Consider the following 133,675-nt stretch of genomic DNA (forward strand, 5'->3'; position numbering starts at 1 on the left):
TAAAGCCCCTAGCAAAAAAAAAAAAAAGTACTCTTTACATTATCCACAGTTGTTACTGTTCAGTACCATATCACTGGCAAACCTGAGTTGACATACGATTTTGTACCTCACAATAAATGCTCAAAATGATAGCACCAAGCATGACAATGGCGTACGAGCTTCTGCCGCCTTTCAAATATCCTTGGCTTGTAAATAAAAGAAGTGCAGTATAAAAATGAAACGAAAATAAATATAGGCATGTGTAAAATAAACTGTAAAGAATGTTTAGCGCATCTCTCCTTAAGCCGGCTTCTCAGACGGTAGGTTCCCTACCTCAAAATGTTCATTAGAGCATCCCATATCTCTTGTTGCATGCTTTTTTACTGATGCGCCGTCTATAGGAGCAGTATTTGTAATTATAGCTGGATTCATTCAATGATATCCATTATTTACAGGCTATGTTCAATCATCGCATACTTAAACCTGTTATTTTGAGGATATCCATTGTTTTGCGAAAGTTATTTTACCGTGGATATGTTTTTGTGCTGGGGTTCTATCTGGAATTAGCGTAAGCAATTTTGCGTGGACGTATTTCAGACCTATATAGACAGGTTATAAACAAAGCCCCCCTCCCATGGCACTACAGCCCTTGAAGGGCCTTGGCCTACCAAAGGACCGCTGCTCAGCCCGAAGGCCTGCAGATTACGAGGTGTTGTGTGGTCAGCACAACGAATCCTCTCGGCCGTTATTCTTGGCTTTCTAGTCCGGGGCCGCTATCTCACCGTCAGATAGCTCCTCAATTACAATCACGTAGGCTGAGTGGACCTCGAACTAGCCCTCAAGTCCAGGTAAAAATCCCTGACCTGGCCGGGAATCGAACCTGGTGCCTCCGGGTAAGAGGCAGGCACGCTACCCCTACACCCCGGGGCCGGCCTATAAACAAAGCAATGGCGAATAATTTAACGAGAACACATTTAATTAAAATTCTGAACACTGCAGAAGGAAGAAAAACATTTATTTCGAAAAATGCGTCTGATAGAGATAATGAATGCATCCTTTCACTCCACAGGGGAGATAAGAGTTCCAATAAATCGAAATGCAGCAAGACGTATTTGCACGATGCATCACAAAAATGACTGATTCATGGCTCTAATTTTATCGCGAATTATCGCGAAATTGTTCATTGTTACGATAAAAACGAAAAATGGCATGCTTGTTAAAATTCATTTTCAAGAAGTATATTCATTTTGAAGATGTTGGCTGCAAAGGAATTAGAAATCATCAGATATGAGAAGTATGAAGGAGCAAAATGTTGTCTCTTGTTGTATGCTGATGTTAAGTTATATGAATGAACATTAACGAGAGAGAGATAGCAAGTTTACAAGTTGTTTTCCGTCGCGCCGACACAGATAGTTCTTATGGCGCCGATGGGATAGGAAAGGGTTAGGAGTGCGAAGGAAGCGTCCGTGGTGTTAATTGAGGTACAGCCCCAGCATTTGCCTGGTGCGAGAATGGGAAGCACGGAAAACCATCTTCAGGGCTGCCGACAGTGGGGTTCGAACCCACTATCTCCCAGATACAAACTCACAGCTGCGCAGCCCTAACCGCACGGCCAACTCGCCCGGTGGGGATATGACTTGTCTGGTTTAAACTCCGTTACAATATTCCTTAAATGAATATGCATTGCTTACAAGGATAAATCACGACTTCTCTGCTTCACTAACGCGCACTGCTGGCCTTGTGAGTAAAGATGGTGTAGCACTATTGTTATGAGCTTCCCTCTTGAGTGTGTGTATTTTATTCTGAAGCTCCTCGGCGTAGCGATGAAATATGCAATATAACCGCCGACTTGAAGTAAAATGTCTTTTGCTTTCCTTTTCTTGTGTCTCAATAGCTTGTGGTGCGGTGGTTGGCCGGGGGCTCAGCTCCGTTCTCAGATCGATGAAGGAGAAATCTTCACATCTGTTAAGCAGCGGTATATTCTATAGAAACTTCATGAAATCCATTGCATGGAATAGAAACAGAAATCTGTAAAGATGATGGAACCTTCAGTAACTTACAAAGCGTTGCGTCGTCTTGAAATCTGCATCAAAAATGTGTTTCGTGAGATTCTGTGACAAAAGGGACCAACTATACATATAAAACCTAGACGTGAAATCATTTTGTCGCGTTTGGGGTTATTTCACGATAGTTGGGAGCAAATGATGAATGTTATATTAAAGGGCGAAAACAACGTGACACCACCTACAAGAATTATGTCTGATAATTTGTTTGTTAGGTCGCCTCTATGGTATAGTGGTTAGTGTGATTAACTGCCACCCCCGGAGGCCCGGGTTCGATTCCCGGTTCTGGTACGAGGGCTGGAACGGGGTCCACTCGGCCTCGGGAGGTCAACTGAGTAGAGGTGGATTCGATTCCCACCTCGGCCATCCTCGAAGTGGTGTTCCGTGGTTTTCCACTTCTCCTCCAGGCAAATGCCGATATGGTACCTAACTTACGGCCACGGCCGCTTTCTTCCCTCTTCCTTGTCTGTCCCTTCCAATCTTCCCTTGGGCCGATGACCTTCGATGTTAGGCCCCTTAAAACAACAAGCAAGTACCAATCTTCCCTTCTCCCCAACAAGGGCCCTGTTCAGCATAGCAGGTGAGGCCGCCTGGGTGAGGTATTGCTTCTCCGCTCCAGTTTTATGTCCCCGACGCCAAGTCTAACGCTCCACGATACTGCCCTTGAGGCGGTAGAGGTGGGATCCATCGCTGCGTCCGAGGGAAAAACCAACCCTGGAGGGTAAACTGATTAAGAAATAAATAAAATGAAATTTGTTGGTTGATTTGTTGCACTTTTACGTCATCATGGGGAAACTTGCTATTATATGTCTTTTCTCGAGAGTTTAATCCTGATGTAAACATGTCCACGCCTCCGCCAAAGAAAGAGTTGTGATTCGCTGAGCGTGTAGTACCGACCTCCACCCCGACAACGTCTCGTGTTCGGACGTACAGGGCTGCGCAACGTATACAACAGTGCGAAGATTTGAACTTCTGAATAAACGACTAAACCTGGATTCTGTTCACTTAGTTTATTGAACACATTCACAATGCACTGCCTATGGTCAATTCTGAGCGGTTTTCCTCTTTTGTGCTTCACTACACGCGATGGTCCTACCTCTTGCTCCATTTCTCTCACTATGAATACTGATTACTGACACTGACTGCTGCTGCAAGATGATGTGCAGCTTGGGAATTTTCCTCACTGCTTTTTTTTTTTTTTCGGGGGGGCCCCCGAAGCCCGCTCCCCCCGCGTGACCAACGACTCAATCTACATGGCCTCCGACATGCTATTATTTCTAAGAAGAAGAAAGAGATAGCAGGGAGGAGTGGGAAGTGATACAAGGAGTATCTGCCGGTTTCCGAGTCAGACTCGCTACCACGGCAAAGTTTGTATTGGTTGGATAGTGTTAAGGTATGGTATTGAAGGGTCAGGGAAAAACCACATAGGCAAAAAGAAGAAAGAGCCTACATGTAAAACCTGACATCTTTTGATAGCACATGCAAGGATGTGGGCTGGAAAAAGAGCAGAGGTTGTGTTAGTTAGGAACAGGTAACATGCACAAAACATAAACCTATTCCTCGCCATTCCATCGCCTGGGGATCAGTCCGTCTGGGCACTGCTGGGACTAGCGCGGTCCTTGCCGGCTGCGGAGCCATGCGTCAAGTACCACTAGGGCCTGTCGCACGGCTCCACCTCCTTGGAGTACCTCGTACCCAGTCTCCGATCCCGGAGAATGAGGCCAAGCCCGCCGAGGCGGGGGCCTCCTGGAATGGGGTGGGTCATGGCGCCGGGCCTCCCTCCTCTCTGCCCGCGCCATGGCCCTGTAGACTGGGCAACTGCGGTGGGAGGCCGGGTGGCCCCCCGCGCAGTTGGCGCACACCGACGCCTCCTTAAGTGTTGCGCAGGCCGTGTAGTGGTGATCACCACCACAGCGGTTGCACTTCACTTGGAGTCCACAGCTAACTTGACGGTGGCCCCACCTCAGACAGCGGAAACACTGCAAGAGCTGCTGAGGGGGACGTTTTACTCTTACCTGACTGCCGCTACCCGCTGAGGTCCTCTCCTGATTGGCTCCTCGGTTGACTGCTGTCCTGGGAGCAGTCTTGGGTTGCGGCTGGGCGGCCTTCTCCTGGTGGGCCGGCGTCGCCTTCTGCTTCGTGGTCCGGCGTCGTCTTCTTCTTCCCGGGCGTGTCTTCTCGGCAGGGGAAGAGGCCTCGTCCTCGTGACGCTCCTCCCGGCCTGGTGACCCCAGGGTAGCTGATGGTTCCGCTGCGTCGCCGTCTTCTTCCTTCTCCTGGCTGGCGGCGGCGGCGTCGGTCGGTGCTAACGCTTGACTGCGTTCCCTGTCCTGTGGGGCGCACATCGAGGTCTGCAGCTCGACAGACGTGCTGTCAGGCTGGGCCTGGACAGCAACCTCAGAACGCCAGGGGGCGTCCTCCTCCACAGAAGTCACACAGTCGCGACGCCAGGGGGCGTCATGCCCCACCTCCGTGGTGGCGTCGCTGGTCGCCGGCTGTGTGGCCAGGACTAGGTCGGTGTTAACCGCCCTATTCCTTAGCCTCCTCGGCGTCTCCCTGGTCTCCGTCGCGGTCCTGACTGCGCCGGTGTTCATCCCTGGCACTCCGTCCCTCCCTGGTAGACGGATGACCTGGAACAGAGAAGAAAGCTCCCTCTCTGCGTCGCGCATCCGCTCCTGGTCGTGATGCCTGATGATGAGGCCTCCTGGTAGGAAGCTCTCGACGGCCATGGTTGTCGAGATGATCCTGCCTCCTCGGCGAGGGCGCCGCATTCTGTCCAGGACGAGGCCCCGTTCAGAAGTTACAGGGCGCCCCGGCCTGTAGTACACGAGCAGCGCTTCGTGCGCCGTGTCGGTGTAGCCTTCGGAGAAGAAGAAGCCGTTAGGGGGGTCACACCGTCCCTGTAAGGCTCCGTCTCCACCTCGATCTCCGGGTCCTCCTGTGGCAGCTCCGGCTCGGGTGCCGGGATCTCCGGCACAGGTTCCAGCGTCTGCGGCTCCGTGTTGCTCTCCGGTGTCGGTGTCATGCCGGTGAAGAGATCTCGGAGCAAGTGCCCGATCGCCACCGCCCGTTCCTGGGTCGTCATCGTATCCGCCTGGTTGTCCATCTTGGTCCTCCTGTAACAAACTCTGAAAGAGAAAGAGCGAGCACTGAGTTTCCTCACTGCGAGAAGACTTCCTGTATTAAACCACGCCTTGTGGCTTCACATTTCTCGTTATTTAATCACAATTTTATTAAAACAAAACCATATATATACCGGTATAAATGAAAACCATATTTTATTTTGATTAGGTACTCTTCCAAACCCTCTAAATGCAATAAACTTAAATTAAATTAATGCGACGTACTACTTTTCTTCGAGCTCGCATACAGTCGAGTGAGTGCGACGGTTGCTTCTCCAACTACGTCGATGTCCACGTGACAGGATTAAACTCTAGTGAAAAGCGGTATATATGCCAACCGTTGTCATTATTGTTCATTCAAGGAGTGATTATCGGACTCATGTACTGATTTACATTAATGACGTGTGTTTCTTAACATTTAGACTATATGTTGATTCCTTAAGAAAAGCGTTTTGGTGGGACATGGAGTATAACATCGTTTATACATTTTCAGTCGACATATCCCCCCCCCCCCCCCCGCCACCTTTCCTACGAAAGGGGTCCACGAAAGCGCCTACTCATATATCGCATCATTTAAGCTTGACTTCCAGATGGTAATTCGCTACTTAGTTGTCCGCTCCATACCACAGCACAGTGTATCACTATGAATACTCAGACTGTGAAGAAAAGGTGATGATGATTATGGTTTTTAGAGGAAGTACATCTAGACAACCATCATTTAACACTTATCAGAGGTAGACGTGGATAAGTTCGACCAGTCGAAGAATGAAGATGTTGACAGAAGAAAGGGAAGGACGACGATGGGCGTGAAAAAGATTCACTACGCCTCTCGCACCTAATAATAATAATAATAATAATAATAATAATAATAATAATAATAAGAAGAAGAAGAAGAAGAAGAAGAAGAAGGTGTGCTTTACGTCGCACTAACCACTTAAACGGTTTTCGGAGACGCCGAGGTGCCGGAATTTATCGTCCCGCAGGAGTTCTTTTACGTGCCGGTAAATCTACCGACACGAGGCTAACGTATTTGAGCACCTTCAAATACCACCGGACTGCGCCAGGATCTAATCTGCCAAGTTGGGGTCAGAAGGCCAGCGCGTCAACCGTCTGAGCCACTCAGCCCGTCCACACCTAATGCCGCCGGGGTCGGTATAAAGCGAAAGTTGACAGAGGTCGGAAGATAAGCTAGGGGCCCTTGGTTGCCTGTCCTCGCTCCCAAGTTGAAAGCTCCTGGAGGTCCTCTTCGTCGCCTCTTAAAACAGGCAAGATATATTCTGGTTATATTACACAGCCCCCACCCACAGTGGGTATGTGAATAAATCATTTCTCACGAATCACTAGTCCATTCCAGTTTAGGATTGTCTACCTTCACATCCAAATCATCATTATCTTATTTTCTGATTCACTTTCTATTTCTTGTTTCTGTGGAGGTTGGTACAGAGAGAGAGATAATTTGTTTTATTGCGACACTACCCAATCCCCGCATCAAAGGAATTCGCGATAGGCGACTTTAATTCCGAACCCGAGACCTTCTGTACCAAAGCCCTCGACGCTGACCATTTAGTCAAGGAGCCGGACATCTTCACATACAGCTGGTTATCTAAATTATTTGGTTCACCGTCGCTCTCTTAAAGTGTCTTCCGAATGGTCACACAATTCCTCAACTGCTTTTGTTGTCTGAACAGAAACAACATCCCTTGTCGTAGCAGGGTTAATTTTCAATTTGCTTTCACGCAGTGGTCGAAACTCAAGTTCGGTGGGTAGCGTTTCCTTATTGATAATATGATCACCCTAGGGCCGCGCCATAGTCCATGGTGCGTGATGGTTATCGTGCTGATCTGTGGTCCAGAGGGTCCTGGGTTCGATTCCATTGGTTAATTCCGATGGCTCAGGGGCTGGGTGTATGTGCCGTCTGCTTCATTAGAAATCACCGTGGATATTTTTTCCAGAAAACCCTTTAACCTCTGCCATGCTAAGGGCCGAAGACGGTAGAACGCTGGCTTTGTGAGGCCAAGATGGCGAGCTCGATCCTGGCCCAGTCCATACATGTCGGTAATTTACCAGCATGTAAAAAACTCCTGCAGGACCAAATTCCGGCACCTTAGTGTCACAGAAACCCGTGAAAGTAGTTAGTGGGACGTAAAACATTACTATTATTATTATTATTATTATTATTATTATTATTATTATTATTATTATTATTATTATTATTATTATTATTATTATTATTTTCTTTTTCTTTGTTCGTATCTGCCTACTAAGGACCACGTTATTTCAGCTGTCTTTGCCCAGTGCTCCCTCATTCGTGGCCGGTGTTGCTCTTTTCTTTCCTCCGTCCACGTCTTTCCCGTCTTCAACTTTCGCCTTTCTTTAACCCGCGAGGACTGGCGCGTGGGTGTTTTTGACCCGAGGCTTAAATATTAGCCTATAATTCTGATTTGGTCATCCCTCGTTTCCTGTCGCCTTCAGTACCTTCCTTCCTGACCTTGAAGTAAATCCTGAGAGAAAGTTGACATGTAATAGCTTTGTCATCACCCGAGTTATTAGTGTGTTACTCTCCGGCGGGTCAGACTTACCCAAGGCGCCAGTCCTCACGTGACTGTTCTTTGTTGAGCAAGCATTCCTCGTTCCCGCCGCCTCCTGCTCGGTCAAGTCAGTGCTTATCTTGATAGCTGTGGCGATGGATTGGAATAAGGAACAAGAACGTTTAAAACTGCTAATTGATGAAGTATTTCAAGAAGATGAAGAGGAGGAAGGAATCGGAGGACAGGCAAGTGAAAGTGAAGAAGACTGTGTGTCAGAAAGTGAGCATAACACTGATAGTGAGGCAAGTGCTGAGTCGTGTGATAGTGAGAGTGAAATTACTGATGAATTCAGTGGTAACTTAATTTTAGGCAAGGATAAAACTACTAAATGGAAAGATACACCATGTCAACCACCAAATGTACGTACAAGGGCGGTGAATATTGTGACCCACTTGCCTGGAGTGAAAGGTAAGGCAAAACATGTGAATTCTCCATCTGATATATTTTACTGCTTCTTCACTGAGGACATGATTAGATCTATAACGAAATATACAAATTTATATATAACTAAAATACAGCCTAACTTTGAAAGACAAAGGAATGCCTCCCTCACAAACCCTATCGAAATAAAAGCTTTGCTCGGATTGTTGTTTCTTGCCGGAGTACTGCGATCGTCCCACTTGAACTGCAGGGATCTGTGGAATACTGACGGTACAGGAGTGGATAGATTCCCCGCAACAATGTCCATGTACAGATTCCAGTTCCTCTTGAGATGTCTCCGGTTTGATGACACTGAAACTAGGAGCGAAAGGAAACGTATTGATAACCTTGCACCAATTCGAGTATTTGAAGAATTTGTTGTGAACTGTAAGACGAATTATTGTGTTGGTGAATATGTAACGATAGATGAGAAACTTGAACCTTTCCGTGGAAAGTGCAAATTTAAGCAATTCTTACCATCAAAACCTGCAAAATACGGAATCAAGATTTTCGCACTTGTTGATGCAAAAACTTTTTACACGTCAAATCTTGAAATTTATGCCGGAAAGCAACCAGAAGGCCCTTATCAAGTCGATAACTCCGCCATGGCTGTAGTGAAAAGGTTAATTGTTCTAATTAGTGGCACCGGTCGCAATATAACGTGCGACAATTGGTTCACGAGCGTGCCTTTAGCAAAAGACCTGCTGAACAATCATCGGCTTACTTTAGTCGGAACGATACGTAAGAATAAAAAAGAAATTCCTCCTAGTTTTGTACAACACAAAAACAGACCACAGTATTCAAGTAAATTTGCATTTGATAATCAAGTGACTCTGGTATCACACGTTCCGAGGAAAGGAAAGACCGTGCTGCTCCTATCAACAATGCACCATGACGCAGCCATTGATGGAGAAACCGGTGATAAACAAAAGCCGGAGATGAACACATTTTACAACTGCACAAAGTCTGGCGTTGATGTTGTTGACGAGCTTTGTGCAACATACAACGTTGGACGTGTGAGTAACCGCTGGCCACTAACTGTATTTTATGCCATGCTGAATGTAGCTGGCATAAATAGTCTCATTATCTATCAATCAAAGAGACCTGATAAGGTAGTTAGACGAGCTTTCCTCAAGCAACTGTCTCAGGAAATGGTCCACGAACACATGAAAAGCCGAGCCGTAATGGAGAACCTTCCTCGTTCGCTGAGGTCGAAGATAGCTGGATATGTAAGCATTGAAACTCCGATGACAGGACCTCCAGCTAAAAAAGGCCGAACAAGATGTGGGTATTGCCTTTCCAGTGCTGACAGGAAGACGAAAACGGAGTGCAGCAATTGTGAAATAACGATCTGTGGTCAACACACCGCTCCCATGTGTCTCCAGTGTGCGAGTATCGCTACCAGCCAGCGTGAATAAAAGGACACATTTTGGACAGCCATGAATTCTTGAGAAATTCTGGTAACGATTTGTGAGTGACTGAAAACACTTACTGAGACTTGTGCTATATATTAATGTGAATATTTCTTTAAATTGTTCATCCTAAGTGACTGAAATTTAAGATAAATACTTTCCTGTCGTTATTAAGGTCTATTTTACTCTTCATGCAATAATTGTATTTATTTTCCATATTATATTGAATAAAATTTTTAAAAATCACATTAAACGATTTAGAATAGTTTATTAGAACAGTCTAGGCACAATTCATTTTATACGTAGTGAACAATGGCTAAAAATAAAATTTAAAATTCCGGGTCAAATACACCCATACGCCAGTCTTCGCGTTACATTTTTTCGCGCCAGTCCTCAAGGGTTAAAAACCCTGGTGGTCTCTTAGTTTCCTCCTGAGTGAGTTGCGTTCGTGTATATCTTCGTAAGTGATCCCCATCTCCTGCAGGTCCCTTTCTACCTCCCTGAACCAAGTTGGCTGGGTCTTCTTATCTTTAAAATAGGTAAAGATCTGGTTCGATAATCGTGTCGGTTTCATTCTTAACAAGTGGCCATAAAATGCAATTCTCCTTCTCCGTATGACATCAGAAATCTTCTGGACATGAGTATACAGCTCATGGTTATGCCGACGTCTATATTCATCTTTGTCTTCAATTGGGCCAAGAATTTTCCTTAAGATCTTTCTTTCTTTCTTTCTTTCTTTCTTTCTTTCTTTAATTTCCAATTTTTTTATCAGGCCTTTCTTGTTCATAGCAAGGCGTTCCACTGCACACAAAGCCTCTGGTCTTATGACAGTGCAATAATGTCTGAGTTTTGCGTTCAAGGATATGGACTTTGTTGTAAACGTCTTTGGTCAGTTGATAAGCCATTTCCATTTTATTCATGCGCGACGCGACAATTTTTCATGGGTCTACATGTTTTCCATTTTAGAGGCAAGTGCTCCAGTATGACTATTGGTGGTAAATAATTTCGTGTGGCTATTTCTAGCCGAGTGCAGCCCTTGTAAGGCAGACTCTCCGACGAGGGTGGGCGGCATCTGCCATGTGTAGGTAACTGAGTGTTATTGTTGTGGAGGATAGTGTTATGTGTGGTGTGTGGGTTGCAGGGATGTTGGGGAAAACACAAATACCCAGCCCCCGAGCCATTGGAATTAACCAATGAAGGTTAATATCCCCGACCCGGCCGGGAATCGAACCCGGGACCCTCTGAACCGAAGGCCAGTACGCTGACCATTCAGCCAATGAGTCACTATTGGTGGTTCTTGAATTATTCTTCTTGTTGTTGCCACAGAAGGTTGGTGACTAGCATGATGTAATTTTTCCTATCTTTGTTTACAGCAAGGCCTCTCAGGGTGCATGCACCAATGGATTGCGCTGTGCACGGTGCAAAAGACGACTTCGCTTGGTTGACCAGAGTGCAGACCCCCACTCCTCGATTTGGAGCAATAGCGCTGTCTCTCTCTTTCCCCATGCCTGTCCCGCTCGCTCCGCCTATCTCCCTCTTCCTCACTTGCTCCGTAGCGCTCCAGATCCGAGCCTAGTTGAGCCGAGCTTACGCGAATAGCCCAGAAACGAAACGTTGGCCCGAGCGGAGCAGAGTGGGACCGATGCACTGTGCACAGGAATTCTGCGCCTCGGTTTGCACGCGTGAGACTTTTGGGCGTTTGAGAAGCCCTGGTTTACTGTCTTGTTGCCGTATCGTGGATGTGAAACACTGTCCGAGAGACCGCGTCCAGGATAATCTTGTCCACCCACGTTCATGTTCCCCGTCTATCTTGCCTTCTATGATTCCCTGTACGACCTGTGCCAGCCTCGTGGTGTAGGGGTAGCAATGCCTGCCTCTTACCCGGAGGCCACTTCTTCGATTCCCTTCCAGGTCAGGGATTCTCACCTGGATCTGAGAGCTGGTTGAGGTCTACTCTGCTTATATGATTACAGTTCTATTTATTTATCGTATGGCTTTTAGTACCAAGGAGTGTCCGAGGACATGTTCGGCTCGCCTGATGCAGATCTTTCTATTTGACGCTGATGGGTGACCTGCGCGCCGGGATGCGGGATGATGATGATGATGATGAGGTAGGGAGAGGGTGAAACCCGGTGTGGGAACGTAGCCTACTCCTGTCGAATAACACCAAGCGATCTGCACAAAGCTTTACGTCCCCATCCGATGGACGAATCACTATCAACAACGTCATATTCTCTCACTCCATATGAGCACTGCGGAGAAGTTTGGAAATGAATATAGGTTTTTGGCACGCAATCTAGTGATTAGAAATTGTATACCACCACCTCTCCTACCCTGCCGGCCAACATTCTGATGGTGACATTTTTCGACCAACGGAACTCGAACCGGCTAACCACGCCTAAACGATCATGATCACCTGACGGGCATTATTACAGTTAAGGAGCTATCTGACTATGAGATAGCGGTCCGGTCTAAATAGCCGAGAATAACGGCCCAGAGGATTCGTCGTGCCGATAACAAGGCCTTCGGACTGAGCAGCGGTCGGTTGGCAACCCAAGTCCCTGCGGAGTTGTCGCGCTATGGGGTTTGGTTTGGAAGATATGAGCGAAATAGCCTGCTTTCCTGCGTTTTGCGAAGGTTAAGACGTTACATGATTTCCCGGCATATCCGATGGTTCTTGAATAATCTGTGATACACCCACGTTTAAAACGCCTAATCAGTTCACTGACGAAGCCTTTAGGCTGCGGTTAGACGCTTTCACACTTGTTCCCCATAGCTGACTGGATGCCACTCTGAGCGAGTTCTTTACAAGCGATATAGTTCTCTGTAGGTGAAGAGTTATATGAAAATAGTTTGCTGAAATCTAGACATTCACATAGACGAAGGTATTCAGTGAACTCAATTTATGAAAATTGACGTGAACTTGGTGAAGTCCATCATTTACATAGGATGTTTAAAGACGACAAACAAAGTTTCTCGAATATTATCGAATGAGGCCCGTTACATTTTACTATGAAGTGCCTTACTACAAGCCTAGAAAAACATTACATTTCAGCAGAAGAGAAACTTGCAATAACGCTGAGATAAAGGTACTGATGAAATAAAAATATTTTGTAATACAATATTATTTTCTTTCTTTTTTTTTTCTGTCATATTATACATAAATCTTTTAAAATGTTAACTTCTGAGTGGAATGGAATGAAATAAAATTGTCTTTGTTTCTTAATTTTTCATAATCCATGAATACCTCTCTGCTGACAAGCTTCACCTGGCGCGAGGAAACGAACAGCAGACCGCTGCACTCGCTTTCCAGCTCGCGCGTGATAAAGTGATAATTTCAAACACTTCAGCACTGAGCAATGTTTATAAAATGTAGCGCTAGCTCGCACGGGTAGCCGCTAGTAGTTCCGTAACCGCAGCTTTAATCTCTAATCTTCGACATGGTGTCCGGCTAAATGGTTAGCGTGCTGGCCTTTGGTCACAGGGGTCCCGGGTTCGATTCCCGGCAGGGTCGAATTTTAACCATCATTGGTTGATTTCTCTGGCACGGGGATGGGTGTACGTGTTGTCTTCATCATCATTTCATCTTCATCCCGGCGCGCAGGACTCGTACGGGCGTCAAATCAAAAGACCTGCGCCTGGCGAGCCGAACATGTCCTCGGACAATCCCGGCACTAAAAGCCATACGCCATTTCATTTTGACATGGTAAAGGTGCACCTGTTTAACACACGCCAAAGAGTTGCGAATCTGAGCTCCCGGCTGTATGTTAGATGTTTTAATTTCAGAAACACATTTCTTGCAATGCTGATTTTGGTTCTGGTTTCTAGATCCCGATCTCATTTTCGTGCTTAGCATCTTTCATGATACTTGAAGACGTACAGATGACGTACCTAACATCTTCCCGGTTGAGTGAAGAAGTTATGTACTGGGCAGTGGCCCGTTTGGTGAACGACGATAGCCTTAGGGAGGACCTGTCATAGGATGCTGTTAAAAGTCTTGCTTAACATCGACTGAATAATATAGTATTATTTTCTGGTAAGTGGATAAGAAGGTGGGGTTCAATATATTTACGGACACGCCTTCGAAATGCCTGCCTTCGGGTGAAAAACATTTATAATAATTTCCGCATGAAACGAAACTGTATTAATTCAGACCGGTGTCCATTGCCGAAAAGTACTCATTGTATTTCAAGGCACTTGCATTTAAAAAAAGACATGAACAGCTGACCTTGATATGTCAGCGTAACAGAGTAGGATGTATAACAAGGAGCGGCTATATTAATTCTGTGTTCTTTATGTCAGCAGCAAGGGCATATGATTTCTCATCCTTCATGGATAGATTAAATATGTAGATGGTAGTTGCGAGTTGAATATGCTATTTCTCAGAAGCTAATACAGTACAATTGAATTGCTCTTCATGTAGGAATACACCGGTACTACTTCCTCAATTTATATACCAGAATCCATAAGCAAGAATTTTCTGACAGGATTGCGTGGAAACCTACGATTCTACGGGAGGTACCAGTATAAGTTCTATGAACATATTTGATCTTTAGTGTCTGATCAACGCAGTCAGTAAAGTCTTACCACTTTATGTCAAGGTTGGGAAACGAATGCTGGAGCAACTGGTTGGGTTTTAAAATACTAGAATAACTTCCTTTTCAGCGCAATATTCTGACTCTGTAGGGATTCTTAAGATCGAATGGACGATAACCATGTGGCAATTATGATTATTATTATTATTATTATTATTATTATTATTATTATTATTGTTGTTGTTGAAAAAGGAAAATGATACACAATTACAGTTACAGTGGAAAAGGAAAATTTCCAAGGTGTTGGCGTTTCGAAGAAAGAAAGGTTCCTGTTAAGTCAAGAACTGCTTCCATTTACTAGTGGCATTATCCTATCCTGTCTTTCATCTGTCCTATCCGAGCTTTTCCCCTGTGGGCGGGGGCGGTACATTAACACCCTTGGTATCCCCTGTGCCTGTCGTAAAAGGCAACTAAAAGGGGCCCCGGGGCTCTTAACTTGGAAGTGAGGGTTGGCGACCACAGGGCCCTCAGCTGAGTCCTGGTATTGCTTCCACTTGTGCCGGGCTCCTCGCTTCCATTTATCCTATTCGACCTCCCTTGATCAACTATTGTTCTTTTCCGCTCCCAACGGTATTAGGTTTGCGAATCCTAGGGAGTCTTTCATTTTCATGCCTTTCGTGGCCCTTGTCTTTCTTTGGCCTATACCTTCATTTTTCGAAGTGTCGGATCCCTCCATTTTTCTCCCTGATTAGTGTTGTATAGAGGTTGTTTGCCTATATAGTTGTACTTCCTCTTAAAACAATCACCACCACCACTATCCGAGCTTTCTTAGTACTACGTTATTCTCTTCCGACCCGGGGTATGCGAAACCTAGTGAGTCTCTCACCCTGCCTTTCGTGACTGTTTCCTTTCTTTAGTCAGTACTCTCAGCAGCCTACGATTAACCTGGGGAAGGGCTGATATACTTTCCGCCGTAACTCAGCAAGTTCGAGATTTGGTGTGTTGACCACGTGGCCTCCTCTTTGTCTGTTATTATTATAATAATAATAATAATAATAATAATAATAATAATAATAATAATAATAATGTTTTTGGCTTTACGTCCCACTAACTACTTCTACAGTTTTCGGAGCATTTGACAAGTACTGACACCTGTCCGACTTCCCTTGGTCGGCTCTTCATTCTTTTCAAAATCCCGGCGGTATTTGGTTTGCAGGGACTTGAGAGTCTCTTCCTTCTTATTTCCTTTTATGGTTCTTTGTTACGTCATGTTAAACTAGAATTCCACCATCATCTTACTTGCCTGGCGTCCATTTTGCCCAGCTGATATTTCACTTAGGCCTAGATTCTCTAGGATTTTAACCTATAGTCCAATACTGAAAGTCCTCGGGCTGAGTGGCACAGACAGTGGAAGCGCTGGCCCTCTGAGCCCGAGTTGGCAATCCCGACTCAGTCTGGTGGAATGTAATGGTGCTCAAATACGTCAGCTTCGTGTCGCTAGATTTACTGGCACGTAAAATAACTCATGTGAGGGGCAAAATTACGGCATCTCGGCATCTCCGAAAACCATAAAAGTAATTAGTGGTACGTAAGACCAATAATATTATTAATATGGGAAGTCCAGCATCTAGCACCTGAGCCAGAGAGGTTTATACTAATTTAAGAAAAGGCACTCGCTGATAATGACGAATTCACCGAGTTTCAAATAAATTAATAACACGACTAACTCTTCCTGGCGGAAGCAAATGTTTCTCTCTGCTGTCTTGTTTTACTCGAACTCTGAGGCGTGAGAACTAGTGATTGCTATGTTGAATGAGTCCAGAACCTGTTGTCCCTGCTGAGTAGTCACATCCCAGGCGCCAGTGCTCCGCGCCGGAAGTGCTGACTTTACAATCAGCACGGTACGTCACTGTGCACTGCACTTAATAGCGTTCTTCACCTACTGTCTTCAGTTAAATTCCAGATTTAAAAAATCCTGGGCAGTAATTACATAATTTGGCACCACAGTCGTGATTTGCTATATGATGGAATCTTTAATTCTATTCTACACTTGTACAGTAGGTGCGGTATCCGTCGTTTACATAGGAACTCTGTAGAGCTTAAAGTGACTAGAAATTATCCGGTGTTATGGCTCCACCTGCATTGAAATCAGAATGGAAGTCGGATTTCAACGTTGTTGGCAACAATAGTGTACGATGTAATAATAATTTACCTCTGATCAACCTCTCTATTACGTTCTTTCTTTCTTTCTTTCTTTCTTTCTTTCTTTCTTTCTTTCTTTCTTTCTCTCTCAGCTTCTACATCAATTAGTGGCAGTTACCGCAGCCAGGGAACAGTACTTGTACTTCTAACAGGGTATTTTCCCAGACGTACATTTTTTTGGCTTGCTACATGTTTTCTTTCGTTGCTCCCCCATGACTTGACCTTAACAAAGTGTTTCTCGCAAGGAGTGAAAAAAGTATAACAATTACTGAACTTGTAGTACCACTAATGGTCTCCAATAACAAATGTCACCCTAATCCTTCCTGCTCTACCGCTAGCCCTTCGGGCCATATACTCAAATTGTTCCTTTAACGAGTAAAATCAATTTATCTGGTAAACAGTTCGAGTTACGTAAAAATGTATTGGGACATGTTTGTAGGAAATTTACTTAGAAATCCTTCATCCTTGTTTATTTTTACACATGACTAACAGTTTACTCATTATTTTTACGGGATGAAGCATGTGTCAGAACACATAATGGTATTTTTTTTTTTTTTTGGAAACTACTAGAGGTGTGAAGAAAATGCACATAAACTTTTTAGTGGGCTTGATGGGCTCTCTTTTATTTTTTTATTTTCAATTTGCTTTACGTCGCACCGACACAGATAGTTCTTATGGCGACGATGGGTTAGGAAAGGCCTAGGAGTTGGAAGGAAACGGCCGTGGCCTTAATTATGGTACAGCCCCAGCATTTGCCTATCTTTTTTAAACAGTTCATATAGCGTATTCACTCAAATTTGAAAGAAATCAACTTTCTACTGGCGAAAGAATTGCTCAAATCGGCTTGAGTGTTTTCCCGAGAACAGCCTCCACGAATAAACCAACTCACAAACTTCTCTTTTTGTAATAGTAGTATACTACGGAATCAACGTGAGAATACTGCACTAGCGTATGCTAGATATTTCCAAGCAGGAGACTCCCAAGCGTATGCCCTTTCCAGCAAAGCTCAAGAGATACACATGACTTAAATACCTTAGTTCTTGAAGAATTCTGCGTCATCTGCGGAGTTCGGAAAAGAATTTGGACAGAATGTCGCTACATCGAGATACTTTCAAATTATACATTTTGTTTAAACATATTTACGATGATTTGGTCATAGAGCGAGGGATTCAATGCGTTATCCTACAGTGATATGTTCAACTTATCTCTGTTTTTTCGGTTTAAAAGAACTGATTACCGGGCGAGTTGGCCGTGCGATTAGGGGCGCGCAGCTGTGAGCTCGCATCCGGGAGATAGTGAATTCGAACACCACTGTCGGCAGCCCTGAAGATGGTTTTCCGTAGTTTCCCATTTTCACACCAGGAAAATGCTGGGGCTGTACCTTAATTAAGGCCACAGACGCTTCCTTCCCATTCCTAGGCCTTTCTTGTCCCATCGTTGCCATAAGACCTATCTGTGTGGGTGCGGCGTAAAGCTACTAGCAAAAAACGTTTCAATATCTGGGGTGTAATATACTGTAGTTAAATATTTGCAATATCCGCGGATAACCGTTTTGCGGATGCGGGTGCGGATGATGAGCGGATGCGGATATTATTTTGTATATCTACGCAGGGCTCTAAGCCACGTGCAAATTTAGCTACACCGCGTCACAAAGCCCGTCTGAAGTCGCCCGCGAAGTGTGATAGGCTAACTTCGGCAGCTGATAAAATGACAACGGAGCGATATATCGACGTATTTTTTATCAAATTACTCTACACGTCTACAGTATGACCAACGCTCTAACGATCATATACCCGGTTCAAGTTGCCTTGAGGACAGTGAGACACGCTGTGATTTCAGCATTCCGGTTGATAAGTGATGAACAGTTGCACGGTCAGGTCCAGGCGACCTGGGTGGTTCATAAAAAGGAGTTCCTCTTCTTATCTGAACCACATGCGGGCTCTGACCTTGTGTGTGGAGCCGACTGAGATGCGAGATAGGAACGTTCAACTTGACCTTGCCAATTCCTGCAGGGGAGCGGCTTCTTTGCTGATGGAATGGAGAGTCCAGGATTCACGTGTCCTCTGAGATGAACCAAATTAGTCTAAATGTAGCCTGACCATGGCACAAAGAGGTCCACTCACTTTCAGCAGACTTCACGAGTCTTCTGACCGCCGTTGACCAGTGATTTTTGAGGTAATTTAAAACTTGATGCGCTGATAAATACAGAAGGTGTCGGGTGTATGGCCTTACAGTCGGGACTTGCAGAACATGCATTTGTACTTTGGATTTCAGTGGAAAAGTTAGGTTCTAAAGGATCCTTTTCAATGCAATTTGCAGCCATCATTCAGATAAAACTCACTAAATTTATTTTTACTCAGGAAATGCTACTTTTCTGGTGGTAATTCGATTCTCACCATAAACTTGATAATCTTCTGCAAATTTTGTAAAGAGAAGCCAGCTTGTAGGGCTCGGACGGTAGAACACTAGCGTTTCGAGCTCAGGATGGCGAGTTCGATCCCAGCTCAGTCCGAAAAACACTCCAGGCGGGGCAAAATTCTGGCAGCTCCATGTCCCCCAAAACGGTAAAAGTAGTTGATTTTTCTGCACAAAACAATTCCGAAAGACTTCGGCCAAACATCAGCTTTTCTTTCTACATGCCAAGTTCATCGAGTCATGAAACAAGGTGGTATATTTTCCTCCCAAATGTTTTAAAATTCATAACACTCGTTTATCGGCAGGTTTCTTCTCCGTTTTCATTCATATCTGCTAAATCTCAGTGGAGTTCATTTATAACAGTGTTTTTTTTTTCCTGTTAATTACATTTACAAGTTTTAGGATAAGTCGTATAATTAGGTAGACTCATTAATTTGTTATGTTGTTACAAACAGACCACAGTTTGTTCTTAAATTTGCTGTACATACTATAAAAAGGGCAAACAATAAACTCGTAGTTACTCGGGTTAAGGAAGAGAAAACTTCCACGAAGTATCGAAAACCACGGATAATCCAGTTCATTGAAAAATTTATTGTCAATATGGAAAGCAATAGTGGGTATAAAAAAATTGCTGTGTAGAAGGTCCCCGCTACTATCTCTGTTTCACACAAAAACCCATAGTTTTTATTTTCTTAAAATCGCAGTCATTCTGTTCTCCGATTTCCATAATCCACCCCAGCTTAGCAGTCGACTCCCCTTCCGTTTTTATTTTATTTTTAACGGTTTCCTTACTTTTTCTGCCATGACTATGCATACTGATTAACGATGGTAAACTAAGCTGGAATTCAGGTTTTACACAGCCCACCGTTGTCGAAAACGGCCACTCGTGGCTTTCGCTCTCGGTTTGCCATGAGCCTGTGCCCTTAGCTCTCCGTGCCCCGAGCCCAAAGGTCAGTCCTCTCCCCAAGGCAGTTGTAAGACTGCAGTGAGTGGAGATTGACACTGTATGAATAATGGGCACCTGGTTCGGTTTCATGCACTAAAGAGAACGTGATTTGCTTTCTATTACTGCTGTAAGAGTAATGTTGAATATTCAGCCTAAAGGCTGGTTTGATCTTCAACAGCTCCGCCATCAGCTGTCATAGACGGGATAGGCGTCACTGAAGATACCTCTTCAGTATAATAATAATAATAATAATAATAATAATAATAATAATAATAATAATAATAATATATTATTTATAATAATATTATTATATAATATATTATTATTATTATTATTATTATTATTATTATTATTATTATTATTATTATTATTATTATTATTATTATAGCAGCATGTAATAATGCCGGCCCCGCAGTCTAGAAGTAGCGAGTCTGCTACTTATCCGGAGGCCCCGGGTTCGATTCCCGGAGAGGTCGGAGATTTTTCCGTAAACGCTTGATTTCTTGTCGTCTCAACTTACAGAAAGCGTAGTTCAAAAGCACTAAAATACATTTTTATTTTTAAGGTTGCTTGAATTAGCCGCAAACCGAATAACCCACACATGAATAATCAGAATTTGACTGCATTAGAGTTAAGTGCCTTATACATGGACTTGAAGTCGATTTTCTCCCTTGTATTGGCCAACACTGAACGTTTTACTTTCTTCTGTTGAAAGTAAATGGATTACTGATCATTTCATGAACTGTCCTTTAATACTGTTCATACCGAAAGTCTTCATTTTACTGCATTGGAGAAGAATGCGGTGTGACTTGAGATGGTTTACTTACCCCATTGTGATCCATTACAGTTCCTGTTGTAGGCGAGAGATGAGGTTGCTCAAGGTCAATAGACCATGTGACACTGAAGGGTGAAACCTCGAGGATCTCCCCTGCCTTGTTTAGTCTGGCTGCACAATGACTGTCCTCATCCAGTCGTAAGGCAGTCGGGGTTGGGAAGGTCATCTGTAAGAGTTGCTGGACGAAGTAGATTTTAAAAATCATAGAATTTCAAAGCTGCTTTTGGTGTCATGTACTTCGTACGGTACGGGTTTATCTTGTTCATAAAACCCCTATGAAACACTTGTCAAAGAGAGACAAATTCAGTGGCGGCTTGTGTAATAAATCAGCTGTGAGCTGCGCTATTTGTAAATAACAAACCTCAAGGGTAAAAAGAAAGTAAATATACAAAAGTTGATAGAAATAATATAAATCTAACAAATAATAAACCCGTGTCGTCATCCTAATGTGGTGAAGCTCTTTTCAGGGACACCCACAATAGAGCTGCACGTGCCGTTTTAAGAACATTCCAGCTCTCCTGCCATTCTTAAATCTCTTGGCAGTACCGGGGATCGAACCCAGGCCTGCGAGGATGGCAGCTATTAGTGCTCACCGTTACGCTGCGGAGGCAACCATCTAATAAATGATAATAATATTACTATAATACTCACTCTGGATAGGCCTACGCTACTGTTTTATTTCCACTTTTTCGTCCGGTGTTCCTGCAGAAAAAGGCCTCTTCAACAGGATTTCACTGCACTGCTCATGTTCTAACATGAAAACGATAGAAAAGTTCAAACACGCTCATAAATTTCACACCTGTTATCACACAACTGTATATCCTACTATAGAGCAACAAACATATCATCTCAGCTCATACAGTGGCAAATTGCAGCAGTGGCGACATTGAGTCTTCGCGCATCTTGCCGCTTCAGTCAAATTCTAGAAGGCGTAATAAATAACACCCACCCATGGACTCGGGTTCAAGACTCGACGGATGTCCATAGAAGTAGATGAGGTGCTGACACGACAGGAATGAGAGGAATGCACAGTGAAGCGTGGGAGAGCGGCCTTTGCTCCGAGTTGTCAGGAATCTGCTGAATGGTGCAGAGTCTGTCTGCGTTGCGCTCTTGGCTGCTTGTCGCCGAACAGTATAGCGATGGTGTGGCTAAGAAAACTTTGCAGTGGATATTTAACGTAGGATCTTTTTTTCATTGCTTTACGCTTTGCAAGGAGAGACTAATCAGTAATCTGTTAAATCGGAACTGGGAACGAAGAAACTCCATAGGACTGTGGTCAAAATGTGCATATTAGATACTAATCCAAGCTTTCCATCTGTGAGATTAATTTTGAAAATTAATCCTGTTTGGTTCAAAATGAAACAAAAATAGTTTAACAATAAAGTCAACAATTTGGGAACTGTAGCTTGCTTCAATATACTCTCTCTCTCTCTCTGTGTGCGTGTGTGTGTGTTTTTTTTTTTTTGCCGGGCTGAGAGGCTCAGACGGTTGAGACGCTGGCCTTCTGATTTAGATTTGGCAGGTTCGATCCTGGCTCAGTCCGGTGATATTTGAAAGTGCTCAAATACGTTGGCACTTAAAAGAACCTATCCTCGTATGATGGGGCTTCATTCATTCATTCATTCATTCATTCCATTCCTGACCCGGTCACTGGCTGGTTATAATTTAAAATTCTCTTCTAATGGAACATTTTCAAGAAAATGTCTGAAAATAGTTTTTTTCACGTGGGGTCTCTGAGGCTCATAAGCAATAAATGAATATAAATGGTTTAGTAGAGCAAATAATAATAATAATAATAATAATAATAATAATAATAAAAATAATAATAATAACATTCATATGGTTATTGCTAGCCTGGTGCAGCCCTTCTGAGACACCCTCCCACGATGGTGGGCGGCATCTGCCATGTTTGGGAAATTGTGTATTATTGTGGTGGAGGATAGTGTTGTGTATGATAAATGCGTTGCAGAGATGTTGTGACAACACAAACATCCAGCCCCCGAGCGAAGGGTATTAACCATTTAAGATTAAAATCCTAGACCCGGTCAGGAATCGAACCCGGAGCCCTCTGGACAGAAAGAGACTACGTTGAACATTAAGCCTAATTGAAGCAACAAAATGTTTGCCATTGGACGTTCCACAATATAGCAATAACGCTCATTCTGGGAAGTAAATATTTTCATCCATTAGAGAGCGTTTATATTATTCCTGTAGCATTTTCATTCTCTCCAGTGTAATGTTATAGTCTTGGAAGAACGATAGAATTTAATATGCTCGTTTTCATGGTGGAGAAGGTGCAAAAATTATTTTTAGAAATTGATTTTGAAATATTAAAAGAGCTAAGAAATATGGATCAGTATCTCTAGTCATCTCTTTCACCAGGGAGGCCAATATGTAACTAGCCAAGTCATCATATTGCTACGTTATTAGTTTTTAAAAGCTGTTTGCTGAAAAGATCGCCCTCTCAGGTATTCACGTACACTGCATTTACGAACCCAATTATTTTGTCGCTTGAGAGAGAGGGTTTAGGGATGGGAGAGAGTGGACAGATTGTGTTGCAGTGCTGACGTACAAAGCGGCCAGATGGAGCGGAAAATGTCGCGTTTTTTTTTTTTTTTTTTTATGCAGACGAAACCTCTCTCATTAAACTATCTCGATCCTGAATTAATTTTCGACTGCCTGGCTTTCTCCATGCAAATTGCTTTGTTCGCCTTTTCTTTTTCCTCGTTTTTTCTCCTAGCGTTACAAACAGAATCGTTTAGATTGGAAGAGAAAAGAATAACAACAGTTACGCAGCTTGTAATGGCGGACACAGTTCTTTTGGAAGGTGAAATAATTGAAATAATGGACCAGTTTAATGGTATTTAGTGGGAACTCTTTGAAGTGCCCTGGGGCTACTACTCCAGTATGGTTGTATTAAATGGGCGCTTGTAGTAATACTTAATTTCATTTTAAAAATAGTTTATATTCCCTTACGATAATTGTAATCATATTGTTCAAAACAATAAAATGTATTCTCAAATATGTATTTACAGTGTGTTCAAATATTCACACAGCGTAGGCCTACCATTTGATACACGCATGCACGAAAAATTGAGATGGAAATCCTGGTATCAGAACTCCGTCCAGCGACATTTTATTAGCTCTGTTTAACAACATTGAAGAGTTACGACTTCTTTAAACATGAGGACATTGGGTACAGAAAATAGACTCATTAAATACTAGAATTGAAAGACTTCGTAGATCTCGCAAATTTAACACCGTCGGGTTCTGAAAGAAACAAATGTCAACCGAAGGAGAACAGATAGGAAAGATGAGAGAACGCGTTTGGCATAAACAAGAGAAAGAAATGTCAGACTCAGCTCCATCCCCGTGATCGTCCCTCTTGTCGTAGCCTTTTGAACCTTTGGGTGGAAGATGAAAGTTACTGGTGTACTAAACTACCTGTGAATCGAACTTGACTGCGTTGTACTTGAGCAGTGAGTCAAGAGTCAAGATTTGGACAGTGGTGGGGGTGGTGATGGTTATTGTTTTAAGGGGAAGTACAACTGGCCAACCATCGTCTATTAACACTTATCAAAGAAAAAAGGAAGAGATCCGACACTTCTAAAAATGAAGATATCGGCCGAAGAAAGACAAAGGCCACGAAGCGTGTGAAAATGAAAGACGCCCTAGGCCTCGACATCTAATACCGTCGGAGTCGGAAAAGAACAAGAGTTGACCAAAGGAGATCGAATAGGATAGACGAAAGTGAGTAGCCCGGCACAAGTAAGTGGAAGCAATGCCAGGACTCAGGTAATGGTCCCGTGGTTGCCAACCCACACTCCGAAGTTAAGAGCCCTTCGGACCCTTTTAGTCGCGTTTTACGACGGGCAGAGGATACCGTGGGTGTTTTTCTACCGCCCGGACCAACACCAACACCAACCCACTCACCTGTTCCGGCCGAGACTTCTGTACGAAATTCTTTTCTTACCAAAAGTGACTTACATTTGGCCGTACAGTTCGAGAATAATAATAATAATAATAATAATAATAATAATAATAATAATAATAATAATAATAATAATAATCTTGTGCTGTCTATTGTAAGCTGTACGTATATATATAATTTCATTGTGAAAAATGCTAAATGAAGATATCTGTTTGTCATGTGAAATAATAAAGCACAGTCAGAAAAAAGTTCTACTCCACAAAAGAGTCGGTTCATTTTCGGATCAGGTGGCTCTTCAGTTTTCTTTACAAGGCTATGTGAAACATATTTCATATGCATAGATCTGTCTTGAGTTCGGCTTTGAACGCATGGCCTTCCAGGTTGCAGCTTGCTAATCCAACTACTCGATGAGTACTTCAAGAATTGTGCTACCTTGGACAGTGATGGTTTAAACAACGGATGTTCCAAAGTTGGATTTATACGGGAACTCAGTACAGTACTATAAATTTAAAGTTGACGACGAAAGAAACTGTTATGTTGGTGCAAAGTAAGTTGGCTAAGCAGTTTCGATTTCGTGGTTGTGAGCGTGCATTCAGGAGATGGTGGAGATGTTGACAGCCCTGAGGATGGTTTTCCGTGGGTTCCTATTCGCACACCAGACAAATGTTTCCCAGTCCTAGCCCTGTTGTATCTGATTGTCGCCGTAAGACGTTTCCAAGTTGGTGCGACGTAAAACAAATAGAACGGTCTAATCTTGGTTATTATGGCACACTTCTAGTGGTGGTGATTACTGTTATAAGAGGAAGTACAACTGGGCAACCCTCCTAGTACTAATTCTTCTTTTTGGCCTTTTCCCCAATTTATTGGGATCGGCACTTCGCGTGGATTTGGCTCAGTTTTACAGCTGTATGCCCTTCCAGACGCCAAATCCGTGTGGAGAGATGTACTCTCTATTGATTGGTGGTCATATATACTATTGCGTGTTTCTGCGGTGGTTGATAGTGTGGTGGTCATATATAGTATGTATATGTGCATTAATAGAACACAGCAATCCGCCCCTCAAGCCAGAGGAAATGACCATGGACAGTTAAAATCCCCAACCCGGCGAGGAATCGAACCCGGGGCCCTCTGAACCGAAAGCCACTACGCTGACCATTCAGCCAAGGAGCCGAGCCATCGTTTCTTAACAATAATCTGAGGAAAAATAGATGTTTGCTTGTTGTTTAAAGAGTCCTAACATGTAGGTCATCGGCCCTGGAAAAGTAGAAGAGGTTCGACCCTTCAAAAACTGAGGGTATCGGTAAAAGAAAGAGAAGTGCCTCGAAGGGCGTGAAAATGCGATGCCTTAGACCTCGCAAACCTTATACCGTCGGGGTCGGAAAGATCAAGGGTTCGCCTATGGAGTTCAGTTAGGAACATTGAAAATGAGGAGCCGTGCGCAGTTAAGTGGGAGCAATGCCAGGCTCAGCTGGGTGCCTCGTGATTGCCATCTCTCGTTAACCAAATTGAGTCGCCTTTTACGACAGGCAGAGGATACCGTCGATGTAGGCTATTCTAGCACTCCTACCAAACACTTCTATTGCTTCGTACCTATACACATCTTACAAAAACATTCTACCTTTTGAGGAGGGCGATTAAGTAGTTTAGAAAACACAAACCGCTTATATTCACCAAAGGTTACGAATAATGTCCAGGCCAGGGGCTCTTTTCTGCTTAAAGCTACCAAATATACCGAAAGTTTATTTCGAGTAAAACTACAGTGTTTTAATTTAACTCTTGACTAGTCTTGTTCCTTACATAAAATAAACTTCATTATAAAGCCCGTATTGTCGTGAGTATACGTTGAAGGTTAGGTCAAATGTTCCACCTTTACAATACTAAGATTCTTTATTAACTAAATATTTACATGATTTTTAATTATCACGTCATCACGTTCAAATTTTCCACCTAACTTCTCAACAGGAAATGCCAATACTACACCAATAAGACGGCTTTAACATATGCTCGCTGTATTTCTTATACATCGTTATTATCCTATTGGAATGAACATTGTGCAATTCATTATCAAGCCTTCACGACATAACAGAATATTATATATTAACACATCACACAAAAAGGAAGAATTTTAACGCAAGTTTTTACTGTATCATCCCATGTGGACAATTTTAATTTTAATGTCAACGATATTCTTAAGTGCTGTGCTCAAAACAGTTCTGAATTCTTCACCATTTTAAATGACATATTCGGTTATCCGAATTATTTTAATGTGTTACTTTGTCCTTGTCCTTGTAGCTTTTTCTCAAAAGTTTTTATGGCTGATGATGTCTACAAGGTAGACGAAACTTGACCTAACCTTCAACGTAGTCTTGTTCCTGCACAGCCACTCCGCTGAGAACGTAATTAAAGGTTAGTAAGTTAAAATTGCCGTGTTTAGGAATGTCTACTGTCCTGCTGTTTGTTGCGTTATTGACTTAGCACTGCTTTTAGCATCTTTCGAACAGTCACCGTAGTAAAGAAGTAATTTAAGCCAATAGCTTGAATTAATCTTTTATCGCGATCGTGGTGACTTTGAAACCCTTTAATTACAAAATCTTCACGAGAAATGCTGGTATATTAGAACGACCAAACGCAGGTTACAGTATCATTATCGTTTCCATAATTTCCGTTTTCGTGGTGATCCCTTTTATGCATAGAACGATGTGAGCTCCAATTATAGCTCTCACTTTCCGGTTTAAATTACAATGTGCCAAACTTGCAGTTAGCTCTTTCTTATTTCCACACATCAACAGAACAAGGATAAAAAATGCTGACTGTAAGATAGTTTATTATTAGAGGAAAAGAATGGCGCCAGAACCCGTTACTGCTGTGGCGCCAACGTTCTTTCGCACGATCTCACCTCGGGCCTCTTAAATCGCTACACCTGCCACCTTAGAATGATTTGTTAGCGGCCAGTGACCTCACTTACTGTACATGCCTACTGCTCGCACTACACCCACGTAGTTTCGGTTGTTGTGTCACAAGTAAGTTGTGTGCAGCTTGACTTATGTCAGTCGGTTGTATTTTCACTTGGAAAATTGACCAGTATGTTAGGCTACTGACTCTGCGCGGATCTTCCACCAGTACGAGCCGTGTATAAAGGAACTTCGGTTATTCTCGTCCGCCTCTGTGTGTAGTAATGAGCTGCCACCCCCGGAGGCCCGGGTTCGATTCCCGGTTCTGTCACAAACAAAAGTGGTACGAGGGCTGGAACGGGATCCATTCAGCCTCGGGAGGTCAACTGAGTAGATGGGTTCGATTCCCACCTCATGGTTTCCCACTTCTCCTCCAGGCAAATGCCGGGATGATACCTGACTTAAGGCTACGGCCACTTCCTTCCCTCTTCCTTGTCTATCCCTTCTGATCCTTTTCAGCATAGTAGGTGAGGCCGCTTGGGCGAAATACTGGTCCTCTTCCCCAGCTGTATCTCCCGACCCAGTGTCTCACGCTCCAGGACACTGCCCTTGAGGCGGTAGAGGGGGGATCCTTTCCGAGGGGAAAACGAACCCTGGAGAGTAAACGGATTAAGAAAGAAAGAAAGAAAGAAAGAAAGAAAGAAAGAAAAGGTTATTTTCGAAATACGTCTAATAATAATAACAACAATAATAATAATAATAATAATAATAATAATAATAATAATAATAATAATAATAATCGCCAGTTGTACTCCCGCGCGTTTGTAGAAAATTTTACATCTGCTGGTTTTATCGTCATGGTACCTAATTGGGAAGAGAAGGGGATTAAATTGCCATCCTATACAGATACACTTGATTATCCATGGTTTCTCACTTCAACTCCAGGCGAATTACGTATTAGTGCTTTTCGTAACATGTTGGCCACGGAAGATCCTTTCGAATTTTAGCCCGAGGTACAGTAATTACATATACACACGTTAGTCCAGACTTTGTACATTCGTGCAGGACTGTTGACATGAAGCCGTTAAATTGTGCCCTGCCTTGACGTGAAACAAACTGACGTAAGGTACGGCTTCTGTTTGAGGAAGACGAGAATGTCCACAAGTTAATAAAATTTATGTAGGCTTCTCCACAGCGCTGCACGTGTCCGCCATCTAGTGGCTATTGTAGTAACTTCATGATATAAACGATCCTCGTGAACCGTTCGGAAAATGCATACAACGCGCTATGGCGGCTATTGTGTAACATTGTACAGTAAGTTTAATCTTCCAGATATTATTATTTAATAATATTTTTAAAATGATTCGTTGCAGTATGGTTCTCACTAATAACATGTGTACATTTCTCAATAAGACATGTCGCCCAACTAGCTCAGTCGGTAGAGCATGAGACTCTTTGTCTCAGGGTGGTGGGTTCGAGCCGCACGATGAGCAGGAGAATTTAAACCTTTTCTCCTTTCTCTAAGGGCTTAAATCATTGCGTTGTGATTATTAAAGAATGATCTCTTTATCATTCGTTTATAGACTTCATGAACTGTGAAACTAGAAATGGTCTCTTATTATTTTTGTCCTTCACCACAACATAGAAGTTAGTCGAAAAATATTCTCTGCCATGAAAATTATGGGAAGTGGGTGTAGAAGGCAGGACTGTGTAGTTTGCAGTCAGATGAATGCAGTATTTTGTAAGCGGGTTTTGTAGAGCTTATGATATTACAGTGAACATGTTGAATTATAAACTCTAAATATGCAACCAACATGCTTGTTTAAGGAGTAAAACAACGTGATTATCAGCCTACATATGCTTTGAGACGGAATATTAATCTAGTTGTACTTCGCCTTGAAACCACCGCTACAATTACTTCAAGGGGACCACATACATGAAATGGAAACTCGGTATGTCAATGTTAAATTTGCTTGAAAGTAGCCATTACTTCTCCCGGGAATTGGTTGCATATGGCAGCTGTATTCAACGTAGAAAGAGCTTCAGTAACATAATTTGCCAATATAAATATAGTGACGTCAGGGTTAATTATTATAATTACTGATTATAATAGACATCAAAACTCACATTTAAAAGTAGACTTACTTAACGACATTGCTCTGTTACACTACACCCTTTACAGCCCTTTCCGTTTGTCTGCCTCTGCCTCCCTGGAAAATGACTGATATTGTATGCGACAGTGATTTTTGCTGTAGCGTGAATTTTGCTCAAATCTGCCGTTTCGGTCTGCTTTCGATTTTGTACAGTTTCCTTATAGTATTTGAAACATAAATTTGTCTTAAAAAATATTGCTGATCGTGGGTTGATTCAGTCATTGTATAGGTGTAAACATTTTCAGAATACGGGTTCTATATGATCTCATAATACTGTAGTGTTATGGCGTATAAGTTACTTTATAATTTGCATAGTCTGAAGATGGTTTTCCGTGGTTTCCCAGGCAAATGCTGGGGCTGTACCTTAATTAAGGCCACGGCCGCTTCCTTCCAACTCCTAGGCCTTTCCTATCCCATCGTCGCCATAAGACCTATCTGTGTTGGTGCGACGTAAAGCCCCTAGCAAAAAAAAAAAAAATTCATTGTTGGCTAATTGTACTAAACTTTAATGAATTAACATTGTTTTTCTTTTCTCCAATTACAGATGCTGGTCTGAATTGTACTATGGGTGCTTGTGACGATTTGGATGAAGATGAACCCCCGTGTCCTCCAGACTCTACCCCTGACCTCGCGACTCCTGGAAGTCCGTGCATATGCAAACTTTCGCGCTGTGTGCAGCCCATATGTCGACATGGAACTCATCGTGTTCTCAAACAGAAAGGAAGCAACAAACCTGGAGATTGTTGTGATATTTACGAGTGTGTATCGCCCAAAGGTGAGTACTGTACTGTCAAGGAAGATTCGAAAATCTCTGTTAAAATGCATTTTATAAGAACAGGGAACTCGGGAGGAAATGCAACCCGCAGCGCACAACAGTAGAAGAGAATTACTCGCGGCTTGAACGAAACCAGAACTGATTCCCACATTGTCTGGCCAGAATTCGTGGCAATTTTTAGGAATAACTTCAGTTCGTTATCATACATTATGAACGGTAACTGTAAATAAAACAACGAAAAATGAACTGCGGTACCGTACATATTAAGAAAGGAAGGAAGGTTTTAGTTTTGAGTGATTATCGATCACCGTTCTGGATCTTATTTGACGAGGATTTCGAACTACGGAAACGTGTCACTTAATTTCATAAATTTCATGTGCACTGGCTGGAATTCGAATCACAATCACATTTTTCTGCTTCACGTAAGCTTTTATGAGGAAAGGAGCGTTAATTCGACTTCGAAAGAATGTACACACATTCTGTGTAGGTTAAGCAACAGTTATTTTGCACTGTTCTTTCGATATTAGTTGTCTCCTTTAATGGCGTATATTGCTAGGACGTTTTATGTCCGGGTCATTGGCTGAATGGACACCGTAGTGGCCCTGAGTTCCATTCCCGGTTGGACCGGGGATTTTAACTGCGAATAGTTAATTCCTCTGGGTGTTTGAGTTCTTCTTAATACACATCTCTTAATCTAGATACAAATGGCTGTGTGGTTTGAGTCACGTAACCGTCAGCTTGCATTGGGTTCGAATCCCAGTGTTGCCAGTCCTGAAGATGGTTTTCGATGGTTTCCCATTTTCACACCAGCCACATGCTGGGGCTGTACCTTAATTAAGGCCATGGTCGCTTCCTTCCCAGCCCTAGCCCTTTCCTATCCCATCGTCTTCTCAAGACCTATTTGTGTCGGTGCAATGTAACGAAAAGAAAAGGTTACAACGCATCACTCTACCAACCATCCGCTAAACACAAATAGGTAGTAAAATCAACCCTCCACATAGGGTTGGAGTCAGAGAGGACATTCGGTCATAAAACTGGGCTTAATTTGCTTCATGTGTCGACCCCAAGATATAAATTTTTAATGTTTCTTTTCTTGCCAGCCATTCATGTTTTTGTCTGGCAGGAGCTGCCGTATGCCGTAGAGATATTCTGGTAGTGGTGCTGATTATTGTTTTAAGAGGAAGTACATCTAGGCAACCATCCTCTATATAATCAGAGAGGAAAAATGGAAGGGATCCGACACTTCGAAAAATGAAGGTGTCGGCCAGAGAAAGACAAGGGCCACCAAGGGCGTGAAAATGAACGACTCCCTAGGCCTCGAATGCTCTAATACCGTCGGGCTCGGAAAAGAACAAGAGTTGACCAAGGGAGGTTGGATTGATGAAATTGAGGAGCCTGGCACAAGTAAGTGGAAGCAATGCCAGGACTCAACTAAGGGCTCTGTGGTCGCCAACCCACGTTCCAAAGTACAGAGCCCTTGCGGCCCCTTTTAGTCACCTCTTACGACAGGCAGGAGATACCGTGTGTGTTATTCTACAGCACCCATCCACAGGGGGATAGAGATATTCTCTCCTAATGAAAAGAATTCAATAAATGTGTTCAAATAGTTTCAAAATTCAGGGAAAAGTCATTGATAATTACCAGGAAAAACGGTGAAATAGAGCTAATACATCACAAGATAACTTTACTTACGGGGGGTGCCTAGCCGAGGTAAAGAGGTGCATTTTCTACTCTGAGGGACATGGGTTTGATTCCTTGTCAGGAAATTAAAGTTTAGAATCAAGACTTCTGCTTGTAGGGAGGTGCGTGACCCTGGAGTTTTATTCGCTTTACAGCAGAAATGAGTTATTTCCTGGTTGCAAAGTAGCCAGGCACAGAGATAACCGCTCTTTCTCACCTAGTGCCAAGGTTATAAAGAGGGAAACCTTTATTAATTTCTCTAGAGGCCTCCCTGGCTGGTATAGAGATAACTGTCCACCTTTTTTATTACGTTTTATTCTAGCCCAGAAACATTTCTGGTGAGACATAGTGTTTAGAGTGCACTATGACATCTGATATGGGCTAGGGCAAATTATTCATTAATCTGCCTGTCTCATTCTTGGCTTTGACAGTATGAAAGTGACAGCTATGAGCAGTGCTAGTAATAATTATTTATGCAGCCAGTTCTTCTTATGAATGGTGTGGAAATGTCGTTCATAGTGTCAATTGGTGTGAGCATTTTAGTGAGCTTGGCTGATTGAAATATAATAGCACTTTCTGGCTCGGTGGGGAGAGTAACGGGAACCTACCATATTCCCTGTTTCCCTAATAGGCTGTCCGGCTCCAGGCTAAATGGTTAGCGTGCTGGCCTTTGGTCAGAGGGGTCCCGGGTTCTATTCCCGGCAGGGTCGGGAATTTTAACCACCATTGGTTAATTTCGTCGGCACGGGGGCTGGGTGTATGTGTCGTCTTCATCCTAATTTCATCCTCATCACGACACGCAGGTCGCCTACGGGTGTCAAATAAAAAGACCTGCAACTAGCGAGCCGAACATGTCCACGGACACTCCCGACACTAAAAGCACAATTCTGAGAAACAAGAAGAGATTGCAGTCGTGAACATACTATTTTCACTCAGCAGTGATGAAAGAAGATCCGCTTGAAGCGACAATTTAAGATCATTAAATTGTCCATGGGTTCTAAGTACTCTGAAACTGAGCAGACAGGTTTAAACCAACCGAGCCATATAGTGGGGAAAAGGGGTAGATGAGATATTTGAGTATTTCTCAGTCTTTCTTGCCTGGTTCGTCCTTTTTTTTTTTTTCATTTAAGTGCTGAATTTATGAAACAACTACTTAAATACGTAATTCATCAGTGAGCACATGTAGGAGTTTCAACGTAGTTTTTCATTATGTAGGACGGCCTGTACACCTTTAAGTAATATTACTGCGTCTTTCAGAGTATCAAATATTGTTTGACTTACTACAGCGCATATTTCAAAGAGACTATAGGAGGACGTAGTGGTAGTGGTGATTATTGTTTTAAGAGAATGTACAAGTGGGCAACCATCCTCTATTTAAACTAATAAGAGGGGGTGGGGGGGAAGGGGTCCGACCGTTCAGAAAACGAGGCATCGGTCAAAGAAAGACAAGGGACTGCAAGACCCCAAATAAACATTTAGTTTCACTTCTCTATTATATAACCCTCAAAAAGCAGTAACCGGGCGAGTTGGCCGTGCGGTTAGGAACGCGCAGTTGTGAGCTTGCATCCGGGAGATAGTGGGTTCGAGTCCCACTGTCGGCAACCCTGAAGATGGATTTCCGAGGTTTCCCATTTTCACACCAGACAAATGCTGGGACTGTACCTGTATTAAGGCCACGGCCTCTTCCTTCCCACTCCTAGGCCTTTCCCATCCCATTGTCGCCATAAGACCTATCTGTGTCGGTGCGATGTAAAAAAAAAAGGCAGTAAAAGCACAATTGTCATTCCTATCAACTAGTTCATCATAATAAATTGCTTCTGGTGTTTGTTTGAAGGGCATGGTTAAACGAAATGGCGTATGGCTTTTAGTGCCGGGAGTGTCCGAGGACATGTTCGGCTCGCCAGGTGCAGGTCTTTCGATTTGACTCTCGTAGGCGACCTGCGCGTCGTGATGAGGGTGAAATGATGATGAAGACGACACATACACCCAGCCCCCGTGCCAGAGAAAGTAACCAATGATGGTTAAAATACCGGACCCTGCCGGGAATCGAACCCGGGACCCCTGTGACCAAAGGCCAGCACGCTGACCATTTAGCCATGGAGCCGGACAATGACATGATAGTCGAGTAGCATTGTCTCTGGCTTCTCACCAAGGTGGCCGCAGTTCGAATCCAGATCAATCAATATATGTGGGATTTTAAAAATGGAAAGTCACGTCGCTATGGTTCGGATTCCATATAAAATTGGAAGTTCCAAGTTTATGATCACAATAACAGCAGTCACAAAACTACAAGTTTGTTATTTTTTTAATATTCTGATATGAACAGCATTTTAACCTGATAACATTTTCCCCTTCAATCCATAGCGAAATATCATCCCTTCTCAAGTTATTCGTAATCGGTAAAAACTCGGATTCCTTCATGGCACTTACAGTACATGCAAAACAATCTGGCCCATATAAGATCGGTGATCTAGGTTGGTAATAAAATGTGTTAACAGTCTTTCTCCAGTATCATTCTTACTTTTTTCTTGCATGGTTCTGGCAACATGAATGACAAGTTTCTTTCCTTCCCCCCCAAAAAAACTGAGTGGAGGTTAACGCTCACATCTTCTACAACGTCGAGTCTCTAATTTCTACATTTGGCTAGCCCATTTCTCCTTATGTATTCTCGCGAAACTTTTAGTGATACTTGGTTGTACGGGATGAGGAGGAAGCTACCCTGGTTCCGGTAATACTGCCAACTGAATGAAAATGAAATCTGAATTGAATCGATAGTATGATCGATCGATAGAATTTTTCTAAACCTTTATTATCTTCAGCCAACAACTGTGTCACACACACATTATATAACATTATATAACATGTGTCGATGCGAATCGTGTACCTAGCATGAATAATTCTGCATTGTGGCTTTGTTGTAAACAACAGTACTAGTAAGTAAAGTGTACGCCAGATGTCTCATGGCGATTCATAATTTGTGTGTCAAAGGTTGCCAATACGAATCTCGAAGATAAGCGAGGTCTACCGATTCACCTCTAGAGAGCCAAAGTATCACCAAATACAGTATTATACGCGAACTTTTTCTTGAGCCCGATTTTTGCGGGGTGAGGAGTAAGGAGGGAGCGCTGCCGGTTCCGGTTATGCTGCCAACTGGGTGGAAATGAAATCTGAATTGAATCGATAATATGATCGATCGATATGAATTTTCTAAACATTTATTATATTACGCCAACAACTGTGTCACACATACATTATTTAACATTATATAACATTTCTCGATGCGAATCTTATTCCTAACAAGAATGATATATACACCGAGCTCGATAGCTGCAGTCGCTTAAGTGCGGCAAGTATCCAGTATTCGGGAGATAGTAGGTTCGAATCCCACTGTCGGCAGCCCTGAAAATGGTTTTCCGTGGTTTCCCATTTTCACACCAGGCAAATGCTGGGGCTGTACCTTAATTAAGGCCACGGCCGCTTCCTTCCCACTCCTAGTCCTTTCCTGTCCAACGTCGCCATAAGACCTATCTGTGTCGGTGCGACGTAAAGCAACTAGCAAAAAAAAAAGAATGATATAGTTTGGCTTTGCTGTGTAAACAACAACAGTACTAGTTCGTAAAGTGTACGCCAGATGTCGCACAGCGATGCATAAACGATTCATAGTTTGTGTTTCAAAGGTTGCCAATATGGATGTCGAAGATAACCGAGGTCTACCGAGCTCAGGGCTCAAGAAAAGGTTCGCGTATAGTAGAGACAATACGCGACACTCGGCGAGATATCGAGGGACAGCTATTAGAGCTCTCTAGCGGATTGACCTGAGAACTACTGATTCTGTCATAAGAGCACGTGTATTTGTGTGTGAAGTTTTTGGTGTTATTTATGCGTTTTCAGTGAGTTGACATAATTAAATAGTAGCGTGTGTCATTCCTTGATATCTCGTCTCAGTATGAGTGGAAAGGTATGTGCTGTGTTTGGCTGCAGTAACTATGAAGCAGAGAAGAATACGCGGTCTTTCTTCAGTTTCCCTCGTGACAAGAAAATGTAAGTAATATTGTGTTTGCATATATATTCTTCCAGTGACAAAGAGATTGTTATAGTACTTCATAATCTTCTGACCTGCTCGACCCATATTTTAATTGGTTTAAAATATAATCTTATTTTATTGTATAGTGCAGCAGTTAACCTTCAATACCGATGTGTTGTTGTATGTGTGATCTGTAGGTTTTGATTTAAACCAGGAAAATGCATATGCATATGTGTGTGGCTGGTTGTGTTCCAAGTTACCCCATTTGGAATGCCGTAATGCGTTGTCAAGCACTGAAGAAAATATGGGTGATTTACGAAATGTACATATTTTGTAGAAACAATATGATAATGCAAATTTGGTTTATTCTAATGTGATGGCAAGTATTGCTTATAGGGAAATTTTGAATGTTCTTGGGGCTAAATTTATAGATTTTCTTTCTGTTAGTAGGCTTCAAGTTAAAAGGAAACATGAATTCATTGAATCATGTGTGTAAGGAATGTGCCGATATTTTTATTGACAAGTGCCTTAATGTGATGATACAATGCTTTTAGATGAGAAAAAAAAAAAAAAAAAAAAGACAAATCTGGCCGTGAAAGTTCAGGCAAGAATAGTAAAGCAAAAAAAGTAATGCATAAATGAAAGATCAAGCCCTTTCACAGCAGTCCATTTCACATCTTGATTATATGTCTAATTTCAGTCTGTAAAATAATTCTTCATTCATTTATCCAGAATTGCTTTAGCAACTTCGAAGTTAATATCTTAATAACACTTTCTTTCTAGACGTAATTTATTTATCCATTTCCGTATATAGGCTACATTTCCACTGATGTTTGAATTTAGCGCGAATGTTCAGGTCAAGCCACTAGGAGCGCCACTTGAGACTTGTTTCGCGAGTAATACTTTAATCATAGCAAATTTCATTAAGGAAGGCTATTTCTGACCCACTCTTCATTTTGCACAGAATGTAACATCGTTCATTGGTTCATATTTTATCTCTCCAGGTCTACTTTAAGCCAGTCATAGAGGGAAGCAGTAAGGGCTGGGTGGAGTCTTGGAAACCTTACGAGAAAAAGAAAAGCACTATTGTCAAATCAATCGCCACTGATCTGTCACCCAAGAGACATATTCCCTACCAATTGCTTACCTAGTCTTTTCCTAAATTATTTCAAAGTTGGAAATTTATCGGAATTATTCCAATCGCTAATCCTGCTGAGGGTAGGGATGTTGCCATATTATCGATATGAGCAAATATCGATATTACAGTTATTTCAATGTCCATATTTTGATTCGATTGTTTGTGTTTATCGATATAATTTAACTATATTACTGAAATCCAAAAAGATCGTTAGGAAAAATTAAGGAATTAAGGAACAGTGACTGGAAAAGTATAATTATTAAGAGTAAACTTGTCCACCTCTGTGGTGTAGTGTTTAGCGTGATTAGCTGCCACCTCCGGAGGTCCGGGTTCGATGCCCGGCTCTGCCACGAAATTTGAAAAGTGGTACGAGTGCTGGAACGGGGTCCACTCAGCCTCGGGAGGTCAACTGAGTAGAGGTGGGTTCGAATCCCACCTCAGCCATCCTCGAAGTGGTTTCCCAGGCAAATGCCGGGATGGTACCTAACTTAAGGCCACGGCTACTTCCTTGCCCGTCCCATCCAATCTTCCCATCCCTCCATAGGCCCCTGTTCAGCATAGCAGGTGAGGCCGCCTGGGCGAGGTACTGGTCATTCTCCCCAGTTGTATCCCCCGACCCAAAGTCTGAAGCTCCAGGACACTGCCCTTGATGCGGTAGAGGTGGGATCCCTCGCTGAGTCCGAGGAAAAAACCGACCCTGGAGGGTAAACAGATTAAGAATAAGAAGAATTGTACTGGTAACCTAAAAGACAGACATAAATTATTTTAATACCGGTGTAGGAGAAGGTAATATGGACATTTGTCATTGTTGGTCATTCAGTTATCTAGGTTCTGTGTGTGTGTCTAGCGTAGCAGCTGTGGGCCTGTTGTGTGTTGTAGACATTTTTTACTTTGTGAGTAAATCTGAATTATTCATCGCATATAGTTTCTACGTTGGTGGTTCCTCGTGAAAGTTACTTTCAATTATGGAAATGGACCCACTGCTTGGTACAGTGTGGATGTGGATGTACTTGACAAAAATAGACAGTTAAATGCCACAGTGTAATAAACAATGCTCTCAACATTTCACATTCATTCGAATTAGGCTACAACAAATTTTTGATCAAGATTTTACACACAATATTTTGATCGTTATATTTGATTCTCTTTTCTTGGAACTGCCGTGGTCCCATATTTAAAAGAAAAACTTCAATATAATGTCAAATCCTCGTATTTTGAAACCAGAAATATATCGAGATATAGCAATATTTTGTTTTGATAGTATTGGCATATAAAAACTTAGAGTATCGCTATCGAATGAAATATCGATATTTTAGTACCATCGGAAGGTCCCTAACTTAGAGTACCAAACGTGGAAACCATACTCTTAATCGGGGTTTTACCTGTGATTTATACGTCCTCTTCTGTACATCTGTATTAAACTCCTAAATACCCTCATAACCATATGGAGAGATCTGTAACTTTTATTTACAACCTCATTAATATGATTACCTAGGTACCTTAACAGTGATCCTCATGATGTTGAGTTACTTTTACTCTATCAACACTGCAATTAAAACTGAGAGGACTTTGTTAACCTTACAACCTGACCGGTCACTCCGTTTACCATCATATCATAGTAAGAGTGCTGTCCATCTCACAACATTGCAGAGGTCTTTTTTGCAGTCGCTCACAATCCTGTAACTTACTTATTACTCTATACAGTATAACATCATCTGCAAAAGGCCTTATCTGTGATTTCAATCAATCAATCAATCAATCAATCAATCAATCAATCAATCAATCAATCAATCAATACTGATCTGCATTTAGGGCAGTCACCCAGGTGGCAGATTACCTATCTGTTGTTTTCCTAGCCTTTTCTTAAATGATTGCAAAGAAATTGGAAATTTATTTATCATCTCCCTTGGTAAGTTACTCCAATCCCTTACTCCCCTTCGTATAAACAAATATTTGCCCCAATTTGTCCTCTTGAATTCCAACTTTATCTTCATATTGTGCTCTTCCCTACCTTTAAAGACACCACTCAAACTTATTCGTCTACTGATGTCATTCCACGCCATCTCTCCACTGACACCTCATTTGCAAATAAAGAGATTTTGATTTGATTTGAACATACCACTTAGTCGAGCAGCTCGTCTTCTTTCTCCCAAGCCTTCCCAGCCCAAAATTTGCAACATTTTTGTAACACTACTCTTTTGTCTGAAGTCACCCAGAACAAATCGAGCTGCTTTTCTTTGGATTTTTTCCAGTTCTTGAATGAAGTAATCCTGGCGAGTGTCCCATACACTGGAACCATTCTTTAGTTGGGGTCTTACCAGAGAGTTATATGCCCTCTCCTTTATATCCTTACTATAACTCCTAAATACCCTCATAACCATGTGCAGGGATCTGTTTATTTACAATCATATTTATGTGATTACCACAATGAAGATCTTTCCTGATATTGAGACCTACGTACTTACAATGACCCCCAAAGGGGACTTTTCCTATTTGTGAAATTCACAACCTGACTTTTAACCCTGTTTATCAACATACCATTGCCTACTGTCCATCTCACATCATTATCGAGGTCACGTTGCAATTGCTCACAATCTTGTAACTTATTTTTTACTCTATACAGAATAACATCATCCGCAAAAAGCCGTACCTCTGATTCCACTTCTTTACTCATATCATTTATATATATAAGAAAACATAAAGGTCCAATAATACTGCCTTGAGGAATTCCCCTCTCAATTGATACAGGATCAGATAAAGCTTCGCCTACTTTAATTATCTGAGATTTATTTTCTAGAAATATGGCACCCCATTTAGTCACGCTTTTGTCTAGTCCAATTGGACTCATCTTTGCCAGTAGCCTCCCATGATCCACCCTATCAAATGCTTTAGACAGATCAATCACGATACAGTCCATTTGACCTTCTGAATCCAAGATATCTGCTATATTTTGCTGGAATCCTACAAGTTGAGCTTCAGTGGAATAACCTTTCCTAAGACCGAACTGCCATCTATTGAACCAGTTATTAATTTTGCAAACCTATCTAATATAATCAGAAAGAATGCCTTCCCAAAGCTTACATGCAAGGCATGTCTAACTTACTGGCCTGTAATTTTCAGTTTTATGTCTATCATCCTTTCCTTTATACACAAGGGCTACTATAGCAACTCTCCATTCATTTGGTATAGGTCCTTCAACCAAACAATAATCAAATAAGTACTTCAGATATGGTGCTATATCCCAACTCATTGTCTTTAGTATATTCCCCGAAACCTTATCAATTCCAGCTGCTTTTCTAGTTTTCAACTTTTGTATCTTACTGTAAATGTCATTGTTATCATAGGCAAATTTTAATACTTCTTTAGTACTAGTCACCTCCTCTATCCAGTTCTCATATGATTTATATACATGGTTATTCAGCTAGGACGTCTACCTCGAATACCTTGTGAACCGTTAAAGATATCGATATTATGTTTTCACGTTCATTACTGGTAGTAAGAGGCTCATAATGGAACATGCAGTACTTTTTCCACTGTGTCCCCATCTGCTGAGATAGCTGTACTAACATTGTTTTTATTATGGAACTACCCTATTTTCTAAAACTAGTCTTAACCTTAGAGTCATGACAAATTCAGCACAGTGATTATTTTGAAAATCAAACAAGTACTTTTCAAGAAAGTGGAATATATTCAACTGTGCTTCATTTGCCAGCTATAGGCTGCCCTGTTTGATTGGAATGTAGTAGCCAGCTAAAAGATGCGCTACGTATAACACATGCGCTTTTGAGGTAGTGTTCCTTCAGCTTCTTCTGACAGCTAGGCATTCGCTCGACTATGCCCATACACTCAATGATAAATTGTATTATTTAACAACTTACATATTGTCGTAGGTAACAAGTAAAGGAAAAATAAATATGCGACGGCTGGACAACATTATTATCCAGAAGTGATATTAAACCACACATGGGCTATACCTTATTTAAGACCATGCTGCTTATAGCCCTTTCCTATCCTATCGTCGCCATAAGACATGTGTGTTGGTGCGACGTAAAGCAAATTGTAAAAAACAAAACAAAAAACCACACAGGACTGAGTGAGATGGCTACGCAATGCGGGGCGCCTAGCTGCTAGCTGGTATTCGAGAGATGGCAGGTTCAAACCTCACCATCGACAACCATGAAGACGGTTTTCAGTGGTTTCCCATTTTCAAACTCGGAAAATGTACCTTAATTAAGGCCACGTTCGCTTCCTTCTCAGTCCTAACCCTTTGCTATCCCACGCTAGTTTGTGTGAAGTTAGAACACTGGCAATAAAAAGGAAAACCTACACAATCAATCATTGTCATTCCTTGGGATTGAATACATTAAACTGTGTGATACTACACATATAAGTGACGTGAATGTACATTTTTCTCGATTTCTCTCTCGGTTAAATATCGGATATAAACAAGCGTCGCAAAGTTTAAGCTCATCTTACGAAAACTCCAGTTCTTGTTATTTATTAGGCAGGAGATTGGTGACATTTCAAATTTTTATATATTTTAAATCAGAATACAAACATAGGCATCCATTATACACAAACTGGCATACTATAAACTAATCTGTGCTTCAAATAATGGAAAGCAATAATTATATTTTAGAGTAACACTGTTCAAACTCTGTGTTTGATGTGTCCCTCTTTTGCTCTAATTACTGCTCAGTAAATATGTGGCTTTCTTCTGGTTAGTTTTTCCAACATCTCTGTGGTTATAGTTCCTCATGCCTGCAAAAGGTATTGGCAGAGATCTTTGTAACTGTTGACAGAATATTGTTTTGTCTTACGGCCAAGTTCAATGTAATCAGCCAGGTCATTACTTGTAGAGCTCCTGATGATTCTTTGTTTCTTACACATCTTTGATGTGTGTTTTGGGTTGTTCAGCTGCAGAACAAATACTTTTTCAGTAAGTGGAGTTCCAGATATTACTGCATTCCTAGATAGAATGTCATGGTACTGCTCTTTCCTCAAGATGCCTTCCACTCTTGCCAAGTCTCCCACCTCACTGTTATCAAAATAACCCCAAACCATATTGCTACCACCCTCATGCTTCAGACTTGATGATAGGCACCTTTCTAGCATTCTTTCTCCTGGACAACGGTGCACATTCTGGTGACGATTTGACCCAAACTTCTCAAATTTTGACTCATCAGTCCATAGCACATGTCTCCACTGGTCAGTGCCCAGTCCTTGTGTGGTCTGGTCCACTGGGTGTTAAGAGGCTTTTTGGCAGATATACGTCCACACAACCTAACATCATGTGGACGATATTTCACAGCCGACACTGACAGATAATTTAAAAAGATAATTTGAAGGAAATGTCTTAATCTATCCATAAAAAATAGAATGTGTACTCCTTTCTTATACTCGTAGATAAGTTATTGTGAAGAAAGAAAAATGTTTATCTCTATAAAGCATGAAATATTGATTCTCCCGTAGGAAACACAAAGACAGTTTTAGATGATCTGGCTTGTAAGTTAGTAAAGGAATTGCTTACCGTACATATTGTGTTGGGATTTGCATTTTAACAGAATCATAAAAAGTGTATTTGCTAAGAGCAATGTAGCGTTGTCTTGAAATAAAATGACTAATTCATTGCATTATTATTATTATTATTATTATTATTATTATTATTATTATTATTATTATTGTTGTTAAATTTATCACTATATAATGTAGAGCCTCTGTGGCTCAGGCGGCAGCACGCCGGTCTCTCACTGCAGGATACTGTGGTTCAAATCCTGGTCACTCCATGTGAGATTTGTGCTGGACAAAGCAGAGGCGGAACAGGTTTTTCTCCGGGTACTCCGGTTTTCCCTGTCATCTTACATTCCAGCAGCATTCTCCACTATCATTTCATTTCATCTGTCAGTCATTAATCATTGCCCCAGAGGAGTGGGACAAGCCTCTGCAGCCAGCACAATTCCTATCTTCGCCGCAAGTTGAGGACTTCATTCATCCCATCCCTGACCCGGTCATTGACTGGAAAACAGGTTGTAGGTTTTCATTTTCAATCACTACATAATGTGTGTCTAGAGATTCATATTCATAATATTTGTTGTTGGTGGTGGTAAACAAATCTTGTTAACCAGAATATGCAGCTGTTTACTTTGCATAAATCTTAGTTCTGTTCCTTTATGTTCAACCTAACATTTACAAAGTGTTAATACATTATTTTGAAATAGTATTTTATTTTTTTTTTAGAAAGGAGAAGAGCTGAGCTCATGATTGTTATTTGTGATTGCAGAACAGAATTGTAGTCAAGTGGTGTGTACAGCAGAACCGCCAGTGTGTCCTCCGGATAGTTATAGTCTGCCAAGTGTAAGAGGACCACATGATTGTTGTTCTGTTTACCAAGGCTGCAAATGCTTACCTCGAGAATGTGAACCTCCAAACTGCAATCAAGGGCAGATTGTAAAGAAAATTCAGGAAGGGAATGACAAACCTGGAACCTGTTGTTCTGTCTACGAGTGCCTGGATCCATCTGGTGAGTTTTCAGAAGAATTAATGTTTGAATGTAAATATTAATACTGTAGTAGGAATGTGTTAGCAGAGGAACCAGGTAGAAATATTGGTTCCTCTAACTTGAGAACCAATACTCCCAGTTCCGTTTGCGTGTGTGTCTGTCCATGAGAGCAATGGAGAACAACGTGTAGCTGAACGACTGGGACCGCTCAGTGGTAGCCATCAATACCAATATTGTCGAAAGACTAAAAAGGAAATTGTGTGAATCACTAATGAAAGGAAACAATTACTTAGTGTAACTTTTGAAGTAGGTACTGAAGAGAAGAATATTGCCTTGTAATATGCTATCAGCACAATGATCCTAGTTGAAAATGAGGAATTGATTGATTAGTTATTAATTGATTTGGTATTTGATTTTTAAAATCTACCAGTAGCAAGTTTTCTGTTTAATGAACTATTATGTTATCCAGATTAAGTAAACAAGTAATGGATCAGTCCCTAGCCAGTAATACACAAATCAACAAAAACTTCTACATTCTGAAGGATATAATTTTGTCACTGTTTCTTTCTTTTTTTTTTTTTTTTTACTCTTTAGAAATAGTGTAAATAGACATGATTATTATTAAAGACCAAACAGTTAGAAAATTATTCTAATACCTGTTGGATATAGTAAAAACTATAATGAAGAGATCAAAGATGCACAGTTTTGCCTCTCCTCTTTTATTTTTTCGTCTCTTCTCCAGCTTCATTACCTACTTTGGAATGATCGTGAACTAGTATAGGTGTTGCAAGTAATAATAATAATAATAATAACTTAAATGTTTCCACCTTTTCAATACAATATATTCACAAAATTACAAAATTATACGGTACTAGTTTCGACCCATCTAGGGGTACCGTATAATTTTGTAATTTTGTGAATATATTGTATTGAAAAGGTGGAAACATTTAAGTTATTATTATTATTATTACTTATATATTGTTCAATACGGACCAAAAACATGAAATTCATAACCATCAATAGGTGTTGCATGTAACAAGCTTTAACAGCTTCATTTCTAATATAGTATAGGTGCCTAAGTTAATGAAAATTCAGTAGATATACTTGTTAAGTCAAATACAGAAGTCAATAAAATAAAGATATTATCTTTATTTTTCCTTTCCTACTTTTCTCCTTGTTTTACTTTCCTTTTCATGCAGCTTGAGGGAACCTTTGAATGAAGAGCCAGTCCCAACTTTGAGATGCATCACCAGATAAAACCAATCCTGGTATCATTTTTGCTTTACATTGCCCGGTTCTCACAGTGTATTTATCAAGTGTTCGTAGAACCGGTCCCTGCCATGTCAGTCAGTCAGTCAGTCAGTCAGTCAGTCCTGATCTGCATTTAGGGCTGTCGACCAGGTGGCAGATTCTGTATCTGTGGTTTTCCTAGCCTTTTCCTAAATGATTTCAAAGAAATTGGATATTTATTTAACATTTCCCTTGGTAAGTTATTCCAATCCCTAACTCCCCTTCCTATAAACAAATATTTGCCCCAATTTGTCCTCTTGAATTCCAACTTTATCTTCATATTGTGATCTTTCCTACTTCTAAAGACACCACTCTAATTTATTCATCTACTAATGTCATTCCACGCCATCTCTCCACTGACAGCTTGGAACATTCCACTTAAATTAAGTAGTGTTATGTTTAATGGTCCACCCATTCAATACATTTCGCTTTACAAGTGAAAACTATTTAATATTAAATGTTTAATATATTTTAATATTAAATATTAATTTAATATATGTTTAATATATTTTAATATTAAATATTATTTTAATATTAAATAGTTTTCACTTGTAAAGTGAAGTGTATTGATTGGGTGGACCATTAAACCTAACACTAGTTCTTAATTTCAACTGTATCAATACGGATCTATATGATGAAGTTTATAAATTGTAACATTCCACTTAGTCAAGCAGCTCATCTCCTTTCTCCCAAGTCTTCCCAGCCCAAAGTTCGTAACATTTTTGTAATGCTACTCTTTTGTCGAAAATCACCCAGAACAAATTGAGCTCCTTTTTGGATTTTTTCCAGTTCTTGAACCAAGTAATCCTGGTGAGGGTCCCACACACTGGAACCATACTCTATTTTGGGTCTCACCAGAGACTTGTATGCCCTCTCCTTGACGTCCTTACTACAGCCCTTAAACACCCTCATAACTATTACTACAGGGTCAAATAAAGCTTCGCCTACTCTAATTCTCCAAGATCTGTTTTCTAGAAATATAGCAACCCATTCAGTCACTCTTTTGTCTGGTCCAATTGCACTCATTTTTGCCAGTAGTCTCCCATGATCCACCCTATCAAATGCCTTAGACAGGTCAATCGCGATACAGTCCATTTGACCTCCTGAATCCCAAGATATCTGCTATATCTTGCTGGAATCCTACAAGTTGAGCTTCAACACTAGGTTCTGATAGTACCAATCCTCCTCGTTCCAGACAACATTTGCGCACACTGCTAATTAGTAATGTAGGACATTTTGCTTTGTGCGAAATAGGATAACTGCTGGAAAAACTTCTCCCTCGCCAGAAAACTATGGCTTTTCTACAGAAAGAATTTTCAATTGGACTACTCTGTGCTCCATATATAGCTATATCCATGATGCGAGCCAATATTGTGAGCATGAATTTTAAATTTCTGTGAAGCAGGGTGCGGCAAGTCCTAGCTGCCTGGGCCATGGTTCAGAATACGTCTAAGATGCGGTTTTCAGTTCTATACCAACTGGCATCTCAACTCTCAGGACCACTTACTAAGGCCACTCGGTCGTTGCTCATAATTCACAAACTCGGACATAACTACAGGAACCTCAATCCACTTTTATCTCATCCTACCTAAAACTTCAGTGTTGAAAGTACGGTATGTGGCAAAACAAACAACACTGAAATTATTGCTTATCTACTGTCCACGTTTCCATAGCAATGATGTATTTATTGTATATAATAGTTTGACATATTGTGAATTCAGTGTTGTGTTTATTTCTACAATTATGGCTCTCACAACAGAAGAGAAGGTGTCTATCGAGGACTAATATTTTCAGTTATATGGACTGGGAAATCAGAATGGGCTGAGTTTGCTTCACGTTAAAGAACAGTACGAGTGACTGAATAAGGAAGCATCAGATAGCAGAGCATTGTTAGCTGTCGTTGACAAGTTCCGTCAAACAGGATCAGCCTTCTATTAACGAAAGGACACAACAGGGCTCCCAAGAATCGTCACCACAAAAGAGAATCATGGACGACTTCTCCAACTGGTGTCACAGTCTATAATGAACATCACCGAAACACATCTGTTCGACGGATGTTTAAAGGTTGTGTACAGAGACCTCATTATTACCCCGTTCTTGTGGGATTGAATCATCTTTGTCACGGCAGAAGTCCTCCTCCAGCGACAATGGATGCAGCAAGAGCTACACCTCACACCATTGGGGAGTCTGTTACCCTTTTGGAACGACACATTGGAGATCACTTAATTTCTTGTGGAACTTCATTCCGGTCCACTTCCTGCTCCCCAGATCTCATGACCCCAGATGCCTTCATATGGGGCATAAAGGAATCCGTTTTCAAGGCAGATGGTCCAAAAACAAATATTGCTGAATTATGTGAGAAAATAACTTCATATTTTGTGTCCTTTGTTCAATAATGTGTTCAATAATCTTCAGAAACTTTATGAACAATGGGTGGCACATGTTGGTACACATTTTAAACACATTCTGTACCAGGAAAAAGAATGTCTGTCCTTGGGGCCGCTAACACTAGCTTGAAGAACATGGAATATTTCTAAGGGGGTGGTACATAAGCATTGGAGTTTGTACAGAGAGGGGTACTTGTTCATTGTATTTATATTCCTTTGAAAGTTTGGTTTTATTGTTCATTGGAAACAAATTCATATCACCTTTAATGCAAGTTGATTTGAAGCGTTCTAACAGGCTGGAATCTCTAGACTCTGGGATGGTTACTGGACATGGTCTGGACAGAAACCATGCCCATCCGCAATGTAAAGTTCTCGACATTCTAGAATTTCTCAAATTTCTGGAGGATCTGGAAATTCTCAAATTTCTAGGTCCACACATTGCGGGGTTCGATCTCACACTATAATACTGAGAGGTGAGGCGTGACGTGCACACAAGTCCCCCATACGGTATTCAACTCACTTGTAGCACTGTTAAATAAATTAACATTGACCTTTAAATACTACATTCATTCACTGCAAGAGGGATATGTCAAATGTTAATGAAAGTGACACTCGAATCTTGACTCAAACACCTCGTTAAATCACAAAAGTTCATAAATTATTACTTGAAAATAAATTAATCAAACTGAAACATGTTGTATGTCAGCCGAATTGAAACTTAAGAAAATTGTGTACAATTTAAAATGTCTAGTTCACAACGTAAGTCCGCTAATATTGGCATGACAGACTGGAATGTTCTATTAGATCACTAACCTTTATCATCACAGTTTCTAACCTACTGACCTTGTCAGTTTTATAATCAGAGCACAATGTTGAGCGCAATATTCACAGTTCATGTTTGTTCAGGACATATTAGCATGTTTGTGATAAATTAAGCAAATTTAATGGTACTCGGAAATGTCCTATTCCGTCTTATTCCATCTGTAAATGATTATTAAAATTATGTGCACTTCAAGACTGTTCAGTACTGCCTTTAATAATTATTAACTTTAAACTGCACTTGGAAAGAGTCTGTCACTGTCCATGAATAATTATTATGAAATAGAAATTATAAGTTAAATATGGCACCGAAAAAATTCTATGTTCCCTCGGAACTTCACAAGAGGAAAACACAAATTCAGATATGGCATCAATATTCTAAGTTCCCACAGTTGTTACGAAACACAAGTTCAAATGTAGTGCTTGGAAAAGTTACAACACTCACAAGAAAAAATTCTATGTTCCTTCAGTTTGTTACTGAAACTCAAGTCCTAATATGGCACTTGAAAAAAAAAATAAGTTCCTCTTCCACTGGAATCAAGCACTAGAGATGTAAAGTATCATCCGGATATAGGTTTGGTCTGTCGCACATGCAGTGCTCCACCCGTCATCCGTATCGTAGAGACGGTGGAGTATGACTGACTCTGTAGCCTGAATCGCCTTACTTTTATACCTGGAGCCAGTGAAGCATCTCGAAACGTGGATATTATCCACCTCTATAACTCCTAAAGTACATGGTGGGTTTGCTCGAAAATTTGGTAATTTGCATCTGTTATGATGGTCTCCATGTTTAGGTAAAGGTAAGGGTTATTCTGCCCGAAGGCAGGTCCGAACCTCCGCAGAGGTGTTCCTGAGCCAGAGTTTACGTGCGGTAGGGTGGCCAGTTCCTTTCCGCTCCTCCATTCCCTTACACCCCACCAACAGTGCGTGGCAACCCATCCAACTCCTGACCACGCCCAATGTTGCTTAACTTTGGAGATCTCACGGGATCTGGTGTTTCAACACGGCTACGGCCGTTGGCGTCTCCAGGTTGGCAGTGCAAAAATAACAATATCTTAACTCCAAATAGACATTACACATGGGTCGGAACATTACCATATATGGTCAAGCCTTGGTGTGTGAAACCAGCTCGAGGTGGCTACGTCACGGCTGTGCACGTCAGCGAGTTCGGCGGGCTTGCCTATCTATCACTTCGTGCGAAGTTTAACATTCATGCTTCAAACTTGCTTTCACATAGCAGTGTTTCCGGTACAATACATACGTTTGTTTTTCCACATATGGCATTATCAAGTTTAATGACAACAGTCTTTCCTGACACATATTAAGCGAATAATGTTTACGACGCATGATGATGATCATAATGATGCAACAAGTACAGTCTTTGCTGATGAATGCAGTTCTATTGTACCTTCCCTTGTCCTTGCTTGCAGTAAACTTCCCAAAATAAATGAACATAATTACATTATAAATTGCCGTTACTGGTTCAAATATTTACATGAGTCTCGAACCCAATTACAAAGTTATTGTGTGGAATACGGTGGGGTTATTGAGTTTTGACGGAGGTTCAAATAAGTTAAACTGCACACGACACGTAGCCTCGAACTGAATTGTCTCTTAACATGAAATTACAATTATAGATCCGCACATCTTGGCCTGATTAAACAAATCTGAACTAGTCGGTAAACAAATACAATAAGCACTTGCTTGGGAAAAAATATGCACAAGCTAAAATAAACACAGCCTGAAAGAGAAAACAAATATGAACACTTGATGTCATCGTCTGGGTCTGGTCTCGACCCTATGACCTCTAAGGCTCTGGTCGTCAATTGCCGTGTACACACGCAGCAGAGTGTTGCACGTTAAAATTAGCAGCTCCTGGTCATTTGTAGAGAGAAAGTCAATAACATAATATTTTATACGCGATCAGACCAACATTCCATAGAGCCGGGCTAACGGTTCTTGTGTGTACAATCCAAAGGTATAAATTTCATGATGACTGATCCGTATTGAACTGTGATCACAATAATAGTAAAATATATTTTATATTTTTGTATTTTGTAATGAAAAGGTGGACATTAAAAAAAGTATTTAACTATTCTTGTGTGTACAGCAACTTCATTCATTTGACACTCTGCCACTCCTCGCAAAGAGTCTTTACCTGCATAAATACACCACTGGGTCAACAGCCTCTTCCTCTTCGGGGCATGCAGAAACAAGTCTCGCCTTTCAAACACATGGTCAGGCAGGAAGCTCACTGACACAACTTCTCTCATGAGTCTTGTCACAGTACACCGAATTGTGCCCCACATTATTTCGAATCTAGGCTACTCATCGGCCTGTTCTCAAATATTTATCTCATGAGGATAGCATACCATACCCTCTTTATGGCTCTTCACGGCCTTGCATCTAAAATATCCAGATTTGCATCCAGGCTGTTACTCGGCCTATTCTCACATCTAAGCCTCCTTGGCCGATTTTCACAAATATTTCACAGCAATAATACACACTAATTACGGCGCTTCACAGCCCTGTATCTAACCTATCCAGGTTCGCATCCCACATACAGCTATGGCTTAGTCTGTTGTGATCTTATATAAAAGACCCTCTCTGAGTTACAATGGTGTAAACGTCCCTTTGGTCTCGCTGCAATCTGCAGTACATTCCCCATGCATAATCATGCACACCCTACCATTTTATCTAAGTTGTCTTTGATACCGGGTTCCCTGTTCGAACCTCTAGAGGTAAGTTGACCTCCAACTTATTTTGAAGACTTCGACATCAACCTAAAACTCGCATCTCTACATGGCGCAGAAGAATTCTACATTCATAAAACACAAAATAACCACTAAACTATTACATTAACCTCATTTCACCTAAAGCAAAGCTTATATAAACACATGGCTGGTGCAGGCAATCAGCCCCAAGCTAAATTACCTACCTATAACTTATTATACATGCCTATGGCATTGAAAGTTACATATTTAACATTTACTTTACCGAAAAGGCCCTGAGTTGAATCTATAGCTACAAATCATGCTTATATGCAGTTCAACTTATCTGAAACATTCCATCTTTGCCTCAGCGTGCCCCTCTAGGGTGGCGTGTAGTGGAATCAGCCCATATTAGCACTGTGTACTCTGGATCCTGAAGTCTGGTACTCTACTCCTGGGAACGCCATTACAGATGCCGTGTTCTTCCTTGGTTCTCAGCAACTCCTGAAAACTGGATGATGAAGTATGACACTCCTCTTCACTGCCTAGTTTGTATTCGTATACAATGCCACAACCTAGGCAAGATACAATTTGCTATATTTGCTACTTATGGTATCAGTCCGACCATGAGTAGCGCCTATTATGGGTATGATATCTCGTCACAAGAAGTCCTTCTGGCAGTTAACCGACACGTACCGCACTAAATTTTAGTTACATTATTATTCACTCAATATAAATGCTCAGGCAAGCTGGTCTAAGCCCTAAATAAGACTTTCTAATTACTTTGTTAAATTCACTTTCTCTAGAGTCTAGAGTGACATGCACTTTGCACTGGTCTGTCAGCAATAGCTCCTGGCTGCTTGGGAGACATTTCCTGTATATCACTGGTAGATTCTGTTGGGCTCCGGTACATCCCCGCGGTCACAATAGATGGCCTTTGTGGGCGGATTGCGTCTTTCCAATGGCTATTTGAATTTAACTTTCCTACTTGTCACCGCTATGGTGTGAATAGTGCAAAATAATTATAATCAGCTTTATTCAGTGTTTAATTTTGCTGAAACGTGCACTCGTATGGAAATAATGTCTCAAATTTGCATGCTACCAGACCTGGATTGCTCAGATTTGGCTACGTGCTGTTGGCACTACTGGCTTGATGTGACAGATTCAAACATCTTTGTCTCATTCATTCTCCTTTCTCTTTCTCTGTCTCGCTTGGGAAAACGATATCCAGGGTCTCCATGAGTAGGTTCAAAATAAAGCTTCCTTCTTATCGGGGCTTACATGAGTATCCACAAGGACTACAGCTTGTGCTCCAGTGTTCACCTCCCCCTAAAACACGGAATTCGGGCTCTGCATGGGGCTATATTCAAATATTCCTGTAACATAGAATGATGATATTTGGACTGTAACACAGTGATACAGTTCACTATATAGAATTCCTTTTTAATGGTTCTAAGTCTTTAAGACTATATTTAGTTATTCAGTTACTTAAATTGATTATATTATTAAAGAGTATATCAAGTTTCCTAACTGGAACATTTACTGCCATTTAAATAGTCACCTTCATCAAGACAGTTCCTATTCTTCTTCTTATAATCTACATGCATGTCTGCACATGGATTATGCGGCCAAATTTTAGGATTTATATCAATTTCAGGTGTTACAATGTCCATATACCGTGTCTTTTTAGGATTCTTTTAACAGAAAATGTTTTTTGTTAATTTTGACCTAACTTCATACTTAGTATTTACCAATACGGTACAGGAATGGGTTTTAGGGCACTCATCTTTAAAACTTACATACTGAACCAGGGGGCTTATCGATGGTTCCAGTTTATAGGACCATCACCAAGATTATATGATTCGAGAACTGGAAATATTTCAAAGGAAAGCAGCACGATTTTTTCTGGGTGGTTTCCGACAAAAGGATAGAGTAATAACAATGCTGGGCTGGGAAGACTTGGGAGTAAGGAGGCGAGTTGCTCGACTAAGATACATGTTCTGAGCTGTCAGTGGAGAGATGGTGTGGAATGGCATCGATACATGAATCAGCTTGAATGGAGGTTTTAAAAGAAGGAAAGTCAAAATACTGTAATGGTCGCCACCATTTTATTGTAAGACCTTGCAGTGTGCAAGTGAGCCTGCACTCGGCCGCGAGTGATGTCACCGAGTTAGGGCCGCACCCGCTTGCCGCGCAGCAACCAGTCAGGAACGAGCCAGGCATACAAGGCCAATCTTCTCTGCTATTACTAGGTAATCTCAATGGAGACTTCCTGATTGTGGGAGAAAGAACTAGAAGATGAACCCAGTTCATTCCGAATCAAGAGTGGGGCTTCTCCTCTTGCAAAGTATCTGGAGGGGCCGGCCTCCCTATTTAAGGCAGGCTGAATGAGCTCAAGTGGTTCAGTTTGAGTTGAGAAGTCAGTCTATGCGAGGTTCAAGAGTGTACTGCTGTGAGTTCACAGTTTTACTCGTTCAGTGGAGCTGAGCAATGCAGTAAGTGTTCTGTCCGTGGAACTGAGGCTATCGTTCTATTGTCTGTCGTTGAGGAGTTGAGTCTCTCGTGTCCAGCTGTTGTAGCGTGAATGTTTGTGCCTCTGGCACAGCATGAGAGATGTCTGTTGTGAATACAGGGACAGTGTACAACGTACAGAATTATGAGCTGTGAACTAAGCGGCTGTGATAGTGTACAGCAAGTATAATGGTGGAACTGACTTATAAGTCACAGTAGTGAGAGTGCACAAACTGGTGTAATTGTGTGTACCGTGTGGTGTAAGTTGCGGTCCTCATGTGTCTGGGTACTGTGTAAGAATTAGCAGTAAATCAATCCTACTCCGGCCCCACAGTGTAGGGGGCAACACGTCTGCCTGTTACCCGGGTTCGATTCCCGGTTGGGTCAGGAGTTTTTAATTGTAAATGGATTAATATCCTTGGCCTGGGGACTGTTGTAACTTATTGAAATGTGCAGTACCATGGATGTTATTCTACCACCCCCACCCACAGGGGAAAGTGGATGGATGGATTTTAATTAAACTTGGTATTTCAGTTTAGAATAAGGTCGAGTAGGTCGAGTAGTTGTTAAAAAAAATTTGGCAAGAGAGGGTACTCCAAAAGGGGCCTAAAGAATGGAACTCGATGTAGGCCTGTCTCTCTCAAGGTTGATTTTACACTAGAATAGCTCATGACAACATTTATTTGGAATTGTTGTTCTATATATTTTTCTGATACAGTGAAAAGTAAGAGAACTATCAGTAGCAGTCATGTGGAAGTCCAAGAAAATTGCTATGGAGATTGTTCTGGCAACATTTCAAAGGATTTGTGCATCTGTCAGTATTTAAAAAAAATATTAACACGATACTAGACTTTTTGTAACAAAAGGAAGAGATCAAATAAAGATCAACAATAATGCAAAAATGTGAAGCTGCGAAGGGCCACACACAGCAAGGAAGCGAGTACGTCACGACAAGCCGGTGACAGGGAGGAGCATGCCTGCTTATTTTTCTCAGAATCGGGAGGTATAGTATGGGAGGAGGACAAAAATATAATGATGAACTTGCTAAGTGATTGTCCCATTGGTGACAGGTACTACAGCTTGTGTTAAATAGTTTGATAGATAAATTCAAGTATTGAAATTAGAGATTTTTTTAATCCACCAGTTATACACTTCCCTCTCATGCTACTTGCAAAGGAAACTAAAGAACAAGTTGCACACATACTAATAGAGAGAAGGGATTCTTTCTAATGATGATTTGATCAGTGCTGAAGCTAATAAGCTAGTGGAGAATACTTGTTTGTGTTTCAGATATGAACTGCACTGGAGACTCTTGTTATGAGATGCAATGTCCTGCAGACTCATTTCCTGACCCTACAGTGACTGGCAGTCCTTGTACCTGTAGAATAGACAGTTGTGAGCCAATAATCTGCAGCGAAGGAACTCGTCGAGCTTTGAAATATAAAGCACGAGGTGTTCCTGGAGACTGTTGTGATACCTACAGCTGCATCTTGCCTACAGGTACCTACAAGTCCTAATCAAACCTTAGATTTTCATGTACTTAAATATTTGTATTTATTGAACAAGAGTAGATCAACATTTTTTTAGATATTGCTACAGTAATTACAACTCTGTAAATAAATTCATTAATTGTTGTTATGAATAATTAATTTTGGAGACTGGCATATTAACCTACTTTAGTAAAATTCATATTTTCTACATACTGTACTGTCCCAAACATCATAAGAAGTCTAATTATAATTATATCCCCAGTTACTATATGCATGCATTTTAATTTGATGTAATTTCGGCTGCCTGTGTATCAGTTTTGATGTTCCGTTCTACTCTGCCAGATAGCTGAAAAAAGCAACTTCGTTGGGTAATAGGTGGGTAAGTTTTAACTAATGTTGTTGGGTAAACACCAAACGTGTCACCAGAGATTATTTTTTACATGCTAATACCGTATGACATGGAACGGGCATTTTCCTACGCTTATAAATTACATATGAACATTCTAAACCAGAGGTAGTTAACGTACTACCCGCAAAGTTATTTTATGTGGGCCCTCTGGTTGAGTTTTTATAATGTGCTTAAGTTTTAGTTAATAAGAACTTTGTTGTAATTTATGGAGACAGGAGATAACACTGTAAGAAAAATATCTGAACTATTTGTAGTTTTTTCTTGACGTGATGTAACTTTTAATGAACTGTTGGAAAAGTTCTAAGATACATCTAATTATTCCCACCTGAAAGGCAACTAAGGATTAGACTTTCTCCATTCGTTTCTTGGAATTACAGCTGCGGACTTTCCAGGAGAGTGAAAGACTGGGTCCAGCTTTCTTAAAATTTGTGAGAAAATACTCGTGCACATTTGCGAGTAAGTTATCTTTTTGAATAAACATTTTCGAAAATGAAGTTTAAAAAATCGAAATTACCTTCCTGGGTCAGTGATGAACACTTATATTCCATTCTGAGGGTGGCTGTGTAAAATATATCTCCAGGCATTTCAACACTTCAAGCTAAGGCCCAGACCTCTCATTAATTGGTGAGTTTAACCAAAGTTACCAAGTATCGTTTACTTTTCTCAGTTTGTTTTGTATTGTCAGGTTATTGTTCGTATTGTTGAATAGCCATGTGAGAAGTTAGTTGGTTAATTGGTTGGTGATTGAAGAAGGGGGCACCTGGGTGTGTGGATGTATTTGTGTGTTAGGGAAGGACGGATGGAGGAGGGGATAATGTGACCCGCGGTTCATTTAGTAACCGGCCATTCGGCCCGCCTGCAAATTATTTGAGCACCCCTGTTCTAAACAATATTTAATTTCAAATAATGCTGCAGAGTAGTAGTGAGGCCAACAATTCCAATCTTGTATATAAAACACGTACACCCACACCCCACTGGTAGTCCTGTTTCTCGAGGATGAGTGGGATGAATTTATATGGCATATTTTAATGGCCGGATACTCTTCCTGATGCTAACTTCAGGTGAATGAAATTGGGTAAGGAGATGGAAAGAATTGGCTGTGGCCTATGAACTGGAACTGTCCCGATATTTGTCTGGACGTGAAAATGGGAAACCACAGAAAACATTTCTTGGGGCAGCCATGGTGGGGTTCAAACTCTCTCATCTCCTGAATGAAGAGCCAGGTTCCATAGCCGTAGCGTGTTAACACGCACATTGTCGAAGATGTTCACGTTTATTACAATCCGTTCAATGGCAGTACTAGCCGGTTTGTGCCAGGCATTTTTTCTTCCGTCTTCCGTCTCAATGACATGTTTAACACACATTTCTTAGCACTGAGGGGTAGCTAATTCTATCTCTTCCGGCACCGAGCGAGTTGGCCATGCGGCGTGAAGACATAGAACACTACTCCCACACATGGTTTGGATGTTAGCGAAATGAGCAGCGACTATGACTGTTGACACTTCGCAAATTTCAAAAGTACTTTAATGCATGAGTATCTATTATGAATTGAAACTCAACAGCTTTTTGAAGTGAAAAGATTTTATTTACTTTACATCTCACGACCCAGATAGGTCTTATGGCGATGATGGGATAGGAAAGGGCTAGGAGTGGGAAGGAAGTGACCGTGGCCTTAATTATGGTACAGCCCCAGTATTTGCCTGGTGTGAAAATGGGGAACTACGGAAAACCATCTTCAGGGCTGCCGACAGTGGGGTTCGAACCCACTGTCTCCCGAATGCAAGCTCACACGTGCGTGACCCTAACCGCATGGCCACTTGCTCAGTCAAACTGAAAAGTGGAGCTAAACGGATTTAGATGACGAACATATAACATCAACGTGAAAATAACATTACTTAACACATATGAAGTATTCGTGATGCTTTACCAAACGGTAGGCTGTACCAACTCACTTCCCGTGCTTGCTTTTTTTACTTTATTTCCCAAGTCATTTAAAGTAGTTTTAGGAGTAAGTGTCGAAACAAATGCTTATTTGTCTTTTATCTTGATGCATTTATTGGTAAAAAATTGAAACATTATGACTTGAATGGTGGCAAAGAACATGTAGCAACACAGCTACGATGAAGCAAACTGAACACGAGATCAGCAGCTTCGTTGGGAGAGGAGGAACGACTTGTGACACAATGTTTACAACCCTGTGTGTTGCAAGTGAACACATGCCGCTTAGCCATGGCATGATTCACATCAACGGAATACTTCAGCATGATTTTAATTTATGGCAAAATAGGACAGAATACTCATGCTGCTGTGGAGATGAACGCTAAAAGATTTCCACGAAGAAGAATTCCATATTAGCGTACAATCAATTGGTCACCTTGATCTGCATTTAGTGCTGTTGCCCAGGTGGCAGATAGCCTATCAGTTATTTACCTGCTCTTTTCTTATGATTTCAAACAAGTTGGACATTTATCAAATATCTGTCCTCTTGAATTCCAAATTTGTCTTCATATTACAAATTTTCTGACTTCAGACACCTCCATTCATGTATGTTCATTTACTAAAGTCATTCCACGCCATCTCTCTACTAACTGCTCAGAACATACCGGTTAGTCGAGCAGCTTGTCTTCTCACTCCCAAGTCTTCCAAACATTTATAACATTTTCTTAAAAGTGAATTCTTATCCTCGTCCTGAGATGGTGGAGCCCTTTATAGGCAATTCCCCATTGAAGGTGAGCTTCACGTACATACTAACCCTCCTGCCAATCTTATAACCTTTCCAGAAGGATATATGAAGTACACATAGGGCAGAAAGGACAGACAACTGCTGTGAATGACGTCTATGTACCCGATGAATGCTCAGGCTGAATGTTCTCTCCTCTAGTTTAGTTCTAAGGAATACAAAAATAGGAAATAAACTGGTGTTGTGGAGAACCATGTCTGCCCATGTTTTATCAGCACTTCATTTCATCCCTTCCAGTGAGAGCTCATCTATCTTAGTCCACTGTCTGACCTTTCTAGGTCAATAGCTTCATTTCTTTCTTGTCCCTTCCTATGAGAGGTTGTCTAGCTTTGCCCACAGTCTGACCTCTCTAAGTAAATAGCTACCGAGCAAGTGGCCGTGTGTTTTGGGGCATGTGTCAGCTTGCATTTGGGAGATAGTGGGTTCAAATCCCACTGTCGGTAGCCCTGAAGATGGTTTTATGTGGATTCGTATTTTCACCTTCAGGGTACAAATAAGGGGCAGGAATCGTTGTCATTGAAATAGGCTAAGTTACACTTAGTGTCTTAGTGTTGAATAGTTGTAGAACGTTCATTACGTTTGTTAAGTTTAAAGCATGAAGTTATGCTCTGTACTATTGTCACAAAAATTAAATGCCCTAGTGCTAATTGTTCCTCTGGAATGAGGATATGAGTGTTATTGTCAAAAGCGGGAGATACAACAGCAGACTGCAACCAGTTTAAACACTTGCCCACATACCCCGGCAACCTCATCAGTAGCCACCGCCAGCCATTGCCTTGTAATTCTTCAAAAATCACAAAACAGGACTTTCCTCGAAAATGTTGCAAGCTATGGACCCAAAATTTGCGACATCGTGATCCTCTCACCTAAGATCTATTACTTAATTTAGAGCAATCCAATGTACTTTAAAGATAGGATAATTCAAGTAATTCAGTCATGTTGTCTACAGAAAAGTTGAAGTTTAGAACAGTCTCAATAATTATGTGCAACTAAAAGATGGAATCAATTTTAAAACATTATTACTGATGGCTGAACAGTTAATGAGAAATAAATTTGGAGAGCACCATGGATATGTGTTTCAGAAGCTGACAGACCTTGTGATTGGAAAGGAAAGCGCATTCAGAATGGTATCTCTTTCTTAAAGAATCCTTGTGAGCAGTGTAACTGCAGCTCTGGGATTATCTTCTGTAAGAGTCTGTGCCCAGATCTACCACCTAATTGCCAGAGAACAGAGATCCCAGAGGGAGGCTGCTGCCCTGTCTGTGTTTGTAAGTCCACTGTTTTTCTTATGTACTACTTACTTCAAACTTTATCTTTTTTAACTTATACCAATCATCATCATTGTCATTATCATCGTTATCACCATCATGTTATATTTCCCATAAATGTTCACCCACCCTTCATTCCTTCCTGTATCTTTATGTTTCTGAGCAACACATTTGGGTGATATGCATAAAATGTAGCAAGAAGATTTCAGAGTCTGTCACCAACTTCACACCCCCCCAACAGTCGAATCTCGATCCTTTCTTTTTGAAGCACAAATAAACTCTACATCATGGTGAACGTCCATGCACCAATTAATCAAGGTAACAGGACAGACCCATGAGGAACAGAAATCTTCTGGGAAGAGCTTGTAGATATTCTGTCCAAGATTCCCAAAGAACACACCATTATCCTTCTCAGAGACTTCAATCCTCAGCTTGGAAAAGAAAAGTAGTTCAATAATATTGTTGGAGACTACCTGGCTCACAGGAGGACAAACCACAATGGAGAAAGAGCTGTGCAAGGTGTTCAACCTTATTACGAAGTCAATTGCTCTCAAACACCTTCCTAAGAAACAGAAAACATGGATATCCCCAAATCCCCCTCTCAGTGAATTCCAAATTGACCACTTGCTATTTCTCATAATTCTCGGAGAGAAATCCAGAATTTAAAAGTCTTAAGAAGCGCAAATCTTGACTCTGATCAATATCTCTCAAAGATAAAAATGAAGCTTATTCCAAGATCCACCAAGAGATTTCAGGAAAGAAAGATCAACAGGTTTGATGTGGAAAAATTAAGGACTCAAAGAGAATTCACTCAGAAACTTGAATCACTCACTTGAGCCACAGAATTGGGAACAACTCAAAGAAGCCATAGTTAAAATGGAAAAAGAAACCATCCCACTGACAGAATTGAAGAAGCATCCTTGGTAGACCAATGAATGCGACGATGCCATAAACAAAAGGCTGTGATGGAACAAGTGGAAGAATGGAGTAAACAGAGAGAGGTTCCAGATCGCAAGAGAGCAGGCTGATAAAACCATATGCAGGGTAAAACGAGCATTCCACAAAAATCATTTGGCACAGATAGATCAAAATTTAAAAAATGAAAAACATCTGCGACTTCTACAAAACCTTCAAGCAAAATCTCAGTAAATACACACCACCCAGTCTTCACTAAAGAATTCCAATGGGAAAGCTGCTTACAGAGACAAAAACAACTGTAAGATCCTGGCAAAATACTTTGAGTCCCTCCTCAACTGTAAGGCTCCTATATTAAAATTTTCCTTTCAAGAAAATGTGCCCATTAATCCAGACTCAAGTCCACCAACCAGAGAAGAAATCAGGCAGATCGTTCAATAACTTAAGAACAATAAAGCACCAGGTGAGGACTCAGTAGTTGCCAAGCTTTGGAAGTATGCAGGTGACAAAACAGTTGACAAGGTTATGGATATTGTCCTGGAGATTTGGGAAACAGAGAAACTGCCAAGTGACTGGACATCGGCCCTGATTCACCCCCTGCACAAGAAAGGTGACAAAGTGGACATAAACAACTATCGTGGCATATCACTCCTCTCGATAACATACAAGATTCTTGTGCAAGCACTTCAAACGAGAGCCGAAGCACAGCTAGATCAGCAACTGGGAGAACACCAAGATGGGTTTAGGAAAGGGCGATCATGTTGAGCAAATCATAAATCTAAAATTAATTCTATCGTACATGAAAGTGAGAAGTAAGAAATTTGTAGTGACCTTCATTGACTTCAAGAAGGCTGGATCGAAGTATCCTGATCATGTCCTAAAAGAATTAAGTTTAGATAATAAGACAAGAACAATCATTCAAAAAACCCTGTTGGATACGACCTCCAAAGTGAAATTCAGGGGAGAGATATGGACAGGGATAAGGCAGGGAAATAGGCCACACAACAAATCACTCAACTACAGATGCAAGCAGCAAAAGGCAGGGCTTCAGATTTCATTTGAGAAAACACAGTTCATAACGAACATTTAGTCAGCACCCAGAGAACTGAAGGTGAACAAAGGAAACATAAAAAAGGCAGAGAAATTCAAATACCTGGGTGAGTGGATAGCACCCAATATTCACAAAAAGGAAGCTTTCGTGTCAAGGATCAACAAGATGGGAATGGCTTACCATCAAACCAAAGACACCTACTATAAACGGTCAGTGTCCTTCAAGGCCAAACTCAGGCATTACTGTACCGTTATTCGACTGGAGGTGCTATATGTATCAGAATGCCTTGTGATGAATTAGAAAGGCCTGGTAGAACAACTGGAGGCCAAAGAGAGGAAGATTTTAAGAAAGATCTTGGGCCCGGTCAGAGAACAAGGAGAGTACAGAAGATGAAACAATGATGAACTGTACCTACACGTGGAAAAGATAACGGACAGCATACGCACAAGGAGAATCTCTTTCTATAGCCACTTGACATGAATGAGCTCTGGAAGATTGTCCAATCAAATCTGTGCCTACTTTGTGGGAAGAGGAAGTAAGAGGTGGAAAAAGGCCTACAAGAACTGGGGATCTCACATGAGGACATCTTGGAATGTGACTCTTCGAATAAGAAACTTGGGGAAGTACAGAGTTTTCTGCCAAAACCAAAAATGAAAACCGGCAAGAAGTGAACTGAAGAACGGAGGGATGCTCACCGAAGAAGAATGCAGGAACACTGGGCAAATGTGGTAACTCTTTGTAGGAATCCATCATCGCTGACAAATGACGCACGCATCCCAATCAAAATTTAGGGAATGCAACATTATGCTGAAGACGAGTTGGAGCGTCTTAGAAATCCCAAACAGTCATGAAAACTGAAACCCAAATCTAAGACCAGTTGAGGACTCAATAGTTGCCAAGCTTCGGAAGTATACAGGTGATAAAGCAGATGACAAGCTTCTGGATATCATCTGGGAAATTTGGGCAACAGAGAAACTGCCAAGTGGCTGGACATCGGCCCTGTTTCACCCCCTGCACAACTAGGACAGGAACAGATATGCAGACATGTCATTGACTGATACTCGGCTCACAAGAGAACCAACAAGAATGGTCAACGTATGAGGACCAATATGGCAAATTAAAACTCATCCAAACATCTCTAAAAGTAGATATAAATATGCATATGTATGTAATATAAATCTGTTACCATGAATATTGGATGTACTCTTTCACAGAGGTGCGTAAGAAATTATCAAAACATTTTATGGTAGCATATTAGTGCATAAACAGCACAAGTCATTTAGCAAAATATAAGCCCTCATTTCAGAAAGCATTGGAGGCAAACAATCTGCTAAGCTCCTTAGACTTTTCTAAGAGCAAAAGCATTTCCAGTTTTATGGATATAAATCATATTACCTGTTTACTTAGAATTCTCAATAAAAGCAATTACATTAGAACTTCTCATAAAAGACACCTCTGACTAGCAGACATCTCTAAACAGACAATTTTTAATTCTCTTCCAGCTGGGCTGAGTGGCTCAGATTGTTGAGGTGCTGTCCTTCTGACCCCAACTTGGCAGGTTCAATCCTGGCTCAGCCCGGTGGTATTTGAAGGTGCTCAAATACGTCAGCCTTGTGTCTGTAGATTTACTGGTATGTAAAATAACTCCTGTGGGACTAAATTCCGGCACCTCAATGTCTCCGAAAACCATAAAAGTAGTTACTGGGACGTAAAGCAAACAACAATTTTTATTATTATTAATTCTCCTCCAGTAGTTTTACTGCTTTATTGACTGAATCAACTACTTCCCACACTAGTTGGTAGCTGTTAAGACAAAGTAGAACAATATATATATCGAGCTCGATAGCTGCAGTCGCTTAAATGCGGCCAGTATCCAGTAATCGGGAGATAGTGGGTTCGAACCCCATTGTCGGCAGTCCTGAAGATGGTTTTCCGTGGTTTTCCATTTTCCCACCAGGAAAATGCTGGGGCTGTACCTTATTTAAGGCCACGGCCATTTCCTTCCCATTTCTAGACCTTTCCTATCTAATCGTCGCCATAAGACCTATCTATGTTGGTGCGACGTAAAGCAAATAGCAAAAAAAAAAAAAAAAAAAAAAAAAGGTAGAACAATATTGGAATAAGATATGATTAAAATTATGTTGGTACAGGTAGGTGAGATATTATTACGGTTACAGATTCTTGAATGGCAATGATTAGCATTTTCTCAGTGCTCTTCATAAATAGAATTTACCGGGCGAGTTGGCCGTGCACGTAGAGGCGCGCGGCTGTGAGCTTGCATCCGGGAGATAGTAGGTTCGAATCCCACTGTCAGCAGCCCTGAAAATGGTTTTCCGTGGTTTCCCATTTTCACACCAGGCAAATGCTGGGGCTGTACCTTAATTAAGGCCACGGCCGCTTCCTTCCAACTCCTAGGCCTTTCCTATCCCATCGTCGCCATAAGACCTATCTGTGTCGGTGCGACGTAAAGCCCCTAGCAAAAAAAAAAAAAAAAAATAGAAGTTATTTATTTGTTTGTGTATTTTATTTATTTATTTATTTATTTATTTATTTATTTATTTATTTATTTATTTATTTATAACGTCAGAAAGGAGGCTGGTATCATCTCTCAAGCTCCAATCATTAGACGTATAACTTTGATGTCATCATGTTTTATTTATTCTTTTAGAATGGTTTATTTGGCTTGTAGATATTTATTTTTTTTCTAAGTAGACTTATTAGGGTTGGCCTAAGTGATGTTCAATTTTTATGGTCAAGTCGATAATAAAGCCTTTCGTTCTGTCTGTATATGCTATCATGTTGATTACTGTGCGCATGGTTGCCACATAAGCAAGAAATCTATAAGGGACATTTCTAACCTTATAGATATACCCACATCGACTGTCCATTATGTAATTGTAAAGTAAAAATGTGAAGACACAACCACAACACACCAAAGAATTTCAAAGTGCTACTCAAAGTACAGCCAGTCCCATGAATGTCCATCGGGATTTAAAAAGAATATGGTGTCATGGTCCAGCAGAAGCTAAATATTTCCCTTCTTAATAAAAAGCGCTGCCTGGCATGGTATAAATAGCAACACCACTGGACACTGGGACAGTGGAAACAGGTAATTTAGAGTGATGAATCACTTTATAAATTGTAGGAGGATTTGCGCATAGAGAATGCTCGTGGAACGCTATCCACTTGAATGTTCAGTGTTAACAGTGAAGTTTGGATTAGGTGGCATTCTGGTGCAGGAATGTTGCTCATGGCATGGGCTTGACCCTTTTGTAGGACTGCATGGCACTGTAAACGCAGAACGATATCAATACATTTTGAATACTTTCATATATATTGCCAACAAAATAAAGGCATTAACACAATATATGCAATATACGCAATTTGCAACAAAATGAAGGCGTTAACACAATATTATGCAATATACACAATATACGTAATCTCACATAAGGTGAAACCACAAACAATTTTAGTTGAACCATTTTAATTAGAACTATGTAATTTTATTGGAGGAAGTTTTAGTCTAGGACAAGAAATGTTTTAGTATGATCACTGACAGTGCTCCATTAATATGTTTTATTAATGTATCAATGTATTTTTCACATATGTACCAAGTTTTAATAATTATGCTACAAGGCTAATCTTCTAGCTTCTCTTTTAATATTATTTGTACTTTTGAAGATTATATTTTAGGCTGAAGATGCCCTAAATTAGGGGTGAAACATGTCCTGAATAAGTGTTATTATGTTTATGTAACCACTTATAAGTGGATGTAAAGTATTGAACAGGTGGTTTAATAAATACCTTCATTGTTTTTGAATTATAATTGGCTTTATGTCGCACAAACAAATAGGTCTTATGGTGATGGAAAGGGCTAGGAGTGGGAAGGAAGCAGATGTGGTCTTCATTAAGGTACAGCCCCAGCATATGCCTGGTGTGAAAATGGGAAACCATGGAAAGTCATATTCAGGGCTGCTGACAGTGGGGTTTGAACCCACTATCTCCCAAATGCAAGCTCACAGCTGCGTGCTCCTAACCATATAGCCAACTCGCTTGGTAAAAAGCAAAATGCTTAGCCTTATGTTTTGTAAGTATTTTACTGTACAGTGCAAAGATGTCATTATTATTGTAAAACATCGTGTAATAACATTCTGTTATGCAAAATTAGTTTTTACAGTATTCTAAGCCTTTTCCGTGTAATGGATACTTCTTAATAACTGACATTTTTACGTTCAATGCTGGTGTCCATTATAAGGAAGTTCCACTGTACTACATTTTTATCCATACCACCCAATGTGCTGTTTCACTGAACTCCCTGTAATATAAGTAGGCTTTCTTTCTTTCTTTCTTTCTTTCTTTCTTTCTTTCTTTCTTTCTTTCTTTCTTTGCAACACTGGTAGTTTAAAGTACAGGAACTATTTAGAGCCCAAAAGAATCACCCATGAACAGTTATTTAAAGTAACAAAACAACTTGATTATCAACCCCAGATGATCTTGATATTGTCCAGTGCAGACATCACAGTCACACATTACCAGACAGGCATTATATGCGTCCTTAGGACTCATAGCTTGTGAAACATGAGGTAATAATTGGGTCCCAGAAAAGCTTGATACTGGTATCTTTCCTGTTTAATATGTTGTTCTTCTTTTTTGTGACCTCTCCTCACATCGCTCCATGCTCAGGATATCATTTCCACACTGGGAACATATACCACTTTACGATATACCAATGAGTTTTGAATCGGAGATCACGGTTGTACACAAGATGTTTTAATTTCAAAAAGACACTTCCTGCAGTGCTGATTTGGCTTTTGATTTCTATATCCAGTTCCCATTCTTATGTTAGTCAGCATCCAAGGTACTTGGAAATGTGACATCATGTCAATGGCAATCTCTTGTGGTCAGTTATTCTAATTTTCCAATCCAGACAGTATTAGGTACAGGTGTACAAAGTCTAAGGAGTCTTGGTGGCAGTAGTTGTGGTGATGATTGTTTTAAAGGGAAGTACAACTAGACAACCATCTTCTCGTAACTTTAATCAGAAGATGAATGAAGGTATCAGCAAATTAAAGAAAAGGGCCATGAAGTGCCTGACAATGAAACCCTACTTCGGCCTCAGAATCCTAATATCTTTACGGTTGGACGAGGACAAGAGTTGACCCAGGAAGGTTGAAAACAAAAGATGAAAATGAAGAGGCTGGCATAAGTAAATGGAAGAAATGCCAGACCCAGAGGCCCCATATTATTGAGTCCTCAGTTTCCCTACTACTCATTGTGTTCTGTTTTAAGAAGTGTCAGTACTGTCCCTCAACATCCTTCAATAGATGATAAGAGTACAAGGTGTTGATAATCTTGTTGTTTAGATCCTTAATGGAACACCACCATCACCACCACCATTAATGTTGAACACTAAGAACACACTGGGGCAAAAATGATGCAGTAGGTTGGTAGGTTTAGTCATACACTTCATGTAATGGTTGAAATTTTAATGGTCTTCTAACAAGAACATTTTTCTGGCAGAAAATAATCATTATAATTTTTTCAAAGAAGACATTGAATTTATTGCATACTACTTTATTCTTCTTCTTCTTCTTCTTCTTCTTGCGTTCCGGCCTTCTAAGGACCACGTTACAATTTCAATTGTTCCTCCTTAGTTCTTTCCTTTTCTTCCAGTATTCTTTCATTGTTTCACTGTGTTTCTTTTTCCTGTCTTCAGTCCACTTTGTGCCTGTTTTCTTTTCCTTCCTCCCTTGGAATCCTTCCATTTGTAAGACTTTCTTCCTAAAAATCTTTCTTTCCAATAATTCTTCTTCTCGTATGTTGTTCCTTTCCAGGTCTTTCTTGACTTCTTGAATCCAGGTGGTAGTTGATTTCTTTTCCCAACTACTTTATTATTATTATTATTATTATTATTATTATTATTATTATTATTATTATTATTATTATTATTATTATTATTTCAGTGAAATCACTAAATTATGTTTTAACTATCCATAATGTTGCTTAAGCACTTGTACAGTCTTCATGAGACTTATATATTTTATTTCCAGCGGAACCTCCTAATGGCTGTATAACAATGGCTGGTACGATCATACAAAATGGACAACAATGGGAAGATGATTCTTGTACACACTGTACCTGTGTAAAGGGCAAACGGAGGTGCACAGCTTACATGTGTGAAGTGACATGTCTGAAACCTCGCAAGGAACCTGGACAGTGCTGCCCTATTTGTGATGGTATGATATTCTTTCCAATGTCTAATCAATTTAGGGATGAAATTCAGGGCATAAACCAAGTTATCTCAGAGTACTTGAGTACTACTGTGAACAGTAATAATATTTCTAAGTTCAGAAATATGTTTGAATCTGCAAACCCCTTTGCCATGTACAAATAACTAAAGTACTTTTAAGTGTTGGCCAGGAACAAAAAAGTACCCAATCAAGTCATGTAAATTAACAATGCAATAATATACCTCTACATATTCATAAAACATACACCACTGCAAATCATGAGTGTACATGAATAATTTTTTCCAGCAGTACATGCTTTTCCACATTGCCATTATTCTAACAAAGTGAATGAAATTCATTAATGAATTATTTAAGTATGGTACCATAATCATTCTTATCTTCTGTCATCTTCATAACTAAAATTGTGATGACCATATGTCTGTACATTGATTATTTTGGCAAAGTTTTCTTGTAGTTATCTGTTTCAGGTGTAATAACTTGGTAGGTTAGGTGTCTGTTTCATTTCTTATGACTGAAAACTATTGGACATATGTCAACCAAACATATTTAGAATCCACCTAGTCAGAGGTAGGTTTTAGGGTTCATACCATTTCAAAATCCCTGAATAGACCGGGGTTTTACAGGAAGACCAAAACAGTGATTTTACTCTTCTTCAAAATATTTGTTATCATCCCTAATGAGAATCCATTTCTAAAACATTTTTCTCATGTACACTTTTTCAATATGAGGAATAATAAGGGAGATATTATTAATGGAATGTTTTACAGTCTGAGTCCTAGCAAATTTTGTAGTGCTGCTGTAAATAAGGATGACAGAGTGACTATTTGAACATAGTTACATCGTCTGCATGTTTCCACTCGTTTACACTGAATCCAGGATCTGTCAGCCACTGCATCACTTGGAAGTTAAGCACTACTGTGCGAGAGCTTGAAGGCTACTATTTGTTCTTGTGGTGCTCAAAGACTGATGTTATTATAGTACTGTGTTTTAAGCATTTTTCCTTACTTCTTTGGTTAAGGCTTTTATTCACTGTACCATTTGGTGGCTTGGGGCTCGAATCTTGATGGCTGTTTGGCTGTTTTCAGTGCAGTAATTTCACATGGTTCCCCATAATCCAGAAAGATACTTGGGTAGTACCTTGTTTCGAGTACCAAATTACCTGACCTAGCCCTACACCCAAGGAATAACAGCACATACTTCCACACATACGAAAATAACATAGGTTGCCAACCAGTTTCAACACTCGTAACTTGCTGGAAAAGAGCAAATCTCAGTCAGTACTCTTCAAGTGTCAAGAGAACAAGACTTGCTCGAAGGTCTGAGAGCCATTTAGATAGAGTGGCATGACTCTGTGAGCAAAGTCAGCACAAGTCAGTTGCTGAGCTGCAGAGAGCGAATACCAGAGGAATACCAGACTGAAAATCAAAGCCAGGAGCATACTGGGCCTTTCCAGGGGTGACTAATTTTTTTGTCCGGTGAACTTATAACTTCTTATATTTTGTAAAATCTCTTCTAGCATATCAATTAAGTGTTTTATAATATGATAATATCCATACTTTTATTTTAATCATTATAACACAGTTACAAATTTATTATAAAAATACAAGTGTTTTAAAAATTCACTATATTTTATTGGAAATTGAAACAGCACAAAAATATTACACTGGGTTGTTTTCTAGGATAATGTAGACTATACTTAAGTTCATTTTCAAATGGACATCATTCTAAAATTTTCAATGTTCTTCACATGTGAACTTATGCTATACAGGAAATCTGAGAAAATTAACAAACTTCAAAATCAAGAGGTGTTTTAACAAAAATGGGGATGGCAGATAAGTTTACACTAATCTGGCTTTTTATTCCATTAAAATGCTATTTTAGTCACTTTCCAGGTAGTCTAGGCAGGTCAGTTTCCTATGGTTTCCACACGTACTTCTTGTAGATCACATAGGTTTGGTAGCATTTGTTCCCAGTTCTGGGGCATAGTGCACATCTCTTTAGATTCTTTGCACCTTCATCTGTTTGAAATTCTTCAGGGATTTGATTCACTTCTGTCAGGATATGCATTATTTCTGATCTTGGCTTATGGCTAAAATTTCGAGGCTGCAAATGAGACGTCGTGTAAGGAAGGGCCAGTTTCTTGGCAAGTTGTTGCAGGAACTGCCACCTTTCAAGATGCTTGTCTTTGTTGTTCCAAGCATAGACAACTAATGAATTTATAGTTATGACATCCATAAGATGGAAGAATGCTGTTAGGGGGACATCTGTTGGATTTTCTTCCCACAGAATGTGTTTCTTCAGATACAAAGTGAGAAAAATTTACTCATACGTAAACGGTCACGGTGTGTCGTGATAACCCACAAACAACTTTCCTTGATAACTTGTAAGTTCAAACTGACTGGTGACTACTGTATTGTGTAGAGGGATGAGAGTTAGAAAGGTAATGAGGGAGGGGGCTGCAGAGTCACCATTGGTGGTGATGGTTGGGCTAACTGAAATACAAACATGTGGATCATAGTGACCCACCGTGACCATTCTCAGGTGAACAAAGAATATTAAACATTAAAATACAATGTTTATTTCAAACACTTCTGAAAAAAAACCCATGAACCAACAGTTTTACAAAGGTAATGAATTCCATCCATAACAGTACATGTTTATTTTAATTACAAATCCTTCACAAAGGGGTAGGGGGAAAGGGGAGACTTTTAAACCAGTTAATATAACTTAATTTAAAATTAAATTTTGTTTGTAGAATGGCCACCTCACTGCCCTCCCATGAACTGCACAGATGAGTGTCCTTCAGGCTTTGTTCCTGATGAGAATGGGTGCAACACCTGCCGCTGTAAGCCTGCTGTTGCTACTGGTGAGTGATACTGAATATTATATTACTGAGATAATTGAACAGAGCATTATTTAAAAGGTTTAATGTGTCCTACTAAAGTCCTTTATTAGGAGACTGGAATACAGCTGTTTATATTTTCAAAAATGTTAAGTCAGATACATAAGTATCTTTTCATACAGTATAATAAAAATATAGGCCTGCATCAGTATGACACATGCAAAAAGAAACAGTAATTTTTGGAACAAAGAGCCTGAAGAATTGTCAAAAATATATAACAAACTACCTCATGGAATAAAGTTTCGTTCAGCTATTGATAAATTTAAACTTAAATTAAATTCTTGTCAGTCCTGCCTGATTTAAAACATTTTTCTGTAAATGACTAAATAAAAGCGTGTAACTAGTTTTGTCATTAGTTAAACTATAATTTAGAACCTTCCTATTTTGCCGAAGTTTTTGTGTAAATTATTATTGTTATTATTATTATTATTATTAGTTAGTAGTAGTAGTAGTAGTAGTAGTAGTAGTAGTAGTAGTAGTAGTTTTTATTTTAAATTGCATTGTTTCTTATTAATTGAGTTCTGAGTGAGTGAGTGAGTGAAGTTTGACTTTGTGAAGTAGCCAGGAGTGGGTAATTATTCCTTGTGTATAACTGTGTATTGAATGTTGTTTGTATACGGATCTCACAAACATATTTTCGCTGCCGAAAGAAACTACAACAATAACAACAGAAATTTAACAATGGTAGTGACCGGATTCTTCTAGAATAGTGGACAAGTGGATTCAGAGTGATAGAAAGAAGCAATAAAGCTTTGTGTTCCCTCTATTCGAAAATAGTTGTATCCCGCACATTTAATGTAAAGCACCATTTTGAGACGAATCATTCAAATGTTCGTTACATGCCAAATTAAGAATGAAGAGAGCTCGTTTCACAAAAAAATCGAACAATACACAAAACAAACTAGTTGTTTTGTATCATCTTTCAGGCCAAGGAATAATATCAGTGCGACTGTTTCCATCTGTCTCACTGCTCAGTACAGCATAGGAAACCGCTTTCTGATGGTGAGTTCTTGGAAGAGACTTTTTTATTGATATCCAACACATTATTTTAAGACTTTCCTAACAAACAACAAATAATTAACAGAGTTAAAAAAATGCCAGGAGCAATTGAAAGCAAAGATAGCTGTTTTTGTCCAATTTCCTTGTTGAAATGTGGTGAGGGAGGAATTACTTACGGGGAAAGATATGATGAACGAAGTGAAGCAAGAACTTGTATTAAAAATGGGGTTTTACATACATAATATTGTGTCTGGGGAAACTGATATTGCCCCAAGTATGGTGGGTATTCATAATGGGTTTGTGAGATTTCTTAAAGAAAAATTAAAAAACCCTATTTTACAGTTTCATGGTATGTTACACCAGGAAGCCCTATGTGCGAAAGAGGTAGGCAGTCATGTGAAAGAGTAGGTACTCTCAGGGTAGCCAAAATTGTGAACTTCATACGTGCACGTGCTCTAAATAATCGCCAGTTCTCCAAAATTTACACGAAATGGAATCTCACTATGGTGCACTTGTAATGTACAATAATATTTGCTTGCTGAGTCATGGGCAAGTACTCCAGAGGCTTGTCGAGCTCTTGGATGAAATTCACTTCATGGTAGAAAAGCAGGAAGAATTCCCAGAACATACGGACCATATTTGGCTGTGTGTTTGAATGTTCCTCCATGATTTTACAGCAGTACAAAATTATATAAATAAGGAACTGCAAGGAAAGGGGCATACTACAGATAGATTGTTTGAGATCATAAAATCATTCCGGAGAAAATTTGAAGTATTCTTCAGGGATTTTGAAACAGACATTTAAGTAATTTCCTTCACTTAAAGTACAAATTAAATTTATGTTAAATTTTTCAGATCAGTTAACTTTTGAAGAAACAAAAAGTATTTGTAAGAAGTATTTGGACATCTCACAAAAGTCAAAACGAATAGTTTCCTAGAGATTTTCCCAATTTTGAAAAAATTGGAGAAAACATTTCGTACTTTGGTTTCTCCTCCGATATCCTGATGTTAATTCGGCTTCTGAACTGCTTTCTATTGTTGATCACATCTATCGTAAGTCTCATTTCGTCTGCATCTCTCTTGACCTGTTCATGAGTGACATTAAGGTGACATTTTTATTGACCATTTAGAAATAGAGTTGATTGAATTTCAAGAAAGCAGTACATGGGTGAACAAATTCATACAACTTGGTGAAGCATTGGTGAAAATTGAGTGTGCTGTTAATGGTGAATACTCTCTTCAGAAGCCAGAGAACTTAATACTTGAACAGTGGAACAGCCTTCCACAAAAGTTTTTGGCTTGCTACCGTGCTACTTACTTTGTTTGGGTCATCGTACACCTGCGAGCAGCTATTTTCTACAATGAACTTTGTGAAGTCAACAGTTATAAACAGTTTTGTTTCAGACCTAAGTGCTTCTTGTGTGTTGCTGAAGACAACACATTATGAACCTAACATAAATGACATGGCTACTAAGATTCAGCAACAAGTTTCACGCTAAATTTGAGAACGATATTTCACTTAAAGTCCATTGGCAATATTAGTATTTTTATTGTTATATCTAATAATATTCTCACATCCTGTTTCTGATTTCTAGAAACTTCAATTTTTTCGTCCAGGAAACACCCAATGATTACTGTTTGCCTGTTCAAGACGAGCTTTATTTTTCCTCCAATCATGTATGCAACTCTTGTCCACATTGTACTTTTTTCCTACAGCATGTTTACCAGTTGGCTCTGTCTCTTCAAAAATGTGTAGCTTTTCTTTAGCTGTGAATGACCTGTAACAAAAACTCACACCAGCCATCCTAATCATATTCTACTACTTAAAGTAATGCCATGCAAATAATGCATTATGTACGCACTATGCTTGTGGCAGGAATGGAGGTACTAAGAGATTGGGTGGAAAAATATTAATTTCCAGTTTTCTGTATGTCAGGAGCACTATATCAACCCTGATGCAAATAATACCTGTACCCTAATTTTTTCCCTCAAAATTTTGAAAAAATATGTGGGGATTATTCACATGAATGTGGTATGTATTCAGTCGTATTAATATCCATGCTTTTACTTAACAATTTGAGAACACAAAATATTGATTATGAATCTGTTCTGAGAAATTAAAACCTGTTTCTTTAACTTTAGTAATGTAATTATATACAGGGTCTCTCTTATAAACACAGGGTGTTTGTACTCTGCGCTACAGCAGCTGCCTCAGCCCAACTTACGTTACGTGCGGCCGCCCTGCTTTAGGCGTGTATACAATCTTATATGAAATCTTACCTTATAAAAGATGCTGAAGTGTCATACTTAATAATGAGGGATTTCATAAACACCATTAGGATTTTCTGCACGCCAGTAGTGAGAGTTATAACTATTCATACGACCATTACAATGAAACCAAGCCTCGCCCGAAAAGAACACAAACTGTGAGTCGAATAACCGATCATTCAATGATGCAAGGTTTTAAACAGTGGGCCCGTGTAAATCTGAACGGTTTGACGTGTAACAGCTTTGTAGCTCTGTGTGCAGAAGAAATGGAAACCCCTACTTGTTGTGCTAATTTTGTGAGTGATTAATTCAGTGACTGTTCAAGATTCGTACCAATGTCATCTAGCTTTTCCTCTGTTAAAACTGTTTGTGTGCGGGCATGTTTTTTTATTGAGCACTGATCCACTGGTTTCAAATTTATTTACAATTTCATGAATCTGTGCTCATGAAGTTGGCACTTCACCAGGAAATTGCTGAACAAATGCATCACGTACCCGTCGAGCCGACTCGTACTTAAAATAACTTTTACATATGAAAATACAATATGGCAGTGGGAACTGTCTCACCATGTTAACAGCTGAGGTTCAGACTGGCTATTGATGCACACTCCTTGCAAGGTCAAGAACTATGCACGCGCCTCCCTACAGCTGCTTGTGTCTCGGAGAGTAGAAACGCCGCTGGATGGTCTGTGTTTATAAGAGAGACCCTGTACGTGTAACTTAAGGCCGCTCTTTAATTTAATTTTTAATATTTATTCTAGGAAAATGTTCTCTGGACTGCCCTGGTGGGTTTTTACTTGACCGTCATGGAAACAAGCTCTGTAAATGTGCAACTTTAGAAGATTGTCCACCACTTATAAACTGTAAGAAGAATTGTTCGCATGGCTATCGTTTAAATAAGGCAGGATGTCCAACATGTCGCTGCAATCAGTGTCGACCACTGCTACCACAGGAATGTAGCAAAAGTTGCCTATTTGGATACCATACCAATGATAAAGGATGTCAAATCTGTAAATGTAAAGGTGAGACTCACTCATTATTTTGTGTATTAATGGAATTAAATCTCCTACTATTGGTCCGTTGAACTGTGATAAAATTGTTTATATTTCAATTGCAGCTTCACCTGACCAGACTGTTCCATCTACTACACCATTATTGTCAACAGACTGCAGAACATCAGGTATTAAGTTCTTATATCCTATCATATAACATGAGGTAAGAGAAGCTGTTTGCTATCATACTGTGGTGAGATTGCTCTGTTATCTTACTGTTCTGAGGGGCCCGATTATCAATATAGTGGTAGTGAGGGTGTTCAAGAATAATTCAGAAACCCTCAGCTATCGTCGTAGGTACATACGAAGCAGAGATAAAATAGTATACAATATTAGTTGATAGCTCAAACATATACGTGGTAGAAGAAGCAGCACGATATAATAATGATAATAATAAGAATAATAATTTACAGCAGAATTTGCGCAGTGAGAAGGAATAGGACCAAAAGAAGGTGACAGGAACAAGAAAATCTCGAATTTAACAAAGCAAACAGGATATGTATTTAACAGATAATAAAAATAGTAAACATTTTTCAACAAGTTTAGTAAATCGCAGACAAGAGTTTGCTAGACTGAAATATATAGAGGAAACCTTGAAAGACAAGGAAAATGTGCCACATTTACAATATAAAAGATCAAAACCGTATGAATAAGTATAAAGGGTACAATGAAGAATAATATAAGTCGATATAGAGGAAGCAACCTGAAAGAAAAAGTGAAAAGAAGGAAAAAGGATAAAAATGAAGTAGGGATTGAACGGGGAAAGGGATTCTCTTCGCCGGGTGAAGTTACGCTGCCGAATGTGTTAAATAAACATTATACCAAAAGGTAACGATGGTCCAAGGAAATAGATATTGTGATTTCAAAATTCCATTGTCCGTAGTACAGTTCGTGTTTGAAAGGTTTTAGTCGAAATAATGTCTTGCATATATATTTGATGCCGTAATAAGCTGGCCAAAGTAATGTCCAAATAACATTATGATAAAACTTGCTCACCGGATAAACTGAAGAAAATAACAGTCCAGATGGTAAATGACAATATCGAACGTAGCAGTAGTATGGCTGCTTCCACCACTCCGTAACGAAGCCAGACTCAATATTTTGAACGGTGGAGCGAGATTATATAATCGTACAGAAACATCGAGAAGAATAGAGAAGTTGAAAACCAGCATATTCCAGAAACGTCATAATCACGTGTCCAATAGAGGTTAGCGCAAGCACACTCACAGGTAGAGGAGGCGGTGCGTGGAGAAGAAGATGACGTCAGGATCACGTGATGAACAGAGTAGGCAGGCGACAGGTGAGCATAGAAGAAGAGTGAATGAAGCAGTGGCGGCGTGATCGGCGAAAACCAGCATGCGAAGGTAGGATGTATACGTAGCGGTAGCGGAGATCGTAACATATTCCCCAGGGGCCGGCGAAAGCGGAGCGTCGACGCTGATGCATAGACGATAGCGTAGCGGTCTTCACAAGGGGCGCCAACTTGGAAGAGCGAAGATCGTGCACTAGAAGGAGAAAGCAGACTGGCGAGAAATGGTGTACCCAAACGAAGAAAAAGGGGAGAGGGGAAAAGGGTGGGGGAAGAAAGAAGGGTGAGGAAGGTGAAGAGATGGACCGGTCCAAAGAGAGAGAGGGAGAGAAGAAGAAAGCAAAAGGAAAGGAAGGAGATGAATAAAGCAATGATAGAAACGTTACATAAGTAGTACAATATAAGGTATACAATATAAATATATATATATATATGTGGCACAAAATACAAAATATAAATATATATATTTATATATAATTAAGAATTCGTAGGTTTCCATAAAAAAGAAAAGTAAATGTTTTAGGCTCTCATGGGGAGGAGTCATTATGGAGTGGTGGAGACCAGAATCTGATGAGCAAGAGATATAGAAGAAAAAGGTCCGAAACCCTAGGACCCAAAAAAAAAAAAAAAAAAAAAAAAAGGGAAAATATTAAATAACCAAACAGTACTAGGACCAAACAAAAAATGAGCCCCAGAAAAAAGGGGTGAGAAACAAAACACACCGGGAAGGAAATCTTTCCCCAAAAAAGGAAGGGAAGGGGAAAAGGAGGGCGAGTAAGAAAAGAAAAAAATATATTAATTACCAGAAGTGGGAGGATAGAAATATTTTAACTGAGAAATGTGAACACGTTTGACATCAACAGGATCAGAAGTAGACTGTAAGAGGGCATTAGCAGGGGTAGGCAAGGAAATAATGCGAAATGGGCCTGTCCACCGGGAAGCTAATTTAGCAGAAAACTGATCACTAGCAGAACTTTGGGGGTGATTACGTAAGAGAACCAAGTCACCAAGTTTAAAGGTGGAGGGTCGATGACGGGAATCATGAGTTTTCTTGGAGAGGAGTTGAGCAACTCGAAGATGAGAAAGAGCTTCGGTCCAAAGAGACTCAAGAGATTTAGAATCATCAGAATCTAAAAGGGGGTGAAGATCCCAAGTAAGTGACAAGGGGGTGCGAAGATCGCAACCCAAAAACAATTTAGCAGGAGTGAATCGGGTAGAAGAATTTATACTAGAATTGAAAGCAAGAACTAAAGCAGAAAGATTGCGATCCCAGTCCTTATGATAGGAGTTATGGAAAATAGAAAGAGCAATTTTAAGGTTACGGTGATAGCGTTTGACGTTGTTAGCCTGGGGATAATATGGAGAGGTATTTATCTTCTTAATTCCCAATTGGAAACACATTTGAAAGAAAGCTTTGGAAGTAAAAATAGAGGCATTGTCGGAAACTAAATTTGAAGGCAAACCAATAAGAGGAAATATGACATTGGAGAGAAGATTGATAATAATGGAAGAAGAAATATTGCGTAAAGGGTGAAGTACCAAGTACTTAGAAAACCCGTCCAGTAAGGTAAAAATATAGGTGTTACCACGTGATGAATGAACAAGAGGTCCAACCAGGTCAATAAAAAAGGTTTGAGCTGGAGAGGTGGGGGGAGGAGCGGAATGTAGGCCAGCAGATCGAGAATTAAGAGGTTTAGCTAACTGACAAGGTTGGCAAGTGGAAACATATTGACGGACACTTTTAAGCATGTTAGGCCAGAAATAAAGAGAAGCAATGCGAGAGTACGTTTTGGCAAATCCAAAATGCCCGCCCATGGGAGAAGAATGATAATAAGAAAGTATCATGGGTTGTAGGATAGAAGGGACAACAAGTCTGGCAGAAGATTTAGGAGTAGGTGAAAAGAAGTAGACCTTTGGAAAAAACAAAGGGACCACGATAGGAAGGGTCAGAAAGCAAAGCCTTCGTCTGAATGCAAAATTCATCCTGAAGTTGATGAGATTGGCATGAGGGAAAAGATAATGGGAAATCAATAAATGAACAAATTAAATTATCCAAAGGCAGTGAATCAGAGGTGGGGAGCGACTGAAAAGTGGTAGTAGAAGGAGAAGCGTCAGAGGGTGAAGGATCAAAGAGACGAGATAGAGCATCTGCAACACAATTCTGGGTACCGGAGATGAATTTAATGGAAAATTTAAAGCGAGAAAGACGGAGCAACCAGCGGCCAGTTTTGCCAATTTTAGGAGCATTAGAGAGAAGCCATGAAAGGGCTTGATTATCGGTTTTGACAAGAAATTCTTTATGATCGAGATACTCAGAAAAATGTTCAAGGGTGGTGACTAAAGCCAATGCTTCTCGCTCATGGATGGAATAGTTACGTTCAGTGGGGGAGAGTAGTTTACTAAAATAAGCAATAGGCAGAGGGGTACCCTCAACAACTTGATTAAGAACACCAGAAAGAGCATGATCAGAGGCGTCAGTATGAACTTCGAAGGGTAAGGAAAAGTCAAGAAACTGCAAAATGGGAGCTTTGATAAGAAGAGATTTAAGTGTAGAAAAAGCATGTTGTTGAGTAGGAGTCCAAATAAAGTTAACAGCCTTACGTTTGAGGTAGTGCAATGGTTCAGCAATATGAGAGAAATTAGGAATAAAACGGTTATAAAAGGACACCATGCCAAGAAAGGTACGTAGTTGTTTGATGTTTTTAGGGGGAGAGGGTTGAGTAATAGCCGCAATACGATCAGGATCAACGGAAACACCTTGCGAGGAAATGATGTGACCTAAAAATTTAACAGATGTTTGTGCAAGAGAAAGCTTGGAAGGGTTAATAGTGAGACCTGCCGTACGCAGACGAGAAAGTACTTCAGTAAGATGAATGATATGGGAGTCAAAATCAGGAGAAAAGATCAACAAATCGTCGACATATGGATAAAGATATTTGTATTTAATGTCTGAAAAAAGAGAGTCAACAAGGCGTTGCATAACCTGGGAGCCAACATTGAGACCGAAAGGAAGTTTAGTAAATTGATAGAGACCATTAGGTATAATAAAAGCAGCGAGTTTAGAACTAGCCGCATCTAAGGGAATTTGGTGAAAGCAGAGTTACAGTCAAATATAGAAAAATATTTAGCATTAGCAAAAAACTGAAAAGCGTTTTGCAGCTTAGGAAGGGGATAAGCATCATATTTAATCTTACTATTGAGATGACGGTAATCAATTACAAAACGCGTAGAATTATCAGGCTTATTGACCAGAAAAGCAGGTGAAGCATAATTTGAAGTAGAAGGGATAATGGTGCCATCAGCAAGCATTTGAGATATGTGCTGCTCCAAAAGTTGCATACGAGGTGGACTGAGATGATAAGGGGGAGATCTGACAGGAGAGTGGTCCAAGAGATCGATGTGAGCCTCATAATTGCGGACAGTACCAAGCTGTTCCGTAACCACGTCAGAAAATCTGTCAAGAAGCGAGGTTAAAACTTCCTGTTGAGACTCGGTAACATAAACATGAGAGTTAGATAAATGTAATGAAGTAGGGTAATCAGAAGGAGTGATCAAAGGAATGCTAGTCACAGAATCAAAATGAAAAGAAATGGAAGAAGTGTGAGGTGGAGAATTAAACCAGTATGTGAAAAAAAATCATATCCGAGTATAAGAGGAATAGGAAGATCCTGAGCGACATAAAAGGGAAAGGACCATGAAAATTTAGAAATCTTTACTGTAAGAATAAGTTGACCAAGAATGTGTAAGGGATGACGTGAGACAGAAGTACATAATAAATCCAAAAAACGTAAGTGAAGATGTGGATGTAATTGAAGTAACTGCTGGAAAAAAGATGAACTGAGAAGGGAAATGGAAGCCCCTGAGTCTAATAATGCAAGAGAGGGAATATTCTGAAGGACGGCAAGAGTATAAGCAGATGGAGCCAGGCACGGAGCGGCAGGTGGCAGATTTTGCCCTATAGACCGAATGCTGCCTACATATGGCGGGAGGGAGTGTTTCCCGATCGTGAAGTCGGACAATTGCGAGCGATGTGACCTCGGCCTTGACAGCGAAAACAAGAGAGAGTGGAAGTGGATGGAGGAGTAGAAGAAGGATAGCGAGAAGAAGAGGGAGGTGGGGTGGGGAAGGTATGAGGAGGAGGGGGAACAGAAGCATAATATGAAGCATTACTATAGGAATTAAAGGTGTCCATTTGAGCGATATGGTAAAGATGAGAAATAGATGTGGGAGGAGAAAAAGGGTTAATTAATTGCCGAAACGGAGGGGCAGCATAAAAACGAATGAGAGAGATGATTTCCTGAGGATGTTCGGAGATGGCAAGAACGCCAGCAAAATTAATGAGAGAATCCAAAAAGTCATAGGTTGTTTCATCAGGACGTTGATGACGATGTAAGAAAACAGAGCTTAACTGTTGGCGAATTTCATAGGGAAGAAAATAATTGTGTACAATAGAACGAAATTGAATCCAATCATGGCAATCGACATTTGTTGTAACAGAAAATTACTAAAATGACCTGTAGTTTTAGCATACAAAAGTGAAAGTAATTGAGAAAATGGGGCCAAGTTTAGCTTCAAAAATTTACGAGCGGCAAACAACCAGAGTGTAAGAACTTGTGGATGCGTCGAAGTGAGTTGGGGGACTAAGTCTAAAGATTTCTTAATAAGATGAAAGTTAATAGCGTCTGAATGAGAAGAGGGGAAAAAAAAGGATTAGGAGATTCGTACAAAAATTGGGGAGACGGAGTAGGCGGTGGTGTAGGTGGGGGTGGGGAAACGGTTGAGAAAGGTTTGGGAGGAGGAGGGGGCGATTGGCATAAAAGGGATTGTGGAGCGGTACAATCAAGAGAGAGTGTCTTTGGCGGTAAAGAAATGTCAGAAGAAGAGAGGTACGAAGACAGGGTAAAATCCATAGTGGAAGAAGAATGCCGGGAAAGTAAATCATACGTAACGAAAGGGTTTGGAGCCGAGAAATTAAAAGGATTGGAAGAAGAAGTAGAAGTGTCAGAGTGATAAGGAGAAAAATTGTCAGAAAAGTAAGCTATAGTGAGAAGACAAAGAAAAAAAAGAAAGCCACAGACGATACCAAAAAGTAAAAAATAAAAGAAGAGACTGGAATCGAACCAGAGTTACTCTGCTACCATACTGAGATAAGAGATTGGTTAGCTATCATACTGAGGTGAGATTGCTCTGTTATCTTACTGTTCTGAGGGGCCTGATTATCAATATAGTGGTAGTGAAGGTGTTCAGGAATAATTCAGATACCCTCAGCTATCGTCGTAGGTACATACGAAGCAGAGATAAAATAGTATACAATATTAGTTGATAGCTCAAACATATACGTGGTAGAAGAAGCAGCACGATATAATAATGATAATAATAAGAATAATAATTTACAGCAGAATTTGCGCAGTGAGAAGGAATAGGACCAAAAGAAGGTGACAGGAACAAGAAAATCTCGAATTTAACAAAGCAAACAGGATATGTATTTAACAGATAATAAAAATAGTAAACATTTTTCAACAAGTTTAGTAAATCGCAGACAAGAGTTTGCTAGACTGAAATATATAGAGGAAACCTTGAAAGACAAGGAAAATGTGCCACATTTACAATATAAAAGATCAAAACCGTATGAATAAGTATAAAGGGTACAATGAATAATATAAGTCGATATAGAGGAAGCAACCTGAAAGAAAAAGTGAAAAGAAGGAAAAAGGATAAAAATGAAGTAGGGATTGAACGGGGAAAGGGATTCTCTTCGCCGGGTGAAGTTACGCTGCAGAATGTGTTAAATAAACATTATACCAAAAGGTAACGATGGTCCAAGGAAATAGATATTGTGATTTCAAAATTCCATTGTCCGTAGTACAGTTCGTGTTTGAAAGGTTTTAGTCGAAATAATGTCTTGCATATATATTTGATGCCGTAATAAGCTGGCCAAAGTAATGTCCAAATAACATTATGATAAAACTTGCTCACCGGATAACCTGAAGAAAATAACAGTCCAGATGGTAAATGACAATATCGAACGTAGCAGTAGTATGGCTGCTTCCACCACTCCGTAACGAAGCCAGACTCAATATTTTGAGCGGTGGAGCGAGATTATATAATCGTACAGAAACATCGAGAAGAATAGAGAAGTTGAAAACCAGCATATTCCAGAAACGTCATAATCACGTGTCCAATAGAGGTTAGCGCAAGCACACACACAGGTAGAGGAGGCGGTGCGTGGAGAAGAAGATGACATCAGGATCACGTGATGAACAGAGTAGGCAGGCGACAGGTGAGCATAGCAGAAGAGTGAATGAAGCAGTGGTGGCGTGATCGGCGAAAACCAGCATGCGAAGGTAGGATGTATACGTAGCGGTAGCGGAGATCGTAACAAACAGTATTTAGAGATTTAGATAAGGAGTAAAACTTATACTGAACTTAACTGTCAGAATTCAACTTCGTTTTTACTTAGACTTCAGAAATCAAGAAAGTACACATTATAGAATGGTGTTAATGAAAACTTGGAAATTGTTCATTAAATGCAGGAAAACATATAACTGGGGACCCGCTAACTGAAGTTTACAGAGTATTTGATTTATTTTATTTTCAGATTGTTCATTTACATCGTTAAACATTGTTTTACAGACCGTAGAGCTAATGGTAGTGTGGACAATTCTGCTTGATCCACAGCTGACCTACAATTTCAAATAATCTTCATCTTATAATCCTCAAAAGTTGGCAGTATTCAGAAATGTATAGGCCTACCAGGTATGCTGGAAGAGAATCTATCATCATCATTTCTTAAATGCATAATGACTATGCATCTAATTTTTAAGGGTGGTTAAAAGTTAGTATTGGTACATAGGTATGGTGTTAATTACCTCCAAAAATTGTATCAGTCTATGAAAGTAGTATTACTATACCATTTTTGTGGTGTAATCATTCTCAAACATGAGATTGTCCCATTATTTTATGTGTTCATGTATCATTCGATAAGTTCTGTTATACAAAGATATGAGTATCATTCTTGTTTTCATATTGAACAGAGATCACAGAGATGAGTTATTTATAAGGTTCAACCTATTCAATACCAATTACGTGTTGTATAGATGTTATTCACAACATTTATTCAACATGGGACCGGTTTTGACATTTAAATGTCATCACTGCCATAAAACAAATCACAAACAAATGAGCAAGGACACATTAATTAAAACTGGTGTACTGACACATTGAAATATCATTATTATTTGAAATATCATAATTATTATAATTATTATTTGAAATATCAAATATCAGTTTTAACACCAAACAGGGAGGAACTTCAAAATTAGATACATGGAGCATGTAAATGCCACAAAATACAATAGATACTCGGCAGTTGGCCAGCACGTTCAAGATTCAAAGCATAGCTTCAGTAACATACAACGAGATATAGAGGTGCTCACCAGTTTTAATTAATGTGTCCTTGCTCCATGTACATTAAAAGTTTTTACACGTCCATTCACACCATGTGTCAAACAGTCAAAACAAAAGAGCAACGGCATAATAAAACTGGCGCAGTGACACACTGAAGTATGTACATAGCCTCTCACTATTCAAAAGATTAAAATAAGGTTCCTTGATATGTTGTCATAGCACAAAAGTCTCTGTACGCCCATTCACATCCCGTGTTAATTAAACAACAATAGTCAGATCTGGCTTAGTGACACACTAAGATATTTACATGGTCCTCTCACCAATCTAAGTCAATAGAAGGCTCCGACACACTTCCAGAGTTAAAAGTCATTAAAACGTCCATATACGCTGTGTCAAACAAAACGTCAAGAACTTATTGGAATCACTTGGTATACAATTTTTACCTGTTAAAATTTACACTGATGTATATGAAATTAAAAGAAATAGTCAGTGGCAATAGGTTGTCCTTCAGTATTTTTCTTACAGTATAGATGATTTAAAAAAAAAAAAAATTCTCAGTTCTATTTGGAAGAATTCTATCAGCTTTGGAACAGCATGTTGAGACGTTAACCTTGTGAGCGGTAGGTGAGGACGGGAGAAGGCAGAGGTGTGGTGGGGGGTGGGGGGGGGGGAGAGGAAGGGGAAGGATCGTGTTGGGGGAGTAGTGGGTTTAAGGTGGGTCTTGTGAACAGTGTGGTGGGGGTCTGTAACATGATAGGGTATTGTGTATCGCGCTAAATATTGACTGCCTACTCGGAAGATCACCACACCTAAAGACTTTAATTAAAAAATCAAAAAGAATGTTGGTTTTTTTTTAGATTTCGTTCATGTTCGAATTGGAGTTAAAGAACTGGTCTAAGTGAATGAAGCAATTTTCTGCGACGTCAAGAATAGGGCCTTTGTCCATATTCATGAGCACCTCTATATCTTGTATGTTACTGAAGCTATGCTTTGAATCTTGAACGTGCTGGCCAACTGCCAAGTATCTATTGTATTTTGTAGCATTTACATGCTCATTTATCTGATTTTGAAGTTCCTCCCTGTTTGACCAATGTATGAGGATTGACAGTTTTGTCATTGGAATCTGTTTGCGATTTGTTTTACAGTTGATGATGGCATTTAAATGTCAAAACCGGTCCCATGTTGAATAAATGTAGTGAATAACATCTATACAACACGTAATTAGTATTGAATAGGTTGAACCATATAAATAACTCATCTCTGTGAAGTTCTGTTATATGTAGGATGCTAATTAGTTTATAATTTCACCTATAAACTAATTAGCATCCTACATATAGTATATTCAATACAAATCCATAATAATATTTATCACTTGCAAAGTTCTGTTATGTTTTGTGATTATCATTCTTAATGTTTGTGCCTTTGGGAATTCTTAATGTTTTTGAATTTGGAAGTTTTTTAACACTATCTGTCAATTAGATTTTGTTTCTGAAAAGGAATGGCTGTATGGACTGTGATTGATTGGATGACAGAGTAAGTTTAAGGGGCTTTAACTTCCATGATATGACCTTAAAAATGAAGGATTTTACTCTGGATATATAATCTGAAAGCAAGGATTTCTTTTGAAGAACAAAATTTAGATTGGTAAACATCAACAACAATTCTAAAGTATGTAAACCTGGAGAAATCTGTGATGAACTCCATGTTATTAAATCAACATTATCTAAGAAACAGAACAAAAAAGACTTTGGTTTCAGTACAATATCTGCCTACACTCTGTGAATTAAAATGGTTTATCCTATAAACACAGACAAAATTATTACTGTACATTTCTGTTCAAACATTTTAAACAAGTAGGAACATAAATATATGTTAGATTTCTAACAGGAGACAAAATTACTATTTCCACTAAACTCCTTAGTTTACACTTAGTGGCCAAAAGTCATGGGAAGACACTGACTGTGATGTTAATAAAGAGTTGCTCCTCTGCAAGCCCTCAAAACGGCAGCATTACGGCAAGGCATGAACTCTACAAGGTGTTGGAATCATTCCAGAGGAATCTGGATCCACGCATCTTACTTTGCTACCCACAATTGACCTTGTGTATTTGGTGCAGGGCTCATGGAGCGTACACCAGCATCGACAGCATCCCATAATTGCTTGATGGGATTAAGATCAGGGTATCTGGAGGGCTAATCCATGGTCATAACTTCACTGGAGTGCTCCTCCAACCACCTGCATGCCATCACAGAGTGGCGACATGGTGCTCTGTCCTGTTGAAACATAGCATCTCCTCAGGGTACTCTAGGGCCAGAAAGGGATGCAGATGGTCTGAAAGAATGTCCACATAACATGCACCTGTCACCGTTCCCTGCAGCTGGACAATGCGGCCTAATTGTGACCATGAGTACGCCACTCAGATCAGAACTGAGCAACCTCCCGTCTGGCCACAACCTTGTAGACACGCAGGATCCATAGCTTCATGGGGCATATGCCACAATCTCACGTGCCCATCAGCTTGATACAATTGGAACCGGTATTCATAGGACCATACTGCATGCCGCCACTGTTCCATAGTCCATTGCCGATGTTCGCAGGCCTATGCACGTCGCTGAGCTCTGTGTCGAGGTACCAGCAAAGGGATGCAGGTTGGTTGTCGGCTGGTGAAGCCTATGCAGTGCAGTTGCCTCCTTACAGTCGTGGTAGAAATGGGTTCCTGGCTCCCAACATTCAGCTGGGTGGTGATCTGACTCACAGTAGCCCATCGAGCGCCCAGTATGATTCTGCGGAGGCGACATGATGTCCATTCGTTAAACACCTGTGGTCTTCCCGTGCGGCGGTTTATATGGGTGGTAAGATTCTCTCTGCAATATTGAAGATCCACCCTCGATTCTGTTGACCTTGGAAACCCGAATTCATGTGTAATCTCCGCAATACTATGACCCATGCGCCGTGCACCGGTGATCAACCCACATTCAAAGTCGGTTAACTCGCGGAGTGTTGCCATCTTCATGATTCTGGTGTCTGTGACAGACTGCTTAGTTATGCCCCAGCTAGCCGCAACGTTCATGCGTTGTACACGGCACATATTCTAATGGGACACCCATTCCCGTGACTTTTGGCTACCCGGTGTATATTCCACCCACCTCATAAGAAAGGAAATTCTCACTGTGTCATGTTACAACCTTTGAAAATGTGAAATATATAATTTGTAATTTTGTTAATCAATTTTGTAGACTCAAGTATTATTTATTCTTTTTATATTTCTGACCATCATCATCGTCTGTTAATAATATTATTGGCTTTACATGCCACTAACTACGTTTACGGTTCTCAGAGATGCCAAGATGCTGGAATTTAGTCCCGCAGGAGTTATTTCATGTACTAGTAAATCTACCGATATGAGGCTGGTGTATATAAGTACTTTTAAATACCACCGGACTTAGCCAGGATCAAACTTGTCAACTTTACCATCTGAGCAACTAAGCCTGGCTTGACATACTCTTCCTTCCTTCCTTTCTTCCTTCCGTTATGAACCATACTACTGTCCATTTCCATTAGTATGTTTATTAGCTGCCTAAACCATTAATACATTTACTCCATTAGACAGTTTAATTGTAAATTGTAGGTACAAGTACTCGGACCACTAGTAAGAGGGATGTAGTGACACACTTCAAAAAACTCTGGTACAACATCCTACTTCCCCACATAAGAAATACAGACAACATATCAGAAATATTTTCCAAAGTAGGACTATAATTTTTCCCTTGTAAGATAGTATTTGGCTTGGAAAAATCAAGGAATGAGCTAATATGATAGATGTTATAAAGATATGGGCCCATGTAGCTTGTACCATACACCAATAGGTAGGTAATAAAAATGAATTTAGTTATTACTTTGCACTTGTGCTCTGGGTTTCATTTGAATCTGTTGCCACTTTCCAACTGCATTCTTTGTTTACTATGTTTGAGTTGATGTGAACTCTGGGTAATAATTAAACTTTCAGATGGGGAAGTGCATGAAGATGGAGAGACTTGGTTTGATGGATGTCGACAATGTTACTGCCATGGAGGTGTGGAGATGTGCAACCTAATAACATGTCCAGCCTTGAAATGTAGTGAGCCTGTCTTCAATTCCAGTAAAAGTTGCTGTCCACAATGTCCTGGTGGGTTTATTACGCATCTTACTTAGAGCAGACAGGGCATAGTCTTATCAGTATTTAGTATGTTTATGTTACCAGTTGAGAGTAGTACTGCTCATTTGGGATCTTTATCAGACAACAAAATATTCACATCACCTCACAATGGAAGAAACTGTTGATTAGTTTGCTACCTGGTAGTTATTCTTCCTCTTAATAAAGGATTTTATGAAATGTACTTCTTAACACTTCGAAGTCTTTTGATATATTTTATATAAATATTTCAGAAATGTTTTCACAAGCAACTGTAATTGTCATGCTGTTAATTTTACATAAATCCTAAAGGTTTCTCAAGATAATTTACATATTCTAATATTATCATAATTCAGTTTTCTTGTTGGCAGTTATGGTGATTGTTGTTCTAAGAAGCAAAATAATGTGATTATTATAATCTGATATTTGTAAGAAAGAACATGACAGATTAGGTGGGAGTGAATAATACAGCTGCTCATTTGGTTAGCTGACAGAAATTTTTTGCATGCTGCTGGTATTACATAGTTGCTTCATAGCTAATTTGTTATTAATTTATTTTTTAAAGAAGTATTACTGTCCATGTAGAAGGAAATTTTGTCAGTCTTCATCACAGGCTGGTATTTTTATTCATGTTATAGCTTTTTTTGTTATATTGATGGTTATATTCATAAATATATATTGTTGCTATAATTGTGTAATAATGGCTGCTTGTGAAGGTAGGCATAGAAATTGCCCTCTGGGCAAGATATCATCTTCTGGCCATGGTGTCGTAATAAAACATTTCTTTCTACCCTTGGCCAATATACTAACTTTTTCCAGTGTAGTCACATAAGGTGTTGAACAATTGCAACAAGGAAAACTGTAGTATTGATATAGTATATTATTTATTTAAAATAGACCTACAGATCACCTGATAACTGTTAGCAGATCCTTAGGTGTCCATGGAGCACACATTGGGAACCACTGCTGTATATTATTTATTTGTTGGTGTATTACTGTAACACAATAGAACTGATTATATAATTTGGTATTATTGTGAAGTTAGCTTTGGGAAATCATTATTTATTAATTGAAGCAATACACATATCAAAATGCATTTGCATTGTGGACCAGCAGTGTACAGAAACAAAAACTCTGAAATAAGGTGATTTGATGTGGCAATACTGCTCAGCTGTTTTACTCTCGTGTCAAATCTGTCACCTTGTTTCTTATGAAAACTGGACTGTAACCTCTCTTAACATAACTGTAATCATAGAAGAAAGAGGAAGATATTCAACTTCTTGAAGAATGCAGGTTTCCAGTAAGAAAGAGGAAGGGGTCATAAAATGGTGGAAAAATGAAACCTTTATTACCATTTGCTTAGAAGAAAACTAAAATTTTTCAACAGAATTTCGATGGATAAGACAGTGGTGATGGTGGTGGTGAATATTGTTTTAAGAGGAACTATAACTGAGCAACCATCCTCTCTAACGCTAATCTGAGGGAAATGGAAGAAGTCTGACACTTCAAGGATGAAAGTGTTAACAAAAAAAAGAGAAGGGGCACAGGGTACATGGAAATGTCTCCTTAGGTGGTGGTGGTGGTGGTGGTGGTGCTTATTGTTTTAAGAGGAAGTACAACTAGGCAACCATCCTCTATATAACACTAATCTGAGAGAGAAAAATGGAAGGGATCCGACACTTCAAAAAATGAAGGTATCGGCCAAAGGAAGACAAGGGCCACAAAGGGAGTGAAAATGAAAGACTCCCTAGGTCTTGAGTGCTCTAATACCACAATATTAAAAAGAGAGTTAAGTGGTTCCACCTATTCAATACAGTGATACACAGTTGCACAAACTTATGTTACAACATGTTTAATTCGAGACCAGTTTCGACACACATTTGGTGCCAACATCAGTCGATTGAAAGAGCAGGGCAAAAGGTATACAATTGTGATTCTCAGTTCAATACGAAAGAAATATGAAGTTTCTAACTTTTAAAATGCTCTAATATCGTTGGGGTCAGAAAAGAATAAGGGATGACCAAGGGAGGTTGGATAGGATAGATGAAAGTGAAGAGCTTGACACAAGTGGAAGCAATGCCAGGACTCGGTAGTCGCCAATCCACGCTCCCGAGTTGAGAGCCCCTGGGGCCCCTTTTAGTCGCCTCTTACGACAGGCAGGGATACCGTGGGTGTTATTCTACTGCCCCCACAGGCCTTGCAAACTTTATATCCAATATAAATGGCCCATTATTGGACATTATAAATTTTCCAGCTAACTCATTCCTGGTTGCCAGCGTTTTGCCCCCTTGTGCTAGGTTGGGCTCTTCAGTTGGTACCTAGCACACTTACCAAGACGCATGGCTAGTGCAAACCGTGGAGGCCACTGCGTGGACTACTTGAAGCCACCGGCAGTGCCAATGCACTATAAGAGATTGTCTCACTACCAAAAATTGATGCCTGCTTGATAATATATCATCAGCAGTTACTGCATGAAGTAACGTTCTGATATGGAAACGTGTGAACCAATAAATTTTGTCAAAAACCTGGAAAAGTACTGCATGTTCAACTATATCAAACTTTATATCGTCGGGTTGGAAGGTCGGATATGTAAGATAAAAGAGAGGAGCCTAGTAGAGGTAAGTGGAACAAATGCCATTAGCTGACACACGGCATTTTTTAATGTTTTTAACATGTAATAAACAGGTGAAAATCTAGCAAAGCTTAATTTAACATTATCCTGAAGTATGTCCCAATTAATCCTATAGCCATATAGTTTTAAAATGCAATTTTCAGTGGTTTTCAAAATGAAATCATGAAACATTCACTCGAAAGGATTTATAGGTATGTAATGCAATCTAATACCTAAATTAAGTCAAATGAGGGGTTTCATGATGATTTTAAAGGGAAGTAACCAGTGGCACATTAGATAGGAAAAAGTAATCAACAAGACCTCAACTGACACGCTAGTCGGTAAAGATTTGCCATCCCTGTTATACTCGGTCCTTGCTGAAGGATATCTTGATATGCATTTCATGGCAGAGGTATATTGAATTGTTCCTAATACTTCTTCAGAGACTAAAAGATATGATTGAAAAACAAATCATAATGATGAATTATCATCTACGACTCTACAGTTTTGAAGACTATGGGTACTTTTGAGAAAGTTTTATGTTTGATTTTTGTGATTATCACTGAAGTCAGAACCAGTTTCATTTGGGCAGTAAAGCATATTTGTGTACAACTACTTAGCCATGTAATGGTTAACAGTAGTGATGGACAACGCTCTCGCTCAAGGCTCTCGAGACTAACATCACAGATCTCGAGACCAGTTCTCCTATACTACTGCTGTGCAACGTCCCAGTTACAACGAGTGTAAACTTGATAATATATCATCAGCAGTTATTGCATGAAATAACGTTCTCATACGGAAATGTGTGAACCAATAAATTTTGTCAAAAGCATGGAAAAGTACTGCATGTTCAACTATGAACTCTTAATACCATTAACGAAAGTGAAAACAGAATGTCAGTATGTTAAACTGTTCACAAGTTATTTGGAGTGGACATCTTAGATGAATAAAACTGCATAATTTGTGAATAACTGTAGATAGGATGTACACAAATACAAAAGATTGAAACTACAAGTAAAGAGGAGTATTAAGGAAGAAAAGGAGAAATGTTGGGGAGAGTTTACAAACAAAACTGAGCAAGATAGTCAAGGAAATCCAAAACTATCATACAGAGTAATAAAATCTAAAAGAAAAAAAAAGGAAAAATCAAGGCATTAGAGAGAGAAGATGGATTCATAGTACATGATGAAAAGAGTTTTCAGAAGGTGATGGCGAAGTATTTTCAAAAACTTTATGAGGATGACTGCTCGGAGGAAGAAGGAGATAAGAAAATGGAAATAATAGATGGAGAAAAAGAAGAGAACCCGATAACATGGTTGGAACTTGAAAGGGCAGTGAAAGTAATGACTAAAGGTAAAGCAAGTGGAAAAGACGAATTCAATGCTGATATGATTAAGGGAGCAGGAAGCATCAGATTACAGTGGCTATACCGAGCCCTCAATGCCATATGGAAGGATGAAAGGATACCTGAAGATTGGCAACAACGAAGCATTGTACCATTATTCAAAAAAGGAAATGGGAAGAAATGTGAAAATTATAGAGGTATAACCCTATTATCACATGGGCTAAAAATAATGGAGAAAGTCATAGACAAAAGACTAAGGGATATAATAGAAAAACAGTTAGAGGAAGAACAATGTGGCTTTCGACCGAATAGATCAACAATAGACTTGATATTTACAGTGCGAACGATAATGAAAAAACATCTGGAAAGCAACAAGGAAATCATCTTCGTATTTTTGGATTTGGAGAAAGCTTTTTATACAGTTAAGAGAAAACATGTATGAGAATGCCTACTGAAAAAGGAATGTACCAAAATCAATAATTAACAAGATAAAAGTGTTGTGTCATGAGAGTAAAAGCAGTGTACAAGTGGTGAGTGGTGACTCTGAAACATTTTATACAAAAAAAAAAAAAAAGGTCTCAAGCAAAGAAGTGCACTGTCGCCATTATTGTTTGTTATATTGATGGATGAAATCATAAAACGTGTAAAATAGAGTATTAGTAATGATGAAGTGTACCGTCAAACGGGGCGATTTCGGACACAGAGGTGGTAATACCAATATAATGGTCCGTTATTGGACATTATAAATTTTCCAGCTAACTCATTCTTGGTTGCCTGCGTTTCGCCCTCGTGTGCTAAGTTAGGCTCGTCAGTTGGGACTTAGCACACCACCCAAGACGCAAGGCTACTGCATACTGTGGAGGCCACTGCATAGGCTATTTGAAGCCACCAGCAGTGCCAATGCACTAAGAGAGCTATGTCTCATTTCCAAAAATAGATGCCTGCCTGGCCATTCCCTATGGGAATCAACATCTATATCACAGAGGTGGTTTCGGACAGTATGGTAGATTTGCCGTATTTTGTCGCATAGCAACAAGCAGCCGGTGCTTTGCACTTCCGCGCGCGTTTTAGTTTAATCTTGAGGTTATGTTTCCCGCGTCCTATGCTTTTTATTATGAATCGACATCATACTTTGGAAAATTTCCCGTGTGTACTGGCAATGTTGAAAGTTCATGCATTATCATTAAGTGGATACTTTTGATTGTTGCGGTCGGAAGGAATGCATTATAACTGTGGTTTTTAGTGAGTTCAACTGACTGAAGTGTTTATAAACCATTGCTGTGGAATTTTGGTGTAATTTAGTGAAAAATAGTGTTTTACGCACATTTGACTGAAAATTGAAAGCAGTCTGGGTGATTTCGGACAATGCCTAGAAATTATCAGAGGCAGAAAGAAGCTGCTTTGAGGGGTAATTACGAACCAGAATTATTAGAAAAAGCCGTACGTGATATTAAACGTGGCAAGTTGTCTTATAGGAAAGCATTATTGATTTCTATGGTAGGCCTATGCCTTGGTCCACCCTACAAAATAAAGTGCGGAATGTACATCCTAAAAATGGGAAGACAACCTATGCTAAATGAGGAAGGAAATGCTCATGGAAGCTCGTCACCCTCCGGCCATGCTCCAACCAAATACCCCACACAACCTGCTACTTCTCGCCGCCGCCGCAAATGAAATGTTCTATCTGGGAAGCCGATTTTTGGCCGTGACTTCCGTCGAGATGAAAGCGGTGCAGAAACAATTGATGGCGCTGGCAGCAGAAGTGAAAATGAATGCGATGAAGCACACAATGAATGTAATGACGTTCTGGTGGTGCAAGAAGAGGCTTTCCTTGTTGCAGATTATAAATACAAGTTGAGGAACAAAGAACATACAGGCAGTATTTTGACCTGGCCTGAAATATTCGTTCAAGGGATGTGGATGTCAAACCTTGCGCCCATATAAAGAGAGCAGAAAAGTGTTTGTCTTCCCTGACATCCCTGCTGAGGATACAATAGCTAAAGAACAAATTTCGAAAATACTTCCAGTCCAAGTAGAGAAGAGAGGAATGTTTATTTTCAAAGAAAACTTATTTTAGATTTATAGACCGTGGCAACTACGTGTTCATTGTATCGATTTTTTTGCTTTGATATTTGTATCTTTTGTAAGAAAAATTATTAAGATTTCTCAGTAGGATCTTTGTACAGTTTATAACTATTAATATTTCAATTTAGACCAGAAAACTTTTACATTTACCTTGCCAGAAAAAAAAGATCGATCAGTAACACATTACATTTATCATTACAATGATTTTAACCAGTTAGTCATATTTTGGACACCCTCCGAACACTTTAAATATCTCAAAACTAAAGCAAAAAGAACGAGGAATTGAATAATGGACTATTTATGTCTGAAATCACCTAATACGCTTTGAAACTTTGGACAGCGGTTCAAAATGAATGTGCATCCGAAATCACCCCGAAGTACGGGGTGAATTCGGACACTACGTTTTGTTTTATCAGGAAAACTGTGTTGGCATATATTTTTCATTTGTTGGGTATTGCATTAATTGGATATATTCCCCATTATTAGGATGATAAACAATACAATTTAAGATCCCCTTCGTGAGTTAAGACGAAAATAACCTCAAAACCGTCCGAAATCACCCCGTTTGACAGTATATGCTCTGGTATTTGCAGATGATGTGGTGATTTGGGGAAAGGGAGAAAGGGAAGTACTAGCATTATTACTGGAAGTAATGAAGTCAACCCTGAAATTAATAACAGACTAAGTAATGGTACAACATTTTTTTCATCAAGTCAGAGAGCTTGCATGGGATGACAAAGTACTCAAGAGAATGAAATTAACATTATATAAACAGGATTCCATACCAATTGTAACATACGGACTAGATAGGAAGATCCAAGCAGTAGAAATTAAATTTTTAAGTACATCAGTTAAAAAGACAAGAAGAAATAAAATCCAAAATATTAAAATCAGAGAAGAGCTAAATAAAGAACCGTTAGTACAGAACATACAGAAAGCAAGACTGAGATGGTTCGGACATGTAGAAAGAATGGGAAAGGAGTGGGTAGCCAGAAGGGGATTGGAAAGAGAAGTTAAGGGAAAGAGACCAGTTGGAAGACCGAGAAGAAGGTGGATGAATCAGATTTGAAGGGCGTTAGAGAAGCTGGATTGGATGTGGCGGAAGTAATGCAGCAGGAAAAGTGGAAGGACAGAAAGGAGTGGAGGAGGCTTGTTAACCACACCCGGGCGACTGGAGTGGGACATTGATGGTGATGATGATGGTGGTGATGATGATGATGATGATGATGAAGATGATGTACACCTACCTGGATAATAGAGGCGTGCATTATTTGAACTTGAGATGGGGAAAGGTGTGCTTTGCTACATCTGCAACCACCATTACACACGTGTGGAACGTGTAATCTAAAATGACCAAGTTCGCTCCAATTCTTTCGGCAGGGGTGATGAGCAACGCTCGAGACCGATTCTTGTGTGCTGCGAGCTGTACGATGTTCTAGTAACTAGGAGTGTAAGCTTGATAGTATATCATCAGCAGTTCTCATATGAAAACATGTGCGACGATAAATTTTGTCAAAAGCCTAGGAAATCACTGCATGTTGAACTGTGAGCTCCTTACCGGAAATACCATTAACGAAAGTGAAAACAGAATGTCAGCATCTTAAACAATTCATAAGTTATTTCAAGTGTACTTTTTAGCTGAGTAACCCATATTTATTTGTTAATAACTGTAGACAGGATGTACAACTACCTTGATACCTCACAAATGTTGTCGACAGGGTAGCTTCTTGTGATGCAGAAAGGGGCAGAGGTGTTCTGTGCCGATTCCTCTTCATTGATATTATGTGTTTTTAAGTGCCGTATTATCCTAGAAGTATTTCTGCCAACGTATTTTACTTCTGAATAAACAACACAGCGGGCTCTGCTGTGTGGCATCTCTTCAAAATAACCGACATCCATGACTTACGTTGCATTTCGGACATTGTTTTCAGGTTATTGCGTACAACTAGACACAATTACATATTGCACCGTCATATACCAAACTACCTAATTACGACGCAAATACTATATAACATTGCAAGGACTTATTTCCTTCGTCACCCAAAGTATCGGTAAACACAAGCAGTGGTCACACAATATTGAATGTGGGGTCTGATAATGATTTACACCTGCCTGTCGAAAGAATTGGAGCAAACTAAAGCTTTTAGATTACATATTAGACTCATGCGTAATGGTGGTTACATATGCAGCAAGGCACATCTTGCGTAGTCTCGAGTTCAAATAATGCACGTCTCTAGTATCCAGGTAGGTGTACCTACCGTAGCTGTCAGTTTCTGTACTTAGCCTATTCATTCATGTACTTACCGCTGCATACAATGCCAGAATGCTTATCCTTTTAATTATGTTATACTGTGTCAAAACAGAGCTTGGTAGAAATGAAAGAAATGAACACTCTTGTCACTTGTTGACACGTATTTACAGAATGGAGAAGGTGCGTGGTTTGCTATTCACATACTCTGCATAAACAACATTCAGCTCTGTCTACCTGTAGGCCTACGATACGTTGCTCGCCACACAATGCGAGGACAATGCTCTAGGGATCTCTCAAAATTTCTTGCAGGAAATAGTGCCTGTGCTAGTCTCGGGAAATCTCGAGACTTGTCTCAGACTGCCCATCACTAGTTAAAAGCATGACTAAGACTAACATTTTTTTTTTTCTCACAGCCTTTTCTTCATATTTCTGTCCTCCTTCACATTTCTGTCCCAGGTTTTTATTGCAACCTGTTGTAATATTTCTGATAGAGCATGGCTATAAGTTTATCATACTGTGTGTTATTATCCTTAATTGGATAGGAAATCACCACTTGTGAACATTCTGTTGACATATACATGCATATCGTCTTATTTCATATTACCTAGTATGTTAAACTTCATTCATCCCTGAAAACCGATATATATGTATCTTAAAATTAGAAACCAAGTTATATTAATTCTGTTACAGACGATAAGGCTTTGGTCCCACTGTCTCACCACACAATGGTCTGTTATTCTGTGGATGGTATTTATCGAGTGGAAGGAGAGACATGGGATTTAGACTCCTGTACTCGTTGCCTCTGTCACTCGGGTTGGGTGCTGTGCGAGACTCGACAGTGTCCACCAACTCCCTGCCCATCTCCCACTAAACGAGAAGGTCAGTGCTGTGCCGAGTGTCCTCTGACCAGCCTTGCACCTAACACGGCCAAGTCATGTTCATCTCACAGACCACATGGTGCCACTTGGAGGGAAAAGAACTGCCGCAGCTGCTTGTGCCAAGAAGGAGAAGAGCAGTGCTTCACGGAGAAATGTCCGAGTTTGCCATGTGACCGACCAGTTCTTGTTAAGAACCAGTGCTGTTCCATGTGTTTAGGTAAAGTAGTTCCAATTTCAATGAAATAAAGTAGTTCCATATGAAATATGTAATTAAATTTTGTGGTACTGGTGTGAACTTTATCATTTCCTGTTTAGACTACTTCTTACTTGATTTTGTAAATGCTCATCCATTGCTTACTAGAGCTGACTGGTCAGTTTCCTGGACTTCAGGCCTTGGGGTCCAAGGTTCAAGTCCGGGATGACTCGAGGGATTTTAACTACAAGAAGTACTTGCCTTGCCTCTGTAGCATTGTTAAATACCAACTTGTAGAGAAGACTAGAAAGGACAAAATTGAGTAATTCAATACCAGGCCACAGGAACATGTAGAAATGGTATAATGGCTGTAATATTAATTCTGGTTACTCTTCTGTTCTGGACTTTAAATTTAATGATCACTATGTTTTGGTGTTCTGAATAATGAGCATTTCTAGTGCTGGTGCTCATGAACAAATTCATTTCCATAGATTTGTGCTCTGCAGTGTGTGAATGCTAGTGACAGAGGTATGTCAGTATGTTGCAGGTTCTTCTAGTTACTAAATTTTGTACTACAATAGCACACATTTAAACTTCCAATAGAGGTCCCAAAGTGTGCACTACGTTTTCTATCAAATTATTCTTATTTCTTTTTTTATATTGAGATTTGAAATTTGAAGTTTGCGTTAGTCGTTAATGTTAAGCGCTCGATGTCAAACTAATACCAAGCCTTCATAGTGGTCTTTGGTCTCCTGTGGCTGACCTGAATTAAAACAATGATAGTGGCAACTAGGAAGAAGAGACCTAAGATTAAAGACTGGAAATTAAAAGGAAAGGAAATTAAGCAGTAATTCCAACAAAAGATAAAAAATATGGTTACCAATTTCTGAACTATTAAGTGGTAATGAAGAATGGGACAATTTAAAGACCACTTTAATAAGCAGTGCAATGGAGGTGTGTGGGGAAAACACAGAAAAGGTAATGAAGAAAGAACGTTTTGGGAGAATGATCAAGCAAGATACAAATCATACAGAAGAAAAATGCAGCCACAGCAAAACTCAGGAGTGATTGGTAACTGAACCTGTAGAAGGGTCAGGAATAAATGAAGATGACATACCAGTTGTGTGGAATGAGGTAGAAAGAACACTTGATCAAATGAAGAGCAGCTGGGACAGATGAAGTAAAGGCTGATACGATCAAAGGAGCATCTAACATCCAATGGCTGTGGCAAATTTTGCGTGTAGTACAGTATATCACAGCATTCCCAGAGATGTTACTGGAAGAGCCTAGAAAAACTAGACGAACACAAATACCTTCTTGGCAAGATGAAGATGTTCTATTACAGTATAAGTGCTAGAGTTCAGGCAAAATTGATGATGGTCATTCAAAATATTTTGAGACAACTCAGAGATGGTGATTGTTGTTTTAAGAGGAAGTGCAACTGGGCAATCATCCTCTCAATACTAATCGGGTCGAGGGTGGGGGGGGGGTCAACCCTTTGAAGAATGAAGGTTTGTAGCAAAAGAAAGGGAAGGTGCACTAAGTTTATGAAAATGAAAAACTACCTAGGTATCTCAAAAACCTAATATAAGTGGGATAAAAAGAGCACAAGAGTTGTCCAAGAAAGGACAGATAGGAAAGATGAAAGAGAGGAGATTGGCACTAGTAAGTGGAAGCCATTAAGGTGAGAGCCTTTTAATGGTTCACTTTTTAGTTGCCTCTTATGACAGGTGGGAGATAACCACTGGGGAGAAACAACTCGAAGAGTATGAGGGAATCCCCTTTCACATGTACTGTTTGTTGCAGTCGCTGTCCTGGATGTTTTAGGGAAGGGCATGAAGACAGAAGAGGAAGAACAAGATTAGCTTGGTAAATAGGTAACCAAGCTCCATGCATGGTTTTAAAGTGGAAGTTAACAAAACAAAAGCTGTTGCTACAAGAATGAACAGATGAAGCTAGTTACCAAATACAGCTTGATGGACAGTTTATTTCAACATGAATTCAAGTACCTAAGCAATGAGGTCTTGTGCAAGAAGTACTTAATACAGAGGCCAATGGGTCTAAATTTTATAACCTTATAATCCCTTAATCTGGGATAAGAAAGTGTCCAGCTCCCTGGCTGAATGGTCGGTACTCAGGCCTGACTGGATCAGGGATTTTAATCGTGTGGTTAATTCTGTTGACTTTGGGATGGGATATATGTGTTTGCCCCAATACTCTCCTCTTCATGCATTATACTATCAACCACCACAGACATGCACAATAGCAAATACGTCCTTCCTCATTGGATTGGCATCAGGAAGGGCATCCGACTGTAAAATAGAACCAAGTCCATATATTCAACACAATTCGCACCTGCAACTCTAGCAGAATGTGGGAAAAATGGCATAATAATAATAATAATAATAATAATAATAATAATAATAATAATAATAATAATAATAATAATAATAATAATAATAATAATAATAATAATCATTATCATCATCTGGGATAAGAAAGGACCCTCATGAACCAAGATGACCTTTTCTCTTCACATCGTATTCCCATACTCACTTGCCTAGAAACCTTGGTAAATTGCAGACTTGCAAAATGAAGGTTCTTAGAAGCAAACCAAAACTTGGCGAGATCATGTGAAGATTGAGAAAATTAGATTGTCATTGGGAGAGAAGGTGTCTCCTTTTATATGCAGATGCTCCTTTTAGATTTAATTTTGTTGTTTATTAAATTGCTCTTTCATTTGTCCTTTTCTACTGTTAAAAGCGTTAAATAATGAAGGGAGAAAGGAGTTGATTGGATTATGTAATCAAATATACATGACAGGAAAATGGCCAAAGGACTTCAGTGAAATCATCTTAATCCCTATGGAAAAGAAAAAGAACAGCAAAAAATGTGAAGAACATAGGACATCGAGTCTGATTTCACATGCAGCCAAAGTCTTACTGCGGACGCTCAACAGAAGGATATATGGAAAGCTGAATAACCTTATAGGTGAAGAACAGTTTGGTTTCAGGAGAGGAGTTGGAACAAGAGACGCCATTGGACTTCTGAGGGTGATAGGAGAGAGGTACATAGAGAAAAACAGGAAGGTTTATGCTGTATTTATTGACCTTGAGAAGGCTTTTGACTGTGTCAGATGGGACAGATTGATGACAATCCTGAAGAAACATGGAGTTGATTGGAGGGATAGAAGGCTAATAAAGAATTTGTATATAAACCAGAGAGCAAGAGTGAGAATAGGAGATGAGTTGAGTGAAGAAATTGAATTACGAAGAGGTGTAAGACAGGGCTGCTCTTTATCACCGACACTGTTCAACATCTATCTCGAAGAAATAATCAATGAAAGTTTTAATGGAAATAGTGGAGTTTGTGTTGGAGGTAGGAGAGTAGAATGTATAAGATTTGCAGATGATATGGTTGTGATGGGAGAAAGCGAACGTGAAATGATACAAATGTTAGATAAACTCAACATGAAACTAGAAGAATATGGAATGAGAATTAATAAGACCAAAAGTATGATAATTGGAGGAAAAGGTAGAAGTCATATTAGTATAGGAGGAGAAGAAATAGAGCAAGTCAGTAACTTCAAGTATTTGGGAAGTATGATCAGAGATGATATGTATTGCACAACAGAAATTAAGAAAAGAATTGCCATAGCAAAAGAAGGCTTTAGGAAAAAATCAAAATTATTTTGTGGACCACTAAACAAAGATTTGAGGAAAAGACTTGCTAAGTGTTACATTTGGAGCATAGCGCTGTATGGAGCAGAGACTTGGACATTGAGAAAGAAAGATGAGAGAAGATTGGAGGCACTAGAGATGTGGGTATGGAGGAGAATAGAACGAGTGAAATGGGAAGACCGGGTAAGGAATGAGGAGGTATTACGAAGAGTTGGAGAAGAACGAAGTATGTTACAAACCATTAGAAGGAGAAAAATGAACTGGATCGGACATTGTTTGAGGAGGGACTGTTTACTGAAAGAAGGAATAGAAGGAATGGTGAAAGGCAAACAAGGAAGAGGAAGGAAAAAATATCAAATGTTGGACAATATCCAAGGAAATAAATATTCGGACATGAAAAACTTGGTGCAGGACAGGCAACAGTGGAAGAGGTTCATCCCATGACAAGACCTGCCATAACGCAGAATACCTAGATAGATAGACAGCCATCCAGGCAAGTGATCCATTCTTTCTCAACACTCCTTTCTCTAAAACTCCCAGGACTTTTGATACATATAATATGTAAATAGCTGATCAGTGTAACCCTACTTCAAACTCTAGTATGAATTTCAATCCTATGTTGCAGACCAGTCAGCTCCCAAGACTTGCGAGTACGGAAACGCCACTTACCAAGCCGGCGAAGGATGGGTCGAAAACGAATGCAGCATGCAATGCAAGTGCGTCAATGGAGAACGCGTTTGCTCTCCTCTACGATGCCCCTTCAAATGTCCAAACCGGGACGTCCTTCCAGGCCACTGTTGCCCTGCTTGCCCAGGTAAGGCAAAAAATCTATATATATAAAATAACTTGTCCTGACTGACTGACTGACTGACTGACTGATTCATCATCGCCGAGCCAAAAGGACATAAAGAAATGAAATTTTGGGGATATATTCATATTAAGATGTATTTGCTCGCTAAGAGAGGATTTTTGGATATTCCGTCACTAAGGGGGTGAAAAGGGGGGTGAAATTTTAAAATGAGTGTATCTACATCTCAAAACTTTTAAAGTTTACAGATGTAAAAATTGGTATTTAGAATCTTCTTTAAAATTAAGGAAACATGTATTTTTCTGTTTTCAGAAAATCCCAATAGGAGAGGTGAAAAAGGGTGAAAAAGGGGTTGAATGCCTTTAATCAGGATACCGGTACTTATATCTCAGAAACTGAAGGTATTACAGACCTGAAAATTGGTACTTTTGATCTCTTTTAAAAATAAAGAAACACGTATTTTTTTGTTTTTGGAAAATCAAATTAATGGGAGGGTGAAAAGGGGGGTGAAATTTTAAAATGAGTGCATCTATATCTCAAAATTTTTAAAGTTTACAGATGTAAAAATTGGTATTTAGAATCTTCATTAAAAATAAAGAAACATGTATTGTTTTGTTTACAGAAAATCCCAATAGGAGGGGTGAAAGGGGGTGAAAAAGTAGTTGAATGCCTTTAATGAGGATACTTATATCTCAGAAACTGAAGATATTACAGAACTGAAAATCTGTATATGGGATCTCCTTTAAAAATAAAGAAACATGTATTTTTTTGTTTTTGGAAAATCCAATTAATAGCGGTTAAACAGGAGTGACAAATTGGGGTGAATTTTTTGAAAGACTATATCTACAGAATATCTGAGAAACGTAAAATGTTACAAACGTAAAAAGTGGGTATTTGGAATCTCTGTAAATGTAAAGAAACATAGGAGATTTGTTTTTGGAAACTCCACTTAAGGGGAACAAAAAAGGGGTGAAATTTTAAAATGAGAATTTCTACAGTAGGCCTATATCTAAAAAAACTTAACATGTTACAGAAGTGAAAAATGGTATTTTTTATCTCTATTAAAAATAAAGAAACTTGTATTTTTAGTTTTCAAAAATACCACTTGGGTGGAGGGGGTAAAAGTGACTGAAAATGGTGTTAAATTATTTTGATTAGGCTACTGATATCTCAAAAATGAAGATGTTACAGACGTGAAATTTGATATTTGGAATCTGCTTTACAAATATAGAAACGCGTATTCGCGGAAAATCCAATGAAGTGGGGGGGGGGGGGTGAAGGAATTGAAAAATTGACTTAATTGTATGAGAATACATACATCTAATAAAAACTAAAGTTGTTTAGACATAAAAATTGGTATTTGGATCTCCTTTAAAAACAAAGAAAAACGCGTTTTGGGGGGCGGGGGAACGTCTCGGAGTGCGGAAGTGAAAAGGAGTTGAATTCCTTTCATGAGGACACATACATCAAAAACTGAAGAAGTTAGAGTCATGATAATTGGTATTTAGAAGATCCTTTACTATTAAAGAAACAAGTATTTTTTGTCGGAAAATTCACTGAGAGGGGGTGGGGGGGAGTGTGAAAGGAAGTGAAAAATTTAATTATTTTTATGGGGATATTTATATCTCAAAACTGAAGGTAACAGACGTGAACAATAGTGTTTGGAATCTCCTTTAAACACTAAGAAATACGCCTTCTTTTAATTATTTTTTGGGGGGAGTAAATAAACTTAACGGTAGTGGGGTGTAAAAGGAGGTGAGACGAATTGATTTTACTGTTCATAATGTACTTATAAGGAGCCTTCGTTGCTCAGGCGGCAGCGCACCGGCCTCTCACAGGTGGGTTCCGTGGTTCAAATCCCGGTCACTCCATGTGACATTCGTGCTGGACAAAATGGAGGCGGGAGAGGTTTTTCTCTGGATACTCTGCTTTTCCCTCTCATCATTCATTCCAGGAACACTGTCCAATATTTCATTTCATTTGTCATTCATCGATCATTGCCCCACAGGAGTGCTTCGGCAGCCGGCAAAATTCCTATTGTCGCCGCTAGATGGGATTTAATTCATTCCATTTCTGACCCTGTCGAATAGCTGGAAACAGGCTGTAGATTTTCAGTGTTCTTATTCTGATCATAAACCAATCATTTTTAATCTTTCCTGGGTTCGTTTTCAACAGCCATCTTTTCCTTCGGAGAACGTTCTTAGATTACAGTAGATTCTCCTGGCCAGGCTGAGTGGCTCATACAGTTGAAGTGCTGGCCTTCTGACCCCAACTTGGCAGGTTCGATCCTGGCTCAGTCCGGTGATATATGAAGGTGCTCAAATATGTCAGCCTCGTGTCGGTACATTTATTGGAATGTAAAAGAACTCTTGTGGGACCAAATTCCGGCACCTTGGCGTCTCCGAAAACCGTTAAAGTAGTTAGTGGGACGTAAAGCAAGTAGCATTATTATTATTATTATTATTATTATTATTATTATTATTATTATTATTATTATTATTATTATTATTAGATTCTCCTGGCATATAAATAAAAATTTAAACACATTTGAAATAAACGATAGGAATGAGATTGACTGTCAAATTGTTCACCTCTATAATAAGGTAAATAATGCACGGAAGTATGTAATTCGTAAAACCAGAAATCCCACACACTTGCCTAGAATGACAATGGCAGCAGATGTAATTTACCGCCACCGAGCTCCATAGCGGCCAATATCCAGTATTCGGGAGATAGTAGATTCGAACCCACTGTCGGCAGCCCTGAAAATTGTTTTCCGTGGTTTCCCATTTTCACCCCAGGCAAATGGTGGGGCTGTACCTTAATTAAGGCCATGACTGCTTCCTTCCCACTCTTAGCCCTTTCCTGTCCCATCGTCACCATAACACCTATCTGTGTCGGTGCGATGTAAAGCAACTAGCAAAAAAAAAAAAAAAAATTACCACCAAGTAGCAGTCTTGCATCTTGCTGTGGGGTCCAGAACATCTAATAATAATAATAATAATAATAATAATAATAATAATAATGTTCTGGACCGTCGTCAAATGTGCGGACCGCGCTGGAAACGGGTCCTGGACGGGTAATGACTAAGTATGCAGTCCGGCCACGGGTTCAGTACCGCCAAGTCACCCAAGACGACACCACGCCGAATCTCCTTAAGGATTTGATGCATATTAAAAATGCTTATAGGAAAAGATGGCAAAGATTTAGGGAACCAACTGACCAGGTGGAATACCTGGACCTAGCCCGGGAAGTATGAAATCGATTGCTGGAAAGAAAGATTGAAAAATGGGAGGAAACTTGCCATAATCTATTAGAAAACAAGTCAGATTGCGAATTTTGGCGGATTCCAACAGTAAACGAGTCGGATCGCGAATTTCGGTGGATTATATATCTAAAACAATAAGCATTCAATTATAAATTTCAGTATAATACCGTAGCAAAGCTAGTATCTTATAGAAATATTTGAATCAGAAGAGAGATTATGATTACATTGATCTAAATCGTAATAGCTTATTTACTCTGGAAGATGATACAGTAAAACTTCATTTATATGTTTTCCAGGGGACCGAAGGAAAAAACGTAAAAGTGTGAAAAACACTTAAATGATACTTTGTAAATATAAAGATGAGTTATATTCCCAAATATATAGGGCAATATGAAACAATATAAATACAAAAGAAGTGCACCCAGATAAAAAAAATTGCAAAGAGAGGGGAAAGAGTCACTTTACGGAATAAAGGAGTCCGTTACCTTGGCTTGTTTTTTTGTTTGCCGTGGTCACAGCCTGAACAGTATTCTCAAACCATTACAATTCGGCCATTATTTTCTGAGAAATGTTATGGTGCATCACGAAATGTCTGACAGTCCATAAAGCACTGACATCATTCAAGTCCACTGAAGTATGCTGCAGATCTTTGGTATCGTCATCATTATTGCTATCCTCACTCAGACCCATTTGTGCATCTTCAGCTATCTCAGAGATACTTTATTAACAGATATATGAGTTATAGATCCAACTAATCAATACATCAGAATTGAGATAGTGGTGGTGATGATTATTAAAACATTGAGAAATTTGAATGAATACAAGAGACAATTTTAATTATCTTAATTGTGTATTCATTTGAATTTCTTATCGTCTTAGTTTTGCTCAAGAAACTGATCTCTTCAGCTAAAGGAATCAAATAACAGGATACAAAGGACATAAAATGTCTAAAACATGTAGGTGAATTGTGTGGTTAAAAACCAGTCAAAAGGGACTATGAGAATCTAATCAGAAAAAGAACACAATGAACAAGACAATGTGATACAAAATTATAAGCAATGGGGTTTAATAATGATAAAAGTTTGAGTATGTAGTCCATAATATTGTTGGGAATATGTTATCTTGAGATCTTGATGTTTAAGCTTAAAAATAAACGTATAACATTTCAACTTTAATTGTAATAGGATCGTATAAAAATATAAAATGTGCTCAGCTGAGGGTCAATTGTACGCACGGGTAGATTTAATTCAGGACTTTTTGGTGCGTCCATTTCCAGGTTTGATTCCCAAGGTCTCCACGTTATTGCATGAAGCTAACTGAAAAGCAATATACACAGGGTACTGGGAAAGTTTTGCAATACGCAAAAATGGTTAGCTGGACACCCCTGTTACGATGAGGAATGAAAAGAGGGGTGAAAACCGGTCTAGAAGACAGCAAGGCATGACCTTCACACCAGTTGTTACCAAGCAGTGGGATTGAAAGTAAGTTAAAATGTCATTGTGGTCTAAAGGTGAATATCGCGCAATTATTCGCTACAATTTTGCTCATGGATTAACTGTTGACAAGTGCCTGGAGGAAAAGACTCCTGTGCTGGGGAAAGGCTGTCCACATCGGACAACAATTTTCGGCTCGTACAAAGAGTTCCAGAGGGGAAATTTGGGGGTTGAAGACGATCCTAGTTCTGGGCGACCGTCTGAATCAGTGACTGAGGAAAACATTGAAGCTGTGAGGAAAATGTAGCAGCAAGAGAGGAGGTTGACATATCGGCAGGTAGAAGAGACCCTCCACATCTCTGCACCAGCTATTCATTCAATTCTACATGACCATCTCCATGTTAGAAAGGTTTGTTCCCTTTGAGTGCCCCATTCACTTTCAGAGGAACAACAGGCACATTGAGTGAAATGGTGCCAAAAAACAGTTTGAAAATGGGACTTTGCGTAACGTCAATAGCATCCTTACAGGTGATGAAACTTGGCTTTATTATTACGATGTCTCAACAAAATCCTAGAAAAAGGTGTGGCTGTTTGAAGATGAGGGTATTCCTGTAACTGTGCGAAAGTCAAGGTCAGTGAAGAAAAGGATGATTGCAGTATTCTTGACTAAACGGGGCATCCTGACTTGGGTTGTGCTAGAAACACAAAGGACAGTTACTGCGAAGTGGTACAGTGAGACTTGTCTGCCTCAGGTAATTCAGGCTCTCAAGCAGCTCCGTCCAAGGTCACGGCTCAACAATTGGCTCTTGCATCATGGCAATGCTCCAGCACATCGTGCTAATGTAACAATGGATTTTTTTGCTAGATCAGGGTTGACTGTGCTTGATCACCCTCCATTGAGTCCTGATCTTACCCTATGTGACTTCACACTCTTACCAGAAGTGAAGATGAAGCTGAAAGGGCAGCGTTTTGCATCCAAGGAGGAGCTTCTGGCAGAATGGGGTCGAGAGTGTGAAAATGTAACCGAAGAAAAGTGGCAGATTTGGTTCAGTGACTGGTTTTGACATATGGTGAAGTGTATTGAGTGTGGTGGAAATCATTTTGAAAAAGTCTAAAGCGTTCACTCACATTGCAAAAATTTCCTAATGCCCTTTGTACTTCACAAATATTATAAGACTTCTAAACTGCAAACAAAACACATGTGAATTGTTTGTGCTGAAAAAGGGAGTGGTGATGGTGATTATTGTTTTAAAAGGAAATAGAACTAGGCAACCATCCTCTATATAGCACTAAGCAGAGAGAAAAATAGAGGTATAAACAGGTTTCTGAACACTGACAATAAGAGTCCAGGTCGATTTATAAAGAAGCTTGTTTGGTTTAGTCAACCAGGAGTAGCATCAACCTTCACACCTGAACCTGTTCAGGAATGGAGAACATTGGGCCATGAAGGGCGTGAAAATGAAAGAATCCCTCGCATTCACAACCTAATACCATCGGGGTCAGAAAGAACAAGAGTTGACCAAGGGAGGTTGGATAGGATAGATGAAAGTGAGGAGCCTGGCACAAGTAGGTGGAAGCAATGCCAGCAGGTCCCGTGGTCGCCAACCCACGCTCCTAATTTAAGAGCCCCTTGGGTCCCTTATAGTTGCCTCTTGTAAGAGGCTGGGGATACCATGGGTGTTATTCTACTGCTGCCACCCACAGGAGGGTTGAAAAAGGGACTAATGTCTATTCTAATAAGAAGTTATTAGCAACACAGCTGTGATTATTTGTCTTCAGAGTGGAAACTTCCATTGTAAAACCCTTGCAACACTTGCAAGAGAGCAGGAGTTCAGTCACATGCTGCTGCCTTTACTCGCTGGTGGGGATCGTTGGCCATCTCAACTTACCACAAAATTTGGTCTAATAATCCTGTTATCCTTGGGTATCATCCTGTATAAAAATCTACCTAGCTATATAAAATCACTAATAAGGATTCTGTAAAAATACTTATATGGAAGGCATATCTAGAATCATAATAATGGTTTAAATTTACCATAATGTAAAATATTGTAAATAATAAGTTCACTGCATGTAAAAATTTCATGTTGTATTCCTGATTAATTAAGTAGCTTATGTTCTAATCTTTCAACCTGATGATGTGCATTACTTAATGTATCTCTCCATATGTAAAAATGTTAAAAGAGAGTCCCTACCTCAAGCATCAGGCTCATTGGGACCTTTATATAATAAGTAAATTTAAATTAATGAAAAATGTATCTAAGCACTCTACTAGCCAATCAGCCTTAACAGAGTATACTGGAAGGATAGTGAAATGTTGGCAACTCACCTCTCAGGACACAGGACAATAGCTTGAACATAGACAACAGCAGGTTTCGTAATTACCAAGATCTTCTAAAAGTTGAGTATTTAAGACTTTGTGATAATCGCCCTATTTTTCTTACAAAACTAACTTATATTCTATTCTTTGGATGAAATGTCCATAGCAGTCCTAACTTATTTTTGATTCCCTTAAACCAGAGAGGTCTTCTTTATCCTGCTAACAACAGCATAACATTGTATTTTTAAGTATTAAAAACTGCAGTTATAGTTTCAATTTGAACTATCTTCTCATTAGTTTGTTAACCCTTAACTACTGACGTACATTTTCAGTGACATCAACATGGACGTGAGGTCACTGAGACCGCATGAAAATTAATTTGACTACGGAAGGGACGGTTAATGAGATAAATTGCTAGCTGCTTTTATTTGAATAATTACACTTTATTGAACCCAAAACCACAAAAATATTTTCCATTTGTTAATTTGTATAACCCTCATTCATACCTTCAGATTGCAGTCGCAGCAATTTTCGTTATTCAGAATACACTGTTCCATTTAAACACACACATATCCTTTACACTATCAACAAAAATTGACCCTAACTTGGGTATTAAAGATGTTTGATAACCACTGCACTGAAAATTAACGACACATTAGACTAATCTCTTGTTGGGGTGGAAATTGCAAGCACTGAACTTGGCCCTCAATGTTACTCTCACTCAACACATTCAAAGCAGATCTTCCTTGTACACTCCAAGCATACTGGTTTTTCACATATGTAGCACTTGTAATATGTTTTTCTCTTCTTTGCTGGTGGGCACAGACAAGTTATCCGTTTTTCAAGCTTCTCCTCGGAAATGTTGATACGCTCCGCAGGGATGCTCAAAATTCTAGAGAAAGCGCCTCGAATATCTCTTGGGATCCTGGGATTTGATCTTCTTATCATGTGTGGCCTAGTGAGTTGAGCAGCAAGTTCTTTCAGTAAAATGTTGCCTGATCATTTGGGGGCTCTTGCGATCGGACTGATGCAAGATATTCGCATTCACAGCTGCAATATCGGGGGGATATGGAAGAAGACTGCCATCGGCCACCTTCTTGTTCTTCTACCTGTTCAGTAGTTGGCTGACATCTGATCCAAAGTATCTACTCCAGACTTCGTAGAATTATAAAACTGAATCATCTCTTCCTTCCCCGTGTCCGCATCAGTTGCTTTCCCATGGTGCATAGAGGATACTAACAAAACAGCTTTGTTTCTTTTCGGAACGTGTGAGAGAAGAGTTATGTCTTTCGTGAAGCCATACACAGAGGAACCGACCTTTCTCTGCTTGGAAGGCAAGAAGTTAGTTGGAATTTCCTTTTTGTTCTTTCTTACTGTCCCAACATAAGTGAGTCCCCTTTTCCTCAGCTCCTGAACAAGCTCCACTGAGGTGAACCCCTGTATTGGTTCCGATAAACGAAGAACTGCCTGAGTTGGCTTTGAAAATTTTCTGTCTTCCCTTGAAAGACCTATTCCATCAGTGTCCTTCCCTGCATAAATATATGCATTGTACAAATAACTATTTTTCGAATCGGTTAGGCACATCAATTTCACTCCATATTTCTCAGGCTTGTTCAGAATATACATTCTGAACTTACACCGACCTCTGAAACCAATTAGCATCTCATCTACTGTTGCATTTGTGCCAATGGAGTAACACCTTTGAGAGTTCTGAATCAACATATTCAGAAGCTCAGATATGGGTGCAATAGGATCTGTCTCTCTCCGCTGTGTTCTGTCTTCAGGATTGTCACAACGCAGGCTGCACAGGAGAATGGAAAACCTTGTACCTGACATCACAACACAAAATATTTCACGGCCCGTACCGTCAGCTGCGAAGACTGAAGCGATGTCCTCTTTGTTAGATTTGAAAACCGCCGAATAAATAAGAAGGCCTAGAAAAGCTTTCATTTCAACTGCGTCAACATTTTGTAATTCTGGTCGGGTAGACTTTCGGTAATTACTTCTCATTGCACTGAGTTTCACATTTGTCCATCGCACTAGTAAGTTCACTATTTCTTCACTAAATATTAGTGTCCATGCTGTAACAGGATCCACACTGTTTCCAACTCGAGCTGAAGGGCGCAAACCGGGAAGGTGAATCACGATATTGTGACGAGGTGTATGCACATTCTGTGGAGGTTCCGCAGACGACCATTTGTACCTATTTCTACCATAAAAACACTTAGAACGTGAATCATCAGGCAGTAGCGTGGAACTTTCATCTTCTTCTCCCTCTCCTTCAGTCTCAGTATCGGTATTGTGATCACTCTCTATTTCACTATCACCATCGTCCACATCACTCATGTCTTCTTCAAACCACTCGGTAATTGTTCCTTTGTAATTTACATCACATGTTCGGACACTCACCGAAGTACCTGCACGCTGACTCATTGCTACACACAGCACTATCAACTGAAGACTGCTTCAAACCATGGACGTGCGGTCACCCAGGCCGCTACGAAACTCATCAGCTTCTTATCACAGCTGCACGGTTATTTATGACAGATAAGATAAATACAGTGGAGAGGTCATCTTAAAATAGAAAGGTACTGCAAGCAAATATACTGGCAGGGCGATAAGCGAGGTGTGGCACGTGTTTACTTTTCCATTGCGGTCATGTTGACCGCACGTCCATAGTTAAGGGTTAACAGTAGGGTCAGTGTCCAGTGAAAATAGTGATAGGTATTGTTTTTTGCCCTCAGTCTCGCGTCATCAAATGAGTTTGTTCATAATCTTCATTGCACAGCATGTTGGGTCTCTGCTTTTGGTGTTTTTCTTTTCAGTTTTAATTTTTCATTATTAAAATATGTGAACTTGCATGTAAAATTCTGAACTTCTGAATATGCTGGGAATACAAAATTCTTTCATCAAAAGCTTACTTTAAGAAATTGTACTTAAGTATCCTACACAGAGATAAATGTATACAAAGATGTTCTTTTTGAAAGCATTTGTTTCTCTTATAATCTGGTATAATGCATAAAACTGTTCTTTTCTTATTGCCAACAGATTCAAATCAAACCGGACGTCTTCTCGAAGAGTGGGGGTACCCATCTATCATCGCCGTTCTCATGTTTGTCATATTGTGCCTGGCTCTATACATGTTGTGGCTATGTCATCGCAATCGGCAACTTCACAAATCGTTTCCAAACTACAATAGCTACCCTCATCAAGACTCGTTTCCACCTCCCCGTTATACCAGCAAAGATCGACAAGCTAAATGTGAACCATACCATTACAAATATGTCCCTTCGTATGATTCGCAGCAATTCGATCTGCTGAAATCCACCTCATTTGGAGCCACGACAGAGAAAACTGCATTAGCACCTGTGTAGGTTGCTCTTAAACTCTAATGTATGTATCTGACTGACTGAATACAAGTGTGATCCGTAATTATTAGTACAAGTAGGAGCATAAGACTAGGGAGAAGAACTTTTTTTTTAATGAGGGTTTAGTTCCTCAAATTAGGACCACGAAGAGACAAGAGGAATGGAACTTAAGTTAGCTATCTACAATAAGTGATATTTAATGCACTACAGGTCCTTGTGGTCAGATAAATTGGTTGTTAAGAGAAACCAAAGTCTGAAGAGAAACTGTTTTTAAAATAGCAAGAAAGAAAAGCCAAAGTATAAACTTAAATTATGATACTAACCTGAAGAACTGATGACTGAAAGTAATGTTGTACTGTACGTGGCTACTGCAGGTATGCACTGCTCTCTACTAACACAGGCTCGCAAGAACTTGAAAGACACTTCTATGGAACACTATTTCTGTGTTCAGTAACATAGTTACGGTAAGAAACTGTTGGGACAAAGCCCCCTGAAATTCTGACAACATTTTTGAATACATCAACACTCAGGCTTTAAATGATAATATTTTGAAAATAATATCAACTTAATGTAGTGTGTTGCAAATAATATTGTTCAAGGGTGATTTTCATAATTCAAGACCAGAAGAAAGATTTTAAGACCACTCTGAAAAATATTATTTCCAAAAATTATACGCCACTGCCAGTGTTCATTATCAGCAATGATAAATTGTTTTCTCTTTAGTGTAAGTTGAATTTTCATTGGAACTTGTAGAATGGTTATGCCTTCGGATCCAAAATATAACTGATATAAAATACAGTCCCAGGAAATTAGGAAAGTACACAAAAATTATATTCCTAAATATTTAATTAGGTACATGAACTGTTATTATTCTTTCATTACAAATGGTGTTAGCCATGATTAAAGATGTTTGTACGCTTGCTATTTTATACATTTTCCTAATGTAAATAAGTGAAAGAATTAGATTGACTTACAGTTCCATAGAATATTTTATAGTCTTATCTGCAGTTGGTTTAAAAAGTATCGTGGAAGCATTAAATCACAGCAGCTATACAAATTTTCATAATAATTGTTTTGGATACTATTTTCTTGGAATTTTGAGGGGATTAATTTGTGTTCTTTACTACCAAAATATTGAAAAATTATGTTTCATAACCTAATTAATTTCCCTTCATTAAAGTATATTAGAACATTAGAATGATAAACATAGGAATTTCCTTGCTGCATGAAATTTTGATATCGTACTGTGGACTTTTTGTCAACTTCAGGTCGAGCATATTGGTACAAACGTAAATTCATGTCCTTGTCCTGAGGTGGTGCAGCTATGGGCACATCCTCATTGGAGGTGAACTGCATGTACCTTATTTTAACCACCTACCAGCCCTCCTGCTTATCTGAAATTTGTGGCAGTACGAGGAATTGAACCCGGGCCTCCAAGGACAGCAGCTAATAGTGCTAATGTTACACTAGAGAGGTGGACAAGTATCTTATTAATTCAGGTGTAGACAGCACAGAAAGCAACTTCGGTGATGGGACGTAGAGTTTCAGTTTCTATCTCTTGTGCATGTATACAAAATATCATCATTGCTACCATTCATACCAAACAGCAGAAAAGAATGGGCAATATTCTAGAAATTCCCACTGAAATATTAACAAGTACAAGAAACTAAATCCCACACCTTTCTGTAAATAGTAAGCACTATGGTTTTGTTGAGACTTCATGAAGTTCCACTTAGCCCTGAAAAATCTAATGCAGTTTCTGTATGCATGATTTTTAATAGTTTATGAACTACAAATTTAAAATGATGTTTCAAACAGTCAAAAGTATAATTGCGACCCCCTTTTCCCTCCTTTTCTGCATGTACTTCATGACATGTGCCCTTTAAATTTTAGAGTATAAAACTAGTAATATTTTACCTGTACTTAAAAATTCCAGTGTAACAATTTGTGAAAAGTGAAGTGATAAAAATAGCACTTCGCTAATGTTCATTGAGCTTTTATCTCAATAATAATAATGTGATGTCGTAGCCATAAGACCTATCTGTGTCAGTGCGATGTAAAGCCACTAGCAAAAAAAGTAAAAATAATATGATGCCCTATTTTATTAGCATGCCAGTTGCACTTACCGTACATTGTAAATGCTTCCACAGGAGAAATTAATTTTTCTCTTCATTCATGTGTTCAAAACAGAAAACATTTTAAAAAAATGTGACAATAACATTTTTTAAGTTAGTTTTAATGGCTAGTAAATTTTCTTCTTCCACTTACCTTTCATAATTTAATGGTATGTTGAATCGTCTTAATTTCATTTTAGTTTTACTGTATAGAAAGACATGCAGAAAAGTGATACGAGCAGCATTCATTTGCCTGTCATGTCAGTTTCCTTTATGCCCTAACTTCAAAAATGACCTCTGAAGAAAACCAAATAACTGATACATTCCTTAAAGCCTGTGTTCAGAAATTCATGCACTCTTTGTTAGTGATCATAAGTCATGGTTCATACTTTGTTTTGAGTTTGTATTTGCAGTTCATATTCAGCATACATTATAAGCTATACATTTTTCAAAAACCAGCAGACTTTTGAGTATTAGTGAAAAGAGGAACCCTTATGAAGAGGCTCTCAAATTTTTAGTAAATACTTCTATTTTCAAAGGAGTATTAAAAGAAAAGGAAGAATCTTTCCTATATCATCTGTTGGGCTCAGGTGTTTTTAGGCCTTGCTCCTCTTCATACAATGGGTTAGTTGAAGGTCAGGGGCTAGTTTGGCTTCATGTCTTTATTTCTTTTCATTCAACTTCTCAGACCATGTTACCCTTTTAGACTAAACTTCTTCACAGTTGCCTCCTTCACATGAAGTGTGCTTCTGATGCATTCATTTCAGATGTGATCCTTTTCCAAAACTCGTGCTGGAGCATCTTAATCTCAGTGGCATTAATACAATGCTTGTGGTGTTCACAGAATGTCCAGCATTTTGAAGCGTAGATGAGTGTAGCTCCCCCCCCCCGCTAGGAAGAGCTTACACTTCAGTTTTGATAGCATCCTCTTGTCGCAGAACACCTGTGAGCTCTGTTGCCACCTCAGCCAACCTACACTGATCTGAGATTTACATCCTCATTACATTCACTGGGGTTTTCCACCAATGGGGCCAATGTACTTAAAGCGGTCGCATTTTTGTAGTGGTTGAGCCTTCAGAAAAATATCTAGCACCAGAACCAAGGGATCTTTAAAGGTGCAGAGAAGACATTTGGTCTTTGAACAGCTCACTTTAAGCCTATAGTCTTCCAACAAAGCCATAATTATAAGGTATTTCCTATTATCAATATGGCATTGTTGATTGAAATTGCTTGAAGTTTATGTTAATGAAATTTATATAAGTGAAATAGATTTCATAAGCATCTGGCTGAATCTATTCAAACTGTCATTGTTGTTGTTAGGATACCCAAGGTGTTCATGTTGCAGAGGATTAATTTTATCTGTAAAGCTATGAAGAAGAAAGAATCTTCAAAAGAAAGGGGATGATGTCTCCCACTCACCAAGACAAGAATTCATGTAAAGGTATCTAAACGTACAAAGGATCAAACAGTATTTTCACTTGTCAGGTTTTAAATGGAATTTTTATAAAATATTCTCAGCACTAACTAAATTATACATTATGGACAGTGTTTGTTTATTGGAGCTTAGTGTCTGATTACAAATATTATTTTGTCAGTTTGTAATGTATTTTCCTCCAGAGTTTAACGACATATATGTCAATTTGTAACAAAGTTAGTGCCCCAAATGAGACAGAATTTACTGATAGTTATGATCCTTTCCTCTTGTCAGCCCATAGTATACAGTTACCCTACCTAGAACGACAATGTCCAAAGTTGCTCATCTTTGAAGATCCTGTAGTGTTCTATTACGGCTAGGCCAAGGCTTTTTGGAGATTAAAGAACTGTGATAAGGCTGCGAGTTAATAAAAGAGTATGAGAGTCAGTACTTTCTAACATTTTTGCTAAATACATATTAGTTTTTGTCATCATCAGTTATCAGTTTGGATTTTTTATAGTGATTGAAATGAATAAGCACAAATTTGCTGTAAAATATTTAACTGCTAACTGTCTAGTGCCAAGAAATGGACCATAAAGTTTGGATCAGTAATAATCCTTAATTCATTATTGTATGAGTTTGAAATCTACCAGGCAACCTCAAAATCTTGGGGTCAAGAGTATTTATGAAACTCTGGGGAAGAAGAACCAAGATTTACTGGAAAAATATAGGCTATTTATTATTGGCTGTACCGAATGTCCTGGTTGGTGGATTCCTTGCCTGAATAATTTTGAGACTTGTTACCAATTCTCTATTGTTGGTTGATTCATGAAGTATTGCTAACTACCTGCAGTATCCATTTGTTTTCTTTTTCATCAGTCTGTAAGAATTATATTTTGACTCTAGATTTTGACTACATAAATAATTACATATATCTGTAAATATCTGGTTGAAATTTTTAACGTAAAGATTGAACTGGTTCATTGAAATTAGCCATGTAATATTTATAATTTTATTGCTGTCAGGTATTAAAGCAGAATTATTTTGTGTTTTAATTTTGAACTGTATGTTTAAAATATTGCTCGAGAAACGATTGCAAACCCTGCACATAGGCCAAAGAAAAATACAAAAAAAAACTTTGTGGTATTCTGCAGCCAGGGGTGTGTGTGTCTGTTCTTCCATAACTTCCCTCATCTAAAGAACAAAGAAGAAAAATTGTGTGTGTTAGTGTTTGAAGAGCATAGCTAATGCAGTAGACATTCTGATCTGATCTCCAGATGAGAACATTATACCTGAGAAAATAACACGTTTTCCTATGTGATGTAGATGTACAAGTGTACTGCGGAAGACGATAGGATTGTAGATTTTGGATATGTATAGAGACTAGAAGAAAATTCAGTGTTTAAAAAGAAATTATATATATTACCTTTTATAATAACTTGATAATTTAATTTATATATGTGTGTATGGAAATATGTGATGGAGTTTGTGTCAAAGTTGGTGAAGTCTGTTAATATGTGAAGAAAGAAGGTGAGATGACTAGTGAACCAAGGCGTTAGTTTACCCTGCGTTTTAAGTTGTGAATGATGTCTACTTGAGGATGCTGCCACATATCAGAGTAGATCCCTTACTGACCTATAATCATTATAAGCTACTGTAATATATATGCATACATTTTATACAAGGTACCAGTAATGTAAATTCACAGTCAACTACTTGAGATTTATTTTACAATCTAACATCACACATACAGATTTAATGAATTTATAAAAATATGAGCTGAACATGTTACAATCTGCTAATGATTGTCATACATGCTAGGACATGAAATTCTGTCCTGTTGGCACTCTCTTGATATCTTGTTAATTTTATTTGCACGAGTTGTTGTGGCACCCAGTCAACCTATTATGAGATCCATCACTACAATTACATTATGTATGAATTCTTTTGTCACTTGCCAAATGTTTTGGAAACACAGTTCTTTCAAACATCTCCTGTTCTCCATTGTGCTCCACATCTTTTCTGGTTCCTTCATATTTTAATGCACTCTCTTCTGCAATAATATCCCTAGCATCTTTTTGCTTCTATCCTGTATCTGGCTGCTACTTTGAGTATCTTCTCTTTTATTATTTTCAAATGGTTATCCCACAATGGACTTCTAAATCTTGTCTTAAAATAGTTTATTCACAGCCACTTCTCGTACCCTCCCATTCAATAATTTTTTCCATTCTTGTTACTCTCATTCTAAAAACTTTCATTTCATGTAAAGTACCAGTATTTGGAATATTCTTAATGACCAGGATTTTAGCTTATATCATAAAAATTCTTTGTTTTATAGGGAACATTTCATAAAGTAATATAGGGTATCTTTCTTTTTTCTAGACTGTCTACTTATTAGACGCCTGCTAAGAATTAATATTAATTTAAACATATTGTAAGTGGCATTTGATGTTCTAGTATAAGAAGAGGATGGGTAATAGGAAACTTGGTCTTCCATGTTTTAAAAGGTACAGTTTCACAGTTTTATAGGAAAGCAAGTCATTTATATTAATTGAAGAGAGATATATTTAAAATGTATAAAGCATGAACCATGTTAGAGTTTCCCACTTTTCAACACACTATTGTTCCAAGCATTTTCAGTGGATGGATCAATAATAATATAAAATTCCAAACATCTGCTTTAAATGTCTCCTTTGAAAGTAGTTGCTGTGCTGACATATATAAATGTTGATTATTCATTTAAGATATCGCTAATTATTATATGATTAAAATATATTTACTTTTTTTTCTATTTTGTCAGTAAGGGACTTAACTTTTATTGTGTGGACACTTTCTACTGACTGCCTTTTTCCATCTGGTTTCACAGTGACATTCACAATTGTATTCATTCTTTCAGTGAAATATTCTATTCACAACATATCTGAATGCTGAAGATTTATGTTAAGCTTGAGTTTCATTATTCTGGATTTAATATTAAAAACTTGTCTTACATTCATAGTAAATATGCAATATAAAAATATTCTAATTTAGATAAATTAACTTAAAAATAAAGAAAATTAATTACTCGATGAAATCTTTAACTGTGTTGCAACTATGTTACCGGTTTAGTGGGAAATACAAAATATGGGTAGTTTTCAAAAACGAACTGCATAATGCACCCAGTTAGAATTTATGCCAATTAGTGAAATTCATTAAACTGTTTGATGCAGTGCTTTTTTTTTTTTTTTTTTTTTTTTTTTTTTTTTTTTTTTTTTTTTTTTTTTTTTTTTCATCCTTCTGTTTATGTACACCATATTGATGTACAGGTTTGTTTGGGAAGCAACTGGAAAGGAACTTTTTCAAAAATTTCTGTTTGTAATGACTGGGGATAAAACACACTGATTTTGAAATCCTATCCTATCTAAAAAATTTCCAAAGAATTATGGAAGTCTCACTCTTGTAGGAGAAATTTTCTGTTTTATTTTCATAAACATTCAGTGTATACATAGCATTTCATAACTTACAGCTCATTAATTTCATAGAGTCAAAAAATCTTTCTTCGGCTTACCTCAGGTAATTTTGGGGTCACTGGAGCTACCCAGGCTAATTTTGGTTTTGGCAGGGAGTTTAGAACTGGATATCCTTCCTGATGCTACATGATTTTTCAGGTAAATATTCCAACTCAGAATCAATCGGGATATAAACCTCAGCTGTCCGTTTGGAAGAAAGTGAAGCTAATATTTAAGAAAAGTTTCCAAAATTCAAGCAGACCTTTTACTTCCCTTCATTAATAAATATTTTATGATAATGTATTAATACTCTTAATTATAGCCTACTACCATGCCCACTCAGTTTTCGTTGTACTAAAAGGAATAAACATCACGTTACATTCAGCAAGAAACACTATAAAGCATCACAGATAGGGCCTTCCAAGCCTTTAGTATTTAAAAGTTGCTTCTGTTTGAAATTTACATAATTCATCCAGAAATAGTACACTTTAGTATTATTATTATTATTATTATTATTACTGTATCTATGTTTTCTAATAAACTTCAATTCCATTAAAATATGACTTTCTTTAAACATTTGTTTATCAAAACTATTTGCAGTTTTTCAGTAGCCAGTTTTAAATAATGAATGTAATACAGTACTTTGCTCTTCCATTTCCATCTGAAAGAATGCAGCTGTTGTTTAAGTCGCTGTGTACAAATAGTCAGTCTCTTCGGTTGTATATAATATGTTTAAGCAGGGTGAATCATGACTATGTAACATGCTCTTGTTTGTGAATTTCTGTGTATTATCAGTTCCTTTGTCTCTTACTACCTTAATGTTTACTGTACAGTATAAGTAACTGTTAATAAGAAAGAAAGATTTTCTTAAATTTTTAAATACAAACCAATGCTTGATCATTAACAAGTATTAAGTTGACTGTAAACACCATGATTCATAATTTTGCTAAGGAAAGAAATTTTAAATATGAATCACCGGCATTTAATTTTCTTACAAAGCCATGCTTTGTGGAATCTCATAAATTTGACACAATTGGTACATTAATGATCTTAATATGTGTTCTGATTAAGGCATTTTTCTCTATGCTTCCGTATGACCACATCCTGAAAAATATAAAAAAGAAAACATGTATTCACTAAAATGCAAAAAAATTCATTCAACATATCATCAAATTAAAGATCAGAACAGATTTAAATGCTGAGAGAATATTAAAATATATTATTATACAGCCTCCTCCTATCAACCTTCCCTCTTAAAATGTAAACTATGGTTTTAAAATTATATTGTTAGGGTGTCACTGTACAGACAGATTTTCCATTAATCATAGATGGTTCATTATATATATATATATACATATATGTAAGTATATTTATTTTTTCATCGTAGGTAGATTTTCGTTTCCTATTTATATTTGCTTGTCAGTTTTTGTACATAAACATAGGCCTATACATTGAACTGGGGTGCATTGCATTATGTGATGGGCACAGACAAATAAAGAAACAAATATATTTGTTTGGAAAGCCAAAGTCTGCATCACTTGTTTTATTTTTTAAAATCCCTAATGTTGGTGATAATAGTGTACATATAAGGACAATATACAATTATTAGTTAAAGTACTACTTGATTACTATTATGACATGTAAATGCTCCGTTACCCATCAGATGTATCATATCAGTAGTGAAACCTCATTTATAGGCTACTATAGAAGTATGATCTCTCTAAATATTATAAAGAAAACAGTGATGACAAGACTTTGGAATTTCCATATTTATTTTTTTAATACAAGTTAGAGAAAATTTTGTAAATTCCTTTTTTTTTTTCTCCATCGATATTATATGGCAGAGGTTTTCTACAATGTAATTGTGTACATGTAGTTTAATTTGTGCTTCCCCAGAAACTGAAATAGACATATTTATATTATATGGACATTAGCTACTTAATGAATTGTTAAATCCATCTAAACTTAATATTATACAAAAAGTGTATTTCCTAAAAAGGTTATCCTGACCAACCCCTTGCCTTCCCAAACTTATCAGAGAACTTTACTTCCATCTGAAATTATAATTGGATGTTGACAAAATGAAGGGAAAATGTGATAAATAAAGAAGGTGCAGTGTCTATCTGTATATAGAATATGTATTGTATTTATGTAATTACAAGCTAAAAAATAAACCTCCAATTTATGATATCCTTTTTTGGGGAACTATAATCTGAAACTTGCGTTTAGGGACAGTAACTTGCATATTTTAAAAATTCTTTCATTCAGTGTTTCTGATCTTTTTGTTCACGGCACATAATCCTTCATAGTGAGTTCCCATGTCACATTTGTCCTCGGACACTCCCGGCACTAAAAGCCATACACCATTTCATTTCATGTCACATTAACATCATTCAAATTAGCAACAGTGTGGGATACTCAGTCTTGCATGTGCACAGTTTGCCTTCACCAATCTGTTGTTTTACAGGATCGGAAAGGTAATGCCATTTCGACCCTGTTCTGGCATGTATTGATGTTGTTAATTACACTAGTGTTATATGCATTATTGCGCTGATGTTGCTTTTTAAATCTTCTATTGGACATAACAGAACTAACAGATAGTCTTCACGTTCTATCTCCGCTCTTCCTTCCTAGATGGTATTATACCATTGAGGAGCTGTCTCTCTTCTAATGTTTTTTGGATGCATATCGGTCAGCTAGGAGTTTTCTTGAATATCTTTTAATTCTTCTGTTCTAGAATTTTGTATTATTATTATTATTATTATTATTATTATTATTATTATTATTATTATTATTATTATTATTGGGCAAACAAAATGGATAAGTTTCTGCTTAGAAGGAGAAAAGTTGAAGATGCATCTCTGATGATACAGGTAATAATAATAATAATAATAATAATAATAATATGGTCTCAACTGTCATGTGCAAGCATTTTAATTTGATGCCATCTGCTCATCAATTTCAATGTTCTGTTTTACTTTAGGTCTATTAGATGGCAAAGTACTCCGATCTCTCTTTGAGCGTCTATAGCAGAGCTTTTTATTATTAAATGTTAAACCTTTAATTTATTGGAACCACCTATTAAACACTTGTAAAGTCTTTAGGACTACAACACTGCCATTATATTAAGTTTAAGTTGGTACATGTTTCATCTGTCATTGCATGCATCATCAGCCATGAATTCTAACTCCAAGTCAGAGCTCTGAGTGGATGCTATACTAGGATAATTCATAAATCAATATTTTTCACGTAACAATTTGCACTGAAGTACAAGAACATTAGGTCATACTGGAGTGAACAAGCCGTTCATGCCTTAAAGTTCTAATGTGACATCCAACTCAAGTTCACAACCAATGGAAATAATACTAACTGTCACTCTCATAATGCTGGTAATGAGAACGGCATGATACAAGTGGGATTTAAAACATCATGATTGTATTAACATATGGTACAATTTGGAAATGAATTGGCCGATCTTGTCTTAAAGTTCTATGGGACATCCTAATCATGTCCACATCAAATGGAGATAATACAAAATATCAACACTCATAATGCCGCTACTGGGATGGCAATTGTAGTCTACTGGATCATAACATTTAACCATTTCTTTTTACATTTGTAGGAAATCAAACACATTCTGCTTATATGGTTTTTGGGATGGCTTAAATATTCTACAGATCAACATCACTTCCTTGAAGAATGAGAATCACTATTAAAATGGAGTGCCGATTGGTTGGCAAGAATGCTGGTAGAGAGCTTGATCATGTTTTATTATCCTCTTCAGCGGCACACCCGGGTATCGCACGCCTGCCCATAACATCACCGCCCGAGAAATTCTCATTTAGCTGCAGTGTTCATTTCATGATCGCCCAATAATTTCTTGGGTACTGTAATCTCTTTGGAAAATGTTTTCCAGCATTCTCAACAGATGGCGGAAGGATTTCCAACTGTATTCATGAAGCTTCTGGCCTAAAATATGCCTTATCTTCTCTACTTATCATATACAATCTCTGGCCAGCTGACGAGGTAAACAGAAATGGCGAGTGCGAAACGGTAGAGAAGTTTGTCTGAAGACAAAATAAGGAACTACATCAAAGATGAATCTCTAATTAACATTAGTATTTCTGATAGTAGTGATACTAATTCTATTGATTCTTCAGATGATGACCTTCTTAGTAATTCTAGGGAAAGTGAAGAAGATATTACGTCAGAAGCTAAGGTGATGGTAGATGTTGAATATACATTCGTGTGGAAAAAGTGTAAACCTGGAGATAGTGTGCAACCTAATATAATTCCATTTACGAGAAATCCTGGTGTGAGGGTTGGATTATTACCAGAGGTGAGTGCGATCGACTGTTTTGAACTGGTTATAATGTATAACGGATGAAGTTGTAAATTTGACAGTGAACGAAAAAATTCATTGGCCCTATGCTAAACGTGCATTGAAAACTTGTAAATAAATCTCCGCATGCAAGGGCACAGTTTTGAAGAAAACTCTTTAGATAATTTGGAAATGTATTGCGTTAATATTGTTGATGGGAATAATACAAAAGCCTGAAATAAAAATTTTTTTGCTCACAGGACAGTATTCTCAAAACACCAATATTTTATGAAACCATATCACAGGCCTACTGTAAAAAAGTGTAAATAGATTGTAAAGTAAATTTTTTTATTAACCTTGAATAATATATGAATGTGTTCCCTTAATAATTGTTACTCATTCCTTGCTTCCTAAAAATAAATAATTTCCTCCAAAAACCTCATTTTTTCTGGCACAGGAGGTCTGTCAAAACCCGCCACTGAAGGGGTTAAATAACGGATTATTTCATCTCCGTATAAACATGCTGTATGTTATTTGTGTTGTGAAGCTTTCTGAAGTTATTCCATGTAGCCTGAAGAGGAGTTCAACTGGATTCTGGATGTAAGTGTGCGGCTAGTGAGTGTGTTGAAATTATTTAGACGTTAGGAGGAAGTCCGGTTGTGTTGCTTGTGTGAGGCGGTCTGAACAGTCGCTTTATGGCATTGTTATAGTCCTAAAGACTTTACTAGTATTGAATGGGTGGTTCCAATAAATTAATTGTTTAACATTTAATAATTGAATTTCAATACGGTCAAAATGAAAATAATCACTTGTAATACTGCATACTGGCCGCACTTAAGCGATAGTAGCTATCGGGCTTGGTGTTGATGCTGTTGTTGTTCAGGAAGATAATGAAGATGGTTGTCAAAACGAGAAGAAAAATGTGAAGGAGAATGATCACTTGAAGAATGAGGGGAAAAGGAATTACAGAAGTGAGAGGGTTTGAAAACCTATGCCTTGAATGCCATACTGTCAAGAAACGAAGAAAATAAAATTTGATGGCCAACAATGTCCTAAGCACTTAAAATTGCCAACAATAACCTTCCACTGGCATTTTATTGTTGTTAGTTGAGGTACTCTCTCTTTCCTGCTGCAACTCATCTCTGCTAGATGGCACTACTGCTGCACTTACAGAAACCTAACTCTTTAACAACAGGTACACAACAGCTAGTAAATATAAAAATAACAGATCCCAAATTGGACAAATTGGGGCAAAGATCCATTTATAGGACGAGGAATAAGGGATTGGAATACATTATCAAGGGAAATACACTGGAACTTCGGATTGTGAGTAACTTGGTCTATGAGTGTTTTGCAAGACGAAATAAATTGTAACTTGATAAGCGAGTGAGGTTTCGCAATACGAGCGTCATGTGTACGTACGTTTCCACCTCCCCTGCGCCTTTGTTTTCCCCTCCCCCTGCCACTCTCTTTCCTGGGAAAGTGTGTGTAATCATTTCCCGCACTGGACTTCATAGTCAACACCGTACGAGTGTACATGTTTTGTTTCTGTCATTAGTGATATAACTGTTCCGCAACGATGGGCCCTGTGAACGAAAAGAAGGCTAAAAAGGAATTCAGTCGGACAAAGGAGATGATTACAATGGAATTTAAGAAGGAAATGATTGAAAAACACGAACGAGGTATGCGAGTGGCTGATATCGCGAGATTTTATAACAAGTCTACGTCTACAACAGGAGGAGATTATGGAGATCTCGTCCGAGGATGAGGAGGAGGAAAAGTCAATGGAATCTCTCACTTCAACTGAGATTCCCTCACACCAACAATGATTCTATTGTAAGGTAAAGTGCAGTTTAATTGTTTTACGTTATATTTTGTTTTAGAAATGTTAAGCGAATAAATGTTTTTGTGGGCTTGTGTTGTGGACTAATCATCCGAGTTTCAATAGTTTCTTATGGGAAAATTTGCTTTGATATACGAGCGATTTGGATTACGAGCATGTTGCCGGAACAAATTATGCTTGCAATCCAAGGTCCCACTGTATTCAACAAATTTCCAAGTTCTTTGAAAGCGTTTATGAAAAAAAAAAGCTTGGTAAACAACTGATGGAGAATCTACCATCTGGCGAATACTGGCCCTAAATGGAGATCACTGATGACTGATTAACTGGATAAAATGTCTGTTAATGTGGAAGCCATTTCGTATCTACAACTAACTGCTCAGTGAAGAAGACATATGGCAGATGGAGTGCAAAAGGGTGAGTTCAGGAAACATTTTTGCATTTATTAAGGCATAACACAGAATTTTTACATAAAATGGGTTTACACTTGTTCACAATACTCATGGTGGTGATAACTGTTTTAAGAGGAAGAGCAGAGAGGAGAAATGAAGTTTTGGCAAAAGACAGGGAAGAGCCATAAATGACGTGAAAATGAAAGACTCCCTAGGCCTTACAAACCTAATACTGTTAGGGTTGAAATAGAACATGAGTTGACCATGGGAGGTCAGATAGAGAAAATTAAAGTTAGGAGATGACACAATTAAGTGGAAACAATGCCAGACTTAGGAGGCCCCACGTTTGCAGCCCACGCTCCCAAGCTGCGAGCCCCTGGGGTATTTTTAGTCACCTCTTATGACAGGCAGGGGATGTGGATGTATTCTACTGGCCTCGCCCACAATTCTCCAACTCTTAATCAGTAACACATATACAATGTAAATAATATTGAATATACCGGTATACGCATGATAAGTGATTGTGATCGAATATGGTGGTGTTCTTGTAAGAACAAATGTGTCATTCCCAATAAAATATTTTCTTTTCCAGGTATTTTATAATATATTCTGTTATCAGGTAATAAAAATGTTTTCACTTCCAGGTATCATTGGGTGTTTTCCTTATCGTACATTTGTACAGACCAAGAAACTTAGTTAGAGTGGAACCAATTTCTTTTCAGTTTTAACTAAATTAAGCTATAACTATGAGGTTCTTCTTCCTCTTATTATTATTATTATTATTATTATTAATAATTCAGGATAAATAAAATTAGGAAATACCTGAAAAAGAAAACATTTACTGGCAGATTATATCTGAAAATCGGGTGGTGGTGGTGGTGGTGGCGGCGATTGTTTTAAGAGGAAGTACAACTAGGCAACCATCCTCATTACACTAATCAGAGAGAAAAATGGAAGGGATCCAACACTTCGAAAAATTATTATATCAGCCAAACGAAGATAAGGGCCACAAAGAGCATGAAATGAAAGACACTGTAGGATTCGCAACCTAATACCGTCGGGGTCGAAGAGAACAACAGTTAATCAATAGAGGTCGGATAGGAGATGTGAACATAAGAAGCCTGGCACAAGTAAGTGGAAGCAATGCCAGGACACAGCTAAGGGCCCTGTGGTTGCCAATCAAGGCTCCCAAGTTGAGAGCCGCTGGGGCCTTTTTAAGTCGCCTCTTGCGACAGGCATGGGATACTGTGGCTGTTATTCTACCACTCCCACCCACAGGGGGTTAAAAGATATCATTTATTTAAAAGCAGACGGTGTGTTCTTCTTCTTCTTATTATTATTATTATTAAGCACTGCACTCCTAGCTATACTGAGAGTCAACTCAAGACCTAAGCGGTCCCTTTGATGTTAGCCAGACTTCTGGTCAGTGAAGAGGCTTACGCAGCAGTAAATAGTTCCTATGTTTGTTTCTTGTTGCTGCAGTCAGGAGCTTCCGTCAGTTTGGTTAGACATTCTGGTGAACTGACTTGAACAATTAAAAATGTTTGCTGTAAAAATATGGAAAATATTTCGGAAGTTCAATCAATCAATCAATCAATCAATCAATCAATCAATCAATCAATCAATCAATCAATCAATCAATCAATCAATCAACTGATCTGCATTTAGGGCAGTCGCCCAGGTCGCAGATTACCTATCGTTTTCCTAGCATTTTCTTAAGTGATTTCAGAGAGATTGGAAATTTATTGAACATCTCCCTTGGTAAGATATTCCAATCCCTAACTCTTCTTTCTATAAATGAATGTGCCCCAATTTGTCCTCTTGAATTCCAACTTTATCTTCTTTATTACTTTTTTTTACTTCTTTCTTACTTTTAAAGACGCCACTCAAACTTATTTATCTACTAATGTCATTCCATGCCACTTCTCTGCTGACAGATCGGAACTTACTTGAGCCGCTCGTTTTCTTTCTCTCAATTCTTTCCAGCCCAAACTTTGCAACATTTTTGTTACGCTACTCTTTTGTCAGAAATCACCCAGAACAAATCAAGCTGCTTTTCTTTGGATTTTTTCCAGTTCTTGAATCAAGTAATCCTATCATACGTTATGATCTTCATTTCCGTGTTGACGTATAACCAATAAGGTAGAGTTTGAGGGATGTTCCACCATTCAACACATTGTAAAATATAGTAAATTTATTGGGCAAAGACCGGTTTTGACTCCCTTGGAGTCATCATCAGTTCTTGTTGAATACCAAATCAAGGGGAATCTGATAACAATCATCACTAGGTTACCTACATACAGTTCAATTGGTTGACATAAGAACATAATAAAAATTTATATACATAATGGCGATTGCTTGAAAACACATCAATGGGTTGCAAAATATTACCTTGAAATGTAACGTACACATGTTAAGCAATACTTGGAACTTGGCTTAAACTGTCGTGTGTTCGTGGAACACGGAACACTGGAAACATATGCACTGGTTGAAAATATACACAATTATGGCATGAAACACTTATAATGATATGAAACACAAGGTGCCTTAAAAATGTTCTTGGACTTGATAGTCTTGTTTCTATCTGATTAAACTGAATGAAATATACACTGACTTAGCAAATGTAATGGGATAGTCACCTAATAGTGTGTGGGGCCTCCTCTGGCCCTGCGAACTGCAGTAAGATGCCGTGGAAGTGAGTCGACAAGTCCCTGGTAGTCCTCTGGACACAGCTGACACTAAATCGTTTAGAGAGGCCGCCAATGCTGTTCTGTTTGTGGGTGCAGTATCCATGGCACGGAGCCTGCGTTCCAGGACATCCCAGATATGCTCGATAAAGTTCACATCGGGGCTCCTGGGTGGCCATGGCAGTCGTTGGACCTCCGCTGCATGTTCCTGGAACCATTCCCGGGTGACGTGGGAGCGATGTGGCGGTGCGTTATCATCTTGAAACACTGCAGAACTGTCTGGGCGCTGGAAGGCCAAAAATGGGTGGAGACGTCTCCGAGCAGCTCAACATACTGCGTACCATTCAAAGTCTCTTCCAGAACAACTAGGGGGGCCCATTCTATACCAGGAAAATGCACCCCAGACCATAACAGAGATACCAGCGCTATGGACCACACCTTCGAGGCAGGCGGGATCCATTGCTTCATTTGGTCTGCGCCATACACGGTGCCTCCCATCGACATGGTGCAGTTGAAATGGTGATTCGTCCGACCATATCACGTTACACCATTGTTCCAGTGTCCATCCCTGGTGACTGGCAACAAATGCGCATCGTTGTGCCCGATGACGTTGGGTTAACAGTGGCATCCCTGTGGGGCGCCGGCTCTCATACCCCATACAACCCATGTTCCTACGGATTGTCCACTGGGAGACATGTCTAGCATGGCCTGTGTTGAATTGAGCCGTGATTTGTTGCACGGTTGCCCGCCTGTCACTACTGACAATCCGTCTCAGATGTCGCCGGTCACGGTCATCGAGGGTGGCTGGACGGCCGGTCGTTCGTCTGTTGTGGACGGTGACACCCGCATTCAACCATTCACAATACACCCTAGATACGGTTGATCGTGTGAAACCAAATTTCCGACCACTTCCGAAATCGCACTTCCCATCCGTCAGGCACTGACCACCATACCCTGTTCGAACGGTGGCAGCTCATGACGACGTTCCATGTTACACCTGTTACATGCATAGCCACTGCTCGCAAGGTCTCCTATACAACTGCTGCTGGCACAGGGGGCGTGTGGTCCGCAGACAACACACCTGTGCATCAGCGCTCCGCTATCCCATGACATTTGCTCTGTCAGTGTATACACATTGAAATGAAATGTACAAAGACATAAACTACTTGGCACTTAAAAAGTTCTCGGTTTTGGTTTAAAAATCGTCGTGTGTTCATGGAACACAGAATAGACTTGTTGGTCTTGTTTCATTCTATTGGAAACATATGCACTATCTCAGTTGAGAATATACACATTGACTGAAAGTTATACATTGATATGAAAAACTTGGCACTATGATGTTCTTAGTAAAATACTGTCATATGTTTGTATAATTTGGCATAGACTTATCTATCAGTCTTGCCTCAATCATCTGAAAACATGTGAACCTTTTCAATCAAAGCTTAATGGCCAATTATACCACACAATCACATGAAACATTTGGTATTTTTTAAAGTTCCTGGATCTGGGCTAAAACACTATACGTGTGCATGATGGTATGGCCTTGGCTTATGGCTTTCCTCAGACACCCACCTTCAATGCATGTTTCTAAAAGCCAAGGCCATACCATCACCATGTAACATCAACAATAGTTGACAACAGTTACAACTGCATAAGCAAGTGTTCCATAATGAAGGATGTTCCCCCAGCTCTTCAACCAATTTAAACCTACCAATAAGTTTATTCCATATTATCCTAAAACACTGCAAGATTACGTAAACTAAAACCAGCAATTTCTAAATGTTTCATTGTCAAATGTATTTCATTTCAACTATGTCATATATTCAAGTTGATTGAAACAGGACCGACAATTATGTTGAGTGTTCCACAAACACACGGCAATAATTTTAAATCAGATCCAAGAACGTTCTTAAAACACCAAGCATTTCAAGCCAATGTATAAATTTAGCTGATTCATGTATCCATGTAGATCAGGGCCTCTCAAACGCCCAAACTCTCATGCGTGCAGAGCGATGTGCATAGGCTCTGTGCACTGTGCATCGGTCCGACTCGCCTCAACTCGGCTTGAATCGGATGGTGTAGTGTGTTGAGAGCGACGAAGCGTTCGGTGATAGACGGCTTGTTTATCAGTGAAATAGATAAGCGCACAACATAATAAAGGAGCAACCTGTTTCAAAAGTCCATTTCAATCCAACTGGGAACTTGCGTATATTTTTGTCTGTCATGACGATAAAGCCAAATGCTTAATCTGTGGGACGATAATTACGTACGCAAGAAAATAGTCTTTGAAAGACACTACAACAGACTACATTCGGAAAATTATTGTGAAATCATAGGAGACGCCAGAGTGAAAGAATTAAGGAGGTTTGTTCCAGTACTGTAGCATTTTCATTTTAGTTACGGGTTCTGGAATTTTTTTAAAATTATGTTTACATTCCTCTCAAACATGTATGTGAATTTCTAATTCACTTTTTTAATATATCTAATTTAGGGCGAAGAAGATGAAGGGTGTAGTGACACTGCTCTTAGAGCTAGTTATAAAGTTGCTTTACGGCTAGCAAGAGCTGGGAAGCCGTTTAAGGAAGCGCGGTAAAGTAAAAGGGTTCACTGGCTTACTACGGGAAAAGCTTAACATGTCGAATTTGCAATCCATTCATTGTTTTTCTCACTAAGAGGCTCTTTGCGCAAAAGTTATCGGTCTTTAAGACGTGATGAACGTAGTTGTGCGTATCGTGAACTATATTCGTTCTCACGGGCTCACTCATCGCCAATTCAAATAATTTTTGGTTTGACTTGAGGAAGAGTATCCCGATATCCCCTACCATACAGAGGTACGGTGGTTAAACAAGGGAAATGTGATTTTATGACTTTTTCGAATACGCCACGTCGTTGCTGAGTTTTGGGTGGAAAAAGGACGTCCAGAGCCACTTTTACGTGACCCTGAATGGGCAGCTGACTAAGGATTTTTAGCAGATATTATGGCTCTTCTAAATGATTTAAGTCTGAAAACCCAAAAAGAAAATCATCTAATCAACGACACGGTCAGCAAGATTAAGGCTTTCCAACAGAAACTTCAACTCCTCAAACACAACCTTTCGGAAAAAATTCGGAACACTTCCCTGAGCTAGGAAAACGATATATATACATATCATAATCTTTGATAAATACTCCAGGTTTTACAAAGTGGTTTACTCAAAACGTTGCTATGGTTTTGTTTGACAGCACACTTTGAAAAGTACGTCGAGGTGCTACAATCCCTTGAAAATGAGTTTAGCGACCGATTCTATGTAAAGTACCGGTATATCACCAACTGTAAAAAGGTAGATGATTTTAAGTGTACAAGCGTGACATGCAATTAGAAAACATTCGTTCACAATACCTCTTTATGTGAATATGTCACTTTTGGTACTCCAAAGTAATTTTATATATTAAAACTGTAACTTTTAATTTAAAAAATTGTGTTTCTCGTTACAGGATATTACTGACCTGTAGCCAATGCTTGATGTGTTTGTAAAACCCTTTTCGATAGCAGTTGAAAGTGTGTCTCCTAATTTGCAATTTGAATTAACAGATTTGCAAAATGATGATCATCAAAAAGATCTGTTTTTCCATACAAAGACTGACCGAATTCTACCAGAATTTGTCGAAGGAAGATTTTCCTAAGCTACATCGAGAAGCAGCTATAATTATTTCTACGTTTGGTTCCACATGTATATGTGAAATGTTTTTTTCTGTTTTCACTTGTACGAAAACTAGATTGCGTGCTAGTATTTCTGATTGTAATTTAAAGAACGCTCTCAGAATTGCTGTCAGCCGATCCCTTATTCCAGGCATTACTGGTATAATTGCAAGGAAAAAGGAAAAGAAGAGCTAGAGAAGTACACTACTCAAACCAAACGTAATCTGCAGTATATGCCGACAAATATTCAGCATGCCGTGCACCACCTGTAAAGTTGTTTAGTACCCTGGTCCAGCGCCTTTCGGAAATGGGACCCTCAAACTAAACTGAAAGAAGAGGGTTTTTTTTAATAACACTGGTAACATTGTCCCATACAACTGAGCGTCTCGCCTCACCACACGTAAACATTTCGCAGTGGGGGAGAAACAGCGGTGTAGGTGAGGAAAGCGAAGACAGATCGAACGGGTGAGACAGGTGTAGGGAAAGAGGAGTGGGGGGTCTGCACTCTGGTCAACCAAGTGAAGTCGTCTTTTGCATCGTGCACAGTGCATGCACCCTGAGAGGCCCTGATGTAGATGAAAGGTCCAACAAGTCTATTCCGCACCTCCAAACACACGTGCACTGTCTTAGCCCAGATCCCAGAACTTTAAAAAAATACCAAACGTTTCATATGATTGTGTGGTATAATTGGCCATTAAGCTATGATTGAAAAGGTTCACATGTTTTCAGATGATTGAGGCAAGACCGATAGATAAGTCTATGCCAAATTATACAAACATACACCAGTTTTTTACCAAAAACATTATAGTGCCAAGTGTTTCATATCAATATATCACTTTCAGTCAATGTGTATATTCTCAACTAAGATAGTGCATTTGTTTCCAATAGAATGAAACAAGACCAACAGATCTATTCAGTGTTCCACGAACACACAACAGTTTTTAAACCAAAACCAAGAACTTTTTAAGTGCCAAGTAGTTTATGTCTTTGTACATTTCATTTCATTTCATCCAGTTTAATCACATAGAAACAAGACTATCGAGTCCAAGAACATTAAAGCACCATGTGTTTCATATCATTATAAGTGTTTCATGTCATATTTGTGTATATTTTTAACCAGTGCATATGTTTTCAGTGTTCCGTATTCCACGAACATACGACAGTTTAAGTCAGAACTAAAAACTTTTTAAGTTCCAAGTATTACTTAACATGTGTACGTTACATTTCAAGGTAATGTTTTGCAACCCATTGATGCATTTTCAGGCAATCACCATTATGTATATAATTTTTTTATTATGTTCTTATGTCAACCAAACTGTATGTAGGCAACCTAATGATGGTTGTTATCAAATTCCCCTTGATTTGATATTCAACAAGAACTGATGATGACTTCAAGGAAGTCGAAACCGGTCTTCGCCCAATTTAATATATTTTACAATGTGTTGAATGGTGGAACATCCCTCAAACTCGATCTTATCAAGTAATTCTGGTGAGGGCCCCATACTCTAGTTGGGGTCTTACCAGAGACTTATATGCCCTCTCCTTTACATCCTTACTACAACACCTACACACCCTCTTTACCATGTGCAGAGATCTGTACCCTTTATTTACAATCCCATTTATGTGATTACCCCACTGAAGATCTTTCCTTATATTAACACCTAGATACTTACAATGATACCCAAAATGAACTTTCACCCGATCAATGCAGTAATTAATACTGAGAGGACTTTTCCTATTTTTGAAACTCACAACCTGACTTTTAACTCCATTTATCATCATACTATTGCCTGCTGTCCATCTCACAACATTATCGAAGTCATTTTGCAGTTGCTCACAGTCGTAACTTATTTACTACTCTATACAGAATAACATCATCCGCAAAAAGCCTAACCTCTGATTCCACTCCTTTACTCATATCATTTATATATATAAGAAAACAT

General features: G+C 39.3%; 1 protein-coding gene across 1 annotated transcript; it reads left to right on the forward strand.

Moving 5' to 3' along the window:
* The first annotated feature begins 16,246 nt into the window (after positions 1-16,246).
* LOC136877746 (cysteine-rich motor neuron 1 protein) lies at positions 16,247-121,003 on the forward strand. The gene is made up of 13 exons (XM_068228731.1): positions 16,247-16,316; positions 30,037-30,267; positions 43,390-43,629; positions 54,617-54,826; positions 59,048-59,233; positions 67,250-67,435; positions 70,206-70,316; positions 74,380-74,640; positions 74,736-74,798; positions 87,393-87,551; positions 96,540-96,944; positions 101,226-101,414; positions 111,478-121,003. Exons 1-13 carry the CDS (start codon positions 16,247-16,249, stop codon positions 111,801-111,803), a joined length of 2,637 nt encoding a protein of 878 aa, XP_068084832.1. The 3' UTR covers positions 111,804-121,003.
* Positions 121,004-133,675: the final 12,672 nt, after the last annotated feature.

Source organism: Anabrus simplex, chromosome 7 (assembly GCF_040414725.1).
Source record: "Anabrus simplex isolate iqAnaSimp1 chromosome 7, ASM4041472v1, whole genome shotgun sequence".
Classification (NCBI taxonomy): domain Eukaryota; kingdom Metazoa; phylum Arthropoda; class Insecta; order Orthoptera; family Tettigoniidae; genus Anabrus; species Anabrus simplex.

Bases quoted from the DNA above. Each gene is read 5' to 3' on its own strand.
- LOC136877746 (XM_068228731.1), top strand. From the start codon at position 16,247: ATGGCTCCACCTGCATTGAAATCAGAATGGAAGTCGGATTTCAACGTT. The intron at 67,436-70,205 runs GTATGATATTCT...TTTTGTTTGTAG, and splicing joins GTGCTGCCCTATTTGTGATG to AATGGCCACCTCACTGCCCT. The intron at 101,415-111,477 runs GTAAGGCAAAAA...TATTGCCAACAG, and splicing joins CTGTTGCCCTGCTTGCCCAG to ATTCAAATCAAACCGGACGT.